This window comes from Salvelinus alpinus, chromosome 4 (assembly GCF_045679555.1).
Source record: "Salvelinus alpinus chromosome 4, SLU_Salpinus.1, whole genome shotgun sequence".
Lineage (NCBI taxonomy): Eukaryota > Metazoa > Chordata > Actinopteri > Salmoniformes > Salmonidae > Salvelinus > Salvelinus alpinus.
The window spans coordinates 55,563,918-55,708,096 of NC_092089.1; the positions used below are offsets into that span (position 1 = coordinate 55,563,918).

A 144,179-nucleotide genomic window follows, 5' to 3' on the forward strand; every position below is an offset into this window, starting at 1 on the left:
AAAAGCAGGGGCCCTCGCTTGGGGACATTCTCTTGAAGGATGAGAGATGATTTTAATCTCAGTTAATGAAAGGGCCTCGTCCTCTTTCCTCTGTCACGGTGGTCATGGAAACCAGTGACAAGGGACCGCTGCAGTGTTCATCTCTTACAACAGTACAATACAAAGGGACAGTGCTCAGGCTCAGCGTAACATTTAGTCACTGTCATGGAAGGCCTGCGTGGCAGAAATAGAAGTGTATTGCCTTCAGGGCACTGGTCACATGATACCAAGAGTTTTGTTTCTGAGAACCATGTTCTCTGTCAGCATCTGTGTTAGGCGACCTACAGTACATGGGTGTTTATTTTAGTCTATAGCGTTATTGTCTTGACTTGTTGCCGTCTTGTGTTTCAAATGTTTATTTCAGAGGTTTTAAGACAGAATCCCAATACTGGACTGAATTCAATCAATTGAAGATAGGGGATTTTCGGATAGAGACGATGTGCTCTGTCCCAGACAGTCCACCAGATGGCCGCATGCACTGGATACAGACAGCTGTTTGCCATTGGAACTGAACAGGACCGCGTGCAGTAGGAAAACATCCATCTTTTTAATAGCCAACCACAAAAATTACAGAAATGACAGGCTACAGATCTTGACTGAGATCAATAAAAATGACCTTGTCTCAAATGCAATACTTTAGGCCTACTGAAAGAGGGTAGAGACACAGATTGTATAATATGACTTCCATCTAACCTGGAAGAAAAAACAAAAAAAGACTTTCAAGTGGCATTGACTGTCTCGTTGATAAAGATCATGCCAATAGCCTTAATTGACATCCTGTGTCCGCCGGTGCTCACTGGGCTCTTTCCCGCTCTCTCTTTCCCCTCTGGTCATGCTCTCTATTTGGGTGCACTACCGAAACAGTGAACTGAATGGGGAGGTTCAATTCCATCTATAATTACGATATGGATGCATTTGTATTCATATTTCTAGACCCCCTTGTCCCCAGCTGCTTGCTAAATATTGCTAAATATTCAGGTCCCAAAAAATATTCATGCAATAATTATTGATAAATTAAGTTATTTTTTTATTCCTTTAATGTTCTTGCCAAGCAATGCATGTCTCATCTTACAAACAACTGATGCAATATTTTATCAAAACAATTTCCCCTGAAAATAGATTACATTACATTGTTTAACAATATAAAATGTTCTAATGCAATGTTTGGACGTTTCAAATAAAATCAGTTGTTTAGTCCATGAGCCAAACCCCCAAATTTGGACCTTCAGGCTCACTTGGGGTGACGATGTCTCATAGTGATTTACTTGAAGGTCTATGTCTCCAGAGCTGGAAATGTGTGATAGCAGTGCAGCAATGGGAGCTTTCTCTGTGTTATCACTCTTTCATCTCGCCATCTTTTCTTTCATTTCTCCGCTTTAAGACAATTCACTGTGTACAAATCTAATGAAAGAAACATGAAAAATAATATTTTCATGTCATTCTTTAAAACGATGAGACAATTTTATTTTATTTAACCTTTATTTAACTAGGCAAGCCAGTTAAGAACAAATTCTTATTTACAATGATGGCCTACCAAAAGGCCTCCTGTGGGGACGGGGCCTGGGATTAAAAACACACATCACGACAACACTACATAAAGAGAGACCTAAAACAACATAGCATGGCAGCAACACATGACAGCACAGCATGGTAGTGACACCACATGACAACAACATGGTAGCAGCACAAAACATGGTACAAACATTATTGGGCACAGACAACAGCACAAAGGCAAGAAGGCAGAGACAACAATACATCACGTGAAGCAGCCTCAACTGTCAGTAAAAGTGTCCAGGATTGAGTTTTTGAATGAAGAGATGGAGATAAAACTGTCCAGTTTGAGTGTTTTTTTTTTGTAGCTCGTTCCAGTCGCTAGCTGCAGCGAACTGAAAAGAAGAGCGACCCAGGGATCGATGTGCTTGGGGGACCTTTAACAGGATTGGTGGCAAATCTGATAGCCGAATGGCAGAAAAACATTTAAGATTTTACCCTATGACAAACAATGGTAGTATACGAGTTATTGCTCATATATCCCCTTTCATCAGATATCATTGGAAAGCTTAGATTCCCAGCTATCCATCAGACACATTTTCAGAATGTTCAGGTCAACAGAACGTTGACCTTGAGTCTAGGGTACATATCAGAATTACCTCTATGAATTACTTTAAAAAATAAATCCTGGTTCATTTCAAAGCACCAGCTACAACTATTGTTTAAAAATTGCCCACATTGACATTAGAACGTTAGAAGCTTAACCATAGAATTCCATGTAGTGGGGCAGCTGTTTTTGGATTGTAACTTTGGTGATAGATACACCACATTTCACACACACAGCTAGATTTGTAGATACAGGGCCATCATAGGCTCTGACAAGGCTAATGCATGAATGCTATCTTCTGTAGCGTATGGCAGCTCGATATACAAGTACAATCCCTGTACAGGACACTATCGCAGGGCCTTGAACATATATTTCACGTAGAAATTCAGTCTCAAATCGTCACCAGTTTGGGGTCAGACACCGCTGAACATCTGAGCAAAAAAATCCACGTCCATGTTCTCCTGGCTGGAGTGAACTCGGATGAGAATCCCACTTTTCAGTGTGGCGGTGCATCTGTGTGTGAGTGAGTATTGTCTGTAGCTTGTGAGGTGTGTAGACATATTCCCACTATTTAGGGAATAGAGTGTCATTTTGGATGCACCCAGAGATTCTTAGTTGTGCACGCTTTTTAGTCCAGGACTAGAGAATATAAAACGGTCACTGTGGTCTTGAGATGACAAGGGTAGGCTATACTGTACCAGTGGAGTTTAGGTGGTTGAGCACCCTGGCAGATGCTCCGAGGAGCATCATCATGGAATGCTCACTACTCTTCAGCTGTTTTGAAGAGAACACGCATGAAACCACTCTGAGACAAAGAGAATGCAGAGACAAATAAGAATGCAAACAAAGAGAAGTGGAGTATAGGTGGAAAAGAGTTGCAATGATTCATTACATAATCAAATATTTTGGTTTTTACCTCGGTGTGTGTAAACCCTTTCTCTCCTCTTCTAAAATGCTCCCTCTTTCCCACAGCTCTGTCTCCTTGTACCTATTCTCCATACCTCTTTTATCTACACCGTTTATCTACACCCTGACTTCTTTTCTCCAGTGTTCATTTCAAGTGAATATGTCTTAATCATGCCATAGGTGTGTGTGTGAAACTCACAATACGGTTCCACCACCATCTCCTCTTTAATGACCTATTCCAATACATACCTCTATTTCCATCCTGGCCTCGGATGTATGTCCTCTTTTCTTCAGTGTTAATTTCAAGGGAATATGTCTTCCAGTGTTGGGGAAGCTACTCTGAAAATATAGTTTACCAAGCTACCAATTACTTCACATTGGAAGAAGTTAAGCTAGACTAATGCTACCCTTAAACATATATAAAGTAGTTAGATTTAGCATACCTATATCTGAAATGTCATAGAATACAAATTGCAAGAACCGATCACTCTGGTGTCAGATGTTAACAGAATGTGATATTTAGCCTATTTAACAAACAAAAAAATCAATTGAGAATTGGGCAGGTCTGATGCAAAAAAAGAATGGAAATTCTTGCCTACTTTACCCATATTTTATTTTTGCAAAAAAAAGGAATGTGTAGTTCCAGTAGTAAGCTACACCACTACATGGCAAAAAAGTTAACTACTGAAAACCTTACCAATATTTAAATTTAGTTCAACTACCACCAAGCTACAGAAAAATGTGATTAAATTACAAGTTGAACTACATGTAGTTCACTACTCCCTTGTAATGTATATAAGGATATGAATTTAAGGATATGAATATATCAATAGCGTGTAAATAGTATTTTTGTTTTCTGTTGGTTTCTTTCCTATATATAACTTGTTTGATTTTTTATTTAATGTATATTATGCTGTTCGTCTATTACTGTTCTGTACTTTGTCATATATTTGTACATTTTATGGCGATCCCAGGAACAGTAGCTGCTACATGTGCAGTAGCTAATGGGGATCCTAATAAACTAAACTCCCCAACACTGCCTTCAGACCACCGGTGTGTGTGAAACTCACGATAAGATTCCACCTACTGAGTCCTCTCTCCCTGTGTAGGCTGCAGTATCAACCTCTTAGTCTTACACATAAAAAGTTCCCCACTAATTTAGTCTATATGCAATCACTTACTGACAATAGCCTCCATGGCTGTGGCCCAAATGACACCCTATTCCCTGTAGAGACAATGGCTGCGTTTACACAGGCAACCCAACTCTATTTTTTTCACTAATTGGTCTGTAAAAGATCTGATGTGAAAAGATCAAAATCAAATTGTATTTGTCACATACCCTGAATACAACAAAGTACCTTACAGTGAAATGCTTACAAGTTAAGAAAAATAAGTGTTAAGTAAAAAATTTTAAATACAAAATAAGTAACAAATATTTAAACATCAATAAAATATCATTATGCACATATGAAGTTGGAAATTTACATACACCTGAGCCAAGTACAATTAAAAACTCTAGTAATCCTAGTAAAAATTCCCTATCTTAGGTCAGTTAGAACCACCACTTTATTTTAAGAATGTGAAATGTCAGAATAATAGAGAATTATTTATTTCAGCCTTTATTTATTTCATCACAGGTGTGTGGGTCAGAAGTTTACATACACTCAATTAGTATTTGGTAGCATGGCCTTTAAATTGTTTAACTTGGGTCAAACGTTTCGGGTAGCCTTCCACAAGCTTCCCACAATAAGTTGGGTGAATTTTGGCCCATTCCTCCTGACAGAGCTGGTGTAACTGAGTCGTGGTTATAGGCCTCCTTACTCGCACATGCTTTTTCAGTTCTGCCCACAAATTTTCTATAGGATTGAGGTCAGGGCTTTGTGATGGCCACTCCAATACCTCGACTTTGATGTCCTTAAGCCATTTTGCCACAACTTTGGAAGTATGCTTGCGGTCATTGTCCATTTGGTAGACCCATTTGCTACCAAGCTTTAACTTCCTGACTGATGTCTTGAGATGTTGCTTCAATATATACACAAAATGTTCCCTCCTCATGATGCCATCTATTTTGTGAAGTGCACCAGTCCCTCCTGCAGCAAAGCACCCACACAACATGATGCTGCCCCCCCCGTGCTTCACGGTTAGGATGGTGTTCTTTGGCTTGCAAGCCTTCCCCTTTTCCCTCCAAACATAACGATGGTCATTATGGCCAAACAGTTCTATTTTTGTTTCATCAGACCAGAGGACATTTCTCCAAAAAGTACAATCTTTGTCCCCATGTGCAGTTGCAAACCGTAGTCTGGCTTTTTTATGCTAGCCTTTCAGGTTACGTCAATATAGGACTCGTTTTACTGTGGATATAAATACTTTCGTACCGGTTTCCTCCAGCATCTTCACAAGGTCCTTTGCTGTTGTTATGGGATTGATTTGCACTTTTCGCACCAAAGTACGTTCATCTCTAGGAGACAGAACGCATCTCCTTCCTGAGCGGTATGACGGCTGCGTAGTCCCATGGTGTTTATACTTGCGTACTATTGTTTGTACAGATGAACGTGGTACCTTCAGGCGTTTGGAAATTGCTCCCAAGGATGAACCAGACTTGTGGAGGTCTACAATTCTTTTTCTGAGGTCTTGGCTGATTTCTTTTGATTTTCCCATGATGCCAAGCAAAGAGGAGCTGAGTTTGAAGGTACTCCTTGAAATACATGAACAAGTACACCTCCAATTGACTCAAATTATGTCAATTAGCCTATCAGAAGCTTCTAAAGCCATGACATCCTTTTCTGGAATTTTCCAAGCTGTTTAAAGGCACAGTCAACTTAGTGTATGTAAACTTCTGACCCCCTGGAATTTTGATGCAGTGAATTATAAGTGAAATAATCTGTCTAAACAATTGTTGGAAATATTACTTGCGTCATGCATGAAGTAGATGTCCTAACCGACTTGCCAAAACTATAGTTTGTTAACAAGAAATTTGTGGAGTGGTTGAAAAACGAGTTTTAATGACTCCAACCTAAGTGTACTTCTGACTTTAAATGTACATGTAGGTAGAGTTAAAGTGACTATGCATAGATAATAAACAAAGAGTAGCCGCAGTGTAAAATAGGGGTCTGGGTAGCCCTTCGATTAGCTGTTCAGGGACATAAGCCTTGCATATTCTCCATCCCCAGTAAACACAGCCTAAGACCAGCACAACTGTGGTCAGACAAATTCAATTTCATAAAAACATTCACTTAAAAATATTTACAATTACTCTACTAAATCAAATTTGTGACAAATTGTTACTTGGAAATAGCCTGTAATATGTAGCAGAAGAATGACATTACATCATTTCTGCAGAATTGTTTTAACCCTCCTATTGTGTTCGTTTCATGTTAATTATTTCTGTGTTCCCGGTCCAAAATCACCACCCCATTATAGCTGATTATAAATCCATAACAATACATATATTATCACCTAAAGTTGTATTCAATCTTTTTCTCAACTTAAGTTCTTGTGAACATTACAAGTTTTGAACTTATATTTGCTGTTTATGGCCTGTAAGGCCTCATTGACCTGAGCTCATACAACTCGTTTTTGAGTAAAAAAAGCATAATGTATGGATTATTTTGACAATAACAAATACTCAGATGAAACATATTGTTCTATTTATCACAGACTACTTTTTGTCAAAGTTTAACAAGGACTCTCTCCTCCTCACTAGTGTCATGATCAAAGATATGATCAAGAGCCTCACATATAGTATATCGTTTGGTCATTGTGCTGCCACAGAATGAATTGTGAGCAAGGCCTCAAAAAAGCTTTATATATCAGAGTTGCTAGAAAAGTTCTATATATTATTGAAATAATGTTGCAATTGTTTGTGAGAATGCCAACAGGTGTGGTTCCTGTGGGGGAAAGGTTCCCGTGGGGGTTGCCATGGAAGCCAAGAAGGGGAGTGAGGTGTATGTGTGCTCAAACACATGCTTGTGGGGGTCTGGGAGAGAAAGTGTGTCCATCTGATGAATGGGCATGCACCTGAACTCAATTTTATACACTAATTGTAGTCTCACCCATTAATTTCTAATGACCGGTTATTTTTGACTGGGAACACCACAGGTCTACAAAAGTTAAATAAAACACTCAAAATGTAATGAAAATCATCAAATTTGATTGTGTGTGTTCAGATGTCCTGTGTGGACAAAGTCATGGAACCTTATGACAATCAGATTAAATGAACTACATTTTTCAGAGAGAAAACTTGTAAATCGGTCCAATATGATATTTGGCCCTAATTTACTATCAGTAGGCCTACTTTTGGCCCCATAGAGCCCACAATGGTTTGTGACGAGGGTTGCCTCTGTGGCTGTCAGCCAGACTACTTCCAGGTCGTAGCCATTTTGAGTGCTCGACGGTGAAGAAGAACCAAGTTCGAGAGGTGGGAATCGCTCAAGCGTGTTATGATGTTTAGTTTGTGTCCATTCTCCTGATGCTATAGTAGATGATGTTAGCTACTGTTCTTTGAAGCATTATTCCAAACTATAGCTAGCAATGTTTTTACTTTCCAACCTAAATCTTGAAAACAAGCACGCTGACGCTAGCTAAGTGTTAGCTGGCTAACGTTAGCCAGTTTAATTTCGCACTGAGCCCGGGGAATTTGGAAAATATTGACTGAAGAAGCAGACGAGTAATGCACAAAAGTGTAGATAAACATGCTCACGTTATATAATTTTATGTACATATATATCACAAATTAAGTGCATGCAATGTAAATTAAATACATTTGTAGCATGAAGTGCAAACGTTCGCTAGCTAGCACCACCCAGCAAACATCCATAGCCAGCTGAGCTAACGAACATTCATGCCCCTAACTCCCACTAGCTAGCCACAATTACGCAGATCTCAATTAGCTATCAAGATTAGCAATTTAGCTTAGCTTTTTTATTAACTGGTTTCTGTACTGTCAACAAAAAGCATCTGCATCGATATCAAACAAACGTTACTTGTTTGATCCGAAGCCATTTCTAGCCGTTCTGATTTCTAAACAACCGCTGGCTACATAACTAGCTTGCTAACACTTATTTATATTTATTTAACTAGACAAGTCAGTTAAGAACAAATTCTTATTTTACAATGACGTCCTACCGCGGCTATTCATCATGATAAGTACAGTTCACATTGAGAATATCATTATTCACTCATGCTTCTGTCCCACATATGCAGGCTCCAGGCGTAGGAACTACAGGGTGAGAGATGTGGGACCAGGGTGGACAGCCCTGGCCACAATGGCCAATGAACCAGCAGCAGTGGATGCAGTCCTTCCAGCACCAGCAAGATCCAAGTGGGTGACATCACCTGTATGCATGGAGCTCTGTTTAAAGTAGAAATGATGGAAATGATCCAAGATTGGATTGGTGTAACATTGCTTTGACCATGCAGAATGACAGCTCAATCATTGCATTATTTACAATTTTACAAAATGACCACCCAAGCAATGCTTCTCTTGTCTATCTGTGTTGTGCAGGCCAAGTGGACTGGGCAGCACTGGCCCAGGCCTGGATTGCTCAGAAAGAGTCTACAGGCCCTACAGTGGACCAGCAGAACATTCATCCTAATGGACAGGACATCCCTGGCATGGATCCTGTGATGCCCAATAACCATGGCTCCTTCCAGGGTGACACCAATTTTGGCAGAATGTGGCAACCTGGTAAACTCTAAACATAATTTTCTGGGGATGGAGAATATGCAAGGTTTATGTCCGTGATCTGTTTTCTCACGTTGTAAAACCATCATGCTTGCTATACTCAGTCTGTACATAATTTGTCTTTATATCTCAGGGATGGTGTGACGTTACCGATGTACTCCAACAAACATGTCATGGGCGAATTTCACATCCACCACATTAACATAGCTGTGCCCCAATCAACTTAGTTCCCCTGCAGTCCAGTAGTTTAATGTTAGAATAGCTTGACTGCAAGTGTACGTTTAGATTTTTGAATGGTCTCTTGTAACACAAGCCTTTTGGTGGGCTTAACCTTTCTAGGACACACGTTCCGCTAGCGGAACCCCCCCACAACATTCCGCTGAAAAGGCAGCGCGGGAAATTCAAAAATATGTTTTTGAAATATGTAACTTTCACACATTAACAAGTCCAATACAGCAAATGAAAGATAAACATCAGAAATGTTCAGAAATGCCTCCAAAATATCCGGAGAAATTGCAGAGAGCCACATCAAATAACAGAAATACTCATCATAAACTTTGATGAAAGATACATGTTTTTACATAGAATTAAAGATACACTTGTTCTTAATGCAACCGCTGTGTCAGATTTCAAAAAAACTTTACGGAAAAAGCACACCATGCAATACTCTGCCATGTTGGAGTCAACAGAAATACGAAATTACATCATAAATATTCCCTTACCTTTGATGATCTTCATCGGAATGCACTCCCAGGAATCCTAGTTCCACAATTTTTTTTTTTTTTGTTCGATAATGTCAATTATTTATGTCCAAGTAGCTACTTTTGCTAGCGCGTTTAGTACACATTTCCAAACGCTCGTGCAAGTCCCGCATAACGTCGGACGAAAACTTTAAGTTATATCACAGGTCGAATAAACTTGTCAAACTAAGTAGAGAATCCATCTTCAGGATGTTGTTATCATATATATCCAATAACGTTCCAACCGGAGCATTCCTTCGTGTCTGTAGAAGTTATGGAATGCAAGACGATATCATGAGGAAAACGCGTGACCAGGAACTGGCAATCTGCCAGACCACTGACTCATTCCCCTCTCATCCGGCCCCACAACACAGCATAAACTTCATTCAACGTTCTACAGACTGTTGACATCTAGTGGAAGGCGTAGGAAGTGCAAACAGATCCATATCTTACAGGGATTTGAACAGGCGATGAGTTGAATATCGACCAGCCTCAGAATTTCCACTTCCTGTTTGGAAGTTTGCCTGCCATATGAGTTATGTTATACTCACAGACATAATTCAAACAGTTTTAGAAACTTCTGAGTGTTTTCTATCCAATAGTAATAATAATATGCATATATTAGCATCTGGGACAGAGTAGGAGGCAGTTCAATTTGGGCACGCTATTCTTCCAAAGTGAAAATGCTGCCCCCTATCCCTAAAAAGTTAGAGAGATCTTAATGAACAATAACAATGCACTTGTGTTGTTTACAGAATGGGGGATGCACGGTCAGCCCCCTCCTCCTCCCATAGACCAGGCATGGATCCCCCCAGGAACAGGACCCATGGGGACTGGACCTATGGATGTGGTGGCTCCCTCTGAGGACAGCAACAGCCAGGACAGTCTGGAGTTCTCTGAAGGCCACCACAGGGTCTTCCCCCAGAACAGCCACGGCTTCGGGGGTCAGCCCGACAACTACGCCATGACCCCAATGGCCATAAACCAGTTTGATTATCAGGTACACACACCACACACTTACAGTAGAGTTCCATGGCTGCTCTGTCATTCAACTAGTTTGGATGGTCCTCATTTCCCATTGTCTCGCTCTCTGTAGCACGGGGCGGCTGCCACCTACGGCCCCACTCCCACAGGGTTCCACCCTCCATACTGGCAGCAGGGTCCCCCACAGAACAGACGGGACAGGCCCCCAGGATTTAGGGACCGCCAGAGATCCCCCATCCAGATCCTCAAACAAGATGCTCCTGCAGCTGCCCTCGGTGAGCATCTTCACCAACACTTTGGTACTCAAAAACGTCCTCATTAAATGGGTGGTGATCAGGATTTCATCCTTGGACACTTACTGCTGTAACAGAGGCACAGGGTTGCTTCAACTCTATTGCCGTTCATACCCACACCATCCAAAATGTTGTATCTCACCATGTTTTGTATCTCAGTGTTGCTCTCTACTTTTTTTAATTAGCTTTCCCAGGCACGCAGGAAAACAGACACACACACACATCATCCAATGACCTGGCTCTCCTCTCAGATGCGGTGAAGAGGCGCACCCTGCCGGCCTGGATCCGAGAGGGCTTGGAGAAGATGGACAGAGAGAAACAGAAGAAGCTGGAGAAGGAGAAAATGGAGAAACAGCGTGCCGAAATGGCTAAAGATGAAGACAAAGAGAGCGACACAGTGGACGAGGGAGGCGATGGGCCTCGTTTACCCCGCAAGAGTAAATTTGTAAGCGTCAATCTTTTTGTTTCCATGGCGTCATGAATCCCATTAACCTTATGAATAATGAGTTGAAAAATCCCCAAAATAATTTCATTATATTCCTGTAAAACTGTGACACTGGTGAACTTTCAGGAGGTCCTGTTGTCGTGTCTTTGTATATCTGACCTACCACCCCTTTACCTCCCCTGTAATAGGATAGTGATGATGAAGAGGGTGATGAAGAGGAGAGGGAAGATGAGGACCGGGTCCTGACCAGGAAGCAGGAGCTGGCCAGCAGGAGCCCGTCACCTCCCCTGGAGGACCAGAGCGAACCAGAGATGACCGAGGAGGAGAGAGAGTTCCAGCTGGTTAGTTTTGGCCTACAGCTACCATTCTGACACATTGGGGTGGGTGTAGGGCTGGGCGATATATCAAATTGATGTTCTTGCGCAATCTTCTAAATGCCTGCATCGCAAGAATCAATTTCTTTGTAGGCTACTCGTGTCTTCTTCTTTTTTTCCCGTCTCTTTTGCTCCTGTGCTGTGTGCACCTTCCCATTTACACCAGAGATCTGTATATAATGACGAGATTCTCATGTCTGCTCCCTAACAATGGGAATCGTCCCAAGGGCGGGAAGGCATGTGACAAGCTTATGTCTAAAATAAGCCCATAGTAACGCATTGGGCTGATTTTGGACAGAGCGAAACCTCTCGCTTCGCATCTTCCTCTGCGTTTACACACACACACACACACCAAGCCCCTCCGCCAGCCACTCACAACAACAAAGATGAGCGGTCACTTCTTCCTCTGACAAGCGGTTTCAACTTACTATTTGGATTTGAGGTTTGGTCTGACAGAATCAGTCATATGGACACCGAAACACATTATTTTACTGTAATAAAGAAGTTAACCTATCTAACAATAACTTTTTTATGTCTCAACTCCTCAAATTGCATGTAGACTACTAATTAATTGAATTAAAACATAAGTTAGTTGAAATCAAATAATTTAAATATAGTTAGACATTGTTAGTTTGGCACAAAAAAAACTAAGCCAACATATTTGTGGGTTACATCTTTTGTCCAATGGAAAATAATTGCCAAAAAGGCAGATGACCTATGTAGCAATTTAGGCTAAAGTATCATTTGAGGGCTCACAAATTAATGCTCAGTATGTAGGCGTGGCATTGCGGTATCACTAGCAGCATTTTATCCAAATACCATTATACTAACTGTCTAGTCTGTGTTTTATACATTTGCAATAAGCATAAAACACTAGTTATATTACAAATTGGCAATTTGTTCTCATTCTGAGAAATAAGGTATGCCATTCTGAACAAAATGGACAGGCTAGCACGCTGTTCAAACATTTGGAGACGGACAGAAGTGTGTTTATAGCAATTCAACTGTTCTGCATTGTTAGCTAGAAAATAGATCCAAGTTGACTTGAAATAGAAAGATGAGCTAGCTACTCACTAGCACGTGGGCTTGTGCTTGAGACATTCTTTTAGACCTGCGTTCATTTTCTATAATGCCTGCTACAAGAAATTAGTCATTTTTAGTGAATGTTTATTATGCATGGTTCTGGTTAAATTTGTAACAAAAATGACATTTTAATAGACAGACTTGAATGCCTAATCAGTTATTATTGCAGAAAAGCAAGTTACACTCTTGATAAAATATTGAAATTATTAGTTGGTTGTGGAAGGCTTTACATTTAGCCTAGGTATAATTTCACAAGCCATGAATTCATTAGATCAATGTATTGGACCTTTTAATTGTGCAACAAAGTTTATTTGGAGAAAACATAAACAAAAAACAACTAGATATACAGTTGAAGTCGGAGGTTTACATACACTTAGGTTGGAGTCATTAAAACTCGTTTTTCAACCACTCCACAAATTTCTTGTTAACAAACTATAGTTTTGGCAAGTCGGTTAGGACATCTACTTTGTGCATGACGCAAGTAATATTTCCAACAATTGTTTACAGACAGATTATTTCACTTATAATTCACTGTATCACAATTCCAGTGGGTCAGAAGTTTACATACACTAAGTTGACTGTGCCTTTAAACAGCTTGGAAAATTCCAGAAAATTGTGTCATGGCTTTAGAAGCTTCTGATAGGCTAATTGACATCATTTGAGTCAATTGGAGGTGTACCTGTGGATGTATGTCAAGGCCTACCTTCAAACTCAGCGCCTCTTTGCTTGACATCATGGGGAAATCAGCCAAGACCTCAGGAAAAAAAATTGTAGACCTCCACAAGTCTGGTTCATCCTTGGGAGCAAATGGGTCTTCCAAATGGACAATGACCCCAATCATACTTCCAAAGTTGTGGCAAAATGGCTTAAGGACAACAGTCAAGGTATTGGAGTGGCCATCACAAAGCCCTGACCTCAATCCTATAGAAGATTTTTGGGCAGAACTGAAAAAGGCCTACAAACCTGACTCAGTTACATCAACTCTGTCAGGAGGAATGGGCTAAAATTCACCCAACTTATTATGGGAAGCTTGTGGTGTAAGGCTACCCGAAACGTTTGACCCAAGTTAAACAATTTAAAGGAAATGCTACCAAATACTAATTGAGTGTATGTAAACTTCTGACCCACTGGGCATGTGATGAAAGAAATAAAAGCTGAAATAAATCATTCTCTACTATTATTCTGACATTTCACTTTCTTAAAATAAAGTGGTGATTCTAACTGACCTAAGATAGGGAATTTTTACTCGGATTAAATGTCAGGAATTATGAAACTGAGTTTAAATGTATTTGGCTAAGGTGTATGTAAACTTCAGACTTCAACTGTATATATTGTGAATCGCCTATAAGTTTGAAAAAAAATCTCTCTATAATCTTTCGTCCATATCGCCCAGCCTTATGAGGTTGTCTTTTGTTATACATTTTTTTCTGTTATGTTATAGAGCCCTGATGCTCAAATGGCAGCTCTGAAATTGGTGGCCCTGTTCACTATTTTCAATATATAAGAACCATCCTATTCAAGACTGCAAAAATAGCCCTCTTGACAAACAAATGATTAACATTAACTCATGTCAGAGCCTTTTCTCACATTTCTCTCCAAAGATGATTGTGACTAAAACTCTGCTGACGGAAATCCTGCTGGAGGTCACCAACGAAGAGATCCAAACTGTGGCCAAAGAGACTCACCGCAAAGCCACCAAAGGTCTGCTTACCTCCGTCTCCTCGAGCCCACGCATCATCTGTGCCTTTCACAAAGACATGTTTAAGCCTGTTTTATATAGTCTGAAAACGTCACTCAATTCATCTCCGTGAGTCAGGGTAATTGTGTGGCAAACTTGGAGTATTTTCAAAATGTGATCATATGCATCTTCAACCATTCTCTGCTAATGCAACGGAAGACAAAGAAAATGTCCCTGGTAAAAAAGACAGCAGAGCAGCTGGTGTATTTAAAACAAAACAACAGTAACCTAAACGGTTTTCCCTGGTTCCTGCTCCTGAAGGTCCTCCTGAATGACTGTGTTTCTGAACCCATTGACTTTATAACGAATGCTCACCTAAAGATCAGATTCAAGTGACTTGTCCCTGTTTATCTGACACTAGTGCATTAGTACAGAGTGGTTCTGATCCCCCATTCCAACTGTTGACTTTGAATGTGTGTGACAGACGTTGTTTGTTAACCCCTTCTCTTCTCTCCGTTTGTCTCCTTTTTTATTTTTTGGGGGCCAAAGACCGCTCTTGTGAATAGTGCATTATCTGTGCCCCCTTCTCTAGAGACTACTCTATGGTGGCTGTCTCTATGGTGGCTCTATGTGTTTTAACATGTTGTTCCTGTTGTTGATGTGAATCAAAGCTCCTGCCAAACAGCTGGCACAGTCAAGTGCACTGACTTCTCTGATCGGCATTGGTGAGTTCCCCCTCTTTTCTTCCAGGCGGGGGGGGTAAGAATCAGAGCTCAAACCCCTGTCCCCTCACTGCTTTAGTAGCTCAGAAGAGTGACTGAGGCAGCCGAAGGGAAGGGTCCACCTCACAGCTAGGGTTGCAAAATTCCCAAAACATTTCCAAAAATATATATTTTTTATTCCAGTTGGAAGGGAATAAGCTGTCTGTGAGGGAATCCACCTACCTGGAATTGTTCTACTGGGACTTCTGATAAAACTGGGAATTTGGGGAACGTTTCTGAAATTTTGCAACCCTTCACAGCACAGTTTGAGTGTCTTAGCCTTACTAAGTCATTTCTTATCAGAACACTAAAGAGCATGCCATCTCACAGTAAGTGGAGTGTCAGTGGGTTTCAAGTGTGTAGTTAAGTTGAAAACATAGACAGTGGCTGCGTCTTTGACGGGAAGCTTGGTTGGTTGTATGGCTAGTTGCTGCGGTCTTGCTCAAAAAGCTGGGGGCTCTGTTGTGGCAGGTGGACTTGGCGACTATGGCTCGGACTTGAGTGAGACCGAGGAGGAGCACAGCGCACAGGCGTCCGAATCCTCCGACACGGACGAGGAGGAGCTGCACCACCGTATCCGGGAGAAGATAGACGCCTTCCGACGCAAGGAGAGGGAGCTGCAGGAGAGACAAGCGCAGGAGGCGCAGCACGCACGTGGTGAGGGAACTAAACTAGAGGTCGACCGATTAATCGGAATGGACGTTTTAATTCATGCCGATTTCAAGTTTTCATAACAATCGAAAATCGGTTTAAAAAAATGTACACCTTTATTTAACTAGGCAAGTCAGTTAAGAACACATTCTTATTTTCAATGACGGCCTAGGAACGGTGGGTTAACTGCCTTGTTCAGGGGCAGAACGACAGAGTTTTACCTTGTCAGCTCAGGGATTCAATCTTGCAACCTTACGGTTAACTAGTCCAACGCTCTAACCACCTGCCTCACGAGGAGCCCGCCTGTTACGCAAATGCAGTAAGTTGCTAGCTAGCATTAAACTTATCTTATAAAAAACAATCAATCATAATCACTAGTTATAACTACACATGGTTGATGATATTACTAGTTTATCGATGCAGTGCGCATTCGCGAAAAAGGGCTCGTTGCTCCAACGTGTACCTAACCATAAACATCAATGCCTTTCTTAAAATCAATACACAGAAGTATATATTTTTAAACCTGCATATTTAGCTAAAAGAAATCCAGGTTAGCAGGCAATATTAACCAGGTGAAGTTGTCACTTCTCTTGCGTTCATTGCATGCAGAGTCAGGGTATGTGCAACAGTTTGGGCCGCCTAGCCCATTGCGAACTAATTTGCCAGAATTCTACGTAATTATGACATAACATTGAAGGTTGTGCAATGTAACAGGAATATTTAGATTGATGGATGCCACCCGTTAGATAAAATACGTAACGGCTCCGTATTTCACTGAAAGAATAAATGTTTTGTTTTCGAGATGATAGTTTCCGGATTCGAACATATTAATGACCTAAGGCTCGTATTTCTGTGTGTTATTATGTTATAATTAAGTCTATGATTTGATAGAGCAGTCTGACTGAGCGATGGTGGGCACCAGCAGGCTCGTAAGCATTCATTCAAACAGCACTTTCGTGTGTTTTGCCAGCAGCTCTGCTGTTTATGAATTCAAGCCTATCAATTCCCGAGATTAGGCTGGTGTAACCGATGTGAAATGGCTAGCTAGTTAGCGGGGTGTGCGCTAATAGCGTTTCAAACGTCACTCGCTCTAAGACTTGGAGTAGTTGTTCCCCTTGCTCTGCATGGGTAATGCTGCTTCGAAGGTGGCCGTTGTCGATGTGTTCCTCGTTCGAGCCCAGGTAGGAGCGAGGAGAGGGACGGAAGCTATACTGTTACACTGGCAATACTAAAGTGCCTATAAGAACATCCATTTGTCAAAGGTATACGAAATACAAATGGTATAGAGAGAAATAGTCCTATAATTCCTATAATAACTACAACCTACAACTTCTTACCTGGGAATATTGAAGACTCATGTTAAAAGGAACCACCAGCTTTCATATGTTCTCATGTTCTGAGCAAGGAACTTAAACGGCCAATATTGCACTTTTACTTTCTTCTCCAACATTTTGTTTTTGCATTATTTAAACCAAATTGAACATGTTTCATTATTTATTTGAGGCTAAATTGATTTTATTGATGTATTATATTAAGTTAAAATAAGTGTTCATTCAGTATTGTTGTAATTGTCATTATTACAAATATATATATTTTTTAATCGGCCGATTCATCGGTTATCGGCTTTTTTGTCCTCCAATAATCGGTATCGGCGTCGACAAATCATAATCGGTCGACCTCTAAACTAAACGCAATATCAATAAGCAGTGGTTACGTTGTCTTTGAGTTTAACAAATGTTTTGTTTTCTGTGTGTCTCCCAGAAGAGATGGCGCTGGACAGAGTGAGCAGAGAGAGGGGGGATTATGACGAGGGCCAGTTAGAGAGCCTCCACAAACAGGAAGTGAGAGAGAGGGAGGCGGAACCCACAGCAGAGAGACGCAGATCCCGCAGTGAGCCTGAGGTTATCAGCGAGGTCAGGCAGGCGGGCCGGGGTAAGGAGCGTGGCGCAGGGCGGGGCACCAGTGGTTCCCCCAGCAACGGACGCAGCAGCAGCTCCCATTCCAGCTCTAGCAGCGCCAGCAGCCAATCGTCTTCCTTCTCCTCATCATCGTCGACCTCCACACGCTCCTCTTCGCGCTCCTCCTCGCCCCGGAGGAAGAGGAGGCGCAGCCGCTCCTCCTCACACAGGGCCCGCGGTGGCGGCCTGCGTAGCCACAGTCGCAGCTCCCACAGACGTCACGGGGAGCGCAGCGTCGACAAGGCCCGAGAGAGGAGGAAGGGCAGCCGGAACCACAGCGCAGAGCGCTTAACCCGCCACCGGAACCGTAGCCACTCTCGAGAGCGAAGGGTCAGCAGAGGAGGCAAGAGCAGGTCCAAGGACAGGGCCAGCCGCAGTAAGAGCAGGGACAAGGAGAGGGACAGAGACCGGAAGAGGAGTAGGGAGCGCAGGGACAGTCACAGCCGCAGCAAGAGCAGGGACAAGGAGAGGGACAGAGACAGGAAGAGGAGCAGGGAGCGCAGGGACAGCCGCAGCAGCAAGCACAAGCAGAAAGCCTCCAGCAAGGATAGGGACAGGAAGAAAGACCGGAGCGGCAGCCACGACAAGAAGGAGAGAGAGAAGGAGAAGGAGAAAGAGTCAGATAGGAAGAAGCAGAAAGCCAAAGAGAAAGAGAGGGAAAAGGAGAAAGGGAAGGAAAAGGAGAAAGGGAAGGAAAAGGAGAGGGGGAAGGAGAAAGATAGGGAGGTGAGATCTGTGGTGGCGGAGGAGAGCAACGGCAAATCCAAGAAAAGGAAAGAGAGCAGCGATCACACAGACCCTCAGGGTGACAAGCACTCCCATCAGGGTAGCAAGGCTAGCAAGAAGGGCTCTGCCAAATCTAGCAAGAGGTACTCTGACTCGGAGTCGAGCAGGTCCCCCTCCCCCGAGCTTAGCAAGGAAAAGAAGTCTAAGAAATCCAAACGTAGTCGCTCAAGATCAACGGAAAAATCTCACAAGTCTGGTAAGAAGGCAAGCCGCAAAAACAAGTCTAAGTCACGATCAAGGTAGTATTCCATTTTTTACCATCTCTTTTTATGTTGTAACATGTTGTTTCTGTTGTGTGCGTGTGGTATTCGAGGCCTACTGCCCAGTAATGTTTTTTTAGCACAACTTTCCTTGTTTTCTGTCAGGGCTCAAGGCTACCTTACAAAGTGAAATAATAAATATTTTCATGATGTGTAAAAAATATAAAAAATAAAAAATAAAAAGAAACATTTGTAGCCACGTTTCTGTTCCTCAGACTGTCTCCATAGTGCCCACTGTTGGCCATGTGCAGCATATCAATCCATTTGAGTGCCTTGTTTGAATGTAGTAACTGTTCTTCCCAAAGGAGAGTGACCAAGTTCATTCAGGAATCAATGCAATATATTGTCCTCATGATGAGCTGATGTTAACAGGGCCCCAGTGGGGGTGTGTGTGAGTGTGTTTATTTTGCCTGTGTGTCATTTTGCATGAGTGTGTGAGAGTGGTGCAGCACCATTAATGTTCCCCTTTGCGTCTCTGTTTCAGGTCCACGTCTCCCGCCAGGCGCAGGCGTTGAGGAGCGCAGGGCTCCCTGATCTGTGCACTTACATTTAAATTCCATGAGTTTAACAGGCTTGTCTCATTATAGAGGCAACGGTGTAGGTGAACTCTCCACTCCCCCCCCACCTTCTATCTTTGTAAATATGTGATTTTTAAGTGCAAGTCGGCAAACAGGACATTTTGAATGCTAGGTTTTTGCCTTCTATCATGCAAAGCTCGGAGGCTTTGTAGTCAGTAGAATCTTGGAAAGATGTGTCATTTTAAAAAGCTTAACAGGATAAACGTATTAATGTAAATTGTCCAATAAAACTGAAATGATCCCTTGTTCTGGGTATTTTCTTTGTCTACTGTATAACTGTTCCCCAATGATGATGATGAACTCATCCAGGACTGCATGGGAAACCCAATTTATGTACCACACTAAAGGCATGACTGAAGTGTTGAATGTCACTCATTTGTTAGTGGAGTAGATGCATTTATTTAAAATAAAAATAAGATTGACATGTGTGCAACTGACTTTCAAATCATTACTGTTTTAATATGATTTTTTGAGGGGTATCATTAAACCTGCAGTAATTTGGATTGAGTGCAATTGATAACATGCCATTATCAATTGTGTTTAATTCATATTGATAATTTGGAATGGTCTTTTAGAAATTCTAATGGAAGAGGATTTTTTTTTAGTTCAGCTATATGAACACTACAAATTCACCATATTTTATATGTACTGAACAAAAATAAACAACATGTAAAGTGTTGTGTTTAGAGTTGAAATAAAAGCTTTTCTCTCATTTTGTCCACAATATTGTTTACATCCCTGTTCATGAGCATTTCTCCTTAGCCAAGATAATTCATACACCTGACAGGTGTGGCATATCTAGAAGCTGATTAAACAGCATGATCATTACACCGCTGCATCTTGTGCTCAGTACAATAAAAGACCACTTAAATGTGCAGTTTTGTCACAACACAATGCCACAGATGTCTACATCTGCAATTGTCATGCTGACTGCAGGAATGTCCACCAGAGCTGTTGCCAGAGAATGTAATGTTAATACAGCCTTTTTGCCTATGCCCTTCCAGGTCCACACATGGCTGCACCCCTGCCCTGTCATGTGAAATCTAGATTAGGGCCTAATTTATAAGGAAATCAGTCAATTGAAATATGAACTGTAGCTCAGTAAAAGAGTTGAAATTGTTGCATTTATATTTTTGTTCAGTATATATTACTGGCACAGTCCAAATCAAATCAAATTTTATTTGTCACATACACATGGTTAGCAGATGTTAATGCGAGTGTAGCGAAATGCTTGTGCTTCTAGTTACGACAATGCAGTAATAACCAACAAGTAATCTAACCAATTTCAGCTTTATGTTATGTATGAAATATACAACAATGCAGTACCCAAGATTGTGTTATATTATCCTGAATTTCTGTAGATGGCGATATTGACTCGTTTAATCTTACCGTCCAAAGGGAAGGTATGCAGCCGGCTATACACTTATCTCCCGTGGACCGACAAGTTATTACATAAAACTTTCTCCATTCAGCTGAAACAACTATCGCCATCTGCCGGTGTTTGATTTAGTGTTATACACTATGTGGACACCTGCTCGTTGAACATCTGATTCCAAAATCATGGGTATTAATATGGAGTTGGTCCCCTCTTTGCTGCCAATAACAGCCTCCACTCTTCTGCGAAGGCTTTCCACTAGATGTTGGAACATCCAGCCGAAGCTCTGCATTGCGCATGGTGATCTGCGGACCACACTGCTAACGTCGCGTCCATGGGCGATGCAAAATGCCTTCCATTTGTGACGCTTGAAATACTGCAAGTCCCGCCTCTCATCTCCTCATTGTTTTTTAGGAGCATATACCCACGTGGGTGATTGAAAAATGAACTGAGATCCACACTCCAGTCCAGTTGGTAATGGTAATGCACCTTAAAGTTGGTTGCCAACCACCATATAAAGTCCAAAGAAGAAGCCTGAAGGAGGAGAGATTACTAGAAAAAAACCTTGGTTTACCCTTTTATCTGTGGATTAATTGTCGGAGTAGAGGACCTTGTGCATTTCAGGTAAAATAACAACCCAATGTTGATATCCCAGGACAAATTAGCTAGCAACAGCAAGCTAGCTAAATTGCTATAAATGTTTAATGCTTTTCGACCTGTCCCCAAATTAATATAGTTGGTTCAGAGTTCGTTATGCGGCAGATGGCGGCTTTCTGTGCTCGGCGGACCTGCTTCGCTGGGGAGCTGTTTCTCCTAGAAGTTTCCACCTTACAATAACAGCACTTACAGTTGACCGGAGCAGCTCTAGCAATTTGATGAACTGACTTATTGGAATGGAGATTGCATGGCTATGTGCTCGATTGTATATACAATGTCAGCGACGGGTGTGGCTGAAATAGCCGAATCCACTCGTATGAAGGGGTGTCCACATACATTTGTATATCTTTTGTATCTGTTCAACACACTAACACCAATCATCAAAATGTATAACCCCCCACCTTACTTTACAACAGGCTACGTTATAATTGTGTTTAATCGTTGATATGTTACTGAACTCATAGTGTTGGCTTAATTGAGCTTTAATACACTAATAATTTGGGACTGGAGTAGATTTTGCCCGGGAACCAGTAGCCAGTAGGAACTTTCTATGCACAGCAGTGTTTCCACTCGAACAGTAAGAGAATGAGTACACCACGGTCACATTGAACTGTCGATACAGAACACAAATATAAATGTAAAAAACAGACATGTTTTCAAAGAAGTTTGGACGTCTCATCTTAGGGTTTTGTACCCGCTGTTCAACAAGTGTGGTGAATGGCACTCCTACTTCAACTCGGACTACAGTCAGCTGGACTTCAGTATGTAAACATCACACGCAGTTTCTGGAGCGTCGCTCTCAAATGGGTTTCGCGCATGTGAGGTATGGTGTGAGGTATGGTTTTAGTTAGCATATGTGGTATGAGTGTCTTAGCGAATGCACGTGGACTCAGTTTCTCTAACTATCTCCATGCTAACTATCTCCATGCTAGCGGAAAATGGTTTCGTTCCAGGTCGTCTTTTTGCAGTCGTACTGAGCATCTCAGAAGGGCGCTGCGTGGGTTTTCATCACTAGACAAGAATGCAAACGGGGAGGGGCCTACGTGAATAGAAACTAGTTTTCGTTGCGAAACGTTTTGCTACTGTGTGCACTAATTATTACATCCCAGGGTTGTATTGACAATTGCAAGCATTAGAAAAACTGATTATTCCGAATACTCTCCAGTGTTATGTAGACTGTTTAGCTTCTGTGTGTGCCATGCCCTACCGATAAGTTCGACACGTCATGTAGATATAGTGTTCACGTGGTGATCGCGTCACGTGTCAGTTTGCTTGTAACATGTTGACCAGACCTGACAATTTATGCACGAAAGCGCACGCGGTTTGGGTTCTTGTAAGTTTATTATGAATGATCTTATCATGAGCACATTACACGGAACCCAAATCGGCTGCGCGCGTGCGCTATCATGCATACGTTTATTTTGTCCCCCTACACCAAACGCGATCAAGACACGCAGGTTAAAATATCAAAACAAACTCAGAACCAATGACATTAATTTGGGGACAGGTCGAAAGCATTAAACATGTATGGCAATTTAGCTAGTTAACTTGCACTTGCTAGCTAATTTGTCATATTTAGCTAGCTTGCTGTTGCTAGCTAATTTGTCCTGGGATATAAATATTTAGTTGTTATTTTACCTGAAATGCACAAGGTCCTCTAATCCGACAATTAATCCACACATAAAACGACCAACCGAATCGTTTCTAGTCATCTCTCCTCCTTCCAGGCGTTTTCATATTTGAACGTATATGGTGATTGGTGTAACGGATGTGAAATGGCTAGCTAGTTAGCGGGTACGCGCTAATAGCGTTTCAATCAGTTACGTCACTTGCTCTGAAACCTAGAAGTAGTGTTTACCCTTGATCTGCAAGGGCCGCGGCCTTTGTGGAGCGATGGGTAACGATGCTTCGTGGGCGACCGTTGTTGATGTGTGCAGAGGGTCCCTGGTTCGCGTCGGAGCGAGGGGACGGTTTAAAGTTATACTGTTACATTGGCATCTACACTTCCATAGTATTACCACGACAACCGGCAAAACAGTTTGTCTTTCAATCACCCACGTGGGTATAACCAATGAGAAAATGGCACGTGGGTACTTGCTTATATAAACCAATGAGGAGATGGGAGAAGCAGCACTTGCAGCGCGATCTGCGTCAGAAATAGAAAGGAGTTCTATTTTAGCCCTTGGCAACGCGAGCAGTGTGGGTGCAATAATTGAATAACATGGATTTCTAAATGTATTTTGCGACGCTTGCGCACGTGATGTGTCCGGTCTGCATGTTAAAAACATCTACATGTGTTTCACACGTTAGTTTAAGTGTCTGTTTAGTTTATTATTAAAGATCTCCCCATGAACGGCTTACAAATGTCTACATGATTTTGCCAAAAATATTTTTAATTGCCATAGTAATGTAAATCAATTAAATTTGTCGATTTAGCTAAAATAGGGCTATTACCTCAATGCAAAACTTATTAGGCTAGTTGATATCGCAGCCAGCCACCATTATTGTGTAGATATGCCATTTTCTCACATCAATACAGACACATGGTCTTCTTTGTTGGAGGTAGCCCTATTCAGAAACAAGAGGTTATCAGACACAATCACTCACCTTAGGCTATACATTTCTGTGGAGATGTTTTATGGTTAAAAGCAGGGTTCAAATTGAGGGGGTATGTGAGGATATAGGCCAAACCCTTGTCATAGAGACAGGCAAAAAGCATATGCTACTACTTGTTTTCTTAGCCATAGGAAAAGCAATGGTTCAGATTATATAAAGCGATCTAGGCTATAACAATGATTAACTCCACAATTATTTCCGTGTAGTCTACTAGCCTATAGGTCTTGTTCAGCCTCAACATCACAGGAAAATGATGGTTTATTATATGCTCTGCAATTGAGAGGAAAATGATGGTTTATTATATGCTATGCAATTTAGAGATAACAGCATTTTATTATTCAGGAGAATCCCATTGAATCAGGCTATTCATTTCAGTGCAGTTGCGTTCTTACGCATATCGTTAGACTAAACGGAACCGAAAACACCCCAGCCTTTTCTGATCACAGATCATGATGAAGCCTGAACATTTCAGCTGTTTGTCATTGATTTAGCCCACAAGCACCTACAGATTTGACACACATAAAGACCTTTATTTAATCTGGATTTGACAAACAGAAGCCTGATTAGGATCCTGACTTTCCATGTCATATTTGTTACCAATTAGGCTAAATGTATTCCTATTAATTTGCATATGCTAACCATTGCGATTAATGTTATGCTTAATCTTATGCTTTTTATGACTAAACAGGCATCAGGGTAAAAAATAGAGGTCGACCGATTTAATCGGAATGGCCGATTTAATTAGGGCCGATTTCAAGTTTTCATAACAATCGGAAATCGGTAATTCTGGACACCGATTTTGCCTATTTTATTATATATATTTATTTAACTAGGCAAGTTAGTTAAGAACGCATTCTTATTTTCAATGACGGCCTAGGAATGGTGGGTTAACCTCTCTGCGCACAGATCCCTTTAGCGGGATCATTTTCCTAAACAATCGCTGAATTGCAGGGCGCCAAATTCAAAAATATTACTAAAAATATTTATAATCATGCAATCACAAGTGAAATATACCAAAACACAGCTTAGTTTGTTGTTAATCCACCTATCGTGTCAGATTTTGAAAATATGCTTTACAGCGAAAGCAATCCAAGCTTTTGTGAGTGTATCAATCAATGCTAGAACAGCTAGCCCCAAATTAGCATGGTCACGAAAGTCAGAAAAGCAATAAAATTAATCGCTTACCTTTGATAATCTTTGGATGTTTGCACTCAGGAGACTCCCAGTTACACAATAAATGTTATTTTTGTTCGATAAATATTACTTTTATAACAAAAAACCGCCATTTGGGTTGCGCCCAATGTTCAGAAAACCACAGCCTCGTTACGTTCGACGAAAATTCCAAAAAGTATCCGTAATGTTCGTAGAAACATGTCAAATGTTTTTTATAATCAATCCTCAGGTTGTTTTTAACATACATAATCGATCATATTTAAACCGGACCGTAACCTATTCAATAAAAGAGAGAAAGAAAATGGAGAGCTACCCCTCTCGCGCGCAGGAACTAATCAAAGGGACACCTGACTAGTTTTGAAAAATCTCGCTAATTTTTCAAAATAAAAGCCTGAAACTATGTCTAAAGCCTGGTCACAGCCTGAGGAAGCCATTGGAAATGGAATCTGGTTGATACCCCCTTTAAATAGAAGAAAGACGGGCAATGAAACACAGATAAAAAAAATAAAAAATCACTTCCGGGTTAGATATCCTCAGGTTTTCGCCTGCAAAATCTGTTTTGTTATACTCACAAACAATATTTTGACAGTTTTGGAAACTTTGGAGTGTTTTCTATCCTAATCTGTAAATTATATGCATATTCTACGATCTGGACCTGAGAAATAGTCTGTTTACCTTGGGAACGTTATTTAAAAAAAAAATAATAATAATCTGACCCCTAGCGTCAAGAAGTTAACTGCCTTGTTCAGGGGCAGAACGACAGAGTTTTACCTTGTCCGCTCAGGGATTCAATCTTGCAACCTTACGGTTAACTAGTCCAACGCTCTAACCACATGCCTCACGAGGAGCCCGCCTGTTATGCAAATGCAGTTAGAAGCCAAGGTAAGTTGCTAGCTAGCATTAAACTTATCTTATAAAAAACAATCAATCAATCATAATCACTAGTTATAACTACCCATGGTTCATGATATTACTAGTTTATCTAGCGTGTCCTGCGTTGCATATAATCGATGCAGTGCGCATTCGCGAAAAGGACTGTCGTTGCTCCAACGTGTACCTAACCATAAACATCAATGCCTTTCTTAAAATCAATACACAGAAGTATATATTTTTAAACCTGCATATTTAGCTAAAAGAAATCCAGGTTAGCAGGCAATATTAACCAGGTGAAATTGTGTCACTTCTCTTGCGTTCATTGCTCGCAGAGTAAGGGTATATGCAACAGTTTGGGCCGCCTGGCCCATTGCGAACTAATTTGCCAGAATTCTACGTAATTATGACATAACATTGAAGGTTGTGCAATGTAACAGGAATATTTAGACTGATGGATGCCACCCGTTAGATAAAATATGGAACGGTTCCGTACTTCACTGAAAGAATAAATGTTTTGTTTCGAGATGATAGTTTCCGGATTCGACCATATTAATGACCTAAGGCTCGTATTTCTGTGTGTTATTATGTTATAATTAAGTCTATGATTTGATAGAGCAGTCTGACTGAGCGATGGTGGGCACTAGCAGGCTTGTAAGCATTCATTCAAACAGCACTCCCGTGCGTTTTGCCAGCAGCTCTGCTGTTTATGAATTCAAGCCTATCAACTCCTGAGATTAGGCTGGTGTAACCGATGTGAAATGGCTAGCTAGTTAGCGGGGTGTGCGCTAATAGTGTTTCAAACGTCACTCGCTCTGAGACTTGGAGTAGTTGTTCCCCTTGCTCTACATGGGTAACGCTGCTTCGAGGGTGGCTGTTGTCGATGTGTTCCTGGTTCGAGCCCAGGTAGGAGCGAGGAGAGGGACGGAAGCTGTACTGTTACACTGGCAATACTAAAGTGCCTATAAGAACATCCAATAGTCGAAGGTATATGAAATACAAATGGTATAGAGAGAAATAGTCCTATAATTCCTATAATAACTACAACCTACAACTTCTTACCTGGGAATATTGAAGACTCATGTTAAAAGGAACCACCAGCTTTCATATGTTCTCATATTCTGAGCAAGGAACTTAAATGTTAGCTTTTTTACATGGGACATATTGCACTTTTACTTTCTTCTCCAACACTTTGTTTTTGCATTATTTAAACCAAATTGAACATGTGTCATTATATATTTGATGCTAAATTGATTTGATTGATGTATTATATTAAGTTAAAATAAGTGTTCATTCAGTATTGTTGTAATTGTCATTATTACAAATACATTTTAAAAAATCGGCCGAATAATCGGTATTGGCTTTTTTTGTCCTCCAATAATCGGTATCGGCGTTGAAAAATCATAATCGGTCGACCTCTAGTAAAAAATAATATAATTTCAATGCCCCTCCCCACACATTAATGTTGCTTACCTTACAGATCAAAGTCAGCCAATTTCCACTCCGTTCATATGCAAATACTTTGATTCATACACTGGCTTGTCTGGCTGGCATGTTTTAATTTTAAACAGGCCTTCCCTTATCTACACTGAAGTAATATTGATCCTCTATTATGATTTAGCTCATTAGTACACCCTTGTGGTTGAATATATCTATTGTATGTCTTATAATACAACAATGTTGAACTAACAAATACCATCAAGGGATACGTTACAGTTTACAATAATGAACATCTTATGAAACAGCTGTGAAAACCAATCTGGCAATATTTTACATTTAAATACACGAACTTTGATATTTTTTGTTGGTACATGTGTGTCGATTTACTTTCAGATTTGTTGTACGCTCACATGGCAATCATAGACTGAAATACTGAATTCTGGTGTGTGGAATAGAGAGGAGGTGGGTATTGTGTGGCTGGGAGGTTCTGCCTGTCACTTGTTTTCATCAGGTAGTCAGTCTTGGAAGAGGGAAACTGCAAAGTCTAGGCGCTGCTGCCCTGCAGTGCTAGTGTTTTTAGCTAATCTGTGCATCTCACATTATGTGCCCAGTATGATAGTTTTCTTGCTCTTTCTTAGCAGATAATGACAACATGACAAGAACAGGAGCTGATGTAATGAAAAGTTGGAGGGTGGTTGGTAATGGAGGAAATCAGGTGGATCCATGTCTGGGTATTAGGCAGAACCCCTAGGTCATGGAGAACAGGAGCAGAGTTAACAGAAAAGGGTAGGAGAGACGTAAACAAGCAAACACACAGGTTAAAGGATTCAGGTATGTAAAAAATACAGGTATTGAATTATTTAAATGTTTGATTAGACATGCAATAATGTTAATGGCAGACAGAAAAGAAAGGATACATGTCAAATTTTTTATGTCAGTGGGGTTGATAAGGGATGGTCCCTGGAAAAGATAGAGAGATGAGTTGTGAGAAACTCCAGGGTGGTGTCATACACCTTAACAGCACCTACCTGGATGTAGTTGAGGACTTGGTGGAATGTATATTCTTTAGGGTTAGGTTTTACTTAGCACTGTGTGTTCTCTCCCAGGTGCTTGTAAGGGCATAGATGACATACCTGTAGGATTCCAGTTGAGGTTGTTTAATGACGCTGATTTACAGAGCAGTAACGGCACAGCACAGTGTATGGCTTGACAAGTTTCTTAACTAAGAGTCTGTGGTTCTGAAAAGGGGGAAATGAAATATAATAGTAAATGGCAGGTATAGGCTTAATACAACCTCCAATTACATAAGCTATAAATAATATGGCTACAATTGGTTCTGCTGCACAGGGCAATACAACATGGCTGTGACTTTACTAATGAATGATCAGAGGAGTGCAATTACACAGCACTACTGAGCAGCACCATCATCCTCACACAACTGCATGAACTTGAATGTATAATGCATCCCCAAGGCTCATTGCTAACAAAATACCCACATAATCAGTATACATCCATATAACCAGACGCTGAAATGCTAACGTTAAATGTCTGAAATGAGATGACAGAAACAACAGGGTTTTAGCAAGCTTACAGTTGCTTGCTCGTGGTAAACATGCTCATTAGCATAACACAGGAGTGCGTCCACAACACATGAATTGTAAGAAATATGAACTCGCATTACTTTTGGACGCACATTGGCCTTGGCTAAAACAAAGAATGCTAACTATATAGGTAATCAAAGGAGATGGCTGGAACTTATCACGGCTTGTGTACTTTCTCTAGTTACTTCCTTCACCTCAGAGATCGCCCAGCATGCTCTGCTCCACATCACCGGTGGGCGGAGCTACAGCTCTCCTATGATGAACTAATATTTACTCTCAATAGTCTTTCCTACACTGGAAGTGGCGGTTATTTAACGTGACCAAGTGGTTCGCCTTGAGATTGGCTATTTGGAGAAACCCCTGGGCCAGTGTTGGTGCTGCTGACAGCATGGCGATGCCGCCCACCACAAGGTGGCAAACGCAAATAGTTATCATCTGAGGTTTTTAAATTCACCTTAATAGATGGTGACCCTAGATAGGAGCACCAAGCTTTCCCGGGTCTCGTCTTTCGTCCTTTATCCAAGCCATGTCAGTCGCCCGGATGTCGAAGCACTTGGTCCCTTTTGAATCTTCTCTGGTGGCTCTCCTTTTTCTCATGTTCAGTCTCACCTTGATTATAATAGAAATAAATTCAATTATATTTCGTATTATTACAAATGTATCTTTTGGAAGGCCAGAAAATAAATGAACAGCAGATAATGTTTACCTGGTCAAAAACCTCCACAACCTTCTCAGTCCGTGCCTGAAGGTGGTCCTCGAAGGTGTTCTGATCTGGTTCGACAACTTCCACCACATCAGGTGGAGTATCAGTGACCTCAAAGTACGCTATACAAAACAGCAATGTAAAAACACTAAGTCAATCACACATTTTTTTATACTACAGTATATGCAATAATGTTATATACAATTGCATTGTTTACGCCAGTAAACTGCTGCGGCTCCCCTCCATACAGCAGGCGATAGGGTCAATACACAGGAGGCCTGGACACTGCTGTGTTGTGTGCAAAGATAATTACCTTCCAACATTCCTGGTACCCATCAAGGGACTTGCCCATGGCAGTCCCGTTGGTCCGTTCATCCAAACGTGGAGTCACCATACATCTACACATTCACATGAAATATAACACACTGTACTACTCACTGTTTTTCCTATTTCCGCTCAGTGCGACAACAAGCAGTGCAGCAGTAATGAATGAGTAGGAAAGTGTGTCTATAGGCTTGCGTTTGTTATTATTCGCGGCTTGGGTCTTTTTTAATATCAAGGAATATTTCACTTTCTCTGTTCATAGGAGTAACAACATGAATTTGTGCATGAGGCAGAAATAATGTGGTGCGACTCGAGTTTCGCCATCAGCTGGAAGACGGTGTCCCTTTTTTGGTCAGTGCCAGTGGAGGAAAGGGAGAGTGACCATCAGATGCAGGCACCATCAGCCCAGTAAAATAAAAAGCAAATTATTTAAATGTATGCTCACTCAGCTGCGCCTCACAAGTAATACAACAATGGATCTATTACCGGGATGATCATATAGCCTACCTGGAAATATATATATTTTTAAATGTCCCGAACCACAATGCATTGGCAGGTAAATTCAAGCAACGTCAGTATGCTGTATTGGGCCAATAGGTTACTGCACAAACCTCATTGCTACAGTACTGTTTTTAATTGGTTAATGTTGCATAGGCTTACAGTTTCGTACTTCAGGATTGGTGGGTCCCCTGCGGGACGTTGCGCTAACGTAGGCTAAATCGATTAGCATGAGGTTGTAAGTAACAAGAACATTTCCCAGGACATAGACATATCTGATATTGTCAGAAAGCTTAAATTCTTGTTAATCTAACTGCACTGTCCAATTTACAGTAGCTATTACAGTGAAAGAATACCATGCTATTGTTTGGGAGAGTGCACAGTTTTGAACATAAAAGTTATTAATACACAAATTAGGCACATTTGGGCAGTCTTGATTCAAAATTTTGAACATTGGATCAGTCTAAAACTTTCCACATACACTGTTGCCATCTAGTGGCCAATATCTAAATTGCACCTGGGCTGGAATAATACATTATGGCCTTTATCTTGCATTTCAAAGATGATGGTACAAAAAATAAAAATACATTCTTTGTATTATCTTTTACCAGATCTAATGTGTTATTCTCCTACATTCCTTTCACATTTCCACAAACATCAAAGTGTTTCCTTTCAAATGGTACCAAGAATATGCATATCCTTGCTTCAGGAGCTACAGGCAGTTAGATTTGGGTATGTAATTTTAGGTGAAAAATTTAGAGAGAAAAAGGGTCCAATCCTAAAGAGGATTTATTAAGTCATGTTAATAAAAAATCAGAGCGGTAGATCTCGGCATGCATTTTGACTCAAAGTGATCTTGACTCAAAGGTTGATGACTACTGCTATAGTACAATGGCATGTAGGAGTAGTGTATTACAATGTAAATAATATTGCTTACGTGTGTATATTTTCATTTACAATTTAATTCATCCATTAAATAAATAATACTAGCACATCAAATTACGTTATTGTACACTAGCCTACTCCGCTATCGACACAGTAAATAATATTGCCTATGTGCTTTCGACAATACGTTATCAACAAAATTATTATTTTCAAAAACCAAATTTGCCTTAACACAGTAGACCTAAATATTTACTAAAGATATCACAACTTAAATATAGCCTACTTACTCCTCAATTGGATCAAGGACATCTTGGTAATTCTTTTCATCGTCTAAAAGGAAAATATCTGGGACAGACACTCGAAAATCGCTTCTGCAACTTGTAAAATAAAAAAATAATGTCTATGTTGCCGTCTAGCTCTCAAATACCGTGCCAGACTCTCACTCTATGAACGTTCACTGCTAACACTAAACTTAATCATTTTACATGTATAGTTGGTGGAGACATCCCAAGGACCCAGATTTGCAAGGACCATCTGGAAAACGGCTCTATTCGACTGAAGGGACATCCCAAGGATCCCAAATAGCACCTTTTGAACTCCTCTATTCTTCTGAAAGCCATGGACACAACTCTTATTGGTTGTCTGATGTAGGCTAATGGGAACTGGTAACAACACGGTCTGATTTTGCTAACAACCTTTAGTTCCGTATACAGCGAGATGCCATGAGGTGTTGAAGGAAAGACAGTTTACCTATAGATTGGACATAATCTTTTCTAGGCCATTAGCGATTAACAGGAAATACACAAACCGTAGGCTACACTATAGTTCAAGGTGGCTACGTCGGAATGTCTGCTTGCACGGAAAAATAGTATGTTTCTAACATTTATGGTTGAGATTTAATTCATATAAATATATACTATGCACATTATGACTTTCATTAACACACGACGCAGACGTTAGTAAGGCGTTGGTGTCATGTCAGTCAGACGTTCTTTGCTAGGCAACAGCCACATGGCTGTACAGTTGCCTAGACTTATGTCTATTATCACCCCCCCATAGGTTTCCATAAAAAGCAGGAGAAAACGCTTCTCATCTGTGTTAGGCAAAGTGATACGCCTCCGCCTGTAATTTTTGATTTGTAAGGGCGGTGTCATGTTTACCATCGACGCTGCTTCACTCTTCTCTTCTAGCTTCTTAGCTAGCTGTAACAATGTTTATTCGCCTTAGCCTATTTAGCTAGCTCAAACCAGCTGATCTGCCACGATGGATATCAGAAATTGGCGTTTGCCAAAGTACCCAAACAAAGCCAAAAGGAGAAGGAGAGTAATGAGCAGCAGCGTCAACCACTGAGGCCGCCGCCAAGCCTAGCAGCAATGATAGTGTCGAGCTCCACATGCAGAGCTTACCCACCCTTCCACAAGCGCCACCAGGATAATGGCTCCACAGCCCCTCCACCTCCGACTGTTCCTGGTGATCTTGGAACAGAGTAGAAAGCCAAGGTTAGCTTAGAATCCTACCCAAGCTGCAGGTTTTCAATCCAAAAACTTTAATTTAATAGCAACTGGTTCATAGGAAGAGAGTGACTGGAATACTCGGTTACTGCAGCTGCGTCATTTTGTTTCCCATGTCGAAAGTTCTGTGTTGGGTCCAATGCTAACGCAGACAAGGCCTTCACCCAAGCTGGGTATTCTAACTCGAAGCATGCTATTGATGGTACCAAAGGATCTGACACTGCTCGCCCAAATATTTATATATTCTTAATTCCATTCCTTTACTTTAGATGTGTATTGTTAGATATTACTGCACTGTTGGAGCTAGAAACACAAGCAGTTTGCTACACCCGCAATAACATCTGCTAAACATGTGACAAATACAATTTGATTTGATTTGCTAGGCACGCATCAAGCAAAGAGCATTTGAAATGCACTGTGAAAAGAAACAATTGTGAAGTACTATGGGAACATTGGTGTCAACACAGAAATAGCACAATTTTGGAGATTGTGGACATCATTGGCTTTCTTAATTCAAACCAGTAACCACTGAGGGGGACATTGGACATAAGAGTCGAGTAGAGGGCGGCAGTGGACTTTGTCTATGATGGAATATACTCTCCGAAAGACAAGGAACTTGGCAAGGTGTTTAGCACCATAACCCACAACGCCACATACACGTCATACAATATTCAAAATGAAATCACAGGGCTCATGAGGGGGGCTACATCCACTTTGACAAATGTGTTCAGTCAGCACAGAAGAAGCATGCTACACCCTAGGAAAGTTCAACTAATCCAACTGGCATTTGAGGGGAAAGATTTTGGGTAGAATAGAATGATCGATTACTCATCGATTACTCAAGTTCCACAGAGCGTCACAGAGGCTGAAACTCTTCTAAAAAGGTAAACGATCTAGCTGGTTGGTTTTGGTGTCATTTCAGCAAATGGGTTTTCAAAGGTCTTTCTGTAGTGTGTAGGGCGCTGTCCATGGTGCTGATAGAGCGCAGCGGCGATTCACACCAACCTGTCACTTCTTTCAGCATTTAATTTGCATTATTTTGGTAAGACATTCACATGGGCTGTTTGTAATGGGTGAATTACCCTGTCTATCTTGTAGCCTATATTTATGACCAAAATATCCTTGTTTAAGTGTGTAGGGCACTGTCCATTGTGCTACTATAGTCCAACGGAGATGGGTTGGTGCAAAATCTGTAGCCTGTCACTTCAAAAGCACTCAATCAATGGTCTCGGAGTCTCAGCATTTTAACTTGATGTTTAATGTAGTATAGCGTGAGCAGAATTCAATATAATTCCAATGCATGAACACTCATTGTGCGCCCTCACTGCCCCCTCAGTCAATTTATCCTGCTGTTGGGTCTGGTGTGTTCACTAACGAAAATGCATTGTGAGATGTACGCTGTGTGACTGCAATAGAGACGACCTGGGACGTCCCCAATGTCTAATACATGTCAGTATTTGAGTGATTGGTGACAATTGTTTTGCATCTGTAGGATTCGCTCTGCCTCCAAGACCACTGTGGACCCAAATGAGGTGAAGAGGTTCCAGCTTCTCGCCAACAAGTGGTGGAACGAGCAGGGAGACTTCGCAGCCCTCCACTCAATGAATGACCTCAGGGTGCCTTTCATACGGTGCGTGTGTTTATGCCTGTAGTTTATTCACCCAGTTGCATATTAAAGATGCCACACTCATCCACTGATTTAGGGCTACTTTAGACGTAGAATCTATGTCAGAGTCAGTTACAATTCTTCCCGGATCCACCTGTACCCGAATACCCGAGACCTGAGCGGGTCTGCCTTCATAATTCTAAATAATGTCATGGGTCTGATATTATTGTCACGGGTCTATGGTATGTGTAATTTGAACTGACTTGTCCGGAAGAGCCCATGCAGATCCGAACACTGCTGAGAGAGAGAGGGATTTGTTAAATTATGCTAATGCTCTTGCTTTTCACAAGAGTGGCATGTGTAGCTTGTTGTTGGCCAACCATAAATCATCAAAGTGGCAATAAACTACAGTCATAGAGCCTATTTTTGTAACTGTAGGATGAGAAAGCGCATGCACTGCAACCACAGTTAGCCTAGCTAGCTAACGTTAGCTAGCTTAACTAGCTTCTCCCGGTTTGATGCAGTTACAACAGGTACTACTTAATCATTGCTATGGCAGCTATTAGTCTACTATAGCGAGTCGGCTTGGTTGGTTGCTGTCTCCCTCCTCCCCGTGTCACTCACAGTACGGCCCCTCCCCCGCCTACTAGAGGGGCACCTCTCTTTCACTGATGACATTCGTTACGTGAGCTAAAATGTCAGAGCCAGGCAGTACAAGTTATTGACAGACCCCAGTTGATCCATGTTACATTGAGACAAAAAGCTCAGAAGTGAGAAATGCCTGAAGTAGGTGAGGTCAAAAAAATATATATATATATTTTTTTTTATGTATAGGGATGATACAAGGGTAGATGATATGGAAAGAGTTGATTCTGCCTCGGCAAATCTGAGGGTATTTCGATTGATAAGATATGCTATATTCTTCACAGCTAATCCAGTGCATTATCATTCATCCAGCCTATAGTAGCAAATCCCTTTCCTTCCTGTCTGTGACCCGGCGGTGATGAGTCTGTGGTGACAGTGTGACTGAGGGATGTCAGACTCAACACTGATGTGTCTCTGCCCTCAGGTTGTTTAAACGAGGGGACAACAGCACTGATTTGGTTGGTTTAGCATCAGAATCCTCCTTTTTTATTTTTTTAATTTTTTTAGGGCCTCCCGGGTGGCGCAGTGGTCTAGAGCACTGCATCGCAGTGCTAGCTGCGCCACCAGAGTCTCTGGGTTCGCGCCCAGGCTCTGTCGCAGCCGGCCGCGACCGGGAGGTCCGTGGGGCGATGCACAATTGGCTTAGCGTCGTCCGGGTTAGGGAGGGTTTGGCCGGTAGGGATATCCTTGTCTCATCGCGCTCCAGCGACTCCTGTGGCGGGCCGGGCGCAGTGCGCGCTAACCGAGGGGGGCGGGTGCACGGTGTTTCCTCCGACACATTGGTGCGGCTGGCTTCCGGGTTGGAGGCGCGCTGTGTTAAGAAGCAGTGCGGCTTGGTTGGGTTGTGCTTCGGAGGACGCATGGCTTTCGACCTTCGTCTCTCCCGAGCCCGTACGGGAGTTGTAGCGATGAGACAAGATAGTAATTACTAGCGATTGGATACCACGAAAATTGGGGATAAAATTAAATAAATAAAAAATAATAATAAAAAAATAAAAATAATCCTCCTTTTTTGGGGTGGATATTATTTGTTTATTTACTTACGCTAGTGTAGCTTGCTAGCAGAAACCAGAAGGAAGCGCAGCGGTAGGCTACATGGTCCCTCATCAAAAGCATTGTTGTGTGGTGAGATGGGCTGGATGGGTAGTGTTAGTTTCTGAAGGGCGTCCAGGCTAAAGCTCTCTCCCTGCAGCCCACTCAGGCTTTCTCTCCCGCTCTCTGTGCCAAGGCTGTGGGAGATCCAGTGGCAGGGCAGTAATGAAGGAGACACATGTGACTCCTCGCCCGCTCCATGTACATCTTCCCTGGGGGGACAGCAGCCAGAGTGTAGGAGATGGGGGTCAACGGAGGGGAATGGAGATGGAGGGGATGGCGCTGTGAGATTCAAGTTGTAATTTAGCTGGGGGATTATTGGAGGGCAGCGTTTGTCCTGACGACTGTGTAGCCAAGGGGATTGTGACAGTAGGAGGTGTGGGGAAACATGGAGAGCACACACACAAACAGACTAGGGATAGGCAGGATTTTGACATTTTTTGACTGTTCGAGTTCTTGAATGGGAGAAAAAAAATCCAGATGTGCAAAGCTGATAGACATATCCAAGACGACTCAAAGCTGTAATCGCTGCAAAAAAAGCCTTCTACAAAGTATTGACTCAGTGCCGTGAATACTTATGTGAATTAGATATTTCTGTATTGTCAAATGTGCTCAAATTTCCAAAAACATGTTTTCACTTTGTCATTATGTCTCAAGGCTTAAAAATACTTCTTTAACCTGTCTCCTCCCCTTTATCTACACTGATTTTAAGTGGATTTAACAAGGGACATCAATAAGGGATCATAGCTTTTTGTTAAACATATATTTTTTAATTTAGGGGGTAGATCAGCTTTAATATTGCAGATTGTGGCTTCTATCAGTAATTCTCTGCATCATTTCCAATCCCCCATGTATTTTATTTGGTGAATATACAGTACAAGTCAAAAGTTTGTACACACCTACTAATTCACGTGTTTTTCTTCATTTTTTAAAAATGAAGACATCAACTATTTAATAACACATGGAATCATGTAGTAACCAAAAGTGTTAAACAAATCAAAATATATTTTAGGTTCTTCAAAGTTGCCTTGATGACAGCTTTGCACTCTTGGCATTCTCTCAACCAGCTTCACGTGGAATGCTTTTCCAACAGTCTTGAAGGAGTTCCCACATATGCTGAGTACTTGTTGGCTGCTTTTCCTTCACTCTGCGGTCCAACTCATCCCAAACCATCTCAATTTGGTTGAGGTCGGGTGATTGTGGAGGACAGGTCATCTGATGCAGCACTCCATCACTCTCCTTGGTCAAATAACCCTTACACAGCCTGGAGGTGTGTTAGGTCATTGTCCTGTTGAAAAACAAATGATAGTCCCACAAAGCGCAAACCATATGGGATGGCATATCGCTACGGAGTGTGGTAGCTATGCTGGTTAAGTGTGCCTTGAATTCTAAATAAGTCACAGACAGTGTCACCAGCTTGTCACTCCGGTACCGCTTGCTGTGTGGTAGCAGAGAAAACAGTCTGACTAGGGTGGCTGGAGTCTTTGACAATTTTTAGGGCCTTCCTCTGACACCGCCTGGAATAGTGGTCCTGGATGGCAGGAATCAAATCAAAGTTTGTCAAATGCGCTGAATACAACAGGTGTAGACCTTACAGTGAAATGCTTACTTACAGGCTCTAACCAATAGTGCAAAAAAAGGTATTAGGTGAACAATAGGTAGGTAAAGAAATAAAACAACAGTAAAAAGACAGGCTATATACAGTAGCGAGGCTACATACAGACACCGGTTAGTCAGGCTGATTGAGGTAGTATGTAGATATGGTTAAAGTGACTATGCATATATGATGAACAGAGAGTAGCAGTAGCGTAAAAGAGGGGTTGAGGTGGTGGGTGGGACACAATGCAGATAGCCCGGTTAGCCAATGTGCGGGAGCACTGGTTGGTCGGCACAACCTTGGCCCCAGTGATGTACTGGGTCGTATGCACTACCCTCTGTAGTGCCTTGCGGTCAGAGGCCGAGCAGTTGCCATACCAGGCAGTGATGCAACCTGTCAGGATGCTCTCGACGGTGCAGCTGTAAAATCTTTTGAGGGTCTGAGGACCCATGCCAAATCTTTTCAGTCTCCTGAGGGGGAATAGGTTTTGTTGTTCCCTCTTCACGACTGTCTTGGTGTGCTTGGACCATGTTAGTTTGTTGGTGATGTGGACGTCAAGGAACTTGAAGCTCAACCTGCTCCACTACAGCCCCGTCGATGAGAATGGGGGCATGCTCGGTCCTCCTTTTCCTGTAGTCCACAATCATCTCCTTTGTCTTGATCACGTTGAGGGAGAGGTTGTTGTCCTTGCACCACATGGTCAGGTCTGACTACCTCCCTATGACATTTTGGCCAATGCATTAAAAATGAAAAACATACCTTTTATTTACATACGTATTCAGCCCTTTTGCTACCTGACTCGAAATTGAGCTCGGGTGCTTCCTGTTTCCATTGATCATCCTTGATTGGAGTCCACCTGTGGTAAATACAATTGATTGGACATGATTTGGAAAGGCACACACCTGTCTATATAAAGGTCCCACAGTTGACAGTGCATGTTGGAGCAAAAACCAAGCCATGAGGTCGAAGGAATTGTCAGAGACAGGATTGTGTCGAGGCACAGATCTGGGCAAGGGTACCAAAAAATGTCTGCGGCATTGAAGGTCCCCAAGAACACAGTGGCCTCCATCATTCTTAAATGGAAGAAGTTTGGAACCACCAAGACTCTTCCTAGAGCTGGCCGGCTCTTTTAATGGCCCATCCCTCTGGACTTGAACCCGATCGAACATCTCTGGAGAGATCTGAAAATAGCTGTGCAGCGACACTCCCCATCCAACCTGACAGAGCTTGAGAGGATCTGCAGAGAAGAATGGGAGAAACTCTCCAAATGCAAGTGTGCCAAGCTTGTAGCGTCATACCCAAGAAGTCTCGAGGCTGTAATCTCTGCCAAAGGTGCTTCAACAAAGTACTGAGTGAAGGGTCTGAATACTTATGGAAATGTGATCTGTTTTTTTATGGGGTGATATCTGTTTTTTTATGGGGTATTTTGTGTAGATTGAGAACAAGCAATTTAATCAAGTTTAGAATAAAGCTGTAGGGTAACAAAATGTGGGAAAAGTCAATGGGTCTGAATACTTTGAATGCACTGTATGGCTTTGGGGATGGGGTGGAAAGAGTGGTAGTGTGTGTTCATAGCATGACCTCTGACCTCTTTCAGGGATAATCTGTTGAACGCACATGGCGGGCGGCGCCCGGGGAAACCCCTGGCAGGGCTCAGAATACTGGACGTAGGCTGCGGAGGGGGGTTGCTCACTGAGGTAAAATGTGTGTCTTTTTGTGTGTGTATGAATGAGATAGATATGCAGTCTGATGCTGCTGTGGACAACAGACTCCTATCCCCATACACTTGCTTGGATTTTTTTTTTATTTTTTTTTATTGCAAGCTATCAAATCAGATTTAGCTTCACTTTGAATGTAGCCTGTACAGTACAATTCTGCTTGTGATGCAAACCTTTTCCTTGCTCTACCAGTTGCTAATAATGTTTGAAATGTAAAATACATTCATATTTCTTCTCAATTTCACTGGTCAGGGTTTGGTGGAAAAGGACAGCTGGTCGTTTGTGTTTGATAACTTCACATCGACAAAGGATTTGCATTTGTTTCCTTGCTCATACTTGAGGTGAACACATACCAGCAGTTTTGTTTTGATTTGAGGAGACAACTTCAGGTCCGACACAGCTCTCTATCACACAGACAAACGCACACACACACACAGTCTGTTAGACTATGGACTGTATGAGTCCGTCTCAGAGGATCGTGTAGTTAGGGAAATTATTTTCAGAAGAGATCAGCTGTGGAAGGATGGAGATTGGCTGCGGGCGAGCAGGCAGCACTAAGGTGTAAACACGGGTGTCAACAGCATACAAAAATTGACTACCCTCTCTGTACCCCACACATACAATTATCTGTAAGGTCCCTCAGTCGAGACGTGAATTTCAAGCACAGATTAAACAACAGAAACCAGGGAGGATTTCCAATAACTCGCAAAGAAGGGCACCTATTGGTAGATTGTTGTAAGTAAAATAAAAAAAGCAGACACTGACTATCCCTTTGCGCATGGTGAAGTTATTAATTACACTTTGGATGGTGTATCAATACACCCAGTCACTACAAAGATACAGGTGTCTTTCCTAACTCAGTTACCGGAGAGGAAGGAAACTGCTCAGGGATTTCACCATGAGGCCAATGATTTTAATGGTTGTGATAGCAGAAAACTGAGGATGGATCAACAACAATTGTAGTTACTCCACAATACTAACCTCAATGACAGAGTGAAAAGAAGGAAGCCTGTACAGAATCAAAATATTCCAAAACATGCATCCTGTTTGCAATAAGGCAAAAAAAAGAGGAGAGCGGAGTAGCAGAAGTGGCAAAGAAATTAACTTTTTGTCCTGAATACAAAGCGTTATGTTTGCGGCAAACACATCACTGAGTACCACTCTTTATATTTTCAAGCATGGTGGTGGCTGCATCATGTTTGGGTATGATTGTCTTCGGCAAAGATTAGGGAGTTATTTAGGATAAAAACAATTAATGGAATAGAGCTAAGCACAGGCATAATCCTAGAGGAAAATCCTGGTTGTCTGCTTTCCACCAGACACTGGGAGAAAAATGTACCTTTCAGCAGGACCATAACCTAAAACACACAAGGCAAAATATACACTGGAGTTGCTTACCAAGACGACATAGAATTTTCCTGAGTGGCCTAGTTAGTTTTGACTTAGATTCTCAAGCGGATTTATGGCAAGATATGAAAATCGCTGTCTAGCAATAATCAACAACCAACTTGACAGAGCTTGAATCATTTTAAAAAGAATGGTTAAATATTGTACAATCCCGGTATGCAAATATCCTGAAGACTTACACAAAAACACTCTCAGCTGTAATCGCTGCCAAAGGTGATTCAAACATGTATTGACTCAGGGGGTTGAATACTTATTAAATCAAGATATATTAGTGTTTTACTTCAATTCTACAATTTAATAGATTTTTCTTTGGCCATGATATAACAGGATATTGTGTGTAGGGATCATTGACAAAATTTGACAATTAAATATATTTTAATCCCACTTTGTAACATAACAAAATGTGTAAAAATTCAAGGGGTGTGAATACTTTCTCAAGTCACTATGTATAAACTCACTTTCTCCCAGCCCTTGGGTAGACTGGGGGCAGATGTACTAGGCATTGACCCGGTGGCAGACAGTATTGGGACAGCGGAGGTACATGCGTGGCATGATCCAGACCTGCGTGGCAATGTGCGCTACCGCGCCATCACTCTGGAGGAGCTCTCTGAAAAAGGGGGGCAGGGAGCGGGGCAGTTTGATGCAGTGGTGGCCTCAGAGGTGGTGGAACATCTGGCTGACCTGGAAACCTTCACACTCTGCTGCAACCAGGTGCTCAAGGTGGGTCATGTGACTCATCTCACATTCCACACACTCATGACTGTTCTCTCGCTTCATTGAGTTATCCGTGGTGTTTGGGTGTGCGTGATTTGTACTATCGACTATCTTTTGGGTTGACCTCTTTATCGGTCCGAGGGCCAGATGCCTCCAATCTCCTGGGTCAGTGTGTTGGAGGACAAATTAGTTGAAAAAGCACAAATCTTCCTAATCTCCTCTAATACCATTGCATCCAGATTCTCACTCTCTCTGGCCCAAATCTCTCAGCTGCTCTTTTAACACTGACCATTATAATTTGTTCTGTACAATGTCATGTTTAAAATAGCTTCATTGGTTGAGATGTAAACCAGCTCTCATCTCTCCATGTTACAGTTGTGTGTACAGTCTCTGATGTGTTAGATGAAGCATTCAAAGCCTGTCCCCTTTACCTGATCTTTCAGTCGTTTTTTAAAATTGAATTCTTATCTATCAAACTTGTGTTGCTGCATCTTAATTGACAATAATAGAGCCATCCGAAGCAACACACATCTGTTGGATCACATTCATTAGTGTACACAACAGCAAAAAAACATTTTGCAACGGAAAAGGAAAATGAGCATTTCTTATTGGACCAGGTACCAGTCTAGGTAGTCTCTCCTGGTTTGGTGCCTAATGAACACAACCCTAGGTTGTAACGGTCTCCCTCCTGTGTGCAGCCAGGAGGCTCCCTCTTCATCACCACCATCAACAAGACCCAGCTGTCGTATGCCCTGGCCATCGTGGCAGCAGAGGAGGTGCTACGCATCGTGCCCAGCGGGACCCATGACTGGGACAAGTTTGTCAGCCCCATGGAGCTGGAGCGCCTGCTAGAGTCCAGTGAGTCTGCCTGCTCTTCATTCACATGCTGCTACTTCTCTTCCACACTCTCCTTTTAGCTCTTTCTACTGTCCCTTTGGTATTTTACTATTGTGCTGGTGCCTCTTTTTGAAGGCATACTGGTGTCTATGTTTGGCTGTCTCGTTCTTTCATTCTCACTTTCCAATAGGAGGTTGTGTGTGTGACCCTCTCTCTTGCTCTCTTTCTCATCCATTCTCGCTTTCTGTCTTTTCATTTGTCCCATTTTCTTATTTCTCATCCTCTTTCTCACCCATTCTTTCTCTATCCCTCTCTATTTCTCTCTGACCTATTCCTCTCTATCTCTACTCCGTTCCAGATGGTTTCCATGTGGAGTCTATCCGAGGGATGCTGTATAACCCTCTGTCAGGGGCCTGGAGCTGGACAGAGAGCACCAGCATCAACTACGCCCTGCACGCGGTCAAACTCGAGGAGGAACCGAACCTTGACGAGGACGACCCCGAAGACCCCACCGTGATAGTGGCCCAAGCTAAGGCCAGACGCTGGTACAACTGACTTGACCGTGGGAGAGAGTTGTCATAAGTGGTCAGCTGCAGCACAGATCCTCTGATCTCTGAAGGAAAAGGCAATGGACCTGAAAAACACAAAGCATTTGAGAAAGTTATAGTTCAGTGCTTGATACAAATGCATGGTGTTTTCTTTCAGCCAGGCCATGATTGTTATGTGAGTTCACAGCATAATGAGTCCCTCTGAATTGCGTGAACTGTACAATGTCATCTGTAATGGTAGAAGTGTTCATCACCATGATTGACATCTCAGGTCTCTGATTTACTATTGAGCAAGATGTTTTCTTCAAATACAGTCACAATATCTGTTCATCAAAATCCATTGTATGGATATTGTTTGTCTTGACATGCTTATTATATCCTCCATTAGGAAAGAAATGGTTTCCTTTAAGATTCTCTGATCTGATGATTATTCCTCTCTAGTGTCATTTCAACAGTGTGAAGATATAGTCCAAATCAGTGATGTGGTGTTTCAGTTGTAAATCCTGTGCTGAAATTCAGGATCTGAGGGCTTTTTATATTAGAAAAGTCTTTAGATTTTCTGTCCAAATATTTCCTGCTAATCCCTGAAATATAGGAGGGGGAGATCAGGCTGCTTCGGCCTTGTCTTGCTCTCTTTCCCTCTACTCTGTAGCCATGGTGATTTTGAGATTATAATTGGCTTCTTGCTGAACTATTACATAAGACCCAAACAAGCCTCCAACTAAAATCATGCTTGCGAGTTATTATTCAAAACAGACGCAATCATTGGCCGGATGTTTCAAGAAGTGCAGTCACAGTAGTGTATTTGATCCTCCACAGATGGACTGTGTTTCTGTCATATTTTTCCGTTTGCCCTTATATGTAGACAACGCCCAGGACTATGTGCTGAAATGCAAAAAGGTATGTTTTTTTCCCCTCATTACACAAATGTTGTTATTCTAGTCACATGCCCCACTGGCTTCTAACAAATTGCATTTAAAAGCTGCTCATTTTATGTCCAAACTTGGATTATGGGTCGATGTAGGCTATAGAACAGTCCAGGGCTGGTTTTCAGTCACATACTTAAGCAGAATAAGATTGCTCTGCCATAAATTTAGCAGACCAAGTTTGAACAGGATGACCATGTACAATTTGTCCAATAAACTGTAGTCTACCTCCAGTGACGTGAGCGCCCACGAAGCCGCTGGAGTGCACACGCTTGCAGTATGGCTGTGCAGTAAGGATATTAGGCTGTATAAGCAGGAAGCTATAATAAACGGATTATTGAATACGATTTCAGAACTACAATGAGTGTTTGAAAAGCATTTATTATGAGGTGCGATGCTGACCCCGAATCGGTTTGGGAAAAGCAGAGCGCACGGATGCAGGCGGCACTGGGTTGGCACCAATGATTTATATATATATATACACTAGATGACTGATAGGCCCCCATGCCTCCATCTTGGCACTCCCACCGTTGTAAAAAAAAAAATATATATATATTTGGAAGCTATAGAAATGCATTAATTAATGTAAACATTAGTGTTTGCCACGTTTATTCTATTACAGACACCGTAATGCACTTTTAAATTATATTATGTGAGCTGAACATAAAAATAACATTTTCTTCCAAGTATAATTTTTTGAGATTAATGTTACTGTCCCCACTACAACAACAAAAAAATACTTACATACATGTCATTTTGTTCTTCACATTAAATTGAAAGACTGTAGAATTCCATTCATTCATATGGATGACTGCTCCTTCTAGGGAGTGCCAATTTGCCCGACCGGTGGCTTCAAAGCCTCTCAATGGCCAAAACATTGCATTAGCAATCCAGGGTTTATATACATTGTTGGTTGGCACTAGCTCAAGACAGAGGAGTACCAGTGATGTAACTGACCTTACGCTATAGAATTCTTACGAAAGCGCGGTCCCTTTTTCAAGCAAAGTTGTTTCGCGACATTAGGCATGGTCCACACAATCACAACGGAAAGCACATTGATCGCATGTATTCTCCGAGATGAATGCCTTTTTACACGTCCGAAGTTACTGCAGAGTGAGTATAACCGACCATAGCTAAAGTAGCCAAAAGCATGCACCTGCTATGCAAGCATGTTGTTGTTGAACATGCACCAGTAGTTATAGCACGCGAAGAGTGTGTTGTGCATTCAATAATGGCTAAACACTAAGCCGACTGTATATAGGTAAATGTTGCTATGGAGATATTGCAGGACTTAGTGACAATGAATAGTGAAATTGCCCATATAACATTGCTCCAAGAAAACAACACAATTGCTTGATCCATTGAATTTGCATTTAGAAATCAATGTAAATACAATGTGTTTTACAGATGTCTTTATAATCATGATATAAGGCTTTGCCTATTGCCCTATATTAAAGCCTTTGATTTGAAATAATAAAAAAACTTAAACAGCATAAACCCAAACTATCCTCATCAACTTGTGTGGTGGTTTTGTTGGCTCAGATGTTAGGGGAGTACTCACCGTCTGCCACTCGTTTCCATTGGAACAGACAAAGGCTCCGAGGGCTGGCGGAGGATGCCGAGCCAGGCCGGAATATGTATATTTCTAATGTTTGGCAGATAGCATATATTAAATAGCATGTCACCATGCAACATAGGACTGTTGTGACATATTGATGAAGCCGAGAGTCGTGTGCGGGAGGACGCAGGCGCCACGCGGCGATTGATAGAGTATGTGGGGGTCTGGTTTCGCCTCGTCCCGACCGTGTGTGGTTGAACTCGGGCGGAATCACAGCCTGCCCTTGGGGATATGTGGCTCGGACGAGACTCACTCTCTTTATGGCTATATCGTCGCAATCCCTTTACAGGACTACGGTGGGACCATGTCGGGATTGGGGTCGGATTCCTGGTGGAAGAAAACCATCTATATCACCGGCGGTGCCCTCCTCGCTGCTGCTGCCTACCTATTACACGAGCTGCTTGCCATCAGGTAGGCTACAATGGCAAAAAACAATATGCTCCAATGACACAATCTGCAAGGGTATTGGTTCACATGATCAAATGTGTGCATTTGTGTGATGCTTAGGCTGTGTTTGCGTAGGCTTAATCTACAATATTCACAATAATGATCTAACATTATAAAATAATTCATACCCTCGGGGATGGGCTGGATGTGTGTGGCTGGGGGTGCGCACTTGCTGTGACTTCTGAACAGCTGCTCTTGACAGATCTCTGAAAAACAGAATATTGCTGTCCTTTGTTTACATTTGTTCATATATTCGCGGAATCATCTCTTCCTGCACTGTAGGCTAGATTGTGCAGCTGTTTGATGATATAGTTCCCCCCCAAGGAGGCAAAGACAGGAGATATCGGAAAATATTGGAATGTGGAAAATTACGCGTCAGGTCTTGTGCCATATCTTGAGCGTAAATATGAATTTCTCTAGCACTGCAGCAATGGTGTCAGAATTACCTTTACTAACCTCTCACGTGAGCTATTTTAAGATTTATGTTTAGTGAAAGCAGACGTTTGTAGCCTACTGTTGAATTAAATGTTTTAATCTTTGAGAAGGAAGATAAATCCAGGCCTATTGTTAACGTAATGAATGGCGCTCCTGTCCCCACACAGTCGTCAGTCAAGCATTTAGGCCTATGGTACATTCTGTAACAGTGGCTCCATATAATCTGTCACAGGACTGGTTTTGCATTTCCTAATTTGGAAACATTGCTGAATCACGTCGCATAAGCCTACTATTATCATGCTTTTACCATAGAAAACTACATTTTGACAGTAAATCTGCAGCATGTGTGTTCTATGCCACCCCTTTGAGTAATTCTTCTCAAAGGAACTCCCTGTATCTAGGCCTAAATACAATAGTGTTTCCTTTGCACGGTCCAGAATTTCCGCACCATTGAAAAATGGACTGCGACGTAGCCTACGTCGTTTCGATGGTTTCAGCACCACGGTTGTATGGACAGCGACATTTTGTGGGAATGTGAGTTGTTTACTCTGTCGTAGACTGTCCTGCGCAAGACCATTGTACCGAAAATCTAGCCTACACATTTTATTAGCCCAAGTAGCCTATCATTTATATACATGCCATGTTTATTTCCATAAATTAAAGTCGAATTTCAAGGTGTTACAAAATGCCTGCTGATGTAACTGACTTTGGATGGAGTCCATTCCTGCTCTCTTGGACATATGTAGGCTATAATTCATGAAATTAATTTAGGTAAGAACTAGAGTAATTGCAAGGCAGCATGCACCTGTACTGTAGGCTATGTTTAATTACTAAAGCCAAAATATATGTCAGTGTCAGTCACCCACTATTAAAAACTGTGGGGTGGAAATGTAAGGACTCTATCAGATTTTCACAAGCGTGATTAACCTCATAGGCCTTGATTTCAAGGGTAGTAGAGGATTGAAATAGAAGTTCAGACAAATCCTAGAGTTTTTCTTCTGCTGTAGGCCCATTGAATACCATGGAGTCAGTAATATGATGATGAGTTTATCCTCTCAATGTCTATCTCATTATCTTAAAATGGTGTATTGTATCTGTGTATACTTGTGTGCATGAGTGTTTAGACTGGTGACTTAAATATAGTGAAGGGACGGGTTGTTCTAGGGCAATTCAACGGTTACAGAATTATGCTTTGACTTAGATTACACACACACACTTCTTGGAAGACTTCCCTGCACCAAAAATAAATACCCAATTTGCAGTTTGCCTAGGCCCTGGACTTACAGGAAAGAAGAAGTCATTTTAAAATGTATGCCAACCAAAAACATTCATTTCAAAGTTTAACAAACCATACAACTCTATGCACAAAGACTACTTTGAACAATTTACACAGAAGATTTCACAAAATCACATTTACTGGAAGAACTGTGCAGATGCAAAGTTTTGTAACAGAAAAATCTCCCTCAGTTTTTAATGGGACCATGTTTTCCAAAATCGGTTAAATATCTACTCAGAATTAAGAAAAAAAATATTCTGCCGATAGAATGAGGTGTCAGCTATGACATGACACCTTAAGTTAGAATTGTTTTGTTTGTTATGGAACTACAGTAGGTGAAGTGGATTTACAACTGGTAATATAATTACGGTAACTAAATTACATCATGGGTCCATGATCTGTACTATACAAAAATGGATAATTATGGATATATGAATATCATATTTTCATGGTGCTGTATCCTGAATAGGTAAACAAATGTAGAAATATGCAATATCCTTCTTTTGCATATTTGGGTATTATTCTACACACTGGGTATTATTGTGTTGACCTCCACCCCCAAACAAGATCACATTTGGTTGGTCCGGACCAGACCAAATCTGAAACAATCATAGACGTCTATGTTTGGACATTACAGTAGAGCACAGCACATTACACTAGAGTTCAGCACAGTACTCGTGTGCTCTACTGTACAGTACAGTGCTCCGCTTTTCTTTACTGTACTATTCTGTACTCTACTGTTCTCTGCTGTGCTGTACTGTGCTGTCCAAACTTGTGAAACAGACATCTTTGATTGGTTCAGATTTGGTCCGGCCAGGGCGGACTGACCAAATTCCAACTACTTTTCAACGTTCAATGAGGATGCTTTATACAGTAAAAGAGGGTAGGTGGTAGCTTTCAGTAAGAGCCGGGAGATGTGACATTAACTGGAGAGAGAAAAATAGATTGAGAGAAGCAGAGAGAGAGGGAGGGGTTGTCCAGACTATTTTCCCAGTCTTGCTTTGAGTGAGATACTGTATATAATGACAAGATGGTCTTGTCTCCGCACTAACAATGGGAGTTGTTGTCCCAAAGGCGGGAAGGCAGGCAGTCTGCTTATCGGTCTGCTTATCATGGACAGATTTTGACAGGAGTAAACCTTCTCGCTTCGCCTCTTCCTCTCTGATTTGACCAACAGGTGACAGAAAGGGGAAAATACAGTTATGTGCTGAACATACAGTATGCCAGTTGAAGGGAGGACAGTAGCAGGTGACCCAAGTGTGATGTGTGACTAGTATGATTTCCCATTGTAGCCAATTCAATTGCAGTAATTCCGTTACTGATTTTGCAATAATTCCGTTACCGATTTGGTAACAGAATTACGAGTTTTAAATGACTTAATTCATAGACAAACTTGATATCAGTAGAAACACTATAACTAATTGGTAGGTCTACCTTTACTTGTTACTTCTGTGAAATGTCATTATCCTCCCTCATTATGGAGAGAAATTAGGAAACATCTTAAAGATATGTGGGTTTTTGGTAACAGAATGTATATATGCCTTAATTTCTCAAAAATATAGTCTTCACTTTCATTTGACAAACCATTTGACATGCTTCTATGAACTTCACATGTTGGTGCTCATCGGTCCTTGTATGGAAATGCCCTTTGTAACACAGAGCTCAGGGAATTGAAGAATAGTTCCTCTCGCTGCTGTGTCACCATTATATAATAGGCACCAGGTGAGACCCTATCCTCCCAGTGAGATTACTAAGAGCCTGAAACAGAGATGCAACTAATCCTACTCTCTCCTCTCTGATCTCCTCCAATCAGGGCGAGTTATGATATTGTTCTCACAACACAAACTGACCTGGAAATAGCTGTACTGTTGTCACAAACTTTGATGACTTTTAAAGTGGCTGCCACAGAGATAAAACAATTGTTTTGAAGTATTGTATCTCATGGGGCTCCCACCTGTGTTCTAGTTTGCTGTTGCCTCAGTATAGCACATCTTTTCAGTTGGCCTTTTTTCTCCCCGGGTGTTTTCTAGGAAGGAGCAGGAGTTGGACTCTAAAGATGCCATCATCCTTCACCAGTTCTCCAGGCCAAACACGGGGGTCCCCAGCCTCTCACCATTCTGCCTCAAGATGGAGACCTACCTACGCATGGTGGACCTGCCCTACCAGGTACAATAGTCTGTGTATGATAAAGTAGAACTTAAAAAGTAGAACTGGTTTCCTGCACACAGATTAAGCTTACATTCCTGAACTAAAAAGCACTTTAAATGGAAATTCTCCTCATGCATGTTTTTTTATGTCCAGGGATTAATCTGAGTCTGGGAAACCAGTCCTACATATTCAGAAACAACTAGAGTGTGTCAATTTCCGAGTGCTGAACCCCATTATGTTCTCCCCCTTGCAGAACTACTTTGATGGGAAGCTCTCTCCGCAGGGCAAGATGCCATGGATTGAGTATAACAGGCAGCAGGTGTCGGGGTCAGAGTTCATCATTGACTTCCTGGAAGAGAAGCTGGGCGTCAACCTCAACAATAACCTCAGTCCCCAGGAAAGAGCTGTGTCCCGGGCTGTCACCAAGATGGTGGAGGAGCACCTCTACTGGTGACTCAGTCAATTAATATACCCCCTTGTCCTCCACTGCTACATTGGTGACTCCATATATGTCACAGCGGTTTACAAATTGCTCCCTACCCTCCCCCTTGGCCCTTAACCCTTGATGTTAGCATGTCTGAAGAGTCTAGATAGGTACACTATATATACAAAAGTATGTGAACACCCCTTCAAATGAGTGGATTCAGGGATTTCAGCCACGCCCGTTGCTGATAGGCGTATACAATCGAGCACACTTCCATGCAATCTCCATAGACAAATATTGGAAATAGAATGGCATTACTAAAGAACTCAGTGAATTTCAACGTGGCACCGTCATAGGATGCCACCTTTCCAACAAGTCAGTTCGTCAAATTTCTGCCCTGCTAGAGCTGCCCAGGTCAACTGTAAGTCCTGTTATTGTGAAGTGGAAACGCCTAGAAGCAACAACGGCACAACCGACCACACAAGTTCACAGAACGGGACCACCAAGTGCTGAAGCTCGTAAAAATCGTCTTTCCTCGGTTGCACCACTCCCTACCCAGTTCCAAACTGCCTCTAAAAGCAACATCAGTACAATAACTGCTTGTCAGAAGCTTCATGAAAAGGGATTCCATGGCCGAGCAGCCGCACACAAGCCTAAGAACACCATGCGCAATGCCAAGCGTCGGCTGGTGTGGTGTAAAGCTCGCAGCCATTGGACTCTGGAGCAGTGGAAAAGCGTTCTCTGGAGTGATGAATCACCCTAACCCATCTGACAGTCCAACAAACAAATCTGGGTTTGACGGATGCCAGGAAAATGCTACCTGCCCCAATGCATACTGTCAACTGTAAAGTTTGGTGGACGAGGAATAATGGTCTGGGGCTGATTTTCATAGTTCGAACTAGACCCCTTAGTTCCAGTGAAGCTAAATCTTAACTCTACAGCATACAATGACAATTTAGACGATTCCGTGCTTCCAACTTTGTGGCAACAGTTTGGGGAAGGCCCTTTCCTGTTTCAGCATGACAATGCCCCCATGCACTAAGCGAGGTCCATACAAAAATGGTTTGCCGAGATCGGTGTGGAAGAACTTGACAGGCCTGCATAGAGCCCTGATCTCAACCCCATCGCACACCTTTGGGATGAATTGGAACGCTGATTGCGAGCCAGGCCTAATCAGTGCCCAACCTCACTAATGCTCGTGGCTGTATGGAAGCAAGTTCCCGCAGCAATGTTCCAACATCTAGTGGAATGCCTTCTCAGAGGAGTGAAGGCTTTTATAGCAGCAAAGGGGGGACAACTCTACATTAATGCACATGATTTTGGAATGAGAAGTTCGACGAACAGGTGTCCATATACTTTTGGTCATGTAGTGTATAAGCAGTGTAGTGGTAAAGCTTCCACCATATTGCCTCCACCTTCAAGATCTGCAAAGTTTGAAGGGTTAGGGCCAAGGGGAGGGTTGGGAATGAATTGGGACTGGCTAAGGTCACTCACTATAGTATTCCCAAGTGGTCATCCACAGATACATTACGGATTTACTTACAGTAAATGCCTGGGAGTCTACATTATCGGTGAGTCACTGCTGGGCATCTGTCCTGGTGAGGCTTCTGCTGGGAAGTCACTGATAATGCATTCCAAATGGCACCCTATTCCTGATAAAGTGCACTACTTTGTAAGGAATAGGGTGCCATTTTGGACGCAGACTGAGCCTTTCCTGGTTGGGGCCCAGGGAGAGGTAGTCTGATGAATGACACATCTAAAAGCATTTGTTTCTGTGCATGGATGTCAAAGAAAAGAGGAGTGAGTGCAAACTTGCTCATCAAGCTCTTTTCCGCAATATTTACAGGGTGAGAAATCAGTCAGTAACATGTTTCTGTGCATCAGATCTTGTGAATCTCATTCAGAACCAGAACAATGAATTGGAGGGGGGTCCATTATATTGCTCTGCAGCTGTAGAGTAAGGGTCATTCATATAACTCTCATTTCCACTCCCTTTCTCTCGCTCGCTCTTTTCTCTCTGTTTTTCTCCTGTCTTCTTTTTCCCTTATCACCTCCTTCTCTAGTCTCTCTCCTCTTAACCCCCTCCCGCTCGCAGGCTAGGTTTACTATTGATTACGTTATTTATGGCTGTGCAGGACTATTGGGCTACTTGTTGCTCTGTTTGGCCAGCTGAGGTTAGCAGCATAGGTTACAGCATGCTGAGATCATCATATACAGCTCTTCAGGCCGGTAAATGATTGATGTTGCTATGCCAACATGGAGAGGGAGGCTGCTCTGTGACAGAGATATGCCTCAGGGCCCAGATTCACAAAACCTTCTTAAGAAGCCTTTTCTTCTTGACTGCATTTTTTCCTTAGCTATGGACTTACGAAGAAAGTTAAGCAAAGTTGATATTCCTCAAAAAGGTTCTTGGAAATTTCTTGCGCTATTTCTTATAGCTAAACCCTTGTCTTAAACTCAATGCAGTGAGAGAATAAGATCATGAAAGCAATTGAACACGTTTAATTCACGCACAAACTTCATCTGAAAGTTTCAGTATTGATTATTTTAAACCCAAGAACATGTCTTAGAACAGTAATCGCTGTAGGAAATATGTTAACGTGATTGCCATTACGAGCTAGATAGCTAGCTAAATCGGTTGCCTAGCAACAAACAAATGAAGGAGATATTTGAGAAGTTCGCAAGAAAATCATCACATCTAAAGATATTGTTGAGGAATTGCACTTACGAATTATTTTATGAACTTCTTATTTTTTTCTTAATTAAGAAGCTTCTTATGTTTTTGCGTAAGAAGTGTTTGTGAATCTGGGCCCTGGTCTGTGAGATTGTGCTGTTTGTCACAATGTACGTGTAGTACTGTATATTAGGTTCAATGTCTGGTTTAGTAAAAATTGTCATTGGTCTTCCATTCCTATTGTGTAGAGCTCAAGTTGTTATAAGTAAGGGCACTGTTTAATGGTATTGAAGTCATTTAAATAGTTATTATGATTTGATCTCAGGTTTGTCTGGTTTAGCCTCTGAAGCAAATTTTCCCTCAGATCCTTTTCTAGACAGCTCCATCTTTTTTTGACTAGAGAGCTGACTGCTAATTATCACAATACATTCATTACTTTTGTCCTGATAACTGAAGGTGAAAGATTAATTCAGAATGTCTCTGATCTCATTGCCTTAGAGTGGTGGAGCAGGTGATGGAGTTGGTATGGTAAAATAAAAAAACAACACATTATACAGTGGCAGCAAAGATTTTTTTCGAACTAACCCAAGATAGACCACAGCCTGTCGTTTCCAATGGGAACAAATGAGTCATAGTGGGCAGAACAAGCAAGTAGGGGGTAGATCCAAGCACGAGATAGCGAGATCCTATTGGCGCGTTCAAGCATGTATTTGCATATTTCCGTTAAGGAACGCCTACTCTGTAAAGTGCAAGTGTGCAATAACTCAATTTGCACTTGAACTCCTTATAAACAATGCAATTTTTTAATACTTTGGCAAAGGGTCAAATAAAAAAAATTAAAAAATAAAAATAGTCCACTCTGTTTGTAATAGATTCTAGTTTTGGGAACAGAAAACTGTAGACCAAAATTGGTTAAAGAAAATTATGATAAAGAAAAATATATACCAGTTTCATTTAAGGATCAAAACATTTACAGCTGTGCCATATATAATGCAAAATACTTTTATTTATTAAATATATTTATTTAACCTTTATTTAACTAGGCAAGTCAGTTAAGAACAAATTCTTATTTACAATGACGGTCTACACTGGCCAAACCCCAACCTGGACGACACTGGGCCAATTGTGCGCCACCCTATGGGACTCCCAATCACGTCCGGTTGTGATACAACCTGGAATCGAACCAGGGTCTCTAGTGACGCCTCTAACACTGAGATGCAGTGCTTTAGACCGCTGCGCCACTCGGGAGCTCAAATGTTGGGAAGAGATTTTCGATGTAGCGAATCCATTGCACATGGTTTATGAATTGACACGCAAAACGACGCCGGATTCAAAACTTAGAATTGTTCAATTTAAATGATTATACAAAATTCTTGCAACCAATAGAATGTTATATATATGGGGGATACCACCATCCCAGCTCTGCAGATTTTGCTGCGAGGTGGCAGAGTCAGTAGATCATTTATTTTGATACTGTCCAGATGTAGCTAATTTTTGGTCACAGATCCAGGAATGGCCGAAGAATTGCAACATTTACCTGGAGCTAACTCTGCAGATAGCACTACTGGGTGATTTGAAAAGTCGATCAAAACGATTAATAATAGTTTGTAAAACATTTTTGCTAAATCTGTCGAAACTATGAGAATAGAAAGTTTCAGAACTTTGTGAAACATCACAGCCCAGTTGAAAAATATGGCAAATAGAAATCCAATATAGATGGTGTTAAGAGATAGAGGGGAGGGGAGGGGAGGGGTTGAGTGAAGCTGAAGGGTGGGACTAATAACAACAAGATAACCAATGTAAAATATACTGTGTCTGTAAAATGTGTGTAAGTTCAGAACTTTTGTTTAACAGCACAGTTAAAAATATATGACAAATAGAAATCAAACTAGATGGTCTTCAGAAATAGATGGGAGGGGTTGATGGTATGTTTGTGTAACTATACAAGATGATAGCTTACTGCCAGTAGACAACACATCTGTGTGTTTCTATATAAGACTGTACATTAACCTGTATATTTGTGTTTCTATACAGGACAATAGCCTATTGCCAGTGGGTAGACAACCTGGAGGAGACCCAGAAGATGCTGTCAGTCACTGGTCCTCTCAGTGACATGCTAAAGTGGATCCTCGGCCACCTGAACAGCAGCATGGTGCAAAGGGAGATGTACGGCCATGGCATCGGACGCTTCTCCAAGGAGGAAGTCTACAAGCTGATGGAGAAAGACATGCGCACACTGGCCGAACTGCTCGGTATGTATGGAGGGGTACAGGGGGATGGGAGGGTAGGGGTAGACAGAGGGTTAATCCCAAATCAACCCTTAGACACTACCCTTAGGCCTAAGCACTTGTGTAGATATGAGAGGATCGGACAGGTGTAAGCAATATAGCGACAATTCTACCTTGGCCTATCAGAGAGCAAAATGGAGCAACAACCATATTGCTTACAGTGATCCAATCCTCTCAAATCTACACAAGTGCTTAGGTGGTAGGGACTAGGGGATGATTTGGGATTCAGGGAGAGACTAGGGGCAACTGAAGAACAACTGATGATGTAGCCAATTTCTGAGTGCTCTCACAGTATTGTCAGAGTGTTGAGGAATTGGCTACTGATGATGGAGATATGAGGAACAACGGTTAAGGAAGGCTTCCTAATCATCCGGTATCAATTATAACATGGGGTCATTTGAAGTTCACTGTAAGATTTACTTTGTAGTGGGGTATGTCCTTTATGCACAGATCCATTTGATCCTCTTCCGCTCTAGTGGTGAGATACTGTATATGCACTGTGCTTCCAACTACAATATGTGTTTCAAATGTATTTTAGTAGTGAAAAGAGCAGGGAATGTCTATTGATTATTAGCGTAACATTTTTGCACGGTCGTAAACTATAATGTAATATGTGCGATCGGAATTTACTTTAACGCTTTGAATATAACTACTATAACGTCAAACTGTTCTACTGGTTGGCTGGGTGTTTCTCTGTGGGTATGATGGCAGTTGTTTAATAGTTGGTGTTGGTTGGTGTTGATAGTTTATTTTTTATTGAATATTTAAAACATATAATATACTTGCAGTGAAGCCGTTCAACAACCACATCACGTTAGTCATCTAACAGCCTCCCATTCAGAGCGCCACACAGAAGCAACCAGGGTCAATGCCCTGCTCAAGGGCAGGTCGACAGATCTCCCACCAGCCCTCCAAGATCCCCCCCACAGTTCCCCAAGAGCTGCCACTCAACCATCCAAGTACCCCCCCCCGAGAAAAAAAGTTAGCAAATAATTCAATTCCCCACCCCCAAGACCCCCACACCCCCAATGCACCAACAAAATGAACAAAAGAGAAAAAAAGAGAAAGACAAAGGAAAACAACAATGCAAAAAACAAAAGACATCAAGGACAATAAAAATCATAACAGCAAGGCCAACTGAATATGTTTGAGTGCATGTATGCCACTATTTACGTGTGTGTGTCTGTGTACGTGTGCATTTGAATGAGAGTGTGTGTATATTGCATGTGTACAAACACCTGCACAGCCTCAAATCAACGTTTATTTGTCACGTGCGCCAAATACAACAGGTGTAGAATGCTTACTTACAGGCCCTAACCAACAGTGCGATTTTTTAAAGTAAAAATAGGTATTAGGTGAACAATAGATAAGCAAAGAAATAAAAACAACAGTAAAAAGACAGTGAAAAATAACAGTAGCGAGGCTATATACAGGCACCGGTTAGTCGGGCTAATTGAGGTAGTATATACATGTAGGTATGGTTAATATGACTATGCATATATGATAAACAGAGAGTAGCAGTAGCGTAAAAGAGAGGTTGGCGGGTGGTGGGTGGCGGGACACAATGCAGATAGTCCGGGTAGCCAATGTGCGGGGGCACTAACCGGGCTAATTAAGTTAGTATGTACATGAATGTATAGTTAAAGTGACTATGCATATATGATAAACACTGTAAAAACACTAAATGTTTTACACTGTAAAAACACTGCCCCTCAGTGTCATTCAAATGTACTTTTTGACATGTTTTATTTTGACTTAATTTTTTACAACTTTTATCTTTGACCGTCACTCTATCCCCCGCCCAGCAACTCCACTCCCACTTGTCTCCAATTCCACATCCGAACCCTCAGCTTCCCTCAACCCATCCCACCCATCTCTGCTGGCAACCTTCTTCGGATTTCTATGCACCATATATCTTTCAAATATGCTGTGATGTTTAACATACAATTTCAATCTATCTAATCGAATAGAATCTGGAATCGTTACATCAAATCTCTTCCCAACTATTTTGCAATCTGTATGGCACAGCTGTCAATATCCTGGTTCTCAAATGAAACTGGCATACTTTCCTATTTATGCTATTATTTATTCCTCCGCCAGTTTTGATCCTTTATATTGGGCAGACAGACCAGTTCCCTACCTCCTCCCGCTGCCACCTGCTTCTTCCATTTTTGGGGTAATGCTGTAATCAACCGTAATCAACCGCTGTAATCAACATAATATTTGTTGTAATATTCGTTCTCTCTTTTCAGGGGGATGAAATTGAAATTGTAGCCAGCTCAATGCTTGTTTGAAAAAGAGAGATATTTTGAGAAAAAAAAGTATAATTTTCAATTAATCGAAAATGAGACATGGCAATCTGCACAAAGGCAAAAAAGCAAACAAGCTAACAATGGAGCTTTGAGTATATGAAAATAGGCTTGATATACCTCTTCCGATATGCCATCAAGCCCTGGGGTTTTTCCAGACTGAAAGGATTCAATAGCCTCAAAAAGTTATTCCTTTGTAATTTGGCACTGATCCTTCTGTACATTTGTTCATTTTCCATTATTTTTATTATTTGAAAGAATTCCGTACAGTAATCGTCATTCAGTGGGTGAGGATGAGACGGAAAAGAGAAAATCTGTTTAAAATATTTAGCTTCCTATTTTAACATTTAATTCGGAGAATCATAGATGACTCCGTCTTCAGTAACGAGTTTCTGCAAATTATTTTTCTTAGTGTTCCAGTGTGATTCAGGAAGAATTTGGTGCATTTTTCTCCATATTCCATTCAGTTTGCTTTATTTTTGTAATAGATTACATTAGATTGTTCTTGAATAAGTTCCTCCAGTTCTTTTTGTTTTTCCTGTAACTTATTTTGTATCAATGTAGTATAATTTTTATTGCTATCCTCCTGTACTATTAATTCATGTATTTCCTATGTTAGTCTTGTCTCTTTAGCCAGAAACTGCTTTTTTATTATTATTGATGAATATTGAATTGAATGGCCTCTGAAGGTACATTTAAAGGTATCCCAAACAATAAGGGGATTTTCTGAACCTATATTGTACTTGAACATTTTATTATAAATAATTATGTCTTAGTTAAAAATAAATTGTCATCCAGTAAACTTTGATTACATTTCCAATATCCCCGTCCACGTGGAAATTCTGTAAGAGTTATGTGAAGGCCAATTAGATGATGGTCTGATCACATTCTGTCTCCTATTAATACTTTTTTTAACCTTTGATGCAAGAGATAGAGACAAGAAAGTAGTCAAGACGACGAGCTTGATTAAGTCTCCATGTACAGTATATCTCACTAGGTTGTGTTTTTTTAGTCTCCAAATATCCACTATTTCTAATGTGTCCATAATAATTTTGATTTCCTTAAACCCGGTGATGATAGTTTGTAGAGTGATTTCCTTTACGGTCCATTGAGGTACTTAACACTATTATAGTCTCCCACCATAACGATTTGATCATTTGTTGCCTTTAAGTTCAATAATTTGGTATAAATATTTTCAAAGAAGTATGGATCATCCTTATTCGGACCCTATAGATTAATGAGCCAAATCTGTTTTTCATGCACTTTCATATTCAAAAAGATCCACCTTCCTTGCGAATCCTTCCTTACTATTTGCACCTTCAGAATGACATTTTTGTTAATTAATATCATCACACATTTTGAGTTCCTTTGTCCATGACAGAAAATTATTTCACCACCCCATTCCATTTTCCACACAACTTCATCTAAGGATGTAGAGGGAGTTTCCTGTAAACAGTATATGTGTCACACCCTGTGTAACGTCGTTCGTCTGAGGAAGAAGGAGTAGACCAAAGCGCAGCGTGGTACGTGTTCATGATGTTTTAATATAGCCTGAACACTGAAACAAAAAACAAAAGTGGACCAAAACGCAACAGTTCTGTCAGGCACTCACACAAAACAGAAAACAACTACCCACAAAACACAGGTGGGAAAAGGCTACCTAAGTATGGTTCTCAATCAGAGACAACGATAGACAGCTGCCTCTGATTGAGAACCACACCCGGCCAAACACATAGAAATAGACAACATAGAACAAAAACATAGAATGCCCACCCCAACTCACGCCCTGACCAACCAAAATAAAGAGACATAAAAAGGATCTCTAAGGTCAGGGCGTGACACCCTGATCTGTTTCACCTATCTTTGATTGTCTCCACCCCCCTCCAGGTGTCGCCCATCTTCCCCATTATCCCCTGTGTTCTTTGTCTGTTGCCAGTTCATCTTGCTCGTCAAGTCAACCAGCGTTTTTGTGTCTCAGCTCCTGCTTTTCCCAGTCTCTCTTTTTCTCGCCCTCCTGATTTTGACCATTACCTGTTCTGACTCTGAGCCCGCCTGCCTGCCCCTGACCCTACCTACCGACCTGTACCTTTGCCCCACCTCTGGATTTTTGACCTCTGCCTACCCTGACCCTGAGCCTGCCTGCCGTCTGGTACCGTTGCCCCACCTCTGGTTTACTGACCCCTGCCTGCCTTGACCTGTCTATTGCCTGCCCCTGATGGATTATTAAACCATTGTTAATTCGACAGTGGCATCTGGGTCTTACCTTCACACCTGATAATATGTTATATTCCTTTTCTTTTAGCCACGTAAAGACTGATCTTTTTTCTTTGCTAAACCGTTACAATTATAACTGGCTATACTTATTTCACCCTTTACCATAACTACATACCATTCTCAGTCTAAATTTACCATAATTAGTCCTTGTAAAGTTACTGCCATAAGAGGTATTATGACGGTCAAAATAGAGATTTCAAATGTCTGATATTTAGAATTCAAGAAACAGGTTTTTAGCAATATTTGTTTCATTCCTTTGCCTGTGAGCCAATGCCACAGATGTTAGAAAATTGAGCCAAGATATGTATGTAGTAAATCTAAGTAGGTTGTGTATGGCCCTCAACCAATCATGAGGGCCACTACCGTCTCCTATGACCGAAAAGAGCTTCTAAACATCGAAACTGGGATTGCTCACCTCAAACTGGACGAAGAGTACTTCTTCAATGAGTCGGACGCGAGGGATATACTGTTGACACCTGACCAGGCCCCGATCCCCATGATTTGCTGGAGAAGGAAATTTAGATTTTGCGGCAAAAAATCAGGGTGCCTTGTGAGGACCAGGCGACGAGTGGCTAATCTGCCCTTGCCCTCTGTTCTGCTAGGTAACGTTCAATCGCTAGAAAATAAATGGGACGAACTGAAAGCACGTATATCCTACCAACAGGACATTAAAAACTGTAATATTTTATGCTTCACCAAGTCGTGGATGAACGACAACATTAAGAACATAGAGCTGGCAGATTATACACTCTTTGGAAAAGACAGAACAGCAGCCTCTGGTAAGACACGGGGCGGGGGCCTATGCATTTATGTAAACAACAGTTGGTGCATGATATCTAAGGAAGTCTCAAAGTTTTGCTCGCCTGAGGTGGAGTATGTTATGATAAGCTGCAGACCTCACTATTTATCCAGAGAGTTTATCTGTTTTTTTTTCATAGCTGTCTACACTGCTCAAAAAAATAAAGGGAACACTTAAACAACACAATGTAACTCCAAGTCAATCACACTTCTGTGAAATCAAACTGTCCACTTAGGAAGCAACATTGATTGACAATCAATTTCACATGCTGTTGTGCAAATGGAATAGACAAAAGGTGGAAATTATAGGCAATTAGCAAGACACCCCCAATAAAGGAATGGTTCTGCAGGTGGTGACCGCAGACCACTTCTCAGTTCCTATGCTTCCTGGCTGATGTTTTGGTCACTTTTGACTGCTGGAGGTGCTTTCACTCTAGTGGTAGCATGAGACGGAGTCTACAACCCACACAAGTGGCTCAGGTAGTGCAGTTCATCCAGGATGGCACATCAATGCGAGCTGTGGCAAAAAGGTTTGCTGTGTCTGTCAGCGTAGTGTCCAGAGCATGGAGGCGCTACCAGGAGACAGGCCAGTACATCAGGAGACGTGGAGGAGGCCGTAGGAGGGCAACAACCCAGCAGCAGGACCGCTACCTCCGCCTTTGAGCAGGATGAGCACTGCCAGAGCCCTGCAAAATGACCTCCAGCAGGCCAAAAATGTGCATGTGTCTGCTCAAACGGTCAGAAACAGACTCCATGAGGGTGGTATGAGGGCCCGACGTCCACAGGTGGGGGTTGTGCTTACAGCCCAACACCGTGCAGGACGTTTGGCATTTGCCAGAGAACACCAAGATTGGCAAATTCGCCACTGGCGCCCTGTGCGATTGACTTGGAGTTACATTGTGTTGTTTAAGTGTTCCCTTTATTTTTTTGAGCAGTGTATATAACACCACAGAGCGAGGTTGGAACTAAAACCGCACTAAATTAACTGTATTCCGCCATAAGCAAACAGGAAAACGCTCATCCAAAGGCGACGTTCCTTCTGGCCGGTGACTTTAATGCAGGGAAACTTAAATCAGTTTTACAGAATTTCTATCAGCATGTTAAATGTGCAAGCAGAGGCAAAAAAAAATCAAGACCACCTCTACTCCACACACAGAGACATTTGGCAAATCTGACCATAACTCTATCCTCCTGCTTCCTGCTTACAAGAAAAATTAAAGCAGGAAGCTCCAGTGACTCGGTCTATAAAAAAGTGGTCAGATGAAGCAGATGCAAAACTACAGGACTGTTTTGCTAGCACATACTGGAATATGTTCCGGGATTCTTCCGATGGCATTGAGTACACCACATCAGTCACTGGCTTTATCAATAAGTACATCGAGGACGTCGTCCCCACAGTGACTGTACGTACATACAGTACCCCAATCAGAAGCCATGGATTACAGGCAACATTCGCACCGAGCTAAAGGGTAGAACTGCTGCTTTCAAGGAGCGGGACTCTAACCCGGAAGCTTATAGGAAATCCCTCTATGCCCTCTGACAAATCATCAAACAGGCAAAGCGTCAATACAGGACTAAGATCGAATCGTACTACACCGGCTCTGACGCTCGTCATATGTGGCAGGGCTTGCAAACTATTACAGACTACAAAGGGAAGCACAGTCGAGAGCTGCCCAGTGACATGAGAATACCAGACGAGCTAAATAACTTCTATGCTCATTTCGAGGCAAGTAACACTGAAACATGCATGAAAGCATCAACTGTTCCGGATGACTGTGTGATCACGCTCTCCGCAGCCGATGTGAGTAAGACCTTTAAACAGGTCAACATTCACAAGGCCGCTGGGCCAGACGGATTACCAGGACGTGTACTCCGAGCATGCGCTGACCAACTGGCAAGTGTCTTCACTGACATTTTCAACCTGTCCCTGTCTGAGTCTAATACCAACATGTTTCAAGCAGACCACCATAGTTCCTGTGCCAAAGAACACTAAGGTAACCTGCCTAAATGACTACCGACCCGTAGCACTCATGTCTGTAGCCATGAAATGCTTTGAAAGGCTGGTCATGGCTCATATCAACAACATTATCCCAGAAACCCTAGACCCACTTCAATTTGCATACCGCACCAACAGATCCACAGATGATGCAATCTCTATTGCACTCCACACTGTGGTTTCCCACCTGGACAAAAGGAACACCTATGTGAGAATGCTATTCATTGACTACATCTCAGCGTTCAACACCATAGTGCCCTCAAAGCTCATCAGTAACCTAAGGACCCTGGGACTAAACAGCTCCCTCTGCAACTGGATCCTAAACTTCCTGACTGTTACCTACCCCATGGTAAGGGTAGGTAACAACGCATCCGCCACGCTGATCCTCAACACGGGGTCCCCTCAGGGGTGCGTGCTCAGTCCCCTCCTGTGCTCCCTGTTCAATCATGACTGTGCAGTCAGGCACAACTCCAACACCATCATTAAGTTTGTTGATGACACAACAGTGGTAGGCCTGATCACTGACAACGATGAGACAGCCTGTAGGGAGGAGGTCAGAGACCTGACCGTGTGGTGCAAGGACAACAACCTCTCTCTCAACGTGATCAAGAAAAAGAAGTTGATTGTGGACTACATGAAAAATAGGATTGAGCACGCCCCCATTCTCATCGACGGGGCTGTAGTGGAGCAGGTTGAGAGCTTCAAGTTCCTTGGTGTCCACATTAACAACAAACTAACATGGTCCAAGCACACCAAGACAGCCGTGAAGAGGGCACAACAAAACCTATTCCCCCTCAAGAGACTGAAAAGATTTGGCATGGGTCCTCAGCTCCTCAAAAGATTTTACAGCTGCACCATCGAGAGCATCCTGACGGGTTGCATCACAGCCTGGTATGGTAACTGCTCGGCCTCCGACCGCAAGGCACTACGGAGGGTAGTGCGTACGGCCCAGTACACCACCGGGGCCAAGCTTCCTGCCATCCAGGACCTCTATACCAGGCGGTGTCAGAGGAAGGCCCTAAAAATCGTCAAAGACTCCAGCCACCCTAGTAATATACTGTTCTCTCTGCTACCGCACAGCAAGCGGTACCGGAGCCACAAGTCTAGGTCCAAGAGTATTCTAAACAGCTTCTACCCCCAAGCCATAAGACTCCTGCACAGCTAAACAAATGGCCACCCCCCCTCCCCTCCCCATCCCATGCTGCTGCTACTCTTTGTTATTATCTATGCATAGCCACTTTAACAACCCTACCTGCATGTACATGATTATCTCAATTACCTCGACACCGGTGCCCCCGCACATTGACACGTTGACTCTGTACCGGTACCCCCTGAATATAGCCCCGCTATTGTTATTGCTCTTTAATTATTTGTTTTTCTTAAACTTTTTTGTTGTTGGTATTTTCTTAAACTGCATCGTTGGTTAATAGGAGCTTGTAAGTAAGCATTTCACTGTAAGGTCTACCTACACCTGTTGTATTCGGCGCATGTGACAAATACAATTTGATTTGATATTGGATGTGATTTAGTGAGAGCGTGTATGATGTCTGGATAAGAGTAAGACTATAATGTGTTATGTCCAAATAAATAATAACCCAGCCAATTTGCATGGTTGAGTGTCTATGTGTGTAACATGAAGTGCGTATAGCCTTAATATTCAGGATGATGCATGTAATCCCTATCCCATCACCATCATAGTTGCATCATAAGTACCTTTAACATAATTGTCATTGAAAAACACATCCCAGCATTTCCATTGCAATTGACGTTTCACATGATCATGAAAGAGACCTTGCATTACCATAGAGACGGCTTCACTACAGTACAAATGTATCCCGTACAATATGTTATTATTCCCCAATGTCCCTATTCTGATATCCTCCCCTTGCTTGTTGTAAACATAGATAAATATGTAGACAAAGACATATAAAAGATAGATAAACGAATTAAATTATAGAAAAGTTCAACAATTGAGAGGGGAGAAGAGAGAGAGATCAAGTGTGTGTGTATGTATAAGTCCGTATGTGTAAGCGAGCATGTAATTGATTGCGTGTGGGTTCATATCAACTTCGTAGTGTTCAGGTATTTTTATAGTCCCATACTTTTTTTTCCGTAACCTGACGTCCCCGTAGAATTTAGTACAGCCATGGTGTTATGAAACTGTCTTGGAAGAGCTGTCCATCTATAAAGAGTTTGTCCAAAATGAGAAAGGCACGCTAACCCCTCTCCCGCCTCTGCTCTGGACAGGATACAGCCTCTTGCAACTTTCGTTTGCCTCCCGGGGAAATTGGTCATTGAGACAGAATTTGGTCCCCTTAAGCTCACTTCCCCTGCTTTTGATCAGCTCCTTTCATTGGTAGTGTTCAAACTTTGAGATGATAGGACGGGGGACTCTTGGTCTTGTCGCTCCAAGTCTGTGCATTCGGTGGAAAGCCACCTTGTTTACAGTCTCTAGAGAGGAAGTTTCAAGGTGGATTGCATGAACTCTCAGGAATCCCAGAAAATATTAGATTTTCACGCATGCTAGAGCTTTGTATGTCTAGTGGCGACTCCCTCATCACCCTGTTTTCCCTGAGTAGACAATCCATGTTGGAATCGAGGATTACCTTGGCTATGAGCGCCTTGTTCTCTCCTTGGAGAATTTCACTCTGGCTAAACTCCGAACTCCCACGCAGCCCTGCTGATTCATATCGCGTGATTTCTGATGACGTTCTCGATTATATCGACTGATTGGTTCTGTATGGGGTGACTTTTCAAGTGTTGCATGGATTCCAGCAAGAGCACTATCCTCTACTTAATCGGTAAGTAAATCGTACTCTTTTTTTTTTGTTGGGTTAGAGTTATTCTGTGAGTTAGCCGGATCTTTCCACGATGGAGTATGTTGTTCCTCCATAGCATAAAGCTGTTGATACTCGTCGATTTCCCTCAGGATCTCCTTAGTATCCAAGTTAACTCTGAACCGCAACCAGTTGTCTTTCCCACGACGACAGAAGATGTAATCATGAGTTGCAAAATACGCGATCTTAAATAGAAAGTTGCTGTCGCTGTTTTGTTTGTAATTTACAGGCTGCTCCGTGAAGAGTCTGAGGCACTCAGCAGGCTTTTCTTACGGTATTCTCTTGACTGATAGTTGGTTGATATCTGTTACCGACCCCAGTTGTTCATCTGTCCTGCAGGAGATAAGAAGTACTTCATGGGGCCTAAGATGTCGACAGTAGATGCTGCTGTGTTTGGTCACCTGGCCCAGGCCATGTGGACACTACCCGGCACACGTCCTGAACAGCTCATCAAAGGTCAGTTCAATCTCTCAGCCTCTTGTTGAAGTGTTTTACTCATACTCACAATACCAAAGCATCATAATTGATTGATTTTAAAAGTGTGCATTGTGATTGTGTTATTATTGTGTTATTATGTTGTTATTAAGATTGTATAACAAATGATGTACCTAATGTATTGTTCTATAGATTTAAAGGCATGTGTAGAATAGGATGCAATGTCCTAATTTTTTTATCCACTTCTTCCACTAGATGACAGTGAAAGACTGTAATGTGCAGTGTTGTTGCACATTTACTAGTCATGGTTTCAGTCTTTAGAGAACAGAGACAATCGGAGACAAAAGACCAGTCTCTTTTCATTTTCGAACTGTACAAAATCTGACAATCAAAGTCTGAGTATGAAATCAGACGATGCTCTGACACTGATGTAAATGTTCCTTGAGTACTGACGTTGGAACCTGTACTTCTTCTGTCCCCTGTCCACTGTGTTTTAGGCGAGTTCATCAACCTGGCCATGTTCTGTGAGCGCGTGCGGAGAAAATTCTGGCCTGAGTGGTTCGTGGACATAGAGGACGTGTACTATGACGGAGCAGACACTGACAGCAGCGAGGGCTCTTCTACAGGCCTGATGGACTTTGGCCTGTTCTCCCGGACAGACACCATGGAGGAGAGTGAAGGCTCTGACAAACACACACACTCACACACTCACTCCCCCGATACGGACCACTCGCTGTTCGACTCGGACGTGGGCACGGGCTCGGACAATGGGCCGCAGTTTAAGTGTGACCCTCCTAGTCTTGACCGTCCTAATCCTGCCCCTTCCAGTCCCAAACCTCCCAACCCTTGACCCATCCTTATCCAGGGAGGTGGGGTGGGTTTGGCTGAGGCAGTCAAACGGCCGGGAACTTCAAACTAGTCAGGGCGCTGCTATCTGGATTGGCATCATAGAGCTGCGGAACACAGAGGCACAGTTCTCGCTTCTGCTGCTGCCCCTCCCTCTCTTCCAGAGATCTGTGCTCACACACGGAGGCGCAGTTATATTCCATGATGACTGAAAACTATATCCTAACAATGTAATATCAGTGCGCTCAGACAAACTGTGTATTTGTATGCAGAGCGTATAAATCGAACCGCATGTTACATGTGTTACAATGTGATTTCCTCACCCATAGTGATTGTGACATTGCCAATATGGCACTATCACAGACATTGCCTTATTTGTGCCAGGTGTCCAAGGGTACAGGCTAGTGTAAGACGTGATGAGAGAGATTGTTGGTTGAACCAGTTAGTGGTGTATCTGTCCATGGAATACAGACAACATGGCTGTTTCTTTAGAAATGTAGCTGGTGAAAGAGAGACTATGATGATGATGGTAGCAGAAACATGAAAACACTGGATTTTAGAGAAAGCTGAGGTCAGTCATTTGCTATGACTTGGACACATTGTAAAGAGTGATATATAAAGAGTCTTTGACTTGGGTGGCTGCTCTAGTCTGTGTCTTACTAACGGTGGGCTTTTCTACCAGTAGTCCTATGGTTTGTGGCTTGCTGCTGAGCATCAGCCATAATCACTTGCCTTTCCATCAACCCTGTGTCTAACTTCACTCTAGTAAAGGAGATTGGGATATGCAAAAGGAACTGGGGATGTAACATTCTTGTCGGAGTAGAGCCGACTCTTGTATCTCACCACTAGAGGGTGCTGTATCTATACATTCATCCTGCTGTCTATTTAGCTCTATGGTCTCGAGTCCTGTCAGTTTCTGCCACTTGGAATGTTAAAGGCCCAGTGAAGTCAACGTGATATTCCTGTGTTTTATATATATTTCCACACTATGAGGTTGGAATGATATTGTGAAAATGATGATAATGCCCTTTTAGTGTAAGCGCTGTTTGAAAAGACTGCCTGAAATGTCAGTCTGTTTTGGTGGGATGGAGTTTTGGCCTGCCTGGTGACATCAGACCAATAAGAATAGACCATTAAGAAATAGAGTTCCAAAACTGTGCCAATAACAGCTTAGTTTTCAGTTTCCCCCACCCAGACCACTCCCAGACAGTCCTAGCTACATTTTTGCTTGAGAATTTGCTCTCTGCTAAGAAGCTGTTTTTCCTTCTTTTTGACCATTTTAATTGAAAACAGTCACAGTAAGGTACTTAAATGTTACCCAGAAATGATTTGATATTGAGATAAAAACAGCTGCATTGTTTAATGAAATAATAACAATAATACAATGCATTCGTTTTCACTTCAGTATTAAGACCATACTAATACAGAAAGTTGCTGAAACAGAATGGAAAGGCCCCTTTGTAGCAAGTAGTGTTATCCCTTTACGTGTGTGTGTGTGTGTGTGTGTGTGTGTGTGTGTGTGTGTGTGTGTGTGTGTGTGTGTGTGTGTGTGTGTGTGTGTGTGTGTGTGTGTGTGTGTGTGTGTGTGTGTGTGTGTGTCTGTGTCTGTGTCTGTGTGTGTGTGTCCGTGTCTGAGAGAAAGAGACCGGAAAGATGATAGTGGGCTGTAATATGACTACATTACCAGGTATGATATAAGCCGTAGTGCACAGAAGTTATGAAAAGAGGGGTTGAATGTGAATGCAGATTGATTTTACTCTCTTTACTCAGTAACTCACAACTTATTTGAAAACAGTGCCAGCACTTTGTTTTTATTTGTGATTAACTTAAGTTTGCGATGTTTTATTGTTTGTATCTTTATTGCTCTCAAGGAGAGATGTTTTTTTGCGTGTTGTTTATAATGGGCAAAACTAATGCACCTAGGACGCTGGGGATTGTCGTGATAAGATGGTGAGGCCAAATGGATGGAATGAGACATGTACATCAACAACACAGGTCCCTGGATGTCTGTGTCGTAGCTAGGCATTCAAGTTGAAATATTGATCAGTGTATCAGGATGACCTTGAGAGAAGATCATGTTTATTCGCAAAGTTGCAATGTCAAAGTAAATAGTTGTTTGCAAAGGCACATAGACAAAAGACCAAATAAAAGAGTAAATTGTAAATCTGCTAGGATTATACTCACCTTACCTCCCAATGATGAAACATAAAATGACCAAAAAATGGGGACCAAGACATGGATCTGTCTAAACCTTTTCTCAACTGTCTTTTAAATAGACTTTTTGTGTCTGTAATTGAGCAAATATCTTTGAGGGTGTTTGATTGAATTGCATTGTCTTATTGTTGAAATTAAAAACATTTTAGAAGCATGGGCAGACCAGACCTGCAATGAGACAACAGCAGAGGAGGCGGTATCATATGGGGCAGAGCTGCCTCCAGAACATGATTCATCCCAAAAAAACGTCAACCTGCGTTATATTATGGGATGTGTTTTTACCATGCTACATATGGATAACTCATTATATCAGTGCGACTACTTTGTCAAGCTATATTAGAACAGTGTATGTCCTGTTAGTGGAAACATTGCATTACGGGGAAATGTACATAAGTGTGATAAACTCATGAATCCACTGTAACATACTGACAAACTACCTATGGATGTCCAATTATGATAACCCAAAGGTGAGGTGGCTGTATGACAATGATTACTCTCAATGATTTCATTAAACAATAGCTGTGACAATTTAAAAAATGATCTGTGTGTGAGTTGTGCTACTGTGTGTCTGAATGTTGGTATTTATACTGTAAATGTACTACATTTGCACATTCAGTATTTAGAATAATTAATTTCCCAATTATTTTCACCTCTAACATTATTTGCTTGTGTGCATATATTAGTATTCTACATATTAGTACCCTATATTATTAATCTGCATTTATTGTGTGTGCTTGGGTCTGTGTGTGTTTAGCATGTGAGCCACAGTGTTTTCAATCAGGCTAACGAGTGGCAGGCATCCAGGCGCGGAGGCGGGCTGATTAAGGCTCTGCCAGGAGCTGGAGGCAAGGAGGGGGTAGAGGAGGAGGAGAGAAGGCTTGGGCTCGGGGAGAGGGGGCTGTGTGGTGGTGCTGGGCTGGGGGAGAGAGGGCCATGGATCAGGAACCAGGATCCCCAGGGATGGAGCAGGTGCAGGCTGCGAGCGAGGCCTTTGGGCCCAAAGGGGCATACAGAGCTTAAAACAATCTGCACAGCTCCTTTTTTTATTTTCCTTTTCTGAAACATCCCACCTCTCTCACTGCCTCTCTTTCTTTCTCTGTGCCCCCTCTCTTTCTTTTTCTCACTCTCTCGCTCCTTAGCCCTCTCCCTCTCTTTCTCACGCTTAACAGATCAGCACTCCACAAAGAGGGATAAACACAGAGAGGAAAATTAAAAAGGGAACTCCCCTGGCACACCAAAACAAATTAGAGCAAACAAATTACACTGAGTCAACACACAAACACTGGAGCATCTGTGGCTCTGGACTGACTGAGGGGAGCTGGTGGCGCCCTCAACCTCAAACACCACCATTACAGCCACAATACAGTACTGTACTCTCTCTCAAACCAATCCACACACTACACTCTCATAGAGTTACACTAACAAACTTTGACAGATTAACTCCAACTATTATATTTACAACAACAATAAAAATCTAGTTGGTATGCCATGAATGTGAATTCACGACTAGAGAATTAATCTGAGATTTTTAGCTCAGTATATTTAAGAGTAGGCCCATACACAAGAAGTATGAGAAGTTAGTGGTATGTTATTATTACAGGGGAAAAATGTGTATGTTTCAAAAAGTTTTTGTAGGAGTGAGTTGCACAATTTGTGCTTGAATTGTAATGTGGGTGAATTCAAGTTCTAAAATATGATACACATTTCTGTCTGCACATTTCACTAGCCATGGCTAAATTCACTGTATATCAACATATTCAAGCATATTGATCTGTTCCACTGTGAGTATGAATGTGTGTGGTTTGATGGTTTTGGCTGGCCCTTCCATTGGCCTTCTGGCAGTGGCAGTGACCCGTCCATCTGCCTTCCACTGTCTGTCTGGGGCCCTGGGGGACAAGGGCCACTATGGCCTCCGGGCCAGCTGGTCATCCTCCAGAATCAGCCCTCCTCTGCCAGGTGGGTCCCAGTGGGCCCCGATGGACCCCGGGACACGCCACAGTACCTCCACAACGAGCACAGTACCCCCACACCCAGCCGCCCGCCGCAACCCCCACAGGCTCAGGTGTTCCCCGCAATGCCTGGGTTCAGGGGGACTTGACACCAACAGGTGGCACTGTTTTCTTTACTAATTACAGCTTTATTTATTCATTGGCATGTGGAGGCTTCCAGATGACTTTGGCCGCCCCGCTCGTTCACAGGATACGTGCCAGTGTCTGTGTCTGTGTCTGTGTCTGTGTCTGTGTCTGTGTGTGTGTGTGTGTGTGTGTGTGTGTGTGTGTGTGTGTGTGTGTGTGTGTGTGTGTGTGTGTGTGTGTGTGTGTGTGTGTGTGCGTGCGTGCGTGCGTGCGTGCGTGCGTGCGTGCATGTACAGTACAGTGAGAAGTTTAGACACACCTAATCATTCAAAGATTTTTCTTTATTTTTACTATTTTCTACAATGTAGAATAATAGTGAAGACATCAAAACTGTGAAATAACACATATGGAATCATGCAGTAACCTAAAAAGTGTTTTAAAAAAAATCAAAAAGATTTTATATTTGAGATTCTTCAAAGTAGCCACCCTTTGCCTTGATGACAGCTTTGCACACTCTTGGCATTCTCTCAACCAGCTTCACCTGGAATGCTTTTCCAACAGTCTTGGAGTTCCCACATATGCTGAGCAGTTGTTGGCTGCTTTTTCTTCACTCTGCAGTCCAACTCATCCCAAACCATCTTAATTGGGTTGAGGTCGGGTGATTGTGGAGGCCAGGTCATCTGATGCAGCACTCCATCACTCTCCTTGGCCAAATAGCCCTTACCCAGCCTGGTGGTGTGTTGGGTCATTTTCTTGTTGAAATCAAATGATAGTCCCACTAAGCGCAAACCAGATGGGATGGTGTATTGCTGCAGAGTGTGCCTTGAATTCTAGATAAATCACAGCCAGTGCCACCAGCAAACCACCACCACACCATCACACCTCCTCCATGCTTCACGGTGGCAACAACACATGCCGAGATCATCCATTCACCTATTCTGCATCTCAGAAAGACATGGCGGTTGAAACCAAAAAACTACAATTTGGAATCATCAGACCAAAATCAAATAAAATGTATTTATATAGCCCTTCGTACATCAGCTGATATCTCAAAGTGCTGTACAGAAACCCAGCCTAAAACCCCAAACAGCAAGCAATGCAGGTGTAGAAGCACGGTGGCTAGGAAAAACTCCCTAGAAAGGCCAAAACCTAGGAAGAAACCTAGAGAGGAACCAGGCTATGAGGGGTGGCCAGTCCTCTTCTGGCTGTGCCGGGTGGAGATTATAACAGAACATGGCCAAGATGTTCAAATGTTCATAAATGACCAGCATGGTCAAATAATAATAATCACAGTAGTTATCGAGGGTGCAGCAAGTCAGCACCTCAGACCAAGGACAGATTTCCACCGGTCTAATGTTCATTGCTCGTGTTTTTGGGCCCAAGCCAGTCTCTTCTTGTCATTGGTGTCCTTTTGTAGTGATTTCTTTGCAGAAATTTGACCACGAAGGCCTGATTCACACAGTTTCCTCTGAACAGTTGACGTTGAGATGTGTCTGTTACTTGAACACTGTGAAGCATGTATTTGGGCTGCAATTTCTGAGGCTGGTAGCTCTAGTGAACTTACCCCTCTGCAGCAGAGGTAACTTTCGGTCTTGCTTTCCTGTAGCGGTCCTCATGAGAGCCAGTTTTATCATAGCGCTTGATGGTTTTTGCAACTGCACTTGATGAAACTTTCCAAGTTCTTGAAATTTTCTGGATTGACTGACCTTTATGTCTTAAAGTAATGATGAACTGTCATTTGTCTTCACTTATTTGAGCTGTTTTTGCCATAATATGGACTTGGTATTTTACCAAATAGGGCTGTCTTTTGTATACCAACTCTACCATGTCAAACCACAACTGATCGGCTCAAACGCATTAAGAAGGAAAGAAATTCCACAAATAAACTTTTAACAAGGCACACCTGTTAATTGAAATGCATTCCAGGTGACTAGGCAAAGAGTGGCTAATTTAAAGAATCTGAAATATAAAATATATTATATATATTTTTTTTATATATATTATATATATAAAATATATATAACACTTTTTTGGTTACTACATAATTCCATATGTGTTATTTCAAAGTTTTGATGTCTTCACTATTATTCTACAATGTAGAAAACAGTTCAAATGTAAGAAAAACCCTTCAATGAGTAGGTGTGTCCAAACTTCTGACTGGTACTGTATGTGCTTGTGTTTATATACAGTGCCCCCCTGAAATTATTGGGACAGTGACAAATGTTTTCTTCTTTTGTTTCTATACTCCAGAAGTTTGGATTTGAAATCAAACAATGACTATGAATTTAAGGTGCAGACTGTCAGCTTTAATTTGAGGGTATTTTCATCCATATTAAGCGATATATTTAGAAATGACAGCCCTTTTTGTACATAGTCCCCCACTTTTAGGGGACCAAAAGTATTGGGACAAATTCACTTATGTGTATTAAAGTAATAAAACGTTAAGTATTTGGTCCCATATTCATAGCATGCAATGACTACATCATAGCATGCAATGACTACACAAATGTGTTGGATGCATTTGCTGTTTGTTTTGGTTGTGTTTCAGATTACTATGCGTCTGGTTTCGCTTTTGCCATGTGTGCTCATAACTAAATGTGGCACTTGTACATATTGTATGAGCTATATGGAGTACCATAGAGGGTCTTCATGCAACAGAGTGTGTGTAATGTTTTGAGTAAGCACTTAAGTTTGATTCATAGACTGTCATGGTAAACCTTAAGAGCATTTTGCCACTTTATGAGTCGTTCATACGTGGCTCTATCAGCAGATCTACTTGTTTCTCTATGTCCGTTGTTCTGTGGGGATGTTTCAAGCACTAATATACTTTGAGGTTAGTGACTCTAATGTTGACTTCTCCTCTGGGAGAAAGAAAAAGAGGGCAGAGAGAAAGTGAGAGAGCGAGAGAAAGAGGAAAGGAGAGAGAGAAAGAAAGAGAGAGACTAAGAGTTCAGGCCTTTATACCCCAGCACAGAGCACAGACGGAGACACCACTATGGACCAGGCCCTATCATGGCTTCCCTTCTGTTGGCCCATTATCTCTCTCCCCATGCGGCACTCCCCTTCTCTTCTTCCCTCCATCCATCCTTCCCTTCCCCTGGATGTTATCTTCAGCTGCTTATGCCCTAATACCCCAATTGTTGGGCTCTAAAAACAATAATTAGCAATCCCAAATGAGACTGAGGGGCAAATTTAACAGCTTTTTTCCCGTGTTTTTTCTTTCTTTTTATCTTCCTCTGTCTTTTTTTCGGAAGAGCAGAGGGATATTGGCAAAGCCTCTTAAACTCTCTGGCTTTGTGGGGGATTATTTTTGTGCCGAGATCCTGGCGGGTGTTTTTGTTTTTTTCCTTCCTGGTTGTGGTGGCAGACACGCTAGGTAAACAGTTTGTGTCACACTTGATTGCGTTTTAGAAATTAAAAAATGAGGGAATGATAATGGATCGGGGATGGGGACACTGACACCATAAGACCTGGGCTCTTTGGGGACCAATGGAACGTGCCGTGACAGAGTGGCCCTCGCGGCCAGAACAATGCCGGGACCCGTCCTTCAGAGTACGCTCCCAGTTCCCAGTCTCTAGCACTATCTACGCTAGACCATCTGTCTCGCTCTCTCTTTCTCTCCTCCTCTCCTCCTCTTTTCTCGGTCTGGAATGGCAGTGGATTTGAATGTGTTGAATGTGGCTCAATTATTCAGCTGTTAACAAACACGGTCAGGCTGGAGGTGTGTGTGTGTGTGTGTGTGTGTGTGTGTGTGTGTGTGTGTGTGTGTGTGTGTGTGTGTGTGTGTGTGTGTGTGTGTGTGTGTGTGTGTGTGTGTGTGTGTGTGTGTGTGTGTGTGTGTGTGTGTGTGTGTGTGTGTGTGTGAGCTTGTGAGCGTGTGTGTGAGCTTGTGAGCGTGTGTGTGAGCGTGAGTGTATGTGTGTGCTGCTGATACGCAGGATACCCCTGGTGGTGCAGGGCTGTGTCTGTGTCATTCAGAGCTCAAGTCTAGAGAAAACACATTCTCTTAATACTTGTCCTCTGTGCTGTTTAGTAAAGACTTTGGAGGTGTCTGAGGGTTTAAATGCACGATAGTATATTACAGGCTCCATGGTTTATACAGAGATGTTTCACAGTTGTGTTGGATTATAGTAGCCCCAGATGATTGGATGACAGTTTACAGTTTGCTTCTATCGTCAAGATGGTTCAGTAGTCAGACCCACTACAGTTTAAATGGTATTAAAACTCCACAGAGGGGTAACGGTGTCTGTGTATAACGGGGCTCTCCAACCCTGTTCCTGGAGAGCTACCCTCCTCTAGGTTTTCGCTGCAACCCCAGTTGTACCTAACCTGGTTCAGCTTGTTAACCAGCTAATTATTAGAATCAGGCGTGCTAGATTAGGGTTGGAGTGAAAACCTACAGGACGGTAGCTCTCCAGGAACAGGGTTGAGAGCCCTGGTATATAAATACATAGTACAGTTGGGTATGAGGACCTATAGAGGGCAGTGTTTTACTACAGAACAATGACCTGTTGGCTATTAGCAGAACCCCGCTGACCCCACTAATGTCAGAGAAGACATGTGTAGAGGACTGTACTGCACTCACATTTAAATACCAAAACAGTTTTTCAATTTCCAATCACAGTGCATTTATACCTACGTGCCTCACCCACCTGGGTTTTATTCACTAGCCACTAAGACTAAAACAAGAAAATTGTTTCCATTTTCCGTGGCAAATGTTTTTCTACGTTTTGCTACAGTGTGCACTACTAAATATGACTCAGGTTTCTCTCCTTGTCTCCTGTCCTTCTTGATCTCTGATCTTATCTGTCTGGATAGAGTGATAAGAAAGAATGGCAAGAAAAATGATTAAATCTGCTCCAAGTCCTCTCAGATCATAGATCTGATCTTATCGCCCTCCAGGTTCCCTTGGAGAGTTCATCAATGAGCTTGACGCCCTGATAAGTTCCTTTCCTGAGGATGGCTCACCTCTCACAGTTCTGGGTGACTTTAACCTCCCCACGTCTACCTTTGACTCATTCCTCTCTGCCTCCTTCTTTCCACTCCTCTCCTCTTTTGACCTCACCCTCTCACCTTCCCCCCCTACTCACAAGGCAGGCAATACGCTTGACCTCATCTTTACTAGATGCTGTTCTTCCACTAATCTCATTGCAACTCCCCTCCAAGTCTCCGACCACTACCTTGTATCCTTTTCCCTCTCGCTCTCATCCAACACTTCCCACACTGCCCCTACTCGGATGGTATCGCGCCGTCCCAACCTTCGCTCTCTCTCCCCCGCTACTCTCTCCTCTTCCATCCTATCATCTCTTCCCTCTGCTCAAACCTTCTCCAACCTATCTCCTGATTCTGCCTCCTCAACCCTCCTCTCCTCCCTTTCTGCATCCTTTGACTCTCTATGTCCCCTATCCTCCAGGCCGGCTCGGTCCTCCCCTCCTGCTCCGTGGCTCGACGACTCATTGCGAGCTCACAGAACAGGGCTCCGGGCAGCCGAGCGGAAATGGAGGAAAACTCGCCTCCCTGCGGACCTGGCATCCTTTCACTCCCTCCTCTCTACATTCTCCTCTTCTGTCTCTGCTGCTAAAGCCAATTTCTACCACTCTAAATTCCAAGCATCTGCCTCTAACCCTAGGAAGCTCTTTGCCACCTTCTCCTCCCTCCTGAATCCTCCTCCCCCTCCTCCCCCCTCCTCCCTCTCTGCTGATGACTTTGTCAACCATTTTGAAAAGAAGGTCGACGACATCCGATCCTCGTTTGCTAAGTCAAACGACACCGCTGGTTCTGCTCACACTGCCCTACCCTGTGCTTTGACCTCTTTCTCCCCTCTCTCTCCAGATGAAATCTCGCGTCTTGTGACGGCCGGCCGCCCAACAACCTGCCCGCTTGACCCTATCCCCTCCTCTCTTCTCCAGACCATTTCCGGAGACCTTCTCCCTTACCTCACCTCGCTCATCAACTCATCCTTGACCGCTGGCTACGTCCCTTCCGTCTTCAAGAGAGCGAGAGTTGCACCCCTTCTGAAAAAACCTACACTCGATCCCTCCGATGTCAACAACTACAGACCAGTATCCCTTCTTTCTTTTCTCTCCAAAACTCTTGAACGTGCCGTCCTTGGCCAGCTCTCCTGCTATCTCGCTCAGAATGACCTTCTTGATCCAAATCAGTCAGGTTTCAAGACTAGTCATTCAACTGAGACTGCTCTTCTCTGTGTCACGGAGGCGCTCCGCACTGCTAAAGCTAACTCTCTCTCCTCTGCTCTCATCCTTCTAGACCTATCGGCTGCCTTTGATACTGTGAACCATCAGATCCTCCTCTCCACCCTCTCCGAGCAGGGCATCTCCGGCGCGGCCCACGCTTGGATTGCGTCCTACCTGACAGGTCGCTCCTACCAGGTGGCGTGGCGAGAATCTGTCTCCGCACCACGTGCTCTCACCACTGGTGTCCCCCAGGGCTCTGTTCTAGGCCCTCTCCTATTCTCGCTATACACCAAGTCACTTGGCTCTGTCATATCCTCACATGGTCTCTCCTATCATTGCTATGCAGACGACACACAATTAATCTTCTCCTTTCCCCCCTCTGATAACCAGGTGGTGAATCGCATCTCTGCATGTCTGGCAGACATATCAGTGTGGATGACGGATCACCACCTCAAGCTGAACCTCGGCAAGACGGAGCTGCTCTTCCTCCCGGGGAAGGACTGCCCGTTCCATGATCTCGCCATCACGGTTGACAACTCCATTGTGTCCTCCTCCCAGAGTGCTAAGAACCTTGGCGTGATCCTGGACAACACCCTGTCGTTCTCAACTAACATCAAGGCGGTGACCCGTTCCTGTAGGTTCATGCTCTACAACATTCGCAGAGTACGACCCTGCCTCACGCAGGAAGCGGCGCAGGTCCTAATCCAGGCACTTGTCATCTCCCGTCTGGATTACTGCAACTCGCTGTTGGCTGGGCTCCCTGCCTGTGCCATTAAACCCCTACAACTCATCCAGAACGCCGCAGCCCGTCTGGTGTTCAACTTTCCCAAGTTCTCTCACGTCACCCCGCTCCTCCGCTCTCTCCACTGGCTTCCAGTTGAAGCTCGCATCCGCTACAAGACCATGGTGCTTGCCTACGGAGCTGTGAGGGGAACGGCACCCCCGTACCTTCAGGCTCTGATCAGGCCCTACACCCAAACAAGGGCACTGCGTTCATCCACCTCTGGCCTGCTCGCCTCCCTACCTCTGAGGAAGTACAGTTCCCGCTCAGCCCAGTCAAAACTGTTCGCTGCTCTGGCACCCCAATGGTGGAACAAACTCCCTCACGACGCCAGGTCAGCGGAGTCAATCACCACCTTCCGGAGACACCTGAAACCCCACCTCTTTAAGGAATACCTAGGATAGGATAAAGTAATCCTTCTAACCGCCCCCCCCCCCTTAAAAGAGTTAGATGCACTATTGTAAAGTGGTTGTTCCACTGGATATCATAAGGTGAATGCACCAATTTGTAAGTCGCTCTGGATAAGAGCGTCTGCTAAATGACTTAAATGTAAATGTAAATGTAATAGAGACCCTTTATATCAAACATGTTATTAGCTTTCAATGGGTGGTAACTCCACCAGTTATCTATGGACCTTTGGCTCAGGTCAGAGCCAAAGTGGCTTTACAGTACCCTTTTCACACTATGATATCGTCCTGAAACGTGCTGTGAGAGTGCAGTCCAGTTCGACACAATCGTCTGAAAAAAGGAACTGGTAGGACTGAGTTTACCGTTCTGTTGTCACCCCCACAATTTTTTATTTATTTATCATTAACACCACCTTCAGAATTAAATCTTGAATGCCTTCACAATCACATTTTTTTCTTTCTCACATAAACAAATTTGTGGGGGAAATTATTTGCATTCCGCAATTTTGTAGGAGGTAAAACGGGATACAGGTTACACAGCCATTGTACCTGTCACACATTGCAGTTCCGTCACGAGGGACCGACCCATACCAGTCTGCCTGGAGCGTCGCGGGCCTCCCCTAATATATAATCTGTTGTTACTCTGTCACCGCGAGGAGCTCGTCGAGCACTGGGGGACGCTACAGAAATTCATTAATCTAATTAAATATGTCGTATTGCCCAAACGAGACGCTGCACTGGCTTTGCTGCAGGATAAGTGCAAAGTGAGGCTTTATCCCACAGGAGAAGCATACAGCCGACTAGCACTAACGCTAACAGGCTTCATTAAACTCTTAATTACCTATTGTTTCTAACTAGTTTGTGGTGTTTTAATGAGAATCTACAGGAGGTTAAATGTAATCAAAATTTTCTAATCTACTGGTCCATTACCAAGGAGTCAAAATGTTATTGGTTTTGTGAGTAATAAGACTTTAAATGGCACTGATAACACTCCCGAGGGGTAGTAGTGGGGTTTCAGCTGTGTAATTGAATTCAGCTTTTTTTCTCAATTTTTGGGGGAGAGAAAGGGGAAGCAATTTCTGTTGCGCTCAGTCACTCAGGTCGTGGAGTGTCTCTCTTCGGTTCCGGTTGGATCACACTCTCCGTGCTCCGCATCCTCTTCTTACGCCCGGGTCACCATGACAACCTATTCAGAAGAGCGTTATCTGAAGATGCCATAGGAGTGTGCGTGTGTGTGTGTGTGCGCACACGCATGTGTGTGTGCACGTTTGTGCGTGCGCACTTATGTGTGTACGCGCACACTTACAGTCCATGTGCGCTAGTGTGTGTGTGTGTGGGTGTGTTTTTGTCCTATGCACTTCCCTGTGCTGCCACCTGGATCTAGATAAGCCAAAGGATTTATCACCCAGTGAATTGCCTTTGAGTGGTGGATAAAATGGCTCCAATACATTCTCACATGAAAACGCTGCGAGGTTAACGAGTGCCAAATTCACAGAGGACTAAATCTATTAGGAGTTTCATGGATGGAATCAATCAACATGCATCACTCTGATGCACTGATTTGTCATTTTGAAGCATTGCCTATTTGAATCCCAAAACACAATCTGCACGGAATGTTTCGCTTTGATTTTGATTGGCTCTTCATCAATGAGATGGAAGGAATTGAACTAATTCGATTCCTATCATGTTACACGTTTATTAGCACGGGCTGTCTGTGGCAGTTGACTGCTGTTTCTCACTCTGTTATGAAGCTGGAGTCTGTTTTCAAGTCTGTCATAATAGCAAAACAGCAGAATACTTCTAGCAGGGGTTATTGCACATCACCTATAGTGGGGTATTGGCCTATTGCTTAGTTTTAGTCTCATCAACAACTGACTTACACCTGACTTACAAATGTTACACCCTTCACATCCACATTCGGTTGTTTGGAAGATCAGTACTCTCTATTGTTGACATTGATCTGTTTTGACATAAAAACTTGTGAGTGGAGGGGTTGCTTGCCACAGTTCATTCTAGGTAGCAAAGGACGAGGAGGAGGTAGAGGGGGAGAAATAGGAGTTAGTAGAAGATCACTGAGATTGAGTGATGAGGACGTGTCCAGTAGCAGGCCCTGGATCACTAGAAATAGCCTGTTTTCATGTTAGCTCAGGCTTGTCCTCTCTGGGATGTGTGGTTTGGAAAGTGGATTACATTTTTTCCAATCGTGTTGGTGCAATAAGTATGTCCTCTGTGTATGTCCTCTGTGAATACCACAAGTATGTGGTATTCACAACGCTTAGTACAAAACTCAAAACAGATCATCAAAAATGCAGTTCCTTCAAAACTCTAAGCACATTTTCAATTGACTAAATAAACATGCAAAATCATACACTTACTTTTTCACCAAATGTAATCAGTGTTTCATCTAGAAATACATGTTTCACATTGCAATACATGCTCATATAAAGTAATTGCTTTTCACAAATCAATCCTCACATTACTTTTGATATGATTGTCTTCTCATTTGTTAAAATAGATTTGACTTAATCTGACAGTTCTTAATTGATAATAACTTAACTATTTTGGTTAAGTGGTTTGTCTGGTTTGTCTGACAAACTGGTTTGTCTACAACAGATTTTGAGAACTACATAATGTAAATGTATGTTTTACATATAAACATTTGAAAAAATCTGATATCGACAAGATCAGATATGGACTGTATTTAATGCATCCCCTAAATGCTGACCACACCGCTTGCGTCAGGTGCGCGAGCATTGCAAAATGAATGTACACATCATTGCACCCACACTGCTTGCACACTTCAACGAGCGGTCTGTGTAGCCAGGCGCTAAAATATAACTTGGTTCTATTTGTGACCCTTGATGCGCTGCAAGTCCCGCCTCTCTCATCTCCCCATTGGTTTATAGGAGCATATACACACATGGGTGATTGAGAGATGAACTGAGGTCCACACTCCAGTCCAGTTGTTAGTGATAATGCACCTTAATGCACCTGGTTGCCAACCGCTATATAATATCCAAAGAAGAAGAAGAAGCCTGAAGGAGGAGAGATGACTAGAAACTAACTTGGTTTACCCTTTTATCTGTGGATTCGTTTTCAGAGTAGAGGACCTTGTGCATTTCAGGTAGAATAACAACCCAATGTTTATATCCCAGGACAAATTAGCTAGCAACAGCAAGCTAGCTAGCTAAATTGCCAGAAATGTTTCACGGTTTTCGAACTGTCTCCAAATGAATATAGTTGTTTCAGAGTTTGTTTTCACATTTCAACCTGCTTGTTCTGATCGTGTCTTGTATGGGGGGACAAAATCAAAATGTGCGCGATGGTGCACGCAGGCACACTTGCGCGAGCAGTCTGGTCAGCATGTTATACAGTACATGTATCCAAAGTTGCAGTTTTTTTTGTTGATGGGGGCGTTTCACACTGTTTTACTAAAATGACATTGGCCGATGCAGTACTGTAAAACTGTAATATATGCCATTCACATAGCAGGCGTTTTTATCCAAAGTGACAACAGTGAGTCCACACATTTCTGTATGTGACCCTAGTGGGAATATAACCCACCACTCTTGCATTTTGCTGGTGCCATGCTCTTACTAATTGAGCCACACAGGACCACTACAATACATAAGTACAATACAATATTGTAAAATACAATAAATGATTACAATACAGGTGGAAGGTATGATCGCCATCCCATGAGCATGCCACCCTGCTCCAGGCCATACAATGGCATCAATACAGACCTATGTCAGGCTTAGATTTACCATGCCAGGTGCATGAACAATGTGATGTCGATGAGAACCTATGGCCAAGTGCTCAAGACAGGCTTGATGCAAACTAATGCCCGCTCAATGTTATGTTTCTTTCATTCATTTAATTTGTTTCATTTAATTACAGTACACCTATATGGTAAATCTATATCTGAACAATGCATTTATTTTTGCATCAATGATTGTGAAATATGTATTCAATGACACCTTTGATCACACATGGGGTAGAAATGTGATTTTATATTTTTGATGGGTCAATTTGATGGGTAGTGCAAGTCTATTGCCTAATGTAAAAGCAGTGTAATGTACATATAATATTCAAAGGACAATTTTGAAACATGTATCTTGCATTTTTTGAATTTTTTGCATGTATCTTGCATTTTTTGGATTAACTGGTTGTTAGAACATCTATGTTGTGTTCTGATGATTGTTCTCATGGTATTTTACAGCAAACTGGATCAATGGTTTTGGTGATTAAATCAATGATCTCATGGTATTTTACAGTAAACTGGATCAGTGGTTTTGGTGATTAAATCAATGTTCTCATGGTATTTTACAGTAAACTGGATCAATGATTTTGGTGATTAAATCAATGTTCTCATGGCATTTCACAGTAAACTGGATCAATGGTTGTGTGGTGAAAGATGTTTGTAACAAAATGACTGCACAATAAAAGGTTTTGAATATAAGACTTTCTGAGTTACAATAGTTACCAGTTTATAGTTTTGTACTAAGAGTTTTGAAAATTCACCACAAAACTGTAATGTGTGTGTGTGTGTGTGTGTGTGTGTGTGTGTGTGTGTGTGTGTGTGTGTGTGTGTGTGTGTGTGTGTGTGTGTGTGTGTGTGTGTGTGTGTGTGTGTGTGTGTGTGTGTGTGTGTCTGTGTGTGTTTGCGTGTGTGTATGTGTGTGTCCACTGGGCACAGATGTCAGTTCAACGTCTAGTTTGGATTTACATTTGGTTGAGTTGTCAACTAATGTGAATTCAATGTGAACTCAACATAACATTTCACCCTGTCATTGAATTTAGGTAAGAATTTGGGTGAAAAACAGCGACATTCCATTACGTTGATGACTTTTTGCAAATCCAATAAGTTTTCCATGTTAATTCAAATCAAATCAAGTCACATTTTATTTGTCACATGTGCCAAATACAACAGGTGTACACCTTACAGTGAAATACTTACTTACAAGCTCTTAACCAACAATGCTTTAAGAAGTTAACCTCTACAGGATCGGTGGGTCCCCCGTCGAGACAGTTTAGCTAATGTAGGCTAATGTGATTAGCATGACGTTGTAAATAACAAGAACATTTTCCAGGACATAGACATATCTGATATTGGCAGAAAGCTTAAATTCTTGATAATCTAACTGCACCGTCCAATTTACAGTAGCTATTACAGTGAAAGAATACCATGCTATTGTTTGAGGAGAGTGCACATTTATGAACTTGAAAATGTATTAATAATCCAATTAGGCACATTTGGGCAGTCTTGATACAGAATTATGAACAGAAATGCAATGGTTCATTGGATCAGTCTAAAACGTTGCACATACACTGCTGCCATCTAGTGGCCAAAATTGTGCCTGGGCTGGAATAATACATTATAGCCTTTCTCTTGCATTTCAAAGATACAAAATGGTACAAAAAAATATATTCTTTGTGGAAATGTTTTATTAATATAGGAGAATATAGCACATTATATCTGGTAAAAGATAATACAAACTTCAAAGTGTTTCCTTTTAAATGGTATCAAGAATATGCATAGCCTTGCTTCAGGTCCAGAGCTACAGGCAGTCAGATTTGGGTATTTGGGTCATTTTAGGCGAAAATTGAAAAAGGGGCGGTTCCTTTTAAGAAGCACTTTTGGACCTCGACTTGCCTCTAATGTACAGCTTGCCGTGTGTTAGCAGAGAGAACAGTATATGACTAGGGTGGCTGGAGTCTTTGACAATTTTTAGTTCCTTCCTCTGACACTGCCTGATATAGACTGGCGTGTGTGGTGTCTGTGTGTGAATGTGTGTGAGCTGTCATATGTGACACTGAGCAATACTCACTCGCTAGCTGTTCAGTTTTGGAAATATGTATGGTTTACATTTCCCGAAGCATTTATTATCGTTAATTGCAATAATAAATGATACTTTAAAATGTACTAGAGTTTATGTTTCAAGCTGTGTGGAGACCAGGGTTTCAGATAGGGGAGAACGAACGTGAAAAGTAGAGAAGTCGTATTATTGGTGAGCAAATAATAAGGCAGAAATTCATTTGTCTTGCACTTCTTCATCTCTCTCTCTCTCTCTCTCTCTCTCTCTCTCTCTCTCTCTCTCTCTCTCTCTCTCCTCTCTCCTCTCTCCTCTCTCCTCTCTCCTCTCTCCTCTCTCTCTCTCTCTCTCTCTCTCTCTCTCTCTCTCTCTGTTGATGGATGACAACCTCCCTACTCAGTTGCCTTGTTTGTCTAATGTGGCGGAGCAAAGTGACCACGGATAGACAGGAGCAGAAAAAAAACCTCTCCCCAAGCTAATAAGCAGCATTATTCAAATAAAGGCTGTGTTGTCAGAGCAGAACTGTCTACAGCAGTGTACTCTACATCGCTTGTTATCTGAGCTGCTTCCTTCAGTGGACACAACATCCTCTTTTTGATTTTGCAGAAATGTACTCCATCTACTGCGACTTGTAGAAAAGTACAGTAGCAACTTATTATGCTGGAGACTACTCTGACTGGTTCAACATTTAGATTTTGCTTGTAGAATAAACTGCTTTTAATGAAACGGAGTATAATAGATAACTACACAGTAATGGATAACTAAAAGAACCCCAGTGTTGTTGTTAATACCAGAGTTGAACCAAAGCCACACCCACCATTATCACAATTCCCAGCATGCTCTATTGCAGGTTGATTTTTAGAATTGTTTGTTTCAATATCTATATTTTTGCTTGTACATTGATTGATTTAATGTTGACATATTCGCTAAGGATCTTACTTGGGGAAATCCACAGGACTGAAAATGGATGAACACAACAACCATGTCTGTCACTAATAAATACTGTCATGGGTGGTAACTCTACGATTCACTCGAAAGGCAAAACCCTGGTATATATGCAAATAAAGCTTTACACTAAGCAGTGTGTTCATGTAATACTCTTTCCATTGCTTATTAGGGTCTACACTTTCAGTGTTAAATTTAACACTATCTGTTTTAATTTAACACAAGGGAATTTGCTGTGTAGTTACAGTACTTTTACAACCTTACATTGTTGTCATACATAGTGTCGGGATCGCAGATGGCCACTGAGCTAAAAGCACATAAAACTACTTCAGGAACTGCAATTTCACACAGTTTGTCGATGGCAGTGATGCGGCGCATGGAGAAAACCAGGAGTAGAGCTTTGCTTTCAATGGCTGCAACAGTTGACAGGAGGAGCAGTGGAGAAGAAAGGAGGAGAGAACCGGTCTTTGTAAAAGCTCATTTTTGTTTGGGGGGGGGGGGGGGGGGGCCTTGGGTGGGTGTTAGAGGAAGCTCTTCAGACAGAGACCCATCTCCGTCTGTCACAAATCATTTCTGCTCGGGCAGTGAGGAGAGGCGAAATGTCAAAATATTTGAATAAATTCCGCAGAAGCCTGTTGAGAGGGAGGAGGAGGGCAAAGGAGGGAAGAGAGGTGTATTGTTGTCGGCGGTGGGGTGGATAGAGGTGGTGAGGAGAGGACGGGTGGCATTTGAAATAGCCCTCACAGCTGGAGGAAGAGGAATATGGACTAAATAGGAACTGGCCAACATAGTTGTATTATGGCCTATTTTGACGTCCATGTATCTGCCGTATTTGGATATAACTGTGAATCTTCAGTATTAAACCTCTGTGGCTGTTTATCCACCCTTTCACCAATGTACAGTTACATAGCAACAACATATTTTTGGGCTTTACCTTACTAATTCCCTACCCCTGACCATTTGTCCACACCCTTCTACTGACCACAGCCCTCTACTACCAGCTAGAGTGAGTCCAGAGAGAGACAAAGAGAGGATGACAAACATAATCCCCTCTGCGCAGCCATGTTAACCTTTTGGATGGGAGAACCTCCAGGAGTGTGTGGTGTGTTAGTTCACTGTGAGTAGCTAAGCGCCTGCTGTGAGGTTTGTGGTGTAACGTGTGCCCTCTGTGTCTAAGGCTGTCATAGCGACGAGTCGAAGACGCACTGCGTCAAGGCTGCTCTGCTTTACGGTATAAGAGCATCCTTGAGACCTTGAGAGGTGAGAGAGTTCTCCTGCACCCGGACTGGTGTTTACTGTAGTCCTGGCTCATAGCAATAGAATGACTAGATAAGAATGCCATTCCGTCTACTCCGTGGATGAATTGGGAGGATGGGAGATGCCCTGGTACACTGAATTTCTGAACTAAAAGGAAAGTGGGAGGGGTGGAGCGACGATGTTGGGAGCTCAAAGGAACAATATAACTATACAATATTATAATTGTCAATATGGATCACACTCTGTGGACGGTTTATTGGGTTTAGACTATTAACGATATTGCATGCTGGGGTCCCGCATAGGCCTATTACCAAGTAACCCCCACCCCCCAAACTCAAGAACCCCCCTCCCCCCACTCAAGAGCTCATCATCGCTGACCAAATCCAACTGTGGGCTATTTTTCAAATCTCTTTTGTTTTCACCATGAATTCTAATGGATTTACATTACAAGCACATTTGACTCGCCTTCCTGTTCTAGGCATGACATTTGATTGTGTGTGTGTTGACCCTGCCGTCAGCTGGAACAGTGCCAAGTTGATATACAGTATATCACCAACCTAATGAGCTACTGTTTGGTCGCCATCCTTTTCCTTTATACCCCCGTTGATATTCAGCTATTAGGTGAAAAGTAAATGAAGAACAGGATCTGATAATAACAAAGGTCTAATGATGATAGTTTGTTAAAGACTCTTTAGTATATGCTCTTTATTCCGGGGTGCATTTAATAATCTCTTTGTTTAGAGGATCTCTGGGGTCTATTAGAAGTTGCAGGGTCAGAGTCTCCTCTGTGTGCCTGTGAACTCTTTAACAGTGTATTTAATTAGGCTTCTAATCAGCCACTAAACACAAAATGAAATGAAACATTCTGTGTCTGTTTACTTTCCACCCCAACCCACCTCCTTTTGCATGTACCAGGCAAAAAAAAAGAATATTTATCGAAAGGAAAGATCAAGGTCATGACTTTTCATCGCAACCGATTTCCTGAAACCAATGAAAGAGTTAGCGGTGAAGTTCAGTTGGAGGACGCACACTGGAAAACAATAGCAGAAGGAGATGACAGCTCTTCGGCTATCTTGCTGTATTTCTTCCTGTGCTAATTATATTTGCAGATTCTGTCATTTAGACAAAAGCCAGATAGCTTTTGTAATCAGGGTGAAATATTTCAAATGCTCTTTAGATAGCACTGCCAACCTTTGAAACTGGAGTCAAATGCTAGATATGGGATCAATTTGATTGGGAGGTAGGAATTTAAGACTTAATTAATGGAATGATATCTTATAAATGATTACAAATGAAGGTTGGCCCTGATGAATGGTGAAAGGTATCGCCTAATAATAATGATTGTTTTATGCAAAGGGTATTGCCGCCCTCAAGTCAAAATTTGTTTTGTTCTTGGATTTGGACAAACCATTATTAACAAAAGTGTAACTTCTGCTAAGCATTCTCAATACACATTGAAGTACAGTTGTAGTCGGAAGTTTACATACACCTTAGCCAAATACATTTAAACTCAGTTTTTCACAATTCCTGACATTTAATCAGAGTAAAAATTCCATCTTAGGTCAGTTAGGATCACCACTTTATTTTAAGAATGTGAAATGTCAGAATAATAGTAGAGAGAATGATTTATTTCAGCTTTTATTTATTTCATCACATTCCCAGTGGGTTAGACATTTACATACACTCAATTAGTATTTGGTAGCATGGCCTTTAAATTGTTCAACTTGGGTCAAACGTTTCGGGTAGCCTTCCACAAGTTTCCCACAATAAGTTGGGTGAATTTTGGCCCATTCCTCCCGACAGCTGGCAGAGCTGGTGTAACTGAGTCAGGTTTGTAGGTCTCCTTGCTCGCACACGCTTTTTCAGTTCTGCCCACACATTTTCTATAGGATTGAGGTCAGGGCTTTGTGATGGCCACTCCAATACCTTGACTTTGTTGTCCTTAAACCATTTTTCCACAACTTTGGAAGTATGCTTGGGGTCATTGTCCATTTGGAAGACCCATTTGCGACCAAGCTTTAACTTCCTGACTGATATCTTGAGATGTTGCTTCAATATATCCAAAATGTTCCATCCTCATTTTCCATCCATCTATATTGGGAAGTGCACCAGTCCCTCCCGCAGCAAAGCGGGATGGTGGGATGGTGTTCTTCGGCTTGCAAGCATCCCCCTTTTTCCTCCAAACATAACGATGGTCATTATGGCCAAACAGTTCTATTTTTGTTTCATCAGACCAGAGGACATTTCTCCATAAAGTATGATCTTTGTCCCCATTTGTAGTTGAAAACCGTAGTCTGGCTTTTTTATAGCGGTTTTGGAGCAGTGGCTTCTTTCTTGCTGAGCGGCCTTTCAGGTTATGTCGATATCGGGCTTGTTTTACTGTGGATATAGATACTTCTGTACCTGTTTCCACCAGCATCTTCACAAGGTCCTTTGCTGTTGTTCTGGGATTGATTTGCACTTTTCGCACCAAAGTACGTTCATCTCTAGGAGACAGAATGCATCTCCTTCCTGAGCGGTATGACGGCTGCGTTGTCCCATGGTGTTTATACTTGCGTACAATTGTTTGTACAGATGAATGTGGTACCTTCAGGTGTTTGGAAATTGCTCCCATGGATGAACCAGACTTGTGGAGGTCTACAATTCTTTGTCTGAGGTCTTGGCTGATTTCTTTTGATTTTCCCATGATGTCAAGCAAAGAGGCACTGAGTTTGAAGGTAGGCCTTGAAATACATCCACAGGTACACCTCCAATTGACTCAAATGATGTCAATTAGCCTATCAGAAGCTTCCAAAGCCATGACATCATTTTCTGGAATTTTCCAAGCTGTTTAAAGGCACAGTCAACTTAGTGTATGTAAACTTCTGACCCACTGGAATTGTGATACAATTAATTATAAGTGAAATAATATGTCTATACAACTGTTGGAAAAACGACTTGTGTCATGCACAAAGTAGATGTCCTAACCAACTTGCCAAAATTATAGTTTGTTAACAAGAAAAAATAATTTTAATGACTCCAACCTAAGTGTATGTAAACTTCTGACTTCAACTGTAGGTGCCCTTCTTTGCAAGGCATTGGAAAACCTCCCTGGTCTTTGTGGTAGAATCTGTGTTTGAAATTCACTGCTCGACTGAGGGACCTTGTGTGGGGTACAGAGATGAGGTAGTCGTTCAAAAATCATGTTAACTATTTGCACACAGTGAGTCCATGCAATTTATTATGTGAATTAAGCACATTTTTACTCCTAAACTTACTTAGCCTTGCCATAACAAAAGGGGTTGAATACTTGTTGACGCAAGACATTTTTTATTAATTTGTAAAAATGTTGATGTCAATTAGCCTATCAGAAGCTTCTAAAGCCATGACATCATTTTCTGGAATTTTCTAAGTTGTTTAAAGGCACAGTCAACTTAGTGTATGTAAACGTCTGACCCACTGGAATTGTGATACAGTGAATTATAAGTGAAATAATCTGTTTGTAAACAATTGTTGGAAAAATTACTTGTGTCATGCACAAAGTAGATGTCCTCACCGACTTGCCAAAACTGTAGTTTGTTAACAAGAAATTTGTGGAGTGGTTGAAAAACAAGTTTTAATGATTCCAACCTAAGTGTATGTAAACCTCCGACTTCAACTGTATATCAGATTCAAAAATGCAAAGAATGCTCTTCTTCTTCTTCAGTCCTTTTTGTTTTTTCCTAGCATTTCCTCCTACAACCTGACTGAAAGCCTCCTGTGCCCTTGGTTGTAACGCAATAGGTGTATGGTTTCAGGTGCGTGTGTGTGTCTTTTGCTGTGTTTCTGTGCCATTCGACTCACTTTCTTGACTTTACCTCCATCTTTTCTTCTATTCTTCATATTGATACAGTATACACCTATCCTCCTCTATTATTTACTGCGTTCACTGCTTTCCCCCCCCCCCACTTACACATTACCTCCTCTCTTTTTCAACCTCAGTCTTTCTTCACCTTTCTTTACCCTCTGTGTTTGTAGAGGAGACCCTGTGCAGCAGCCTGTGATGTGACTTCAGTCGAGCATCATGCTGGGGTGATGTGCAGCATACATTTGTTAACACCTGTTGGGATATCAAATGCATGTGAATAATAAACATACTGGCACCTGGAAGTCATGTTTCTAATAACTGGGACGTTTGACCGCTGACTTATTTGACGTGAGAAAAATCAAATATATACATGGAAATAATACATCAGAACTATTATGACATTGTCTACCATTGTCTGTTTTCTGTATTCAACTTCGATGAGGGTTGGTGAACATACTGAGTGCACCCTATCTATTTCTATGGTAAGGCATGGCATTGGTCAGATTCTATGCTAATGTCGAGGGGGATGGGCACTAGGCATGGCTGGATGTTCTATGCACCCCATGAGATGTTACCCCATGTGGCTTGACTAAGGCTGCCTGGGAAGTTAAGCATGGCTATAACTATGCAGAGCGGCTTCTCTCTCTACTGTCTGTCGGTTTCCAGGGGAAATGGAAGGAAGCCTGTGATGTGACTTCCGCTTTTGGACGTTAACAAGGCTACACTCCCTCTGAACTCCTCCTCCACATTTACTGGATTGGTTGAACAGTGCAGAAGAGAACCTCCCCCGACAACCCCCCCCCCCCCCCCCAGAATGTGGGGCCGAATGTGGGGCCGAATCGTGAGGTAGTACTCACTAAGCAAGCAGCGTGACGTCCTCTACAGTGGTGCCGTGACCCAAATCTCCAGCTGCGCTCGGCTCAACGCTGGGGTCGCTGTTGAGTAAGTTTGAGGGGTGAATGTAGCGCATGTGGATGTGTGAAACTTACTCCTCAGCTTGAAGTGTCCCCACTTGCGCCAGCGAATAGCCAGCTTGAAGTGTGGCACTGACCGGTAAGACGCTTCAGGAGGGTGATCACATGTGCTAGCAAGGCAGAGGTCCCGAGTTTGCGCCAGGTATGGGCCGAATCGGAAGGAAGTGGTACTCGTTAACCAAGCCAGTATTTTACATTAGGTTAGTCTGACTCCCTCTTTAGCCTCTCCACAGAGGCAAGAGAGGGGCAGATTCATTATTTAACTAAGCTTCTGACAGCTGGGGCAAAGCACAGGGACAGAAAGTAACTTTTTTTGTGTGTGTGTCTATGTGTGTGTGGTCATTTGCATTTGTGTGTGGTCACCCATGTGTATATGCATGTGTGCACAGTGGGCCGGAACAAAGGCCTGACAGTAGACAGGCTAGGCGGCGGTGATGCCTAGAGGAACTGAGAGCGGCCTGGACTGTCAATCACAGAACTGGCAGCCCCGGTGCCTGCTGGCTCCAAATCATCCCCCTGCTCTCTCGTTAACTCTGCAGCTGGATGGACACCAGCTTCTCCTCTGATACTCTACTCTGTTCCAGTGTCTTGGTAATGTACCTCAGCCAGTGTCCAATGACCACAGCAGTCTCAAAGCCTATCCTAGGGATAAGAAATAATCAAAGGAAATTATTACATTTTTTAACATATAATACAATTGAACGCATTGAATTGTTCTCCTTTCTAATTTTTGTCTGACAAGAAAAATATGCTAATCGTGTCAATTAATTTATGATGCCAAATATATTTGGCTATTTGGTCATTGAATTGAAATCAAAGCTTCAAAGATAAAAAAAAAAGTTTTTGATGTTCATGAAAATGTGTTTTTTACAAAAAAAACAAAAGGTTAAAATTGAGAGAAAGAGAGAAATGCAGCTCTGTTAGTCAAAGGTAATTAATCGGCTCTCCTCACCCACAAAGGACGCCTGCTAATGAGAGCTTGGCTTGTGATTGGCTGCTGAGGGTTCCGTAGGGATCCACTGCTCTTTTGTGGTGACAATAGGACCTCAATGCACCAGAGAGACAAAGTGAATGGACAAGTCATTCATCTATGCAAATGCCAGCCAAGACATGACCATAAGCATCCATTAATCTCTCTCTCTCTCTCTCTCTCATATATATATATATATATATATATATGAATATATACATATATATATATTCATATATATATATCTGTGTGTGTGTGTGTGTGTGTGTGTGTGTGTGTGTGTGTGTGTGTGTGTGTGTGTGTGTGTGTGTGTGTGTGTGTGTGTGTGTGTGTGTGTGTGACGGACAGACAACAATGCAGTCCCTCTGCCTTGAGAGGTCAGAGGCAGGTTGTGGCAGGAGAGGATAAATGTCACACCACTACATTCTCAGTCAATTCTGACAGACAAATGTTTTATTCACACTTTTTTTCAATTCCTGATTATAATCACACACACAAAACCAGAATAAATATATTTCCAGTACAAAAGACTATAATTCCCACAATGCTCTGTTTCATAGGCATTAATACTCGATGTAAACAGAAGCGAGAACAAAAGTCTGCCGTTTTAGGATTTCTGCTAAAATAATCTCAGATATGGAACAAAGACAGTCTTGCTATATGAATGCTTAATTTGATCTACTGTTAACGTAAGTACATATGTAAACCTTGTTATATTTGTTCTTATTATTGAGTCTTCCACAGTAGTTGGTCGTTTGCTAGCTGGACAAATCATGCTAGCCAACGCTAACGTTAGCTACCTGGCTACAATATCCACTTACATGTTCTTCAGTTACAAACGTCATATTATCATGTCTTCTAAATATTAGATTAAGTGAGCATTTGCATCAATTTGAGCTGAAATTATATTTATTTTTACTGGTTTATTTTTGGTCCACCATATGTCAAGATAATCACAGCTAACCTAGCCACATTCCTGGGTGATTAACGTTAATGTGTGTTCCATGGTTTATCATTAGCTAGCTATAGTACATCACAAGAACTAATTAACGTTACAACAACAACAACAACGACGACGTAACAAGCTAAATCTGTCATTGCTGCAATGGCATGTTCTGTCGCTAGTTGACAGATGTTTGGGGTAGGGTTAGCTTAGTTAGCTATGTCAAGAATTTGTGGAAACTAAAGGGATTCTATCTACAAATATTGGCTAGGGTGGGGGTAGGCTCACGTAGAGGAAAGATCATTTGACACATCTAAAGCTTTGATGTTTCAGCTCAACATTAAGTATTATTTATCAATAATACAATAATTTGACTTTGAAGGTGTTATCTGGTGCTGAAATGTTTTAATCTTTTTGCCAGTATCTTTGCAAGGAAACTTGCTTTCCAATCTGTTGGTTTGAGACTAAATTCATGTGGTGGAGCAGGCTATAATTTATGATTGCTATATGATATTGATATTGCCTAGGCCTAACCAAAGAGGAAGATTGTGTTAATGGAAAACCGAATGGTTAGGCAGGAAGTACGACAGCAGTTCTTCCTCATTTTAGACATGTAACAGTAAGCCTAGGCTAGGAGTTTTTGTGTAACACTGAAACCACAGTGTAAACTTCGATAATAACATGAGTGGTGTGATGTCATTGTGGAGTGTTTTGTGTGCCTTCTGACCAAAAACTGAGGGGTAGACTACATTTAGCATTTTAGTCATTTAGCAGACACTCTTATCCAGAGTGATTTATAGTAGTGAGTGCATACATTTTCAGATTTATTTTTATTTATTTTTTCATACTGGTCCCCGTGGAACCCACAGTCCTGGTGTTGCACGCACCATGCTCTACCAACTGGCTACACAGGACCACAGAATCAATAAGTAAGCCAGCTAGCTGGTTCATTAGAAAAGCTAAACTAAGAAATATGTTTTTGGTTGTTGGGTCAATCAGACCATGCCTATTTCAAGCTCATCTTTAAAATAAAAATGTTAAAAAACTAAGTTTTTTTCAGAATATATAGACAAGTTAGCTGGCTAACTCATTGATCTTGCTTTGTAGTATATCCCTCTCCTTGAGCCATTTGCTACTTACCTCCAACCAAAGTGGTATCAGCAGGACTAGTTATCAAGGAGAGTTGGCCCATTCTCTCCACTGTGTGGCAGAGCAGTACTGTAGCAAACATCTGTTTGGTGTGAAGAAACAGACAGCAAACCAAAAAACATACATACTGCTAAGGTAGAGAATAATACTCAAACTTTTGTAGACTAAAAGATACAATGTCAGTTTAGGGAGTAAATGTTATAAGGGTTACATGGTGAATGTCTGACCTCTGAAATGAAAATGGATGGCCCTCCCTCAAGCAAAATATATTTGACCTAAACCCTCCCTGAATGCTTGGGAAAACAAGTGACCCTCCCCTATACCCAAAATAATAATTAAAACAATATGGATAGCAGAGAATATGTCTACCATTTGCCCTCACTTCTTTGACTTTTTGTCCTGTTAGCGTTACATGGCAATGCAGAAATTTTGATAGTGCTCAGGGCTGCGGGCCACAAGATTGTGGGTTCACCGTGGAGAAGAGTAGGGGTGGAAAGATCTCATTTATAGTAAAAACATTGGATGAATCTACCATCGTATTTGCTGGCTTACATTTGTCTGCGTGGGTAAGCATACTCTGTCTGGGTAGGCCTAACTTTTGAAAGTACCAAGCTCAGATTCCTAATGACGCCTCAGATTTAATTATTAACAGGGACAGTTTCTGTAATTTGTGTGGTATTAAAATTACGTAGAATGACGTGGAATTGCATGCCAAATCAGTGTGTCTTGTTTGCAAAGAAACTGTCCCTGTTAATAATTCAATTTGAGACGTCATTAGGAATCTGAGCTTGGTACTTTCAAAAGTTAGGCCTACGCAGACAGTATGCCTACCCACGCATAAAAATGTACGTTTTAACTGCTGGCTACTCTTCTTCCGTGGCTTAACCCAATGAGAGAAGGTTACAAGTGTTTCCCTAAAAGCTGTCTGGGTTTAAAACATTTTATTGTACAAAAAGTGAGTAGCTTAATCAATTGATAGTGACAATTAGATTACTTCCCAAGTAAAGTCTAGTTTTTGTTTCTTCGGCTGCAGAAGATTGTAGCTCAGCCTCTGAATGTCAACTAATCAATGATATTCCCATATGCATCCGAGTCACGTCTTTCCTCTGTATTTTACAGCTTGTTTCTAGCTTAAAACATTGCGGACCAAAGCGCTGTTATACAGTGCCCTCGGGAAACTATTCATACCCCTTCACTTTTTCCACATTTTGTTACATTACAGCACTTATTCTTAAATGGATACAATTTTAAAATCCTCAGCAATCTATACACAATACCCCATAATGTCTACGCAAAAACAGGTTTTTAGAAGTGTAATAAAAACACAATGTATACCTTATTTACAGTATTAATCAGACCCTTTGAGCTCAGGTGCATCATGTTTCCATTGATCTTCCTTGAGATGTTTCTACAACTTCATTGGTGTCCACCTGTGGTAAATTCAATTGATTGGACATGATTTGGAAGGGCACACACCTGCCTATATAAGGTCCCACAGTTGACAGTGCATGTCAGAGCAAAAACCAAGCCATAAGGTCGAAGGAATTGTCCGTAGAGCCCAGAGACAGGATTATGTCGAGGCACAGATCTGGGGAAGGGTACCAAAATATGTCTGCAGCATTGAATGTCCCCAAGAACACAGTGTCCTCCATCATTCTTAAATGAAAGAAGTTTGGAACCACCAAGACTCTTCCTAGAGCTGGCTGCCCAGCCAAACTGAGCAATCGGGGGAGAAGGGCCTTGGTCAGGGAGGTGACCAAGAACCCGATGGTCACTCTGACAGAACTCCAGAGTTCCTCTGTGGAGATGGGAGAACCTTCCAAAAGGACAACCATCTCTGCAGCACTCCACCGATCAGGCCTGTGACCAGACGGAAGCCCCTCCTCAGTAAAAGGCACATGACAGCCCGCTTTGAGTTTACCAAAAGGCACCTAAACACGCTGACCATGAGAAACAAGATCGTCTGGTCTGATGAAACCAAGATTGAACTCTGGCCTGAATGCCAAGCATCATGTCTGGAGGAAACCTGGAACCATCCCTACTGTGAAGCATGGTGGTGGCATTATCATGCTGTGGGGATGTTTTTCAGCGGCAGGGACTGGGAGACTAGTCAGGATTGAGGCAAAGATGAGCGGAGCAAAGTACAGAGAGCTCCTTGATGAAAACCTGTTCCAGAGCGCTTGGGACCTCAGACTAGGGCGAAGGTTTACCTTCCAACAGGACAATGACCCTAAGCACACAGCCAAGACAATGCGGGAGTGGCTTCGGGACAAGTCTCTGAATGTCTTTGAGTGGCCCAGCCAGAGCCCGGACTTGAACCCGATCGAACATCTCTGGAAGCCCTGAAAATAGCTGTGCATCCCCATCCAACCTGACAGAGCTTGAGAGGATCTGCAGAAAAGAAATGGGAGAAACCCCAAATACAGGTGTGCCAAGCTTGTAGCGTCAAACCCAAGAAGACTCTGGGCTGTAATCGCTGCCAAAGGTGCTTCAACAAAGTACTGAGTAAAGGGTCTGAATATTTATGTAAATGTTATATTTCAGTTTTTTTTTATTTTTTATTAATCAACAAAAATTTGTAAAAACCTGTTTTTTACTTTGTCATTGTTTTTTCCCCAATCAATTTTAGAATAACACGGAACCCAAACCGGCTGCGCGCGTGCGCAAATTTATTTTGTCCCCCTACACCAAACGTGATCACGACACGAAGGTTCAAATATCAAAACAAACTCTAAACCAATGACATCAATTTGGGGACAGGTCGAAAAGCATTAAACATGTATGGCAATTTAGCTAGTTAGCTTGCTGTTGCTAGCTAATTTGTCCTGGGATATAAACATTGAGTTGTTATTTTACCTGAAATGCACAAGGTCCTCTACTCCAACAAATTAATCCACACCTAAAACGGCCAACCGAATCGTTTCTAGTCATCTCTCCTCCTTCCAGGCTTTTTCATCGTTGAACTTATATGGTGATCGCATCTAAACTTTCATAGTATTACCACGACAACCGGCAAAACAGTTCGTCTTTAAGTGGGTACTTGCTTCTATAAACCAATGAGGAGATGGGAGAGGCAGGACTTTCAGCGCGAAATGCGTCAGAAATAGGAATGACTTCTATTTTAGACCTTGGTAACGCAGACGCTCGTTGGTGCGCGCGAGCAGTGTGGGTGCAATAATTGAATAACATATATTTCAACATTTATTTTGCAACGATCGCGCATGCTACGTGTCCGGTCTGGTCAGCATGTTAGGCTGTAACCTAACAACGTGGGAAAAGTACTTTCCGAAGGCACTGTTGATCACTTTATACAATTGGATCCGTTTTAAGATGACAAGGGGTAGGCCTCTGCTTTTTGCCATTTTCTTTAATAAAAGGCAGGCTTATGGCACCCTCTCATACCCCCTCAATTTGAGTCTTGGATTTAACTGAACAGCCCTTCACTGACTTGGAGGTAGGCTATTTAAAAAGTGCACGGTGGGTGGAGTAATTGACCGACCAAATCTATGGACATATCAGCCTATAGCCTAATGCTGTCTGTCAAACAGGTAGGCCTACCTTTTATTTCTTAAATAGGAAGAAATAGGCTCCAACACACAGCCCTCTTGTTCAAATGAAGATTGAAATGAATTATGCAATTATTGATTGTGCCGCAATGCTTCAAGTTTCAGAACCACAGTGTAAGTTACTTGAATCTGGCTTATTGTGAGGTCAAGAACTCAATAACATCATGAGCAAGAAATATATTGTTTTTAATAAAATCTATTATTGTAATAGCAAGCTATAAAGTTGACTTCGATCCATCCCTTAGACAGATACATTTGCTTATTTGTGAAGAAAAGAAAGGATATGCCCAAGATTTTACTACTAGCACTCTTGAAGATCAATGGGGAATCTTTTTCTGTCTTGCTTTTCTAACTCTTGCCTTGTGTGTCTTTTTGTTTCTTTCCCGAACCCACAGGTCCTGTATGTGGCTGGGCCTGTAGCCTGCACTGTGTTGAGCACGACCTCCCGAGCCAGGCGGGCTTCTGGGGCCTCTTCCCACAAGCCACACCCAGCCCACTGCTCCCCTGACCCACTGTTCCCTATGCTAACCCTTCTGAGCATGTTTTACTATATCTGTCTGCGGCGCCGGTCCAGGAGCGGAACTCGGGGTGAGGCGCTGACCAGCAGGCGGGCTGTGGAGTCAGGCCAGCGGGCCACCCTGCCCATCAGCGTGGAGGTGGAACAGTATGCCAAAGGTATGATCATTCACCTGCTATTGTGCCCTTGAGCAAGGCACTTAGTCCAACCCCTTAAAATAGCTCCAGGTGTGCTGCACTGGAGCTGACACTGTGCTCCTCCCAAAATGTGTGTTTGTGTGCTTTTGTCTGGTGGATTGGGATCAGATGGACTAACCTTATCCTATCCTATAGAGGTGCTGGACTTCAGCTCCCACTACGGCAGTGAGAACAGCATGTCGTACACCATGTGGAACCTGGCCGGCATGCCCAACGTCTACCCCAGCTCTGGGGACTTCACCCAGACGGCCGTGTTCAGGGCCTACGGGACGTGGTGGGAGCAGTGTGCCAGCGCGCCTCTGCCCTTCCGCCGCACGCCCAAGGCCTTCCATAGCCAGGACTACATCGAGCTGGCCTTTGAGGAGCCCGTCTACCCCACAGCTGTGGAGGTGCTGGAGACCTACCACCCGGGGGCCATTGTCCAGATCATGGCCTGCTCCCTCAACCCCTTCTCTCAGAACCCTCCCACAGACGTCAGGTAAGGACCAGTGGTGGTGTGGGACTCGGGTTGTAGAAATGTAGTTTGACAAATCTTCTATTGTAAAATCTCTGCTTTTCATCCATAGCCACTTTCACACCTTCCCTATATACCACCCTGCATCCCACTGCTGGCTTGCTTCTGAAGCTAAGCAGGGTTGGTCCAGGTAGTTCCCTGGATGGGAGACCAGATGCTGCTGGAAGTGGTGTTGGAGGGCCAGTAGGAGGCACCCTTTCCTCTGGTCTAAAAAAAAAAGATCCCAATGCCCCAGGGCAGTGATTGGGGTCTTTCGAATGGGGTGTTAAACGGGTGTCCTGACACTCTATGGTCACTAAAGATCCCATGACAATTATCGTAAGAGTAGAGGTGTTCACCCCGGTGTCCTGGCTAAATTCCCAATCTGGCCCACATACCATCACGGTCGTCTAATCATCCCCAGCTTACAATTGGCTCGTTCATCCGTCCTCCTCTCCCTTGTAACTATTCCCCAGGTCGTTGCTGTAAATGAGAATGTGTTCTCAGTCAACTTACCTGGTAAAATAAGGGTAAAAAAAAAATAATACCGTAAAACTCAAGTTAATAGCCAGGGTGTTCGTTTACTTCAATTTCTCAACACAACCGGTGCGTATTATAATGAGACAGGCTTCTATTTGAGTCAGTCGTCTATTTCCTTAATGCACACAGCGTTTGCTCAATACAATTTTGAAAAGACTACCATATTGTTTATTGTGACCATTATAATAACAAATCTATCGCAGGTCAGACTTGCAAAGACTAAGCTGCCTATCATACACCCCAATTTCGCCATTCAGCACCATGGAGAGCGGTACAGGGTAATCACAAGCCGTGTTTTCTTTTTGGTGGCGCCATGGCTAGCAACGATGACAGCATTTTTAAAGAATGTTTTTAATGCACATGACCGTAAGAATATCAAAGCTGTGTCCATGGTAACCTCAAACAATTCATTTTGACCCAGCGTTTATTTGAAACAGGCGTTTATGTGCTGAAATGTGTGCCGATACCCGACTATTAAAAGAGACAGGCGACTATTTGAGACACCGTTTAATTCGAGTTTTAGGCATCAGGATATGTAACAGACTAGCGTGTGTTCAATGCAGATAGTCCATGTAGCCATTTTGTTATCTGTTTAGCAGTCTTATGGCTTGGTGATAGAAGCTGTTCAGGAGCCTGTTGGTGTCATACTTGTTGCTCCGGTACCAGTTTCCGTGTGGAAGCAGAGAGAACAGTCTATGGCTTGGGTCGCATGGCACTACCCTCTGTAGTGCCATGCAATCGAGGGAGGTGCAGGGGTCAAACCAAGCAATGATGCAGCCAGTCAATGATGCAGCCAGTCAAGATGCTCTCAATTGTGGAATATACTTTTTCTATTAATTAGTTAATAGACCAATAAGATAGAGTTCCAAACCTCTCTGCCAATAACAGCTAGTTTTCAGTTTCCCCCTCCCCACTCTGACAGTCCTAGAAAAATGATTGCTTGAGAAACTGCTCTTTGCTATGAAGCTATTTTGTTTGCTATCAATTAAAATGGTCAAAAGTAATCACAGTAAGGTACTTAATTGTTACCCAGAAATGATTTGATATTGAGATTAAAACGGCTGCATTGGACCTTTTTTAAAGTCATGGGTGCACATTTTTAATGTTATTTTTACATATGGGTAGTCCTGGGACTCTAACCCATGCCTGGCGTTGCAACCGCCATGCTCTAATAACTGAGCTACAGAGGACCACAACGGAATTCGGGTTTGTACTCTATGGGCTGGTTTCCCGGACACAGATTAAGCCTAGTCTCGGAATAAGAAGGACTTTCAGTTAGATTCTCCATTGAGCACGTTTTATTCGTTCAGGACTAGGCTTAGTATGTGTATGGGAAAACTGCACTAAGTGAATGTCTCAGATTTAAAGAGTGGTGAGTGCGTGTGTACCTCCTGAGAGGTGTACCTCTGTCTGTCCCCAGGTGGGAGGTGTTGTGGGCTGAGGAGCCCACCAAGATGCTGACCCCCCAGGCCAGGCAGTTCTCCCCCGGCATCAAGCAGCTGAGCTTCCCCACCAACTTGATCCGCGTGGAGGTCAACAGCTCCCTGCTAAAGTACTACACGGAGCTGGACGCCGTCGTCCTGCGCGGCCAGAAAGAGAGGCCCATCCTCTCCCTTTATAAGATGCCCAGGATCGACATCTGTGACCTGAGTGACAGTGATGAGGAGCTGTCTGACCCGGGAGCCTCCTCCAGACAGGCCGGGGATGGCAAGCACATTAACCTGGGGAATGGATACTTCGATAAACTGCCCTACGAGGTAGAGAGAATACGCTATTAGACACTCACATATACTACAACACTCGTATATGGCTGCTGGATGCATTTTCTGTCCACGAAACAGCAATAGTTGCAGGACAATTGCAAGATGCTGTTTTCCAAACAATTCTCGCTTTGGTTTTAAAGATGGACTATGCAGAAATCGCTCCGCCATTTCCTGGTGGCAAAAATGTGAATAGTTCGCCTGATTTCAGTTTATGTGGCTAAAACAAGCAAGTATAGTTTAGAGAATCATTGTACCATCTAAACCGCTATGAAAAATATTTTCCATAACCAAAAATATTGTATATTCAGCTGTTTGAAACTGGTGTACAAAACTGAAAGTAAAATATGCAGAAGTGAAACTTAATGGAAGCATAGAAATAGCACACATAGAACAGATATAATGCTTCTTAGACGTGCTTTTAATGAGAATGACAGATCTATAACGTGATATAGATTTTTTAAATGTGAATTCAGTCGGGTCGCCCAAAAAGTGACATATTGCAGCTTTGAGTGTAGTCCTATCTACTGAAAATGTTTATGCTTAGGATATCTTGGGCAGTTTTTGCACTTTGCGAGGACTTAATTGGACAAAAGATATCTCCCATAGACCTAAACATACTGGCTTGGACCCATGGAGATATTTGATATTATGCTTAGTAATTTTCATGTCATAAAGACATGTCATATTTTCTAAGACAAGCTTAAAAACACTGGCTATTCTCTTGGTTTTAAGTACTACTCCCCAAACCGCTGCCATACTCCTCACAACCTGTGTGTGTGTGTGTGAAATACAATATAGCTATTATCTGCTTGCTGATACCCTGTTGAACACACAGTGTATTGTTTATTCACTGCACACATACACACATCTATTCTCTCTACCTCTGTCTTACTGAGAGAAGCACACATCCATATTAGACAAACAAGCAGATTCACTGCCACAAGAATATTGCTTTGTGTGTGTGCCACATACACTTTTTTATATTAATCTGCTCTGCCTGACATCATCCCTTCTGTTTACATTTCTCTTGCTTTCTTTCTTGCTTTCCTTATCTCTCTCTCTTCCTCAATTATTTATCTTTCTCTCTCCCTCTACCCCCTCTCCCACCATCCTCCCTTCTCTCTTATTCTCTTTCTGTAATTCTCCCTCCCTCCCTCTTCCCCCTGCAGTTGATCCAGCTCATAGTCAGGCACCTGACCCTGCCCGACCTGTGTCGCCTGACCCAGACCTGTAAGCTACTCCACCAGCACTGCTGTGACCCCCTCCAGTACATCCAGCTGAGCTTGCAGCCATACTGGGCTCGCCTCAGTGACACCTCCCTGGGCCACCTGCAGGGCCGCTGCACCCTGCTCCAGAGACTCAACCTCTCCTGGACCGGCAACCGCGGAGCCCTCACCCTCACTGGCTTCAGCAGGTGAGTTATGGGGGTGGGGGGGCTAGAGGATCTGGACATTTGTGGTTCATTGGTCTCTGTCTTCAGTGTGGCATGTGTGTGCCCATCACTTCCGTTGATTTCAGGGTGAGGAACCATCTGTGTAAATATTGGACTATAAATTGTACCTTTCTGTATTTTACTTGTGCTAAAATCTTTATTCTACTGAGCCATTTACTTTATGTTCATATTCTTACCTTTTATTATTTATTGGTGTTGCATTGTCGAGAAGGAACCTGCAAGTAAGCATTTTTTAGTTGGACGGTGTATACCATGTGTATCCCGTACATGCAACTAATAAAACTTGAGACTGAAAGTAACATAAAGTTGTCAAATCCGGAACTTCCCTGTTAATATTGTGTTGCCACGCCACAACACAGGTCTGACTTCCTCCCCCTCCTCCCCCTCAGCTTCATGAAGGCATGTGGCGGGAGCCTGGTGTGTCTGGAGCTGTCGTGTTGTCACTTCCTGAGTGAACCGTGTCTGGAGGTCATCTCCCAGACGTGTCCCGGGCTGCAGGAGCTCAACCTGTCCTCGTGCGACCGCCTCCACCCCCAGGCCTTTACACACATCTCCAAGCTCACCCAACTGCGCCGGCTAGTGCTCTACCGCACAAAGATAGAGGTACAGTGCCTTCTGAAAGTAACCCTTGACTTATTCCAGATTTTGTTGTGTTATAGCCTGAATTCAAAATTGATTAAATAAAAAATAAAAAAACACCCATCTACACACAATGCCCCATAATGACTGTGAAAACTTTTTGCAAATGTATTGACAATTAAATACAGAAATATCTAATTTACATAAGTATTCACACCCCTGAGTCAATACTTTGTAGAAGCACCTTTGGCAATGATTACAGCTGTATGATTACACCAGAGTCTTCCTGGGTAAATATTTAAGCGCTTTCCACACCTGTATTGTGCAACATTTGCCCATTGTTCCTTACAATATTCTTTAAGCTGTGTCAAATTGGTTGTTGATCATTGCTAGACAACCATTTTCAGGTCTTGCCATATATTTTCAAGTAGATTTAAGTCAAAACTGTAACTCGGCCACTCAGGAACATTCACTGTCTTCACTGATTTTGCTTGTGCTTAGCTCCGTTTTGTTTTTTTATCCTGAAAGACTCCCCAGTCCTTAATGATTACTAGCATACCACCACTATGTTTGAAAATATGGAGAGTGGTACTCAGTAATGTATTGGATTTGCCCCAAACACAACACTTTGTATTCAGAACAAAAAGTTAATTGGTTTGCCACATTTTTTGCAGTATTATATTAGTGCCTTGTTGCAAACAGGAAGCTTGTTTTGGAATAGATTTATTATGTACAGGCTTCCTTCTTTTCACTCTGTCAATTAGGTTAGTATTGTGGCATAACTACAATGTTGTTGATCCATCCTCAGTTTTCTCCTATCACAGCCATTCAACTCTAACGTTAACTGATTTAAAGTCACCATTGGCCTCGTGGTTTCCTTCCTTTCCGGCAACTGAGTTAGGAAGGACGCCTGTATCTTTGTAGTGACTGGGTGTATTGATACACATTCCAAAGTGTAATGAGTAACTTCACCATGGTCAAAGGGATATTCACTGTCTGCTTTTTTTCTTTTTTTACCCATCTACCAATAAGTGCCCTTCTTTGTGAGGTATTGGTGTCTTCAATGTTTGATGCTGTGATACTTGGGGAATAGCTCACAGATTAGTAAATCATAATTTGGTTGGTACAGGCGAGCACATCCGTGCCAGTGGTCAAGCTCGAATGATTGCTCTCTGTCTCTTGGAAATAGTTGCAGTGTTTAGCTGTATATCGTCAACTAACTAGTTGCTTGTTTTGTCTTGTTTCTACCAATGTAATTATATGGAAACTGCTTGCTATAGCCAGCTAGTTAATTAGTTAGTCTGTCAGGCAAGAAAGCAAGAGTTGATTGGAGGAGAGCGAGAGTGTGTGTGCGTGCATGTGTGGAATGGGAGGCGTGTAGCTAACTTTATCACACAATTTATTATGGAAACCCCTTATTAGGAAGATAGTATGTGTATAGAGGAAGGAAGAGCAAGACAGGGAGAGAGATTATGTTCCTGACTACAATTGTAGCCTATTTGTTGCTCCTCTCCCTCTGTTACTGTTCTTCTAGGTCAGTGAAAGTGAAGGAAGTGATGTCGAGAGTCAGGGCTCAGCAGTAAAAGGCAGGGAGGAATAGGAGTTAGAGATAATTGGAGGGATAGAGATGTGAAGAGGAGGGAGCAAAGAGTGGAGGGAGAGGGAGCACACCTGAGAGGGGAGCCTACACTTCCATGGCGTGTCTGCCTTAAGTCCCACCATTCACCCTTGTACCACACAGCCTGGGCCTAAAGTGACAGTGACGTGGGTTTTGGAGTTGTTTTTAAAAGTAGTAGGAACTTCTATCTGTTCCAGAGCTTGTAATGGATTACAACAAGAACATTGGCGGGGTTGACCATCTTGACCAACTGAGGAGCTATTACAATGTTGGACGCACAGGTAGAAAATGGTGGAAGTATGTGTTTTGGGGGATGCTCAACATTGCCATCCTAAGCGTACATTTTATGGGGGATCCTGTAAAGGCCCCTTCCCAGAAAACACAGGCGCTGGTCCCTGAAGGCATTCGAAATGCTGCTTGTGCATTAACTTTGATATTGCTACAGTGGCAGGAAGAGGGGAGACGAATGTGGCACCAGGGCGTGTCGACCGAGTTGCAACTCATTTGAAAGCAGGTGAAGTTTGAAGGGCACAAGAGAGGACGCAGTGCAAAAATGGGAGATATGTAGAAACCTCCTACGTGGTCTATGCCACTTAGCAGGATGGGGCCATGCTTCTAGAAGTTCCATGTTGTAGGCTAAATGCAAACACTAAAGTGACAGTGTGAAATATGAATTTGTCCTACAAGTCTTTTGTCTCTGAACAGTTGTTGTGTTTTGTATATTCTCTTTTTTCCGTCTCCATCTAATACTTGTTGCATTCACTGAATTGTCAAAGGAGGCTACTATTTCTACATTTTGTGTCAGCCCGGGTCTGAACTAAATCTTATTGAGCGAGGTTACCTACATTTTGAAATACTGTAGTCTCTGAATAGTTGTTTGCATTTCAACATTGTTACAGAAGTAAGAATCATTGTCAATCAAATGGATTACTTTGTGTGTGTGTTTTGAAAAGGTTTCTGAATATTGTCCTCTGATCACATTTTGGATAATTTGATTTATTCATATGTATAATAATATTTAAGTATGGGTTGTGCTTGGTACATTTTTAAGTGAGTAATTTAGTCAAATGTACTGCAATTTTAAAACTAGTTTTTTTTGTTGTGTTGAGTGTTAATCCTTTTTTGATAGTGTCTTTACACAATGGAAGGCAATGAGTGTTATTCCTATTGACATGAATGTGGTGGCATAGTTTTAAAGAGCACAACCTATTCTTTAAGTTAACTTGTAATTGTCATTTTGTTCGTTGTTTTTGAGCTATGTCTGTTTGTTTGAAATGTGTGAGAATGAGCTTTATCTTGAAAATTCTCAGTAATCTACAGCAAAGGGTTAAACACTGTTGCACACTGAGTGGGTCCATGCAATTTGTGATTTGTTAAGCAAATGTTTACTCCTGAACTTATTTTGTCTTGCCATAAACAAAGGGGTTGAATACTTATTGTCTCCAGACCTTGCAGCTTTTCATTTTTAATTATAATTTGTAAACATTTTGAAAAACATTCCACTTTGACATTATGGCGTATTATGTGTAGACCAGTGACAAAAAATCTCAATTCAATACATTTTAAATTCAGGCTGTAACACAACAAAATGTGAAAAAAGCAATGGGGTGTGAATACTTTCTGAAGGCACTGTATGCTAAATAGGGATGCTAATCGGTTAGCCACCAAAAATGCATTTGACCGGTCATGCTTATCAGTCTATAGGTTAATTTGCATAATTTACTGGAATTAAATTGGCAAGTGTGTATTTTCGTTAGCCATAATCATGTATCTTACTTATCACACACGCACGTCATACAGAGCCTAGTCTGAGGAGCGGAATAGCCTATCAACTGTCAGACAGCTCGAGAGCAGCTCCTCAAAAAGCTGGTAGCCTACTGGAGTGAAACAACCTTTTATAAGCCCAGTCATTGCGTAACAAATAGCACACGATTGCATTTAGAATTGTTAACTGTTTTGATGGCCACAATTTAAAAAGAGTTCCAATTTGTATTTCTCAACTCGTAATTAAAAAGAGCCTCCCATTTGCCATTCGAGTGCATTGGCTATAGTCAACGGTAGGCAGGCAGGTCAACGGTAGACACCACTTTGCAATGTAAGCATGAGGCAGTATTATTATTATATTTTTTTTTTAACCTTTTATTTAACTAGTTAAGAACAAATTCTTATTTACAATGACGGTCTACCCCAGCCAAACCCTAACCCGGACGATGCTAGGCCAATTGTGCTCCACCCTATGTGACTCCCAATCACGGCCGGTTGTGATACAGCCTGTAATCGAACCAGGGTCTGTAGTGACGCCCCTAGCACTGAGATGCAGTGCCTTAGACCGTTGCGCCAATTGTTTGAAACCTGAAAGTTTTACTTCCCTGTAACGAGGAAAGTCTTACCCTGCTTCAAAGTAGCCTACCAAAAATCCAACCATAGAAATGTGGAGGCAATTCTTTCATGAAGACTTCATGCCATTTAAACAGCATTTCTCTCCAGTTCTATTGGTTTTCGTATCAACTTTCTTTGATTGTCCAGAAGCCAAAGGAACGGTCCTAGTCATATTAGCAACCATCCTAGTTGTCGCTATTAGATTCCTACTCGTTCTAAATTTCGAACAGAGATTTGAATCCGTCACATTAGGCGCGCTGTTAAGAACAGGGATGCTATTGCTCCTTCGGTCCGATGTGGCTCAATTGGTAAGAATGTGGCAAGAGCATTTTATTTATTTATTTTCACAGGAAAGTCATTCTGACACTAGGGTCTCTTTTACAGATGAACCCTGCATAAATGCATCAAACACATACAATATACAAAATTACAAACCATATTAAGAAAAACAGACCCATTTATCAACATAGAGGTCTCCGATCATTACTCTGAACTAACCAAGGGGCGACCAGAACATCTCATTTCAGAGAGCTCTGTAAGTTGTTCCACGTGTTATTGACTGTACGTTTTGTTTATGTGTAACTGTGTTGTCGTTTTTTGTCGCACTGCTTTGCTTTATCTTGGCCAGGTCGCAGTTGTAAATGAGAACTTGCTCTCAACTGGCCTACGTGGTGAAATAAATAAAAAATATTTTAAAAAACAAGGGTGCAAAAAAACAAAAAGCAGCTTTACCCAACTGTGTGGAGACCGGAGGGGCGTCCAGTGTTATCCAAGCCTGAGACCGGGTTTGGTCATTTGTATGTCTAAATTGAATTAATGATAGATACATACGACGTTTCTGTATGAGTGCTTTGTAGATAAACACAAAGAAATGCTGCCCTCTCCTTACATACAAAGAGGCTCAACCCACTTTTTGATACAAAACACAATGGTGAGTTCTATAACCATCACCAGTAATAAACCTAAGGGCACAATGGGAAACAGCATCTATTGGTTTAAGTGTAGATGCTGCTGCATGCATATAGATAATATCCCCATTATCCAAAATAGACATAAAAGTGGCCTGGACAATTTCCTTCCTATTAACAAAAGTTTTTTTTCCTGTTAAAGAAACCAACCTTGAACTTCAACATCTTCACCAGCTCAGTGACATGTTTTTTAAATGACAGTTTGTCATCAAGCCAGATACCAAGATATTTGTAGGAAGGAACTCGCTCAATTTGTGACTACTGTTCATACTAGTAATTACAAATTCCGTTAAATCTGGGTTATGGGACCTAGAAAAAAAGCATGTGTTTTGTTTGAATTTAGTACTAGCTTTAGATCCAATAGTGTCCTCCGCAGTGAAAATCAGACTTCAAGTGTGAAAAGGCTTGGCCAACCGATGGCGCAATGGAACACTGTTTCATCTGCATTTTACAGCATTACCGATGTTATTTATATAGGTTGTAAACAGTAGTGGGCCGAGTATTGAACCTTGGGGCACCCATAACTTAAGCATGATGCCGGCGCTAAGGTTGTGGATTCATTTCCCATAGAGATCACATACTAAAAATGTATGCACTCACTGCATTGTCACTTTGGTTAAAAGTGTTTGCTGAGTAGCATATATTGAGATGATGTTCTAACACAAGTTATGCCTTATTTTTAGGCTAATGCACATGGGTATATTGGCGGTGTATGGGTTAAGAGGTAGTTGGGTTTCCTATTAGATGCATGACCTGTGGATGGCATCATTGTGGTTTACGTAGGACTAATTCTCTGCTGTCATCATTTGTAATGAACTCAGAGCTCGGGTCACTGTTCTCGCCCAGGCTTGCTACAAAACCTTACAGAGCATTTCTGAGTGTTGTTCTCATGTTTCAGCCTTTTCCTAAGGCCGACACCATACCGTAGTTTTTCCAGTGCAGTGTGGTTGAGGTGTAGGTTTTCAGGTTGTTTACTGCAGGCAGTCTGAGCAGGCTGTGTGTGTGTGTGTGTCTGCAGTCCTATGTGTCATCCAGCCCTGATGTCTGTCATTAAGCTGTCACTGGTATAATTAAATAGTTCTCTGGCTGTCTATAGGCATAAAAAGAGACCACAACACACACACTCGAAACACACAAGCGTACGCATTCGAGATGCCTGCTAAAGTACACGTCACGCACACTCAATTGCCATTCGGTGGCATGTTGACAGTTCCACATTGAAATCTCACCTCTATCCCTGTCGAGCAATGGTGGATAGGTGATAAGCAAATGTGTTTTTTTAACGTTTTGAAATGTTATACTACCCTAATCCTGTTGAGTTGTGTGTTTGCCAGAACAAGTCATCTTGGAGAGATATTGAATAACATGGGTAGACCTGTTATTGTAATTTTTGAAGTGACACCTTTGACACACATTCCTCAGTCTCATTTTACTGTGTGTGTACAAAAAGGGGTGCAATCATCATATTTTGGGTGAGTTGATAGAAACTTAACTCAACTTCGTGACATTTTCTCTCTCTCTTGCTTTGTTTATGTTGCTGCAGCAAACAGCCATGTTGAGCATCCTAACGTTCTGCATTGAGCTGAGACACCTCAACCTGGGGAGCTGTGTGATGGTAAGATGCCCCCCACAAATGCACTCACTATCATACCCTGCTCTTGCGCCAGATAGACATTCTAGAATCAGCTTAACTCCTAACCACAATCAAGAATCATGACAATTGATTCAGTCATTTTATGTTAGCTAACAGCTCTGAGGTCACCACCCCTATTCTCCCTGCAGATAGATGACTATGACATGGTGGCCAGCATGCTGGCTGTCCGCTGCCGCTCACTGCGCTCCCTGGACTTGTGGCGCTGCAGAAACCTGACAGAGCGTGGCCTGGCCGAGCTGGCTGCAGGGTGCAGACTACTGGAGGAGCTGGACCTGGGCTGGTGCTCCACACTGCAGAGCAGCTCGGGCTGCTTCCAGCACCTGGCCCGCAACCTGCCGTGCCTGAGGAAGCTCTTCCTCACCGCCAACCGCACCGTGTGCGACTCGGACATTGAGGAACTGGCTGCCAACTGCCCCGCACTACAGCACCTCGACATACTGGGTGGGTACTACCTCCCCCTTTCTTTCTTAATCTATCTCTCTTTCTCTCGGTCTCTCACACAAGTATATATAAAGTCATTTTATGTTCACACCCGATATTTGATATAGTATTTTACTTGGAGCATTTAAAACACAGTATTCACTATTATTTGTCTGTAATTGCCTATCTGATTAATCTATGTATTTCTGAGTGGTCACATAAATGTTGCTCCCTCATGTGGTATGTTTGTGTTGTTGATTGACAGGCACCCGGATGGTAAGCTCCTCTTCCCTGAGGAAGCTGCTGCAGGCGTGTCCTAAGCTCCTCCTCCTGGACGTGTCCTTCTGCTCGCAGGTGGACGCCCGCATCGTCCAAGAGCTCTGCGGACTCTTTCCCAATGTGGCCATCAAGAAGAGCTTTACCCAGTGACCTCACTCAGCCCCACCCTGACACAGGGACACCAGGGGGAGGTGCTAATTTAGACAAGCAGGGTAGAGTAGTACTGGATTTCCAGTGGGTAGAATGAATGGGCCTGACGGCTGAGAGCACTGAGGCCTATTGTAATGTGGACTGAACGGTTAGGAGTGTTGTGTTGTGGTGCCCTGAGCATCAGCTGAACACCTCACCCACACCTCAACACAGTCTCCTCGTGTCAAGCTGCTGAATGCAAGAAAGAGTCTTAAGAGTAAAACTGGTTGAAATCAGGGTCACGGCTGCCAAAGCCGCTAGATTTCATCATTGGTCAGCCTAGTAACTGACACATCTGGTGGCTGCTTGTCATCTGTCCCGCCCCTGCTGTGACGCATTTTGTAAAATGGGTGACCTCAATGTTGCATCTGAATCTGAAATCTCAGGGTTTTTATTTTGTTCATATTGTTTTAATTTGTTTTATTATTATTTTTCAGTGAAACATTTGTCCTGTTTGATTTCCACTGCCACAGTTTGTTCTGAGACAACGAAAATTATGGGAGTTCAGAAAAATTGACATTTGGCACTGATACTGAGACAAAACATTTTTGGGGTGTATTTGATGTTGAATATTGTGCAAATTGTATGATTGTAAAATTATATCACTATCCTTAATTATTTATTGATCTTGTAGTATATTATTGCACATCTCCAATGCTACGAAGCATTTCCTTTAAACTGAGACTCACCGATACGAGCAGCAGTGTGAAACAAAGATATTGAGGAATAAACGCTATACAATAGGCTGTACTTGTGAGCACCCACATTCCCATACAGAGCATCTTCGCATGTGCATGGGAGGTCGTTTCACTCTCCTGGAAATGTGACAGTTCAGGGGCAACTACTGCGGAGTAGATTATCCTCTCGCTTCACTATCTTTGTTGTTGTGGATATCGGCCTGATATGCAGCTACTGACATTTGTATAGCTGAATCTACCTTTATGCAAAACTTGAAGTTTAATTTTGAGCACATGCTAGCTAGTATGTTAAGTATTTTTGTGCCTTATTTTCATGACTGAATGTGGTGTCCATGTGTGTCAGTGATTTGTAATGCTTTGCTTCCTGCCCTCCTACCAAAGTTACTAGCAAATCCCAGGTCCCTCACTATAGCTTTATTTGCCAGTGAAGAAACCCATGCAGATCTGTCATCTTGATTGACATATGCAAAGCCATATTTATTTTAAACAGAATCTTATCTCCATCTTTCAATTCCCTTTTTATTAAGTGGCAGTTATGTGAATGTCTGCTTGTTGGATTACATTTTCTTTTATCTTTGGGAACGTGGTCTGGTCACACTCAAATCACTAAAGTAACCTGCACAGGCAAACTATTGAAAAACATATTAATGTTAACACTCGTACAACAAACACACACAATCTGTCATCCTGCTACACAAATCTAGTTCCTCTCCTTTGTCCGGTCACTAGTTGACCAAAGTCACCACAATTTTCACCACATTGTAATGCAACTTTTATTTAAAGGCATTTATTTATGTGGACCTGCTATTTTTGCAGTGATTGACCTTTCCCAGTTAGTTTTGGATGTGTGTGTGTGTGGTCAAACTTTGTGCCATTTGTAAAAACTTTAGTAATGTACCCTTAACTAAGTGTGAATGTCAGGTGTGGTGTCATCAAGACTCGCTGGGAAATAACCGCTCTAAAGTATTGAAAAAGGTTGCACCTCTACTACGACGAAACTGGGTGCGTTAATTTTAAATAAACTGAAGGTTGATGACTGAGACCTCGTATTTATCCCCAACTGTATATCCATTGAAATGCCAGGTTCGACTGCCTTGCATTTATGGCTCATAGTGTACGTTGTGTTGACATTACCTCACCTTGTTTTGATCACTCTTTAAATAGAAAGGTGCCATACAGTGTTCTCTGGCTTGTCCCTGTAGGATAATTCTTTTTGGATCCAGGTAGAACCTTTTCACCCAACAACGAACCCTAAAATGACAAGTTTCTTTAGATGAAAAAGGTTTGATGTACAACCCTTTTTTCCCCTGAGGTGCCTTTATCATGAGCGGTGACTCAACAGAAATAACTATATTGAAGTGTAGGGGTAGAGTCTTCTTGCCTTACGACTCAAACTGAATTTTTTTCCCCGTTGCTCTTTTGTTTGCTATGAACTTCAGTCTGAGGTTGCCGTGATTGAAGTAGTTTGTGGTGATGTCAAATTGAGGGGTGTTGTACCAAACAAAGTAATCAGTGATCGGATCATCTCTAACCAATCGGAGTAACAAAGCCATTGACACATTTTCAAACCTCTGCTTTACCCATAGGCTTTACACATGTGTGTTCTGGCTCTTGCTCAGTCCATCGGTTTCTGGGACCAATCAGAACGTTTAGAATGTTTTTTCCGTTCTAGAAATTGTCATGGAGTTACTCAGATCCAGACTCATTGCAGAGAAGAAACGAATGCCCGTGGGCGTGGCAAAACATTTGGCCAGAGCAAGGAGTTTGGGTAGCTAGGCAAAGGGTAATCTTGTGTTTTTGGAACAACTAGAGGCCATTAGTCAGGTTGACTGGAAGTTCAGCATTAGCCTTAACCCTCTGCCGTTTTACTGCCTATTAATACTACAGGGAGAAGTGACATTCTCTTGTCTCCTTAATTGCCTTTTAATAAATTGTTTGTGCCCGGTTTAATGATGTATATTGTGGCCCTGTAATTTGCCCTAATGATGGAGAACGAGGCGGCTGCCGGTGAAGTATTCATTTGGACTGCCTCCCCGATGATTACTGATTACTGATCCGCCACTACCACCGCCGCTTCCTGTCCCCCCACACAAAACGTGATTCATGGAGACTTTCCGCTCGATGCAGCGGCTTGATTTTTCGCTGTCATGCTCTACTATAATCCTAATGCATCCGTAGGGGATCCTCAGCAATTAGTTTAGCTTGTATTTGTTTTGCAAGAGCCAGGCCAGATGAATCTAGAAGTAAAAAGTCTGGATGAAATGATTGCCTCTTAAATTAAAAGTTCTGAAGTCAAATTTTTGAACCCTAAACAAGGAAGGAGCAGATGTTAACTCTCCCAACAGATGATGTTGAACTTTTGTGGTTACTGCTGGTCTAACAAGCAAATATCTAAGCATGGCATAATGAGAGCTTCCACACTACTGAGCCGAACCAAACCAAGCCTGGCCTGGTTACGGATCCATCATAGTTGCTGGAACTAGGCGGAAAAGGATCGTGTGAAATGAACATATCTGAGCCTGCACAGGTCGGATCTTGTTGGCACACTTGCGTGAAAAAGCAGGGCATGGATCAGTGATGTCACTGTTATGATTTATAATACATGTTTCTGTAGGTTGCCAAACCTTTTATGTCGTTTTTTTCAGACACAAAATAAACACACAAATGTTCAAATTAAGATTACAGACATTATTATGCAACATAATTACATTACTAAACAATTCTGCAAACATAAAATAGCAGTATAATCTCTTGTAGGCAGATTCTGCGTGTAGACCAAAGAATCAGTTGGAGCTGAATGGGATGCTTGAGATGACAAGCAGCAGAAGTCCTGCTTTTTTGTTATTTGGATGTTTTAGGATTGGGCGAAGGCAGTGCTTAAACTGCTTCAATTCAAGTGCTTTGCGCATGGGGGGGGGCTTTGGCTTTGTGAGGGTGGAGACTTTGGGCCCGATATAATCAGATTCTCTTTAGCCGAAATCCGCATAGCTGATGTTTTGACAGTGTCAGAGGTGGGACTGCTTTTGAGCTGTCAAATCCAGAAGCAGCTCCCAGCATTATACCTAAAGCAGACATTGCCATTGGCTGCACCGAGTCGCTTTAAGAGAAATGCCATACAGCCATGTTTACAAGTCCGAACACTGGAATGTGAATTTGTATCTACACCTCGATTAGGCTGATAGAAGTCCTCATGATCACATTTAATGATTTTCAATTTGAGCGTCATTATTTCTATATAGCGTACACTTTCACGTTCTGAACTTCCAACGCAAGTGGGGCGGGTATGGCTTTATGACAATGATCACAAGAGCAGCTCCTCACCGATTTGACAACTCCAACACAGTTCCACCTCTTACACTGCCAAAACATCAGCTATGCAGGTGTTGGCTATCGCCGGTTAGCGCTTGATCTGATTGAATCTAGGCCTCCGTCTTTGCCGGAACTCTCAACTTCTAACACATTTTGGCCAGAAGTTAATCATGCAGCTGACCAAATTACACAAGATTTTACTTCTGGGTTAACCGAGATTACGTAAATGACCATAATTATTACAAATGACAACGTTGTTTACAAGGACGATCACCCTTAAGTATTGCAAAGTCCAATTGTATGAATTGGAATTCGTAACATATCTTTTATTTGCAGGACGTAACATATATGAAATGAATGACGTTGCACACAATAGTGCAAAATCTTGGGGGCCCGTTTATACAAAACCTCTGTAGCATCACTTTAAAGGGAGCAGTACCTGCCACAGAAGAGGATGTTTTGAGTATTGTTGTGGCGGATGAAGAACAGAAAGGGATGGTCGGCTTTGAAGGTACGTATATTATGCTCTTTTAACATTACTGATCAGGGAGACCGCCTTGTGACAGCCGCAGCCTTCGGTGCCTTCCTCATTCACCTCTACAAAGGCCTTGTGTACCACCTCAGACAACTCCAGGTTGTTGTTGGGTGACAAACCCTAGAAATTGCTCATGAACTCTTCAAAGGAGTCCATCATGCCCATGCTGACCAGAATGGCTTTTAGGTCGCAGGTCTTCTCCATTTTCAATCTGGGGAAGTGCATATGTCCCACCTGGTCCATGCAACAAAGTTATCATACGTGAGCTCCCTCTCCAGCTTCTCCAGCCCAGTTTGTCCTCTATCTCTTCCGGGAGCATGCTCAGATCGCTCCAGAATCTAGCAGTTGACCTCAGGGATTAAGGTCAAGCAGAACATGCTCTCCTGATACATAATTTTCACTGGCTTCCTCTAATTTCTTCTCACCTTGAACTGAGCTTCTCTGGTGGATCTCTCCTTGAACTCCTTTCCTCACTTGCAATAAATGGCATTCACCAACAAGTTTTGGTTGTTGACAGCTCCCTTTTGCAACAGGTTCTGGAGTTTTCCCTCTGTCTTTTTATCCACCCAGTTGTTAATATTAACCCTAGCTGCCTCTGCATTGGACTCAAAGTTGACAGACTCTAACCTGGCACCGTAGTACTTTCTAGTTTCACAAAGAAAAGCTTTTGTAAAGGCTTTGCCAGGTTCAGTGCATATGGGGTAGTGCGTAAGGGGCCCAGACAGGAGTTTTCTGAACACCTCAGCTTTGTGGCGGGGCAGGGCCTCTAACATCCGTGCGGCAATATTGCCCCTGGCCCCTTCAAACTGGCGGATGGCCAGGCTCAGTGTGTATGGGGTTTGTCTTTGTTCAGCTCAGACAGGAGTTTTTTTTAACCCATCATGGATGTCACCCTCAGCTTTGTGGAGGTGCAGCGCCTCTGACATCTGTGTAACAGTATTGCCCTTGGCCTCAAGGAATACCATAGCCAAATCAGAGGAGATGATCAGAGGAGAGATGTTTCCTTCGCTGTTCCTCTCGCTGATCTTCTTGAAGAGATTCAGGGAGAATTTTGTTGTTTGACACAGACAGAGATGCCATCGTAACAGTTGTGAGCGATAGGGAGGAACTGAAAATGAACTGATGTGAGATTTATAGAGCGGGATGTGGTCTCAAAGGTGAAGAGGAAATGCATTCAGCTCAAAAGTACAAGGGTGCCAATCTTTCTTTCAAAGCAAAGCCCACCAATGGTGTGTGTGGCCAAAGAGCTCTATTTTCATGTCATTGAACAAATGTAAACGCCTGGAGTTTGCTTAACAGCATTGGCACTTTGATTGGAACCGGTGGTATGGTCAGGTGACCTGAAAATAGAGCTCTTTGGCCACACACACCAGTGGTGGGTTTAGCTTTGAAATAAAGAAGCATAATAAGAAAATAACCCCATAACTATTGTAAAAAATGGGATCTTTGATGTTATGGGTCCATTTTGGTTCCACTGGTCCTGGGGCCCTTGTTAAGGTCAATGGCATCAAGAACTTTACCCAGTACCGGGACATTTTAACCAAAAACCTGGTTGCCTCTGCCAGGAGGCTGAATGTTGGCCTCAAGTGGATCTTCCAGCAAGACCATAGCCCCAAGCACACATCAAAATCCATAAAGAAATGGTTAATTGACCACAAAATGTTGCAATGGCCATCTTAGTCTCCGGACTGGAACCCTGTTGAAAACCTGTGATTTGAATTGAAGAGGGCAGTCCATAAGTACAGAGGAAGGATATCAAGGATCTGGAAAGATTCTGTATGGAGAAAATGGTCTAAGATCCCCCTTAATGTGTTCTCCAATATCACAAAGCATTTTAGAAAAAAGCTAAGTGTCATTATTCTAGCAAGGGGGAGAAAATAATATAATTGGTTAAAGAAAATGTAGCATACAATATAGCTAAGTATTTGTATTATTTATTTTATATAGTCTTTTTTGCTCATCTTTAGAGAGAGGGAGGCCTCACCATGACAGTCGTATATATGTGGCTTTGTGTCCTCTCTGATTACCCAGCATTGATTTGGAAGGAGAACAGACTGGGTGGGACAACAATGCATGTTTACGGTATAAAGACAGACAAATTGCTAACGTCATGTCTTTATTATTATTATATCCATTTTAGACGTGAGAATAAAAAAATAACATGTATATCCACCCCCTCCTTCTTTTCAGCACCATATGCTTTTATCTTGACAACTAGGATCATAAGAGACATTGAACCATTCAAATTCTGTTAATGTTTCTGTTGAGGAGACAGCCAGTGAGTGCTTCCCAAATTGCACCCTAACAGCTATGTAGAGCACTGCTTTTGATCAGGGCCCATAGGGCTCTGATCAAAAGTGGGGCACTACATAGGGGATAAGGTGCTATTTGGGACACAGCCAGTGAAATGAAGGCATGTGAGATAGCCATGCTGAGGGATGAGCAGTGCTTTATGCTCTGTGAACAGGGCCAGCAATTAGCCTGAATAATTACGCGCTGAAGGGGAGACATGCTTCGCCCCACTGATCAGCAAAGTTCACGCAAAGTTATAATTAAACAATAACTTGTTTACAAATGAACACGCACACAAACATTTGTGTACTTAAGGGTGCACAGTGTAGTTAGCTCAGATGCGTCTGAGTGAGGTTGAAAAACAACAATGTCAAATGGTGGAATTATGGGAGCTGGTGGAATTATGGGCGCTGGTGAGCCTTTGTCACAGTTATCTAAGGGAGAGAGCGAGAGAATCATCCCACTGGGCACAAACATCTAGTTTTGATTTACATTTGGTTGAGTTGTCAACTAAGGTGAATTCAATGTGAAATCAACAAAACATTTGACCATTTCATTGGATTTAGGTTAAAAGTTGGGTGAAAAAAATACTAAATTCCAATTTTCCACGTTGATTCCCACGTCATCACAATGATTTGGACACAATGTTGATTCAACCAGTTTTTGCCCAGTATTTGAATAAAACGTAATAATTTGAAACGTTTTTGTACATTTGTACATGATCATGTCTCTCTATTATGTGTGGGAATACTTATGAACGGATATCCAAAATTAAAATCACTTGGAGCTGATTTCCTGGTGTTTTTACAGTCTTTTATGTCCAACAACGAAAATTCGAAAAAATGTAAATTGGGGAACCCTGCGGTAGGCTATGTACCTTGGGCATTTACACAATAATCTATACAGTGCCTTCGGAAAGTACTCAGACCCCTTGACTTTTTCCACATTTTGTTAAGTTACAGCCTTATTCTAAAATTGATTCAATAAAAACAAATCCTCAGCAATGTACACACAATACCCCATAATGACAAAGAGAAAACAGGTTTTTAGAGATTTTTGCAAATGTAAATAAAAAAATTAAAAATAAATTCAGACCCTTTGCTATGAGACTGGAACTTGAGCTCAGTTGAATCCTGTTTCCATTGATCATCCTTGAGATGTTTCTACAGCTTGATTGGAGTCCACCTGTGGTAAATTCAATTGATTGGACATGATTTGGAAAGGCACACACCCGTCTATATAAGGTTCCACAGTTGTCAGAGCAAAAACCAAGCCATGAGGTCGAAGGGATTGTCCGTAGAGCTCTGAGACAGGATTGTGTTGAGGCACAGATCTGGTGAAGGGTACCAAAACATTTCTGCAGCATTGAATGTCCCCAATAACACAGTGGCCTCCATCATTCTTAAATGGAAAAAGTTTGGAACCACCAAGACTCTTCCTAGAGCTCTTCCTAGAGCCAAACTGAGCAATCGGAGGAGAAGGGCCTTGGTCAGGGAGGTGACCAAGAACACGATGGTCACTCTGACAGAACTCCAGAGTTCCTCTGTGAAGATGGAGGAACCTTCCAGAAGGACATCCATCTCTGCAGCACTCTACCAAACAGGCTTTTATGGTAGAGTTGCCAGATGGAACCCACTCCTCAGTAAAAGGCACATGACAGCCCGCTTGGAGTTTGCCAAAAGGCACTAAAGACTCTCAGACAATGAGAAACAAGATTCTCTGGTCTGATGAAACCAAGATTGAATTCTTTGGCCTGAATGGCAAGCGTCACATTTGGAGGAAACCTGGCACCATCCCTACTGTGAAGCATGGTGATGGCAGCATCATGCTGTGGGGATGTTTTTCAGCGGCAGGGACTGGGAGACTAATCGAGGAAAAGATTAACGGAGCAAAGTACAGAGAGATCCTTGATGAAAACCTGCTCCAGAGAGCTCAGGACCTCAGACTGGGGCCAAGGTTCACCTTCCAACAGGACAACGACCCAAAGCACACGGCCAAGACAATGCAGGAATGGCTTCGGGACAAGTCTCTGAATGTCCTTGAGTGGCCCAGTCAGCGCCCGGACTTGAACCCGATCGAACATCTCTGGGTAGACCTGAAAATAGCTGTGCATCCCCATCCAACATGACAGAGCTTGAGAGGATCTGCAGAGAAGAATGGGAGAAACTCCCCAAATACAGGTGTGCCAAGCTTGTAGCATCATACCAAAGAAGACTCAATGCTGTAATCGCTGCCAAAGGTGCTTCAAGAAAGTACTGAGTAAAGGGTCTGAATACTAATGTAAATGTGATATTATTATACAAAATATATATGAATTAGAAAAAAAATCGAAACAGTTTTTGCTTTGTCATTAATGGCATATTGTGTGTAGATTGTTTTCCCCCCCTCATCAATGTAATCAATTTTAGAATAAGGTTGTAAAGTAACAAAATGTGGAAAAAGTCAAGGGGTCTGAATACTTTCCGAAGGCACTGTGTACACTAACTGACTAATAGAGGGTGCGGTGCTGAAGCCACCTTGCCTCCATCATGGCACTCCCCCATCCCCCTACATTTGTTTTAGCCACGTTATTCTATTACAGATACTTTTAAATAATATAATATAATATATCTATTATTTTTTTACAAATATATAAAAAGATTTTCCTTAAAGTATAATTTTTTGAGATAATTAATGTTACTATCCCCACTACAACAAAAAACTACTTAAATACATGTAGTTTTGTCCTTGAAACATTTAATTGAAAAACTGTAGAATTACATTAATTCCTATGGAGGACTGCTCCTACTGGGGAGTGCCAATATGGCAGACTGGTGGCTTCAAAGCCTCTCAATGGCCAAAACATAGCATCAGCAATCCAGGGTTTATATACATCATTGCATATACATCACGCTTTGAGCTGGCCTGTGTCAGTTTGTACTGTATTTCAAGTTCTAAAAGTAGCCTTATTCTAAAGTATCGTTTGGCACAGAAAGTGAAAAAAGAACACAGAGTTGAGAGAGAGAGAGAGGACTCTGTAATCATCAGTAATCTCTGCTCACCTGATATAGTCCAGCCGATAAGAACCAAATTTACCTCAGATTGTTCCACTTCATGATATAGGTATCAAACTTGGTACACTAATACTACATACCTTTTAAGAACATTTTAAAGATTGGAGGCAGCAGGGTGCGAATTATGAGGGAGCCACGGGGGCTCAACTCCCCTGAATGAGACATTAGCTACCCTTAATGCAACAAAAGTCAAACTTTGGGGGGGGGTCTCTAAATAATGTCAATTTAACCATTCTCCTATTTGTTAAAATGCAGTGGTAAATATGAAAAGAAATGCTTCCAAATGAAACGAACAACCCCCAACCCTCTGTCATGGTTTAAACCATGTATTTCTAGGTGGCTGCACAAACGTCTCCCTGTCCACTCAGTATAAAAATAGCCTTTATTCTAATGCATTAGATTTATCCGTTGATTTATCATTGTTTGCTTTTTTCCAGTCAGCTGTTTAGAGAGCCGTGCCAGCCGTGGCCAGAAGAAGTAGACCATGTATTTAGCGTCATTATTTTCTATCACACAATATTTTTTTCATCATCAGCTGATGATGGTTGCCAATATCACTAGACTACTAGCCTACAGCTAGACACCAATGTGCATCCAATCCATCCAACATGAATGACAATAGGCCTATAGTTGACTCTTTCGGTTAGAAGCATTCAATTTTGCAATGGCATAGGTCTACATTATTTTGGACTTGTGTGCCCATAAGAACTGTTTTCACAGTGAAACATAATGAAATGCAACATAGGCATAGTTACATTTGTATTTTCCAGATCTCCAAGATCCAGGAATTGTACGGGGTTTAAGTTCAGTGTTCTAATTCAATTGTTAAATGCTTATAAATGACTAAGAACTCTGTCATAAATGCCATTAAGGAAAGAAAGGTAGTGTTTTATATCACAGGATCTGTGAAGACTCCAAGCATTCAAACCATAAATTATGGACAACTCATGAACTAGGGCGTAAACATGTTTTGATTCAACTACCTGCTCTGCATGTGTTCATGTGTGTAAAATTGCCTCGGCTGAGAGGGTAGGCTACCGGTAGTGGTGTAGGCCAAGTGGAGGGTAAACGCAACTAAACGCAGATTATCCACCTTTTTCAGAAAAAAATGCATTGAAAGTATAGGGAGTGTTACTATTTTCACCCCAACCACCAATCAGAGTTTACCCCAAAAAATGTACCACTGCATCACTGGCTACCGGTAGTATAAATTGACCATAAACTCAAAAAGTGTGCCTAATGACGTTCGGCGATTGCCATTGATTATGGCTACATGAATTGATGTGTCATGCTGACAAATTGACCTTTTTTGTTGCCTGACAAGTCAAGAACTCCTGAAATGGGGATGAAACTGTCACAGAAAAAAACAGGATGGTCACCCTAGTACTTTTTGTGTTTGGTAAACAGATGTCTATTTCCATTCCTCAAATGGCTTGAGTGTACATGCATTGCACTGTTTGGATTATTTTGAAGTGGAGAAACATTCACCGGTAGCATACTTTTTGAAGTGATTTGTTTGACAATCAGACGAAAGCATCGTGACTGGTTGTGTTCATGCCACATTAAAAGGTAATTCATTTTTAATTATAAGGGCCATAACCCCCCCCCACACACACACACATGTCACTTTTGATATATTGTCAAGCAGAGAGACCCATTTCAGCCTCTACACAAAGGAAGTAAAAGTCTAAACGAAGATGTCTAGCTATAGTGCCATTGCAGATACAACCTATTATACTCAGTAGTGTTGTGCAATATTTTTAGGTGCCGGAGTGTAAAAAAAGAAAGAAAATGATGTCATAATTTCTCAAAGTTTGCACCGTAGCCTGTTGAATAATATCATTTTATGCGCATAGAACCCATCATTCAAATGCAACATCTACCTATGCCTACACACATTGACTTGAATAAATCTTTGTATTTTAATACCCTCAAACACCAAAATAGGCCTACCTAATTTCAAAATAGGCCATCGTGTATGACAATTATTTTGTTTTACGGGTGAAATTTCCAAGCTGCGTCAATGCCAACCATAACCATTTGATCTCAAACGGTTTCATGAGAATATGTATTTAGATCTCTTCTTGAGTGATGTGAGTAAATACTCTATGAGCGGATTTCAGAGCAGATGATATTAACGAGCTCTTGGGCGCCACTTTGGTTTTAGAAGAGGGGGGACATAACCTAGCGGGATGTCTGGGGGTCCTCTCCCCCCAAAAATGTGGGGCCTCTAAAGCTAATTTCCTGTATTTTTACACAATCCTATATGCCGTCTCCATTTAGAACAAAAAGAAAGCAAAAATTCCCACAGTCATCAAGCTAGGTAAGAGATCATTATTACGTATGTTTAAGTGATTAATAAGACTTAACTAGATCAAAGGTAACTGAAAAATAAATAGTGTTATTCTTTTTAACCAATACCCTGACAAATGAACAAACCTTCCTAAATAAGCCTATTATTAGGCCATAGTTTACTACGTTGCCTAGAAATAGGCCTAAATATTGATCACTCATATTCAGTGGCGATTTTAGCATGTAAATCTATGTGGGGCAAGAAAAAAAGTGGGATGCATGCCAGCAAAGCCACAACACTAAACAATACATTAATTGCACTCAAACGGTGCCCACAAACTGTTAGGGCCTACATAAAGCTGTCCCAACAGCAGAGTCCAAACAGGCTATCACTATCCGACAGATAACTAGAGGCTAGAGCTGACCTAGCTGTAGAAGCTACTAGCTAGTGTAGCTTATTCATTCACCTCAGTCGAGAGGGAATGACACATTAGCTAACGTTACATGTCAGGTTACAATAATAGCTCAGCACTGCGAATAAACACTCGTTTTTTTCTGTTAAGTTAAAAATCAGTTACCTTGCCAGCTACATCAGTCAACTAAAGGGTAGCCAATTTCTGCTCTGCTTGCTTTTACAATTCGGTGAAAGAGCGCAACACATACACACTGAACTATTCCCAACTTTCCAGTGCTGGTCCAGCCAGCCTTCCAGAAGCGTTGCCTTCACACAGCCTGTCAGCCTGCTCTGTGGTTGCGGACTTGTGGACACAAGTGGTCCTAAATCTATCTGTCTCCAAACAGTCTACCTGACCGCTCGTAGGTGTCTGCATGGTCCTAAAGCACCCTGTTGGCACTTTTTGTATCACATTGCAATGATAAAACTGGGGGGGACAAAAATACAATTTCAGAATGTGGGGGGTACATGACCCCGTCCCCAGTGAAAGTTGCTCACCTGAGCAACCTACAGACTAGCCTACCTGTATTGTTTCCATCAGAGCATATTTATTGTTTGCCGCGCGTTGTTTAGTTTTGGCCGCATCATGAGAAAAAAACGCAACCAGTCAGCACAATCATCCTTAAATCTCATAAAATACGTGGTGTTTTTGGTCATACAGTAATGTTATAGTATGCTATTATTTTCAGGCTGTTATGCAGAATACTAATCATTCATTAAGTGATGTTGTGAGACATTAATTCATCGCTCCGGTGCGCTCCGGCAATACTCCAGTGCCTCTTTGATTATACTCAGGTTTCCGAAATGACCACCAACCAGCTCCAAAGGGCCATAATGAACAGGATTCACATGGTCATATCTCAATAAATAATTGGTAGGCCTACATACAGCCCAATGATGGCTTAAAATATTTGAAGGGTTCTGGAGAACACAAAAAATGGCCCAAGTATGCCATATACTGTATATGTATCCTTTAAATATTTGGTAGGAAAGTGGTGAAGTGCCCAAAAATCTACCAAAATGACTAATTCTTAAACTTACTTTTATCTACATTTTGGAACCATGGACATGAAGCCATTTCAATATTACTCTACTTAAGTGATAATGAATTCGAAGCCAGTGTTTGGAGGATATGTTGGCATGGGCGTTGTTAAACCCGAGACGAAGTCGAGGGCTGGCCAACCGTGCCAATATATTCTCAGAACACCGGCTTTGAGGGCATTGTCACTTTTATACAACGGGTTACCAACATTTTCAAATAATGATAAATATTTTTATTAAAAAGGTTATTTTGATTAATTTATTCATACCATTTCATCCTTCCACAAGATAGCCGGTTGGTCATTTGTTCTATTGGTTCGGTTGCCAGGGACGGCCGGTTGTGACACAGCCTGGATCGAACCCGGGTCTGTAGAGACGCCTCAAGCACTGTGATGCAGTGCCTTAGACAGCTGCGCCACTTGAGAGAAATGTCGAAAATGTCGAAAAGAAATGTGAGATAATGTCTAGATGCTTCTTGTAGTGGAGATCAAGTTCATAAATTGCCTGGCTGGTCTGATGAGACAGTGGATTGCGCAGTTAGATGGAATAGAGTAAATAGCCATTTTAACGTCATAGATTTAGCCGGTGGTAACTTGCTGGAATGCAGTTTTAAGCAATCAGCATTCAGGATTAGACCCACCCGTTATATAACTTGATGTATGGGACAAGATACTAAGGCTACCATTACTAATTATGCAAGCACTGTTTGGTACATGTTATATCATTCTAATCCACATATATCACACACTATTTTGAAATCATTAAGAGCATGCTGAAATTGTATTTTCTCAATCGAAGGATCAAAAATATTTTAATAAATCAGTGATTTGGTAAATTTTTCAAATACATCTTCAGAAAAACATACATGATCCATTTGATTGTATTTCCCACACTACATTGAACAATACTAATTAAGTTATGGCTAAATCAAATTACAGAACAGACATTTTAGGGGACAGGTGTGTGTAACGGCTACAGCCGCAGGACGATGCGGGCCAGGGGTACAGCCCCGAGGGTGAGGAGCGGATCGGTACAGACGGCGGAGATGGAAATCTCGGACGATGTTGGGGTCCAGGATGTCGGCTCCTCTGGGCTGTACCCCTCCCAGTCTACCATGTACTGGAGCCGGCCCAGTTTTTTTTAGACCTTATAACTGGAACCTCCATCAGAAGCTAGCCATCAGAAGATAGTAGCTAATTAACTGGCTAGCTATTTAGTCATTGTTAGCCACTGCTAGCGGTCTTTACCTTTTCGCTCAGACACCAGCCGCTTTAACCCGGATAATACCTGCCAGTCTGCACAGCGCGATATCAGCCCTGAGCATATCGGACTGCTTTTTTCCACTACATCACCGGATTCCTGCTGCAAGCTCTGGACCATTACACCGGAACATCGCAGCTAGCTAGCTAGCTGCTACCCTTGTCCAGATGCCCTTGTCCAGAAGCACTCACCAGTTAGCCTAGCACGAGGCTATCTCTCGGCTAGCAAACAAAGTACACCAACTACAATACCTCTCTTACCAACTGGCCTGGACCCTTTGTCAACACGGAGCCCCGCCGATCCATCACGACTGGTCTGCTGACGTAATTAGACCGATGTGCTCTCAACCGGCCTCTGCGTCGTGGATGTCGGTGAAGACCCATCTGCTAGCCCCGGCCCGTTAGCTTTTATGAATGCCGTGTCTCCCGCTCGGCTAGCGTAGTAACGACCACACCCGAACAGCTCCCTGTTTCATCTATTGCTGCTCATGATCACTCGGCTACACAACTGATGCCTGCTGGACTGTTCATTAACACGGTACTTAATTTTGTTTATCTGTTGGCCCAAGCCTCGAACTCAGGTCCTGTGTGTAGCTAACTGACCCTCTCTGCACATTCATTGCCATTTACAACGGTTGTTGTTGTCTTAGCTGTTTGCCCGTTGTTGTCTTACCCCTCCCAATCAACACCTGTGATTGCTTTATGCCTCTCTTTGTCAATATGCCTTGTATACTGTTGTTTAGGGTAGCTCTCAATGTTTTATTTTACTGCGGAGCCCCTAGTCCCGCTCAACATGCCTCAGATAGCTCCGTTGTCCCACAACACACACATGCGGAGACCGCACCTAGCTTAACTGGCGCCTCCAGAGATGCAGCCTCTCTCATCGTCACTCAATGCCTAGGTTTACCTCCACTGTACTCGCACCCTACCATACCCTTGTCTGTACATTATGCCCTGAATCTATCCTACCATGCCCAGAAATCTGCTCTTTTTATTCTGTGTTCCCAATGCACTAGACGACCAGTTCTTATAGCCTTTAGCCATACCCTCATCCTACTCTTTCTCTGTTCCTCTGGTGTCTGTAGAGGTTAACCCAGGCCCTGTGTCCCCCCAGGCACTCTCATTTGTTGACTTCTGTAACCGTAAAAGCCTTGGGTTCATGCATGTTAACATCAGAAGCCTCCTCCCTAAGTTTGCTTTATTCACTGCTTTAGCACACTCAGCCAACCCTGATGTCCTAACCGTATCTGAAACCTGGCTTAGGAAGGACACCAAAAATTCTGAAATTTCCATCCCCAATTACAACACTTTCCGTCAAGATAGAACTGCTAAAGGGGGCGGAGTTGCAATCTACTGTAGAGATAGCCTGCAGAATTCTATGCCCAAACAGTTCGAGCTTCTAGTTTTAAAAATCTATCTCGCCAGAAATACAGTTGAAGTCGGAAGTTTACCTAAACTTAAGTTGGAGTCATTAAAACTCGTTTTTCAACCACTCCACAAATGTCTTGTTAACAAACTATAGTTTTGGCAAGTTGGTTAGGACATCTACTTTGTGCTTGACACAAGTAATTTTCCCAACAATTGTTTACAGACAGATTATTTTCACTTATAATTCACTGTATCACAAATCCAGTGGTTCAGAAGTTTACATACACTAAGTTGACTGTGCCTTTAAACAGCTTGGAAAATTCCAGAAAAGGATGCCATGGCTTTAGAATATTCTGATAGGCTAATTGACATCATTTGAGTCAATTGGAGGTGTACCTGTGGATGTATTTCAAGGCCTACCTTCAAACTCAGTGCCTCTTCGCTTGACATCATGGGGGAAAAAAATTAAAATCAGCCAAGACCCCATAAAATATTTGTGGACCTCCACAAGTCTGGTTCATCCTTGGGAGCAATATCCAAATGCCTGAAGGTACCACGTTCATCTGTACAAACAATAGTGCGCGAGTATAAACACCATGGGACCATGCAGCCGTCATACCGCTCAGGAAGGAGACGCGTTCTGTCTCCTAGAGATGAATGTACTTTTGTGCGAAAAGTGAAAATCAATCCCAGAACAACAGCAAAGGACCTTGTGAAGAGGCTGGAGGAAACGGGTACAAAAGTATCTATATCCACAGTAAAACGAGTCCTATATCGACATAACCTGAAAGGCCGCTTAGCAAGGAAGAAGCCACTGCTCCAAAACCGCCATAAAAAAAAGCCTGACTACGGTTTGCAACTGCACATGGGGACAAAGATCATACTTTTTGGAGAAATGTCCTCTGGTCTGATAAAACAAAAATAGAACTGTTTGGCCATAATGACCATCGTTATGTTTGGAGGAAAAAGGGGGAGGTTTGCAAGCCGAAGAACACCATCCCAACCGTGAAGCACGGGGGTGGCAGCATCATGTTGTGGGGGTGTTTTGCTGCAGGAGGGACTGGTGCACTTCACAAAATAGATGGCATCATGAGGAGGAGAAATTATGTGGATATATTGAAGCAACATCTCAAGACATCAGTCAGGAAGTTAAAGCTTGGTCGCAAATGGGTCTTCCAAATGTACAATGACCCCCAAGCATACTTCCAAAGTTGTGGGAAAATGGCTTAAGGACAACAACAGTCAAGGTATTGTAGTGGCCATCACAAAGCCCTGACCTCGTCCTATCGATCATTTGTGGGCAGAACTGAAAAAGCGTGTGCGAGCAAGGAGGCCTACAAACCTGACTCAGTTACACCAGCTCTGTCAGGAGGAATGGGACAAAATTCACCCAACTTATTGTGGGAAGCTTGTGGAAGGCTACCCGAAACATTTGTTCCAAGTTGAACAATTTAAAGGCAATGCTACCAAATACTAATTGAGGGTAAGTAAACTTCTAACCCACTGGGAATGTGATGAAAGAAATAAAAGCTGAAATAAATAATTCTCTCCACTATTTATTCTGACTTTTCACATTCTTAAAATAAAGTGGTGATCCTAACTGACCTAAGACAGGGAATTTTTACTAGGATTAAATGTCAGTAATTGTGAAAAACTGAGTTTAAATGTATTTGGCTAAGGTGTATGTAAACTTCTGACTTCATCTGTAAATCCCTCTCTGTTGCCGCTTGTTATAGACCCCCCTCAGCTTCCATCTGTGCCCTGGACACCATATGTGAATTGATTGCCCCCATCTATCGTCAGAGTTCATACTGTTAGGTAACCTAAACTGGGATATGCTTAACACCCCGGCCATCCTACAATCTAAGCTAGATGCCCTCAATCTCACACAAATTATGAAGGAACCTACTAGGTACAACCCCAAATCCGTAAACATGGGCACCCTCATAGATATCATCCTGACCAACTTGCCCTCTAAATACACCTCTGATGTTTTCAACCAGGATCTCAGCGATCACTGCCTCATTGCCTGCGTCCATTATGGGTCCGCGGTCAAACGACCACCCCTGTCAAACGCTTCCTAAAACACCTCTGCGAGCAGGCCTTTCTAATCGACCTGGCCCGGGTATCCTTGAAGGATATTGACCTCATCCTGTCAGTAGAGGATGCCTGGTTGTTCTATAAAAGTGCTTTCCTCACCATCTTATATAAGCATGCCCCTTACCATAAATGTTGAACTAAGAACAGATATAGCCCTTGGTTTACTCCAGACTTGATTGCCCTTGACAAGCACAAAAACATCCTGTGGCGTACTGCACTAGCATCGAATAGTCCCCGCGATATGCATCTTTTCAGGGAAGTCAGGAACCAATATACACAGTCCGTTAGGAAAGCAAAGGCTAGCTTTTTCAAACAGAAATTTGCATCCTGCAGCACTAATTCAAAATGTTTCTGGACGCTGTAAAGTCCATGGAGAATAAGAGCAGCTCCTCCCAGCTGCCCACTGCACTGAGGCTAGGAAACACTGTCACCACCGATAAATCCATGATAATCGATCATTTCAACAAGCATTTCTCTACGGCTGGCCATGCTTTCCACCTAGCTACCTCAACCCCGGCCAACATCTCTGCACCCCCCACAACAACTGGCCCAAACCACTCCCTCTTCTCCTTCACCCAAATCCAGACAGCTGATGTTCTGTTAGAGCTGCAAAATCTGGATCCCTACAAATCAGCTGGGCTAGATAATCTGGACCCTCGCTTCCTAAAATTATCCGCCGCCATTGTTGTAACCCCTATTACTAGTCTGTTCAACTTCTCTTTTGTATCGTCTGAGATTCCTAAAAACTGGAAAGCGGCCGCGGTCATCCCCCTCTTCAAAGGGGATGTCTAGACCCAAACTGTTACAGACCTATACCCATCCTACCCTGCCTTTCTAAAGTCTTCGAAAGCCAAGTGAACAAACAGATCACCGACCATTTCAAATCCCACCGTACCTTCTCCGCTATGCAATCTGGTTTCTGAGCTGGTCACGGGTGCACCTCAGCCACGCTCAAGGTCCTAAACGATATCATAACCGCCATCGATAAAAGACAGTACTGTGGAGCCGTCTTCATCGACCTGGCCAATGTTTTCGACTCTGTCAATCATCGTATTCTTATCTGCAGACTCAATAGCCTTGATTTCTCTAATGACTGCCTTGCCTGGTTCACTAACTACTTCTCAGATAGAGTCCAGTGTGTCAAATCGGAGGGCCTGTTGTCCGGACCTCTGGCAGTCTCTATCGGGGTGCCACAGGGTTCAATTCTCGGGCCGACTCTTTTCTCTGTATACATCAATGATGTCGCTGTTGGTGCGGATGATTCTTTGATCCACCTCTACGCAGACGACACCATTCTGTATACATCTGGCCCTTCTTTGGACACTGTGTTAACAAACCTCCAAACGAGCTTCAGCGCCATACAACACTCCTTCCGTGGCCTCCAACCGCTCTTAAATGTTAGTCAAATGAAATGCATGCTCTTCAACCAATTGCTGCCCGCACCTGCCTGCCTGACTAGCATCACAACTGTGGACGGTTCTGACTTATGAATATGTGGACAACTATAAATACCTAGGTGTAAACTCTCCTTCTACATTTGCACACACCGTACATATATTTTTGTATTGTGTTATTGACTGTACGTTTGTTTATGTGTAACTCTGTGTTGTTGTTTTTGTCGCACTGCTTTGCTTTATCTTGGCCAGGTCGCAGTTGTAAATGAGAACTTGTTCTCAACTGGCCTACCTGGTTCAATAAAGGTGAAATAAAATAAAATAAATACATTTAGCTTGTCTGGTAGGCTCACGTCCCATTGAAATTCACGACTGGGTTTCCCTTTCCCTTTATATGAACTGTAACTCAGTAAAATCTTTGAAATTGTTGCATGTTTCATTAATATTTTTGTTTAGTGTGTGTGTGTGTGTGTATATATGTGTATATATATATATACAGTGAGGGAAAAAAGTATTTGATCCCCTGCTGATTTTGTACGTTTACCCACTGACAAAGAATTGATCAGTCTATACTTTTAATGGTAGGTTTATTTGAACAGTGAGAGACAGAATAACCACAAAAATATCCAGAAAAACGCATGTCAAAAATGTTATAAATTGATTTGCATTTTAATGAGGGAAATAAGTATTTGACCCCCTCTCAATCAGAAAGATTTCTGGCTCCCAGGTGTCTTTCATACAGGTAACGAGCTGAGATTAGGAGCACACTGTTAAAGGGAGTGCTCCTAATCTCAGTTTGTTACCTGTATAAAAGACACCTGTCCACAGAAGCAATCAATCAATCAGATTCTAAACTCTCCACCATGGCCAAGACCAAAGAGCTCTCCAAGGATGTCAGGGACAATATTGTAGATCTACACAAGGCTGGAATGGGCTACAAGACCATTGCCAAGCAGCTTGGTGAGAAGGTGACAACAGTTGGTGCGATTATTCGCAAATGGAAGAAACACTAAATAACTGTTAAACTCCCTCGGCCTGGGACTCCATGCAAGATCTCACCTCGTGGAGTTGCAATGATCATGAGAACGGTGAGGAATCAGCCCAGAACTACACAGGAGGATCTTGTCAATGATCTCAAGGCAGCTGGGACCATAGTCACCAAGAAAACAATTGGTAACACACTACGCCGTGAAGGACTGAAATCCTGCAGCGTCCGCAAGGTCCCCCTGCTCAAGAAAGCACATATACATGCCCGTCTGAAGTTTGCCAATGAACATCTGAATGATTCAGAGGACAACTGGGTGAACGTGTTGTGGTCAGATGAGACCAAAATGGAGTTCTTTGGCATCAACTCAACTTGCCGTGTTTGGAGGAGGAGGAATGCTGCCTATGACCCCAAGAAACCATCCTCACCGTCAAACATGGAGGTGGAAACATTATGCTTTGGGGGTGTTTTTCTGCTAAGGGGACAGGACAACTTCACCGCATCAAAGGGACGATGGACAGGGCCATGTACCGTCAAATCTTGGGTGAAAACCTCCTTCCCTCAGCCAGGGTATTGAAAATGTGTCGTGGATGGGTATTCCAGCACGACAATGACCCAAAACACACGGCCAAGGCAACAAAGGAGTGGCTCAAGAAAAAGCACATTAAGGTCCTGGAGTGGCCTAGCCAGTCTCCAGACCTTAATCCCATAGAAAATCTGTGGAGGGAGCTGAAGGTTCGAGTTGCCAAATGTCAGCCTCGAAACCTTAATGACTTGAAGAAGATCTGCAAAGAGGAGTGGGACAAAATCCCTCCTGAGATGTGTGCAAACCTGGTGGCCAACTACAAGAAACATCTGACCTCTGTGATTGCCAACAAGGGTTTTGCCACCACGTACTAAGTCATGTTTTGCAGAGGGGGTCAAATACTTATTTCCCTCATTAAAATGCAAATCAATTTATAACATTTTTGACATGCGTTTTTCTGGATATTTTTGTTGATATTCTGTCTCTCACTGTTCAAATAAACCTACCATTAAAATTACAGACTGATCATTTCTTTGTCAGTGGGCAAACGTACAAAATCAGCAGGGGATCAAATACTTTTTTCCCTCACTGTATATATATATATATATATATATGAGAAAGAGCCTATTGCTAAATGAAAATACAACTGTTCAGTGTTACTTTTCAAATGCCATTCTATTTATGCTGGCAGTGGTAAGTAACCACATACAATGTAAAGTGCTTTTAACTTACAGCATAGATTCAATCAGATCAAGCACTAACCAGCGATAGCCAACACCCACATAGCTGATATTTTGGAGGTGTCTGAGATGCAACTGCGTTGGAGCTGTCAATTTGGTGAGCAGTTGCTCTTGATCATTGTCATGAAGCCACACCTGTCCCACTCGCATTACAAGTTCAGACCCGGAAAGTGTATTGGCTATATATAAATAATGACGCTCAAATTTAAAATCATTAAACAAAATAATCATCATTTCTATCAGCCTAATCAATGTATATTACCCATCTCTCATTCCAGTGTTTGAACTTGTAAACAAGGCTGCATGGGATTTGGGGTTTCTCTTAAAGTGACTCAGTGCAGCCAATGGCAATGTCTGCTTTAGGTATATTGCCAGGAGCTTCTTGTGGATTTGACAGCTCTAATGCAGTTCCACCTCCAACACCGTCAAAACAACCGCTACACAGATGTCAGCTAAAGCAGATTTGATTAAATAGAGCCCTAAGATTGCTTAATTTGATCATTATTATGAGGCCTATAATACATTATAAATAGGCCTAGGCTACATAATGAATGTTAAGTGGCCTACCGAACAGGATCCCACTACGAAAGACCAGCTATGTTGCCTGATGAGAAGGTGCCTTAAAGTGTTGAGTTTGTTAATGTACCAAATATTGAACATTATGAAAGCATGCTTTAAGAATGAAATGAGCAGTAGGCAATATGTAAAGCCATGTCCCTATCAATTTAAAAGGTTCTAAGAAAGAATGTGTTCCATGTGTAGGCCTAGGATACAATAAACTGCCCCGCCTTTTAGGCTATTATTCCGCAAAGGACTCGCTAGATGGCACCAGAGGATTGACGCAGCGCAACTTGAGCTGTGTGCAGCGGATAAGCACCATGCAAGAACCGTGCAGTGCGCGAGCCTAATGGGAAATTTCAAGCAACCTAAATAAAGAGGAAGGTGTAATTAACATGTCGCAGTATTAATTGCATCTGCAAGTGAAAGAATGAAGTGCACAAGACCATCGTTTTTTTTGTTATAAATAAATATAGTTAGGCGTTGCTTCTGTGAGGGTCGAGATAGATCAGAGGCCGGTGCATTTCATGCAAAACATTTAAATGGTATTGTGGGCTCCTGCACACTTTCCTTTTGAATATTTGGTCTTATTCAAATAAAACATGTTACTGGTATATGCAAATATGCTCAGTAAATGCTCAGTAAACAAACCACGGCTATGTAAACAAATAATAATAATAATACAAAAAAGAAGGACACTACAATAATAGTACAAATTTGACACGTAGGCTAGGATATGCAATTTCCACAAAATTCCCAAAAGAAGGCCCCTATGGAAGAAGGCATGTAGACCTAGCTCTGCAGTTCTCATACTTGCATTTCTTCTTTCGTAGGCTCTTTGAGGCGGCCTGCAGCCAAGTCCATCCAAATGTATCAATCAGGTGTTAATGGTGGATTGGCACTAAGGAGTCATGTAACCATAAAGGTATTAGGCTATACAGAATCGCAGTACAGGGATAATGACTGAGCGCATTTCGTAAGGCCTTGCTTAAAAGGAAAGCTATGCTTATTCGCCTTAAATTAACCATCTTTACTGTTGAACGCAGATATTTGCTTTAGCTTTTCATTACAGTTAGTAGCCTAGGCCTACCTAATAATATCAATACTATTGAAGTTACATTAGAGCCGGTTACATTAACACTTTCAAACTATCGATAATATACCTTCCACCCTTTCACATCAAAACGTTATTGAACTTGTGAATAATCGAGTGTTTGTGTGGGTAGAAAGGCTGATACGTGTGATTGGTTCAGATTATCATCATATGATCGCATGTAAACAAAATTGAAAAAATAAGGGACATCTACGTGTTTTCAAAGTTTCTAAAATATGCAATGTAATATGGCATTTTGCTTTGAATTATTGGATTATATTATCCACCAAAATGTTTCATCCGGTCAAGAAAAACATGTGATGTAACGTAAGCATTACGATCATACCAGATGCAACGTTATTTACTTTTTCCAAAACAAGCACATAGAGAAAGAACCATTTGTGGCGAAAGAGAAGCAGCGGCCCACTGGGCATACTAGTTGAATAAACGTTGTTTCCACATCATTTCAATGACATTACGTTGAACCAAGGTGGAATAGACGTTGAATTGACGACTGTGCCCAGTGGGCAGCTTTCAAATATTACCTTAGCACTATAATTATTCTACAATACTGACGATGGATCAGCTCCTATAGATATGACCATCTTTGGCTGCAAATATTGAAGCGACTTATAATGCACAAAATCAATATTTGGCACATCATCCAGCACATGTTGTTCGATATCATGAAATATATTGAGGCGAATATAATTTAATTGAATGAACATCAAATTGATTTCAATGTCATTTAAATATATAGGCCTACGTAGCCTAAAATGTAGCCTTTCATTTGAAGCATGCATCGTTGTATTATTCATTTGTTTTTAACAAGTGCAAAGACATGAGCTTCATAGGCTAGCCTATTTGTAGTCGCCTACGTTCTGAACGTATCCGCAGTCACATTGAGACGGATGAACCTCTTGATTATGTGTTTAGCAGAGATCTTCTGTGTATCTTCTTTGACGCGGAACGGCAAAAAAAAAGCATCTAACGACGCACCTAGACGTTCTACGAGTGGTCTGAGGCCGTCAATATATAACGAGTGTTATTTTGTGCAACTTTAGTAAAGATGGTTTTGGGAAACAGCTCGGCTACTATACTTCATACGATTATTCTAAAGATGATCTTAACGCTACGAAGGCTCTGAGAAGCCATGCCCTGATCTGGGTTGTGACCACAGAGTTGGATAGAGGACTCTCAAACCTTGATTATGTTTTGTTAATTCTAGGCTACTGTCTGTACTTTATGCCTCAATATATTTCGTGATATCTAACAACACGTGTAGAATCATTTGCCAAATCTTGATTAAGTCCATTATTATATGGTAGGCCTACGCATTTAAAATAAGCCATCTCAATATTTGCAGCCATGGGTGGTTTCATCCCTATACGAGCTGATCCATCATCAGTGTTGTGGAATAAAATCTTGTTTTAGCATGTGCAGCGCCATTGAGGACTTTCACCATTTTGAAGTAGTCAACATGATTCCACCCGGGTGATCAGGAGGGATAAACCAATGAATTATAGTCATGCGCAAACATTGGCAGTAAATCACCAACCTTGGCTTCATACCTGTTCAAACAACACACCACAGGTGGCAGTATGCACCCTTTCAGTTTGTTTGCCAAGTCATAAAAGTAGTAGAAGAAAATGGACAACTTCAAAATGGAGGAGTCCTCAATGGGCTGCCAATAACGCTGCCCACTGAGACGCCATAATAGGACTTGTGATCGATAGAGGGCAGTTGTATTATTTTGAACCCATGTTCAAATGGATTCATTGACCCTAACCTATACGTCCACAGAGCTCAATGGTGTTGTGGTCCATTTGACCTGTGGAATGGACACTCGACATAGGCCTACATTTAGCCTACAAAAGACTACAGGCTGTTGAGGGTGCAGAAACGAAATAGGACTATAGTCTATATTTTCCCTATAGCCAAGGCTCACCACCTATTTGCTCATATTAAATATGTTTGTCTAGTCAGTAAATATGAACGAATGCACAGAAATGTCATAGCTGTCGTGAAACTGTAACTTGCATTAATTAGGTCTTAGCATTTGGTTGGCATAATACAATGCGCCATGGCCATGAACTGATAAACATTCAAATCTTATTGTTCTCAATTTCAACATGGTATTAACCAACTCCATGCCTCTCTTCTTGCAAACCCCAAAAGGAAACAAATTCGTCATCATGACGTTATGACTACGAAAAAACCTTTGATGAGAATACAATAAAAAAAGATGGTGGGAAATAGCCAGAAAGACCATGTTCCATGTTAGCTTTAAATAAATATACATTAGATCTCGACATTGAAAAAAGCTTTTTAATATCAACCCCATTATTTAAAAATGTGCAAGTCTTTGTTCATGTCATATCAAGTGATGAAATATTACCTAAACATATTTCTATCACCATCTCTGCGTGTTTAACCCCCAGATTTATCCAGATCAATTAAAAGTGAACGTGACAAACGCGGGAAAAAAACCAAAACCAAAACAAAACATCGAATTTGTACATCGCACAGTTTGATTTTCAGAGAATTGTAAGATTGGTCGATTAATTCAAGCTACAGAAGAAATATGATCAATGCCATGACCTTTTTTCTTTAAAAAAAAAGTAAGATTAGGCAAGCTGCTTCCAAATGAGAAGAACACAAGTCCCTGGATACAATTTGCATAAAATGAAACAAAGCTACGGAGAACAAGCCATATGGTTATCAGAAAACATGTATATACACGTAGCATTGACGGTATAGGCTATGGCAATCCCGCTGAAATAAAAAATACTATCTCTCCCCCCTTATGACTAGCCTATATTCCATAAGCCTTTTCGATGGCATTTATATATCTATTGTACTTTGTGTCATCTATAGAAAGTCGTTATAGAATAAATTTCAATCTCAACAACAAAATAATAAAATTAAAGTATTTGATAATTATTCCCATTTCGTAATGATACCAAAACAAAAGAAAGATGGTAAGGATAAAATAAAATCCTCACCTATGATAAATAATAAAATAATAATATATTATTCTTATTATTATTATCATTATTATGTGGTGCCAGGTGACTTGTTTTGACGAAAGGCCTACGTTGTTTTTAAAAGTTGATATAAAATGTAGGCTACTTAAATATCTCCTTTTGTAAAGGAATAATACATCTTTTAAATAAAATATATTTCAGCGAGCATATCGCCTTCCTTTGCCAATCTGTGGGCTGATTCATTATTTAGTTGCCAATCAATTAGAACATAATTACTTAAAGCATATATTTGATTCAAAAATATGTCAGGTGGACATTATTGAAAGCCAATGACAGGACAACATGTGAAGTCAATTCTGCCAATCCAATTGAATTCACATCAATGAAATGCCTCTGAATTTAACATAAAATGCGTCTCAAACACATTACACTGCAAACAACAAGCATAATTTCAGCTACAAATAACTTTAAATAAAAATACAAGGTAGGCTATTGAAACCTAAAATTGTGTCAAAACCATTTGGAATAAAAAAATAAACAGCTAAAACCTGTTTTTGTTTTGAAAACACCGAAAGAAAAAAAGTGCCTCAGTGAGAAGGAACTAAGCCATGACTGTTTAGTTATACAATATTTACAAAATTGATCACAATGTTCTGTGAAACTTGGTGATATATCTTGCTCTAGAAAAGTGCCAGGTTTCCATCGCCACGTAGCCCTTCCGTGACCTGACTGCTAGCTGCTGGCCGCGTGGCGTGGAGCGGAGCTCAGTGTTGGCAGCCTTTTGTGTTTAGAACCGCACGTGCTGATATCATTGAGAGAACGAGGAGGATGATGTGTTCTTGTGTGCGTTCAAACGGAATATCAAAACCATACGATTTATGTGGTATCAATTATTCAAGGAGGTCCTTCGAACTGCTCTTGACAATAATAATAATAATAGGGATATAACAAGTAACAGGCAAAATAATAAAGCTTTCGCCCATAATAATTTGCCTAAACGCCTCAAAGCAATGTTGAATGTCAAAACTAACTGGAAAAATATGACTGACAGATTATCAACCCTCACACATTGCTCAGCCGATGCTCAACCCCAGCTGCATGTCTGGGACAGAGAAATGGCGTTTAGGCTATATTTGTCGAATGCAGCTCTGATGACTTTTCTTGTCGGACCCACATGTCCAGAACAAAACAATGACGATTACGCAGCGCCATGTGTTGAATACACTAGAAAAGTCGAGAACGTAAACCATTTTAGCTAAGAATCTCGAGCCTAGTTTTAAACGATAATTCCCTTTACGCCAAATATTTTTCACAATAGGGCTACACCTTGAAACTGCGTCGAGTCACATTGCAAGGCAGATCCTCGAACATGTGTTCTCTTAGCTCTTGAAGAAAACAATTTCCACTCCATTGCTAATGATATTTGGGGTTTGAATGGTATTCAATGCAGATATTGTGTAAGTAGCCTACTCATGCCATAGGCTAGGCTATTATTATACATAAAACACCCACTATCGCTCATAGTCCAGTGAAATATATATCGTTTTCAGGATAAATCAAATCAGGAAAAGTCTAATAGTGGTCCGTTATTGTTCATTGAACCGGTGTTTGGACTCCATGATGTGGCGGTGTGTCCCCATACACATCCTCCGTTCCAGGAAGCGGTCCACCGGGAGGAGTCATCCGTTTCTCTTTCTGTCTCCTGTTACAAAACCAAACCCTCACCACCTCTTTCTCCAGCTGTAGACCGTCCGCCAGGGAAGTAATTTCCGCCGCTGCGGGTTTAGGACACTTCAAGAAATGGGTCTCCAAAGCCCCTTTTACGCTTACCTCGATAGAGGTCCGTTTTTTCCTTTTCCTCCCTTGTGCAGCGATTTTGTCCAAGCTGGTTGGGCTGCCCGAGGTGGAATCCGCTTCTTCCAACCACTTGTTCAACAAAGGCTTGAGCTTACACATGTTTTTGAAGCTGAGCTGCAGGGCCTCGAACCTGCAAATAGTGGTTTGGGAAAACACATTTCCATACAGCGTTCCCAAGGCGAGTCCGACGTCAGCCTGAGTGAAGCCCAGCTTGATCCTCCGCTGCTTAAACTGCTTGGCGAACTGCTCCAAGTCGTCCGAGGTCGGTGTATCCTCGTCCGAATGGTCGTGGTGACTCTGTTGCTGGTGCTGGGACGCCTGGTGGCCGTGGTCGCTGAGATGCGGGCTGTGGTGGTCTTCGTGTGCGTCTCTTAGGTTGTGGTGATGCATCCCCTGTCCGCTGCCTGGAATCAGGCCGTTGACGCCGAATCCGGGCTGTGAATAAATAAGGCTCTGGCCATTGGATGTTGCCATGCTGGGTATGTGGGCTGCGGTAGTTCTCCACGCTCGGGCGTCGTGGTGGTTCCCATGCGACTGGTGCACCAGGTGGGCCGGTCGCGGCTGGTGCTGGTGCTGCAGGTTGTTGGAGCTGTGCATCTCGTCTCTGGTGCCCTGCACCGCGGGTTTGATGTCCTGGTCGCCGAGAGGACTGGTTGACCACGGAGCTCCCTCTCCGTGCGACAGTGCCGTTATCCACTGGTGCGCGTGGCTGAGCGGGTGACTGTTGCTCTGCAATGAGTAGTCACTCTGCAACAGGGTCTGCGCGTCCCTGTACGCCGATGCTTGCTGCATGCTCCCGGGCTCCGAGTGCACAATGGATGCGCTGGAGGTAAGGATATTGTAATGATTAGACGCTGTGGTCGCCATGACTCTCGGAGCCGGACTGATCGCTCTTATTAAAGGAACCTTGCATTTGACAGTTACTGTTTTGCCACAGGCGTCTCCCAGGCACTCTGCCAAGTGGACTCAGCGGCGCGCACCTGCACCCCGCCTCGTCCCGCTGTTCATTGGACAGAAATGGCTGATGGACGTGGTTGCTACTGGCAACAGCCCTCTCATTGGACGCTGCAGTGTCTCAACAAACACTACCCCTTTCTAGAGAACTGCGAGTTATGCTGCGGCACCTCTGAAACATGAGAGACAGAGTGCTGCATGGAAAACGGAAAGGGGATATGCACTGGCCGAGATTTTCAATGGAACTGTAAGGCATTTACTCATATTAATACGATAATGTTTTAAACCAATATATAAATATCGTGATTGCAGATCATTCGAGTGATGCATGCTTCAAATGCTTTTGTGAAATTTATATTTGAATACGGTTCTAAATCTTCGTCTATTTATTTTGAGTAAATTGTGTTTGTATTTTATTGTATTTTACTGTACTTTTACTTTTTCAGACATTAAATGTTATTAATACTTACAATAATTGTGTGGGCATTCTCATATTTTGGGCGTTCAGTGTATGGGGCGAAAAGTTTTTTTCTTCAAGGATAAAGTTTGGTTTGAGGTATTAGGCCTATAGCTTACATTTGTTATGTATTTATTATGTTATTAGGTTTATACTATGAGATATGAAATGAATTCCTTGATATTGAATAGCCGAATGAGAGTAACTGAGACTTATTGCGATGATCAGTACTGGTTGCATTGTTGAACTTATTGTAGTACTTAATTATTTTTTATGGCCAAAACTGCATGGAATGAAAGCATGTTTTACTGTGAACCTGTATAGATACATGCTTTGTACCACTGACAGTACTTTGAGTGTGCATGTGTTACGTGATCTGTTTGTATACAATGTCGGTGATAGAATGCCATTTTCCTCTGCGTTACATATGCTCTACAATACTGGAATGTATTGTATGACAATACAAATATAAGTCTAAGTACAATAAACATTTAACAGAATCAAACTAGTCTTGGCGCCATGAACATATGAAGGTGTAAACCTTAAAATAATAACTTTCAGTAATAAGCTACTTATGACTCAAATTGTTTACATTATAAGCTAGACATAGCAGTCTTGTATAAAAAAAACACAATTTGTGATAATATATTGTTTAATAGTTGGAGTATGCATTTAAAACAGGAATGCATAATGTCCAACTATGGGAACGCGGTTCATTGGCTATGATGTCATTGTTGTTTTGGACTCCTTTTGTGTGTGTGTGTGTGTGTGTGTGTGCGTGCGTGCATGCGTGTGCATGTGCGTGTGTGAAACGCTTCCATCTCAGACCTATGAAAATCAGGTCTGAAAAGGTATGAGTTTTCAAATTTTTGTTTGGGAACTATTTTATTTGGTTTAGGTTTAGTAGAACAATTTGTTGATGTAATTTGTAAATACCAAATTGAACATGTTTGGATTATGGAGAACTACACTAATATATAACGTCTACGATAAAACAAAAAGTTGGACCACCACAACAATGTCAAACAATGACGGTAAGAGATTAATACAGTTGTGCGTCACAAGGCAGATGCATAAAAGGCCTAAGGAACAGAAACAGAAACAGAAACAGACAACAGAAACAGACAACATTTAAAATATTTGAATAAGCATTGCATCTGCTTAGGTGATTTTAGCTGTAGGCCTAGCTAACTAACTCTTGCCAAAGTTTGCATACCATGATTCAATTGCGCCTACTCAAGACACGTTCCACAGTGGCTAAGAAGTGAACGTCATGCGTAATGCATTATAAGGACAGTGTTGAATTTGGTTATATAGGCAAGACTAGTGTTGTGTTGCCTAAGTATACTTTTCAAATCGAAACCATTAAAAGTATGATCTTTGGAAATGTAGCTTTCAATATGCTTCTTAATTGATTCAAATATAAGGAAAATAAGTAATAAATACAATGTATAATAAATAGTACAATGAAATCAATATTTTATGTCTGAAGTAAGCCTATACACAGTGTCTATACAGAGTTGGGGAGTATCTGATTTACATGTAGCCTAATCATGTAATCTGATTACAAAAAAAAGAACTGTAATCACTTATGATACCAGCAAAAATATTTTAATCACATTACAGAAACTTAAAAAACGCAATTATTACCTATTCTGTTACTTTTAAATGTCGAAGGGATGTTTGCAAAAAATACATTGACACGTTTCTGTTTTCCCACTGACATTCAATTTATCTTAGAAAAAAGGCACAAGTTTAAGTTTGTTAAACCTGAACGAGTCTGACCCCAAGTCAGAGACCACTATGATGACACACCAAATGCTTTTGAAGGGTTATTTTTTTCTTCTTCTTATGCCTCTTAAAGGGAAAGTAACTGAAAGTAATCAGATTGTTACTGAGTTTGGGTAATCCAAAACTTATGTTACTGATTACAATTTTGGACAGGTAACTAGTAACTGTAACGGATTACATTTAGAAAGTAACCTACCCAATCCTGGGTCTATAAGCCTAGTCATAGCCTACATTTACGATTTGAGATTGTAGGCCTATAGGCGTAGCAGGCCTAACAGTCTACAACAGGGCTCTCCAAACCTGTTACTGAAGAGCTACCGTCCTGTAGGTTTTCAATCCAACTCCAGTTATAAATAACCTGATTCAGTTTATCAACCAGCTAATTACTAGAATCGGGTGCGCTAGGTTAGGGTTGGAGCGAAAACCTACAGGACGGTAGCGCTCCATCTGCAATAATAAAACAAGAAGTACTTTTTTTCTCACTTAGGCCAATATAAGGCTAAAATGTTTGTTAGAGTGGGAGTCGACTGGCTGATGTTTAGTCAGTGAAGCATCAAGGACAGAAGTACATACAAGCGGCTTAGTGAGATCATGCCTCGGTCCGTGGCGTGATGCGCAGGTGTCAAACCCGCCACAGCTGCCGTCCTCTCTCCTCCTCTCTGTGCCGCTCAGGGATAGGCTAGGACATTGTCCAAAGAGAGACATTCTTGTCGCGCCACTGCTGGTTGCCATAGAGAAGAGTAAATGAAACAACAGAGCTCACGTCACAGCTACTTTCGCCCCCTCTTCTTGAATATCTAAAGGCCTATTTAAAGGGGCCCTCTGGCGGGACAAAGGCTGGAGGGAGAAAAGGAGGGAGTGGGTGTTATTGGGAACGTTGAAGGAGAAGGGATGAGAGGGAGGGAGTGAGAGAGTTTCTGTGTGCGCCTGAGAGAGTAGTTATGATAGGCCTGTAAACGACATAAGGGGTTAAAACTGGCCCCACTTCTCCATTCTGAAACTTTTGTGCATTATTCAAGCAATTTTTCAGTCACAAATATTATCCCAAACTACCTGCTTGAATCATCGTCTAGGGTGCAGGCGAAATACAATAGCCCTCTGAAATATCCCCAATAAATATATCAATATTTTGGAGCATGGAATTGACCACCAGAACAAATATTCCTACAACGTGTTCAACCGTAAGTATGGAAAAACAGTATGAATATTTTTTTGGGGAAACTGAAATAGAATGAAATCGAATATGAATTCAATTCAATCGATTATTAAAGAAGGTAACGATCAAAATGTAGCCTATAAAGCTCAACAAACCTTCAATTTACATAATAGAGGCATATAGGCCTATTAAAATAGGGACCATTATTGGATAATCGAAACAATCTTTCATTTAGCGTGGGACAGTTTA

At 42.1% G+C, this 144,179-nt stretch overlaps 5 protein-coding genes and 1 pseudogene across 9 annotated transcripts; 4 read left to right on the plus strand and 2 right to left on the minus strand.

The window, feature by feature from the left end:
* Nucleotides 1-7,333: 7,333 nt before the first annotated feature.
* LOC139573981 (arginine/serine-rich protein PNISR-like) lies at nucleotides 7,334-19,745 on the plus strand. Of its 3 annotated transcripts, none has more exons than XM_071398023.1 (12): nucleotides 7,334-7,460; nucleotides 8,246-8,363; nucleotides 8,547-8,729; nucleotides 10,222-10,466; nucleotides 10,563-10,725; nucleotides 10,929-11,188; nucleotides 11,377-11,529; nucleotides 14,247-14,346; nucleotides 14,995-15,048; nucleotides 15,556-15,741; nucleotides 17,497-18,718; nucleotides 19,224-19,745. In XM_071398023.1, exons 2-12 carry the CDS (start codon nucleotides 8,276-8,278, stop codon nucleotides 19,252-19,254), a joined length of 2,685 nt encoding a protein of 894 aa, XP_071254124.1. In that variant the 5' UTR covers nucleotides 7,334-7,460; nucleotides 8,246-8,275; the 3' UTR covers nucleotides 19,255-19,745. The 3 variants fall into 3 exon arrangements, with proteins under 3 accessions (XP_071254124.1, XP_071254125.1, XP_071254126.1); XM_071398024.1 differs by having other exon boundaries at nucleotides 17,500-18,718; XM_071398025.1 differs by having other exon boundaries at nucleotides 7,348-7,460; nucleotides 10,995-11,188.
* A 2,120-nt stretch (nucleotides 19,746-21,865) lies between these two features.
* Nucleotides 21,866-44,407, plus strand: LOC139573984 (ubiquinone biosynthesis O-methyltransferase, mitochondrial-like). Of its 2 annotated transcripts, none has more exons than XM_071398030.1 (6): nucleotides 21,866-22,172; nucleotides 34,463-34,600; nucleotides 39,508-39,607; nucleotides 41,504-41,755; nucleotides 42,448-42,607; nucleotides 42,945-44,407. In XM_071398030.1, exons 1-6 carry the CDS (start codon nucleotides 22,000-22,002, stop codon nucleotides 43,139-43,141), a joined length of 1,020 nt encoding a protein of 339 aa, XP_071254131.1. In that variant the 5' UTR covers nucleotides 21,866-21,999; the 3' UTR covers nucleotides 43,142-44,407. The 2 variants fall into 2 exon arrangements, with proteins under 2 accessions (XP_071254131.1, XP_071254130.1); XM_071398029.1 differs by having other exon boundaries at nucleotides 21,910-22,184.
* Nucleotides 44,408-45,592: 1,185 nt separating this feature from the next.
* Nucleotides 45,593-69,619, plus strand: LOC139573983 (failed axon connections homolog). Of its 2 annotated transcripts, none has more exons than XM_071398026.1 (6): nucleotides 45,593-46,089; nucleotides 49,867-50,002; nucleotides 50,238-50,434; nucleotides 55,117-55,334; nucleotides 65,924-66,040; nucleotides 66,517-69,619. In XM_071398026.1, the coding sequence occupies exons 1-6, from the start codon at nucleotides 45,833-45,835 to the stop codon at nucleotides 66,867-66,869; spliced, it is 1,278 nt and encodes a 425-aa protein (XP_071254127.1). In that variant the 5' UTR covers nucleotides 45,593-45,832; the 3' UTR covers nucleotides 66,870-69,619. The 2 variants fall into 2 exon arrangements, with proteins under 2 accessions (XP_071254127.1, XP_071254128.1); XM_071398027.1 differs by lacking the exon at nucleotides 45,593-46,089 and adding an exon at nucleotides 46,950-47,094.
* A 23,256-nt stretch (nucleotides 69,620-92,875) lies between these two features.
* On the plus strand, nucleotides 92,876-112,771 carry LOC139573985 (F-box/LRR-repeat protein 4-like). Its single transcript, XM_071398031.1, has 9 exons — nucleotides 92,876-93,013; nucleotides 98,378-98,657; nucleotides 98,832-99,174; nucleotides 101,150-101,486; nucleotides 102,662-102,906; nucleotides 103,335-103,548; nucleotides 110,033-110,104; nucleotides 110,272-110,584; nucleotides 110,829-112,771. The coding sequence occupies exons 2-9, from the start codon at nucleotides 98,504-98,506 to the stop codon at nucleotides 110,990-110,992; spliced, it is 1,842 nt and encodes a 613-aa protein (XP_071254132.1). The 5' UTR covers nucleotides 92,876-93,013; nucleotides 98,378-98,503; the 3' UTR covers nucleotides 110,993-112,771.
* Nucleotides 112,772-115,461: 2,690 nt separating this feature from the next.
* Nucleotides 115,462-116,346, minus strand: LOC139572613 (leukocyte elastase inhibitor pseudogene; annotated as a pseudogene).
* A 20,696-nt stretch (nucleotides 116,347-137,042) lies between these two features.
* On the minus strand, nucleotides 137,043-141,472 carry LOC139573986 (POU domain, class 3, transcription factor 2-like). Its single transcript, XM_071398032.1, has one exon. The coding sequence runs from the start codon at nucleotides 140,437-140,439 to the stop codon at nucleotides 139,309-139,311; it is 1,131 nt and encodes a 376-aa protein (XP_071254133.1). The 5' UTR covers nucleotides 140,440-141,472; the 3' UTR covers nucleotides 137,043-139,308.
* Between the last annotated feature and the right edge of the window lie 2,707 nt (nucleotides 141,473-144,179).

Bases quoted from the DNA above. Each gene is read 5' to 3' on its own strand.
- LOC139573981 (XM_071398023.1), top strand. From the start codon at position 8,276: ATGTGGGACCAGGGTGGACAGCCCTGGCCACAATGGCCAATGAACCAG. The intron at 14,347-14,994 runs GTCTGCTTACCT...TGTGAATCAAAG, and splicing joins TCACCGCAAAGCCACCAAAG to CTCCTGCCAAACAGCTGGCA. The intron at 15,049-15,555 runs GTGAGTTCCCCC...CTGTTGTGGCAG, and splicing joins GACTTCTCTGATCGGCATTG to GTGGACTTGGCGACTATGGC.
- LOC139573984 (XM_071398029.1), top strand. From the start codon at position 22,000: ATGTTTTCAAAGAAGTTTGGACGTCTCATCTTAGGGTTTTGTACCCGC. The intron at 22,185-34,462 runs GTATGGTTTTAG...TTGCATCTGTAG, and splicing joins CATGTGAGGTATGGTGTGAG to GATTCGCTCTGCCTCCAAGA. The intron at 41,756-42,447 runs GTGGGTCATGTG...TCCTGTGTGCAG, and splicing joins GCTGCAACCAGGTGCTCAAG to CCAGGAGGCTCCCTCTTCAT.
- LOC139573983 (XM_071398026.1), top strand. From the start codon at position 45,833: ATGTGGGGGTCTGGTTTCGCCTCGTCCCGACCGTGTGTGGTTGAACTC. The intron at 50,435-55,116 runs GTGACTCAGTCA...GTTTCTATACAG, and splicing joins GTGGAGGAGCACCTCTACTG to GACAATAGCCTATTGCCAGT. The intron at 66,041-66,516 runs GTCAGTTCAATC...ACTGTGTTTTAG, and splicing joins TCCTGAACAGCTCATCAAAG to GCGAGTTCATCAACCTGGCC.
- LOC139573985 (XM_071398031.1), top strand. From the start codon at position 98,504: ATGCTAACCCTTCTGAGCATGTTTTACTATATCTGTCTGCGGCGCCGG. The intron at 98,658-98,831 runs GTATGATCATTC...CCTATCCTATAG, and splicing joins GGTGGAACAGTATGCCAAAG to AGGTGCTGGACTTCAGCTCC. The intron at 102,907-103,334 runs GTGAGTTATGGG...CCTCCCCCTCAG, and splicing joins ACCCTCACTGGCTTCAGCAG to CTTCATGAAGGCATGTGGCG.
- LOC139573986 (XM_071398032.1), bottom strand. From the start codon at position 140,439: ATGGCGACCACAGCGTCTAATCATTACAATATCCTTACCTCCAGCGCA.